General features: G+C 36.1%; 7 protein-coding genes, 3 non-coding genes and 3 pseudogenes across 12 annotated transcripts; 6 read left to right on the plus strand and 7 right to left on the minus strand.

Moving 5' to 3' along the window:
• Positions 1 to 37,514: 37,514 nt before the first annotated feature.
• LOC132049598 (protein ELC-like) lies at positions 37,515 to 39,011 on the minus strand. The gene has a single exon (XM_059440467.1). The coding sequence runs from the start codon at positions 38,917 to 38,919 to the stop codon at positions 37,723 to 37,725; it is 1,197 nt and encodes a 398-aa protein (XP_059296450.1). The 5' UTR covers positions 38,920 to 39,011; the 3' UTR covers positions 37,515 to 37,722.
• Positions 39,012 to 44,661: 5,650 nt separating this feature from the next.
• LOC132049600 (uncharacterized) lies at positions 44,662 to 57,827 on the minus strand. 2 transcript variants are annotated; one of them, XR_009413126.1, is made up of 19 exons: positions 57,699 to 57,827; positions 56,604 to 56,766; positions 55,888 to 55,986; positions 55,078 to 55,169; positions 54,688 to 54,788; positions 53,920 to 54,010; positions 53,773 to 53,831; positions 53,323 to 53,443; positions 53,181 to 53,249; positions 52,032 to 52,084; positions 51,844 to 51,952; positions 50,564 to 50,734; positions 50,329 to 50,487; positions 50,148 to 50,240; positions 47,330 to 47,509; positions 46,864 to 47,051; positions 46,113 to 46,520; positions 45,400 to 45,480; positions 44,662 to 45,021 (listed from the first exon to the last, which is right to left on the minus strand). XR_009413126.1 is itself a non-coding variant. In XM_059440468.1 (18 exons), the coding sequence occupies exons 2-17, from the start codon at positions 56,734 to 56,736 to the stop codon at positions 46,151 to 46,153; spliced, it is 2,088 nt and encodes a 695-aa protein (XP_059296451.1). In that variant the 5' UTR covers positions 56,737 to 56,766; positions 57,699 to 57,827; the 3' UTR covers positions 45,190 to 45,480; positions 46,113 to 46,150. The 2 variants fall into 2 exon arrangements, 1 of the variants encoding a protein (XP_059296451.1); XM_059440468.1 differs by lacking the exon at positions 44,662 to 45,021 and having other exon boundaries at positions 45,190 to 45,480.
• Positions 57,828 to 71,626: 13,799 nt separating this feature from the next.
• LOC132049601 (histone deacetylase HDT1-like) lies at positions 71,627 to 75,621 on the plus strand. 2 transcript variants are annotated; one of them, XM_059440469.1, is made up of 10 exons: positions 71,627 to 71,776; positions 72,921 to 72,991; positions 73,098 to 73,315; positions 73,455 to 73,483; positions 73,567 to 73,605; positions 73,688 to 73,845; positions 74,508 to 74,564; positions 74,656 to 74,746; positions 75,030 to 75,156; positions 75,231 to 75,621. In XM_059440469.1, the coding sequence occupies exons 1-10, from the start codon at positions 71,764 to 71,766 to the stop codon at positions 75,292 to 75,294; spliced, it is 867 nt and encodes a 288-aa protein (XP_059296452.1). In that variant the 5' UTR covers positions 71,627 to 71,763; the 3' UTR covers positions 75,295 to 75,621. The 2 variants fall into 2 exon arrangements, with proteins under 2 accessions (XP_059296452.1, XP_059296453.1); XM_059440470.1 differs by having other exon boundaries at positions 71,628 to 71,776; positions 73,455 to 73,476; positions 73,566 to 73,605.
• A 1,723-nt stretch (positions 75,622 to 77,344) lies between these two features.
• Positions 77,345 to 78,702, plus strand: LOC132050916 (glucan endo-1,3-beta-glucosidase, acidic-like). The gene has a single exon (XM_059442251.1). It carries the CDS (start codon positions 77,376 to 77,378, stop codon positions 78,516 to 78,518), a length of 1,143 nt encoding a protein of 380 aa, XP_059298234.1. The 5' UTR covers positions 77,345 to 77,375; the 3' UTR covers positions 78,519 to 78,702.
• A 208-nt stretch (positions 78,703 to 78,910) lies between these two features.
• Positions 78,911 to 93,419, plus strand: LOC132048663 (histone deacetylase HDT1-like; annotated as a pseudogene).
• Positions 93,420 to 94,649: 1,230 nt separating this feature from the next.
• Positions 94,650 to 94,732, plus strand: TRNAL-UAA (transfer RNA leucine (anticodon UAA)). Its single transcript has one exon. It is a non-coding gene; the product is annotated as a tRNA-Leu (tRNA).
• A 274-nt stretch (positions 94,733 to 95,006) lies between these two features.
• On the plus strand, positions 95,007 to 95,087 carry TRNAL-AAG (transfer RNA leucine (anticodon AAG)). Its single transcript has one exon. It is a non-coding gene; the product is annotated as a tRNA-Leu (tRNA).
• A 333-nt stretch (positions 95,088 to 95,420) lies between these two features.
• Positions 95,421 to 97,733, minus strand: LOC132050917 (subtilisin-like protease; annotated as a pseudogene).
• A 750-nt stretch (positions 97,734 to 98,483) lies between these two features.
• On the minus strand, positions 98,484 to 101,076 carry LOC132050918 (cytochrome P450 76A1-like). The gene is made up of 2 exons (XM_059442252.1): positions 100,064 to 101,076; positions 98,484 to 99,391 (listed from the first exon to the last, which is right to left on the minus strand). Exons 1-2 carry the CDS (start codon positions 100,979 to 100,981, stop codon positions 98,774 to 98,776), a joined length of 1,536 nt encoding a protein of 511 aa, XP_059298235.1. The 5' UTR covers positions 100,982 to 101,076; the 3' UTR covers positions 98,484 to 98,773.
• A 14,668-nt stretch (positions 101,077 to 115,744) lies between these two features.
• LOC132049602 (F-box protein PP2-A15-like) lies at positions 115,745 to 121,381 on the plus strand. The gene is made up of 3 exons (XM_059440472.1): positions 115,745 to 116,241; positions 118,125 to 118,243; positions 120,488 to 121,381. The coding sequence occupies exons 1-3, from the start codon at positions 115,930 to 115,932 to the stop codon at positions 120,954 to 120,956; spliced, it is 900 nt and encodes a 299-aa protein (XP_059296455.1). The 5' UTR covers positions 115,745 to 115,929; the 3' UTR covers positions 120,957 to 121,381.
• A 5,723-nt stretch (positions 121,382 to 127,104) lies between these two features.
• LOC132051327 (small nucleolar RNA Z279/snoR105/snoR108) lies at positions 127,105 to 127,211 on the minus strand. Its single transcript, XR_009413695.1, has one exon. It is a non-coding gene; the product is annotated as a small nucleolar RNA Z279/snoR105/snoR108 (small nucleolar RNA).
• A 1,955-nt stretch (positions 127,212 to 129,166) lies between these two features.
• On the minus strand, positions 129,167 to 132,866 carry LOC132049603 (large ribosomal subunit protein eL24). The gene is made up of 5 exons (XM_059440473.1): positions 132,730 to 132,866; positions 131,131 to 131,206; positions 130,902 to 131,003; positions 130,500 to 130,648; positions 129,167 to 129,574 (listed from the first exon to the last, which is right to left on the minus strand). The coding sequence occupies exons 1-5, from the start codon at positions 132,738 to 132,740 to the stop codon at positions 129,421 to 129,423; spliced, it is 492 nt and encodes a 163-aa protein (XP_059296456.1). The 5' UTR covers positions 132,741 to 132,866; the 3' UTR covers positions 129,167 to 129,420.
• On the minus strand, positions 132,168 to 132,256 carry LOC132051288 (U6 spliceosomal RNA; annotated as a pseudogene).
• Positions 132,867 to 144,179: the final 11,313 nt, after the last annotated feature.

Here is a 144,179-nt window from a genome sequence, read left to right on the forward strand (position 1 = left end):
TACCTCTTTGTTCTCATCATCATCATCATTCGTGTCAGATTTAGTCGTGAGTGCAAGGTCTAACTTATTTTCAGTTTCTCCATCATCAATTGCCCTCATGGATAATTCCCCTTTGTCATTTTCACTTTCAGACTCACTTAAGGTGTCACTTTTGCAAGTGCTTGTTTCACAATCTCGTCGATGGCCTCTTTCCTTCAGAAACTCAAGGGACACAGTTCCTCTTTGCGATCTGTCATAAGCATCACTGCTGTGTTTGAGGACAACCTTTCGAGAAATGATCAGATTTCCCACATATATGACAACAATAGTTATTTCCCTTGAGCGATAAAGGACATGTATGATGGAGCTAAGACCGAGGTAAGGACGGTAGGAGGAGACTCGGAGCACTTTCCCGTTTCCGATGGGGTTGCATCGAGAATCGACTCTTAGCCCGTTTCTATTCGCCTTGGTAATGGATGAATTGACGCGACAAATACAAGGCGAGGTGCCTTGGTGTATGTTGTTTCGCGGATGACATAGTCACGATTGACGAGACTCGCAACGAAGTTAACGATAAGGCTGGAGGGCGGAGACGGACGTTAGAGTCTAAGGATTTAAATTGAGTAGGACCAAAGACGAATACTTGGAGTGCGGAGTTCGGTGGCGTACTGCGTGAGGACGAGGAAGTGAGGCTTGGTACCGAGCCGTTCAAAAGAAAGGAAGTTTCAAGTATCTTGGATCCGTTATATAGGGAGATGGGGATATCGACGACGATGTTTCACATCGTATTGGTGCGAGGTGGATGAAATGAGGCCCGCCTGCGAGTCTTTGTGTGATAAGAAAGTGCCACCAAAACTTAAAGGCAAGTTCTACAAAGTGGTGGCTAGACCGACTTTATTGTAGGAGCGGAGTGTTGGCCAGTCAAGAAATTTCACGTTTAGAAGATGAAAGTCACGGAAATACGAAGGCTGCGGTGGATGTGTGGGCACACTAAGAGGGATAGAATTAGGAATGAAGATATCCGAGACAAGGTGGGAGTGGCATCGGTGGAGGACAAGATGCGGGAAACGAGGCTGAGATGGTTTAGGCATGTGAAGAGAAGAGACACAGATGCTCCAGTGCGGAGGTGTGAGAGGTTGGCTATGGACGGTTTTAGAAGAGGTAAAGGGAGGCCGAAGAAGTATTGGGGAGAGGTGATTAGACAGTATATGGCACAGTTTCACCTCGAGGACATGACCTTAGATAGGAGGTTGTGGAGGACTCAGATTAGGATAGAAGGCTAGGTGGTGGCTTATCCTTTCACCATAGTAGTTGTAGTTTTGCTCATTTGTTTATTGCCATTTGATTTCTACATTTGATTGCTGCATATATTTGTTGGGCCGTTGTACTTTGATTATCTTATTTATCTATAGTAGTTAATACTCTTTTTTTTTCAGTGTTCTACCATGACTTTCTGCTTTTGTTATTCCTTGTTTTCATATTGTTTTCTATATGCTTGTACTATATCGACCTTTTGTCTTGTTTTCCTCTCTTGAGCCGGGTCTTTCGAAAATCTACCTTCAAGGTGGAGGTTATCACGTACCTCTACCCTCCCGGACCCACATGGTGGGATTATCTTTTGAGGCTTGTTATTGTTGCTGTTGTAGTTATTTCCCTTGAAGTTTATACTGGAGCCTCCTGTTCTGGGAAATCCCGCACTTCTATTGATCATTTTGTGAAATCTTTGCATGAGATAGGCTTTTTCTGACTCGTCATCACTTGAGTTTCCTCTTGCAGTTTTGAGAATTAAGCTCTTCTCCTTTTTTACCTCATGCGCCGCATGTGATCGTCTTCATTTTATGAGTCTTAAGGTTCCCCGATGAGCTCATTTGTCGGTTCTTGAGAGCCTTGACCTCAGAGATAGCATTTACATTGCTATCCTATGAGTCAGGTAATACATCAAGTGACTTTCTTACCAGCTTGGTAGTTGTGATAACTTCTCCGAGAGAGTGGAGCTCATTAATTATTGAGGTGAATCTGGTGTGTATCTCATAAATGGATTCACTCTCTTTCATTTTGACCATCTCGTACTCCGTGGTGAGCATATCAATCTTGGAATTTTTTACCTGAGTTATTCCTTCATGGGCAATTTAAAAAGCTTCCCAAATCTCTTTGGCTGGTGAACAAGCTGAGACTTGATTGTACTCATCTAGTCCTATTCCACACATAAGAATCTTCTTGGCTTTATAGTTTTTTCAATCCTTTTTTTGTCAGCTTCATTGTATTCCTTTCTCATTTTGACAGTAGTCTCTTTTTGCCGTCTTTAATTGCGTGAACTGGAATGTAGGGACCATCACAGATGACATCCCATAGCTCCGAGTCTTTAGCCATGATGAAATCGTGCATCCTAGTCTTCCACCACCCATAGTACTTTCCATTAAATGTAGAAGGTCTGGTAAATGAATATCCTTCTTCCATATTTAGTGGGGCTGCTATTTCACAGATCCTTTCTAGGTGTTAACCTTTCGGAAAGCACCCGCTCTGATACCCTTTGTTAGATGGTTATGCGTCCACCAAATAGCATATGGAGGAACCTGGTTGTGTACCAGTTCCCTTATGTAGTGCGGTAAGTAAAGAAGGCACGATTTTATCGTGGAAAACTCCTTGCTCAAGGGATTAAAAATCACGAGCTACCTCAGTAGGATTTTGTTATATCCGTATTTTTGAACGTCGGATTATTTGTAGGTCGAGGTGGGCCCCACGCACGTTAAGATTTTTTTGGAACATGTGACAAGTTATATGAATCACATATGTAAAGTTAAACACAACTCATGAAGGACCCTTGGGCCAAATCAAAGTGGAAGCCCTCCAACGAATATTTTAAGAAAACGTTTTCGGGTGACACGACTTTGAGGGCGAAAACGGTATTATAAGTTTGGAATTTGGATAAATACCAAGAAATAGAAGTTGTAGATAATTGAATTATATTTCCAACCATAGGTTGTGTGTTCCTAGGTGACATCGGTACAAGGAGATATGAACGTTTTAAGTCCAAAGGTCGGTGGGCTGGAAGGCCCAACTCGGGCCCAACCGGGTTAGGCCCATGACCCATGTTATATAAGTGATATTTTAGCACTTCCCTCCTCATTTCAGACCTGGAACAACCAGAAAATTCTGGAGATAGAGAGAGAAAAGCCTTGGAGAAGAAAAATCAATTTTGACCAAAATCAGGAGCCCGAACCCACGAAGCCCGTGAAGGGAAAAGTGTTGTCTGTTGCGTTGTCTTCAATTTGAGTTAAAAATCAACCAAGGAGGAGGGTGATAACGTGGTGGCTGAATTCTTAAGGTATGGATAAGGCCTTTTCATTGCTAACAAGTTTATTTAAAGTTTTAGCGGATTAGAACGGGAAAAATAGCGATATAAATTCGTCCGTTGGTATTGTGAATTATGGAATGAGATTTGAAAGAGAATTTTGGATGAAAATAAATGTAGTTAACTTGTAGAATGTGGAGGATGTTTCTATTGATGTTGTTAGTATTAATTTCGACTTCGTTACGGAAATAAAAAATTATGAAATAGTTATATCGCGAATTGGTTGGTTGGAAAATTTGGAAAATAATGTGTGGGCTATTCTATGGAATATTTTGGAGTGGAAATATTATGAATAATTGTTGGTGTTGTTGTTGATATTGTGGCCGAGTTAAATTCTCGGGCGTTGTATTTACGGGGGAGGAGTCTTGTCGAAATTTCGGTAGACAAGTGCTAATTTAAGATTGAACACCAAAATCCTTATAGTTAACATTTGGTAAAAATGACCATTTGTAGATTCTGGGCGAAACGGGAATTGAATCTGGATGAGCGTAAGGCGCAACTAAGGTATGTAAGGCTTACCCCTTTCTTTTTTGGCATGTCTTAGTTGTAATAGGTTTGAATACGAGCCTCGGGGACGATTCTCTTTAGAAATCGAGCCTATGTTTGGCTACTTTTTCATTCAAGTATAATTGAATTAGGCATATTATGTTTAGTTAGGAAAAGTGAGTTTGAACATATGTAACTTCTACCAATGGAATTGGATTACCATGAAACTTTCGTAGATGACATTATAAGGCAATGTTCATAATTTACGTAAGCCTACTTCGACTTAACCCGGGTGGGCCCCACGGTCCCGAGATTTAATTGTATTGTTCTATTTGCCTTATTTCCGTAAGATAATTAAGGAATCTTTTGACTATTGTTCGAATTTGATATAAGTGTGGTAACTCGGATATAGGCATTCGAGGTTCGACTATTCGATATAAATGCTTTGTACGGATGATCGATTTAAATATTTTGATATAAGCATTCCGATGTAAATATTACGATATAAGTATTCGATATAAGTATTCAAAAATAAATATTCTGATATATATGTGTTACGACATAGGTATTCGATCTAAGTATTTTGGTGTAAGCATTCGATATGATAACTCGATATGAGTACTCGGTATGAGGCCCGATATAAGTATTACACTATGTGTATTCGGATATGAGTCGTCGATCAGTATTCTAATATGAGTATGCTCTATAAGCCTTAATGTTCTTCATGTACGATCTCGGATCGCTTAAACGATCCGAAGAGGTTTACGTATTCCAAACGCTCATAACTTTCCGATAACTAACTCGGAAGAACCGAAACTCGTTTTGAGCCTTCGAATGTCGGTATTGTACGTATCCATCGGTCGGATTTGTGTGAATATGGTTTCTCACGACTCTGGTCGTGCTGACTCGGTATCTTTCAGAGTCCGGGCCGGGGCGTATTGTATGTTTCGTGCGTACTCGCGGTATGATTTACCGAGTCCGGGCCGAGGACATGACCTCGTGCGCACTTCTCTGCATTATTCACGAGTCCCTCGTACTTGCGGGCGGGACACGCGTATATTTATGATATGATGGTACGGGGATGGCGGCCGGGATGGCACATGATGATTATTCAGACCGCGATCAGGGCGGGACACGTTATGTATACTTGGTACATGATTCGACATGCATGGTTCCATATTACCGAGTCCCTTAACAAAGGGCCGGGACACGTTATTTGCATATATGACATATGATTACGTTATACATGATCATATTAATGAGTCCCTTATCGAGGGGCGGGACACGTTCTACGCGTATGTGATTTATAATTTTGATATGCATTGATGAGGTCTATCCACCGAGTCCCTCACGGGAGAACCGGGACACGTTAGACGCATATGTGATATATGACATCATCCCCCGGAGAGCATTGTGCATTACGATTCTGTCCGATATATGTCGGTGTCGAACGTACGTACGTTCAGGATTTCGTCCGCTACACTTCGATATCATTTGGGCATTCGGTACGTTACGTATCTCGTCGATATCCGACGACATCCGGGAATATTCTGTACGTTCGGTATTCTCGTTCGATACATGACCTCGTACGAACATTCAGACGCTACGTACTCGGTCGACGTGTGATATCAGGTGCACTCTGTGTTTACAACGCCTCTCTTCGGACATGCGATCGTGATTGCCAAATAAGCATTTTGGTACTTCGGGTTGACTCACTTACTTTCTGTACCCACTTGGCATATGAGATGCATGTATGAATTGTGTACGAAAGGTGAGGGTCTAGTATTCGAGTAATGTATTCACCGGTTAGTCTGTTTGTTTGCTTTATGGTTACATTTTACGCATTGTATGCCTTACATGCTCGGTACATTTTCCGTGCGACCCCCACGTGTTTTGCGTTTCCAACAGTACTCCCAAAACGAAGTTATTATAGAAGGTGTTCCGACGAGAGATGGCAAGCTCCATTCTCTCCCGAGAGGGCCGCTAAGTCGAGTTTGTTTGTTATGATTTACGGATGTATGTTAGAGACTTTGCGAACGGCGTCGTGGGTATTGGTTTGTACAAAACAAATTGATACCGTGTTACGTAATGAAATTTTGTATAATTATAGATTTGTTCGATTTAAAGGCTACGAAAGGAGATTGAAAATGTTGCTATGTATTTTATCTTATTTGATTTAAAAAGCTTGGCGTGACTTTGTATGCGGTAAGAATCTGAGGGTTCGCTCGGCCCTAAGTAAGGGTCGGGTGCCCATCACATCCTAATAAGGTTAGGGTGTGACAGATTTCACCTCCACTAACCGAGCAACTTCAGGTTACAACTCTACCGTAAGCTAGGAATTAACTCCCATAATTCCTCACCCTTACAATAACGCTTTTACAACCTAGGAACTAACCCCTATAGTCCCTTTCTGATATCTCGATTGCAAGCACTCCACTGACTAACTCTAGCAAAGGACTACTAATACGCTTAGACTAACTCTAGCCTAGTGTACCACTCAAAAGCTTGCGGAAACACACTTCCAGCAAGTACAGTTTGAGACTTTTCAAAACACCTACAAACAGTTTCTTAACACAGAAGAGTAGGTTTACAATTTAAGCGCAAACGAACAAAGATTTACAACAACCTAAAGAACATAGACTAAACTCATATCAGCATCTGGTTCTTCAGGTTGAAAGTAACTTTGTTTTGCGATCACTTGAATTCTTGTGGCGCCAACGTTTGCACAAGTTAGATTAGGTTTTTCAAGTGATACTGAATATGTTACCATCATGTTGTATACATGGTGGGAGCATGTGGGATGGATAGAGACCACTCATTTATTTTGACCTAAAGCATGGGCCAAATGTACATACCAGGTCTCTGTGCAAGGTGCACAGAGAACAAATTACATACCAGGTCTCTATCTGGTTCTGAACCAGCTTGACAATCATCAAAATACGAATGCACTTGGAACTATCACTTACAAAAAGGGCTAAACCATTACATTCAATTTCCATTATTTTAGTAACGCAAAAGATCTTCTTCCTGCCGCTTGTGTATTGTTGTACGATATTGCGAGCTGTGGTGATTTGCAAATATTAGCCCTACAAAAGACGGTAAGTATAATCATATTTTGATGAAAGATTATGCTTAAAAGACAAAGTATGAACTAACAAAGAACAATAGGGGAATAAGCACGTGTTTACATGAATATTGGCAAAAAAAAAAAAAAGAGGCCGCTATGTAACATCAAACAAGAGATAATGAAATTTGTAAAGAAAAATCTGAGAAGGCAAATAGTAAGTGCTCTATCGAGTAGGATATAATTTTTTTAAACGTAAAATTCAATTGGACTCATTTGACTTCATAATATATTGAAATTAGCTACACAGGGCGAGCAAAAGAGCTAGAAGATCCAATTAAAGAAAATACTTTGCTTAGGAGCTACTATATTTCCAAGGTTACATGATTAATCTCATTTTACTTACCCTGATAAATTCTTATCACCTATCAGTTGACCAATAACCATAATCATCTATGGATGTGGATATTTATAACATTCATAATAGATTAGGTACCTCGCTATAATCATCTATGGATGTGCTATCATAAATTCTTATATCTTCATGCCCGCTAAATCAGGTACCTCTGATTTTCCCTCACAATCTTCATTTTTAATTTCTATAAAGTTGTAAAGTGTGAACTTCAAGAGAAGAATGACAGTTGCAATTGCTAACAAATGAAAATTTAATGAACTATAATGAAAAGATTACCTGTTGTAATGCGAAAATCTTATTGGCTATGGTATTGGAATTTTAGGTTCTTTGGATGTTTAATGACAAGATTACGCCCAAATAATTCTTTGAGCACGACCCTTGATTAGTTAGCAGTTGATGCTACTATATTAAGGAAGGCACGACATTATTTGAACATTATTTGCTAGTGTACTGGAACAAATATTTTGAATTACATATTACTACTATATGTGAGAGACAATACAAAGAGTTTGTAGTACTTAGTTACATTGTAACTATTTGGTTAGCTTGCCAACCAAAAAGGATTTGCTCTTTCAAACATTTGCCCTTGTATTTGCTATTTATTACTTCATATACCAAAATATGTTTTCAATAAATCAAGATATTTTCAAACCCTTTTTGGTAATACATGGCCCCTTAGACAAACTTTTTGGAGGTGAAGTATGTATCATGACTTTTTTCTTATGTCTTATTTTTGCCCCTACTTTATTTTTTTTTCACTTAGGTTGTCACATCCAATATGGTACATATAATTTGAGCCCTTTGAAAATGCTTGAAAAATTGTACATGGTGATGATGTTATCTAATAAAAATAGCTATGCACAAGAATAATCTAAAATTGTGATAATAATAATTTTGGAGAAATCATTTGGTACTGGCGGAGTGTCGATCATATTTTCTTAGTAATTCTAAAATTGCCATGAAATTTCTCTTGATTTAAATTTTAATAAAAAAATTATTTTGAATATATAAATAGGTTTAATGATCTAACCCAATTATACAATAGAAAATAAATTTCAAAATCGATCCTTCAAGAAAATAAAAATGAGAAGGAACAAAATAATTAGATATTGAGACATGATTTAATTATTTAAATTTAGTCAATCCTAATTTATTTGGGGCTATATCATAGTTATAATATTATTATAATGCAAATTTAGAAAATATTCCACTAAAAAGGAAAAGAAACACATTTCTTGAAAGGGAAAAATTAAGAATAATCATTAGTTTTAACATATATCTTCTATATATTTTGAATTGTCAAGTATTTATATTTATAGTACTTTTTACATAATTTTTAAATATGTAAATTATTCAAAAGACTTAAAGATTCTATGCCCGAGGTCACTGTCGAAATTAAACCATATGACTCTTAAAATTTAAATCATGCCACATAAATTGAGACTTAGGTAGTACTTTATTATCTTGATCTTGAGCCCGGGCTCATCACGGGGTTCCTCGACTAGTGTACTAATTAGAAATATAACCCATATTGTCTGGAGAATCTGTACTTATTCCCCAAATTCGTAATATAAGAATGTGCCAATGCTAATTTGAGTGGAATTTATGCCTCGTAGTATATCTATTTTTATGCTTTAAGGTATTTTTTTTGGTTTCCCATCCGTGTCCGATACCCGCATTGGGGCCCGATTAATCCGGATTCATGCCGGAAAGTCCCTCATTGGGGGGCAAAGCACTCTCTAACAAGGGTGACTCCGTACCCAAGGGGGCTCGAACTCGAGACCTCTTGGTTAAGGATGGAGTAGTACCAGCCATTATACCACAACCCTTGTTGGTATGCTTTAAGGTATTTAAACATTCATAGGTCCTAGAAACCTTCTTCTCTCTCATTTTTATTCAGTTCATAATAACATACACACTAGTTACATGAGGCCCGTGTTAAACCCGGACACAAATTTAAGATATATATATAAGTAGTAATAATTTAATTAAGGAAGTATAATTTGTATCATAATTTTTTACTGCATATTTAATATAATTCAGTGGCATGTTAAATATGTATAATTGATAAGTCTTCATAGTTATTTAATTTACTTAATCCCCTAATTAGATAATTTTTAAGTTACTTAATCCCCTAATTAAATAATTTTTAAACACAAAATTATTTATGAGGAAAGAAATTTGGCGGGAGAATTATCAAATACCACAGAGATACAAGCGTTGAACATTTTGTAACATAACATGATCGAAATTAGAGGAGTATAAATAATTACAACTCAGTCAAAATCATAAAATAGAAAAATAATGACATTTTTATGAATTTGTGAGTATAAAAGTTCTTTACTTATAGATAGAAACAGATTTCGTGGTATTTATTAAGTATTAATTTCACTCATGATATTTCATACTGTAAGAGTTTATGTTAGTTAAACATGGTGTTTTAAGGTTAGTTTTAGACAAAATTAAGGAAAAAACTAAATTCATTAAATGAACCTCACAAATTAATTTGGTTCTTCTCATATAGTTTATGCTTAAAAATATTAATCCACTAATTTATTGTATTTTTTGTATAGTTTTTAAATATCTTAATTTTAATTTAAAATATTATTTTGATCTAATTAATTTAACTTCAAAATTTAATCAAATTAAGTCTCGACAAATTAAAAGTGCTACATATATTGAAATGAAAAGAGAGTAATTAGTAAAATCATATTAATGCTCCAGTTAGAAATGAAAATGTGTTCCATAGTAGCTTAAATTTTACCAAAATGTACAATGACAAAAAATGCAAAGAGTAATCTAATACACCTCCGATTTATATTGTACGGTCTCTTAGCTCGGACACACCCTTTAAAATATTACTTATCCCTAGAGAATAGGAAGCATTTCCACTAAATTACCCTTAATTAAATAGTACTAATTTAATATAATTTTTTAGTTATATAAAAATTCATTTATCTAAATAAGGGTAAATTTGATAGAAGAAAATAAAGTCATTAATATTTACTTAATTGTAAAAATGTAGGGATCTTAGTAGCTCAGTTTGTTGGCTACATAAACTTTCACCTTGTTAGTGAGGGTTCGAATCCCCATATTGTAATCCCCTTCCCTATTTCCCCTCCCCTACCCCTATGTAATAATAATTAAAAAAAGTTTTTAAAAAATTGTAAAAACAGTTTAGAAAGGAGTAATGGCCTAAAAAAGATTCACAAAAAATTGTAGGGCCCACGTCAACACCGAAGATCAGGAATTGAGCATTAAATGTGGGATTAGCCAAGGAAAAGGAGTAGCACCCACGTGTAAGTGACTTGTACAATCAACCAATCAAATTCTTGTTTTACGTGAGGACGACAAAAACTATGCATTCTCCCTTATAGAGCAAAGGGCTAAAATGATCCCTTATCTATGGGAGTAGGTTCATTTTGGTCCGTTAAATATAGCTTGAGCATATTTAATCCCTTAACTTTGCTAAAGTAGTGCACATTTTATCTCTCTAACTGAACCCGTTTAAAAAGTAACGGGCCTAAGGGCACATGACACTCACGTGACTCCTAAACCCATCTGGACAAAACTACTAAACTCGATGCTTGCCTTTCCCTCCAATTTCATACGCACCTAAAAAAGCCCTAGCCATTCTATGAAGTAAGATATCACATTTCACAGTTTCCGAAAAGTGAGATTTAGACCATTCAGTAAGTGACTTGTTCTTGAGCCAATCACAGCTTCTGGATCAAGATCAAAGATATCAACCATGCAATCATCAAACCACTCTCTCGTAGCCGTTGAAACTGTTCTTTCCAAAGGGCATTCTTGAGTGAGTCACCACCCAATCCGACCCTCTTGAAGTTGTTATGGAGGTGTCTCACACAGAATCGATGACTAACATATGGCAATATCTCGTTGAAAGCCCCAATCAAACCTTTTTGCTTATCTAAAATGAAGGTCCAAGTACTAGTATCATCAATGTCTAAGTCAATCTTCAAACAATTCAAACACCATTTCCATGATTCCTTTCTTTCCTTCTCTACAACCGCATATCCATCGGAAAGATATTGGTATTCGGATTAATTCCCAATGCTAGCTAATAATCGAGTCCCATACATTGGGCCCTTAAGCCAGCAACCATCCATCCCAATTATTCTTCAACAACCACTCTTGAACCCCTCTTTACAACCACTAAAACAAATGTAAATTCGTTGGAATCTCTTAGACAGAGGTATTTAGATTTGTCCTACCAATCTCATTGCAATAGTTCCACAATACCTTGTATTGAGCATTAAGATCTTCATCAATCGTCTGCAAGTGATTTGCTCTTAGCCCTTCTACATTGTCATAATGTCACCTGGACTCTTAGCTCCATACTAACGTGATCTCTGAATTCGGAGATTAGGCATTTGAGCCTATGGCCTTAAGGTATCTTCGTGCAATATGAGAAGAATTAATTGATTTTTTACGATTGTCCTAATTCTTACAGCGATGAGTGGGATTGTATGTTCTGATCTAAAATGCGCTATCATATTCTTGAAGCTAAATCTCCCAGTTGCAATCTGGATGACCACAAGTTGCTCTCACTCTTGCCCTATCATTCTTGCACCACTTTATGTATTTCCGTTGGTTAACTTCATGAGTTATTACAACATATTTGAACTGATTCTTGTTTTCAAATGTTAGCTCTAATGCCAACACTGGTTTATCCCCATATGTTTTGGGATTAAACTTTGGAAAGTTGAAACTGTCACCATCAGAGTCACATTCGAAACTCTTTGTATCGTCTGAGTTAACACAATCCTAATCACCTTCTTCAGCTGCCATCTTTTTTTTTTTTTTTTTTTTAACTTCTTCACTAACTTTGTATCTATGATTCACATTTGTATTGCTTCCCAAGATATCATCATCATCTAGAAAATCATTTTCTGAGTCTTCAAATTTATCATCACCCGAAGAATGCTCTCTGTGTACTTCTTTCTCTTGTTCTAATCCACCAACTTCATTAGTATGTATAGTCTTTCCAATATATGAATCAGGATGTTCAAAGTACACGTTGACCACCTTGTTATCTGGAATATTTTTGGCTACAATAGTTGCTTCCACATCAGTAGAAATAAGTCGCATTCGGTTACCATACCTCCCGCACAAATGGCAGAAAGTAACCGAATCTCCCTCCTAGCCACATAGTTCTGGCATGTATTTGAATTGTGACAAATTCAACTCCGTGTCGTTAACATAGTCAATAAAATCTACACATCCGCCAAGATAATATTTGTTAGGCTGATGCTTCATCGTACCACCATGTATTACTTTTATATTGAAAAAAAAGCCTCATATGTAGGGTCTGCAAAATAATTAAACTTATGTTAGACCTTTTTCTAATGGAAAAATAATATATACTATAAAAAGTACTGCAACAGAACTAATAATAGCCTGCAAAGATTGGCATTTTGCATTGTTAGCGCGGAAACGATAAAAAACACAGTAATTAACGTGGTTCGGATTGATGTGATCCTAGTCCACGGAGAACGACAGGCACTTTTATTAATATCAAGGGAGAAAGTAAGTTACAAGATTGAATATTCTTAGGTTCTATGCTCTGTCCTTAATAAATCCTAGCTAGCATGTATTTATTCTACTAGGTCTAATCCTTTCCTAGAAAGGATCTAAATCCCAATCACACTTGAAAACCAACAAAGAAAAAAAGTTTCCTGTTATTTCTTTCCTCTTTTGAGTCGGAATTGGCTTGAATATCTTCCCAACTTCACAATCTCCACCTTGAGATGAATTTCGAGCTTCCATATGAATGTCATTCAGTCCAATGTCTCTAAGCCTATGTGAGCTAACTTCGTGTAGGAAACAAGAGACACTAACCGAAACTTTGTACATACTAGTAGCTCTACTTTGCCCTGCCGTTCTCCATCCCGACGCATCAGTTGATGCGAACTCCTACCAAATTCATATAATGACTGAACTTGACAAGAGGAACCACCTTGGTCAATATATCCGCTGTGTTGTCCTTTGTGTCAACCTTCAAGACCTTAACTGTGCGCTGTTGAACAACATCACGAATCAAATGGAATCTGATATCAATGTGTTTGGTGCGATCATGAAATCTCTAATTTTTTTATCAAGTGAATAGCACTCCGCTATCACATTTAGAGTTGGTTCATGTTGAACCCCACTCAATTTCGACACCAAACCTTTCAACCATATAGCCTCATTTAATGCTTACGCTATATGCCATATTCCTTCCATTGTGAACAAAGCAACTATACCTTTGGAGAGTTGCTTTTCAATTTATGGCACTACCTGCAAGAGTAAAGATATAGCCCGTTATTGATCTCCTTCTATCAAGATCACCTGCAAAATCAGAATCCACATAACCAAGGGCCGAGAATCCTTCATTTCTCATCCTACAAAAAGTTTCACCAACATTCGAAGAACCTTTAATATCTCAATATCCACTTAATTGCTTCTCAATATGTCTTACTCGGACTAGACATGAATCGACTTACCACACTCATTGCTTGAGAAATATCAAGCCGAGTGCAAACCATAGCATACATAATTGTAACGACCCGTTTGGTCGTTTAGCACTTTTATGCCTAATATCTCTAAAACACCCTTTTGTGGTCTAATTTTGGTATCTATAGCTTGCGATAACCGGTGATTCGGTTATTTAATTGACAAGAATTTTAGACCCCGTATTTTATACGTCGAGTGATTCGCGAAAGAATCAACGGGAGATAGAAACCTCGGATTTACTTAGTGTAGAAATATTATTGGAGATTAGGGATTTATTTAATTGTGATTAAAATATTAAATGAGGAAATTGTAGTTGGTATAAAATAACGCTAGTGGAAGGATGAGTGTTGAGTGACTCCACTTTCACGTTCATGTGGACTTACAATGACTAAGCATTATTAAGGGATAAGTGGCATATTTATAAATTAAAGTCCATTAGAAGAATGGACCCCACAATCCATTAGGTGATAATAAAACAAATGAAAACATTTCTTGGCTAAATTTCTTTAGCACAAAACATGGCGAGTTAGTGGGACACTTTCTTCCACGGGAAAGTAAGTAAACAAGGATGGAATAAGTTGAAGTGTGAGTCAACATTCAACAACACTTAATGTGCATGAATGGCACACGGAAAGTGATAAAATATTAACAACTCTTAGTGCACATGTATAGTTTACATTACTGGATGGAATATTAAAAGGGATCATTTTAGTTGCCTTTAAGTGAATTAGAAAAGAATAAAGGAGATTAAATCTCCTTCCTGGAACGTTGATAGTTCTATACAGCAAACTATTTGAGCTCTCACTTGTAGTTATAAAATTTTGTGTTGAAATGGGGAAATTAACGTGACAAATAATGAGCAGCAAGTCGGGTTAACAAGTAGCAACAATACGCATACAAGGTAATAATTCTCCTCTCCTATTTAAATTCATCCAAGTCATAGTTAAAATGTAATATGAGAACTACGGAATTAATTGCGAAAAATCGGATAAACTGGTTATTGTTATCATATGGATTGTTTGGTGGTTGTTACAAATTTTACGGTATCTTTGGAATATCGTGGAATTGGTTGTAATTGTTGTGATTGTACTTATTGTTATACTATGTAAATACGAAAATAAAGAAGTGTGTACAAGTATCGATATAGAAAAGTATATTGGGTTGTTTTGGAGGAGATTTAGGAATGGATTTGATTTTATTTGGATAGGTATTTATTGATATTGTTATTGGTATTGTTGTGATAATCGGAAATTAATTGGAAGTTCGGACTAGGCGAATATATAGGGAAAATCTTGCCCGATTTTGTTAAATTTGTAACTAATGGAAAACCCTAAACGACAAAGTATGAGTTAAAGAATAAGGCTCTATAAGCGGTGGGCTACGGATTTACAAAATAGAAAGTATAGTTGCTAATGAATACGTTACCTTTATATTAAATAGGCTAAAAGAGCGACGAGGCGAACGGATTTACGAATAGTTGCTAACGGGTATGTAAGGCTAACTCTTCTTTCTTTTGGCATGTCTTAGATCTAAGTGATGAATGACACGAATTTTGGGGTAATCCTATTCATAAGTTCCGAGTGCGATTTATGATTTTTATTCACTTCTTGATGATAGAACTCTCCGGTGATTGTGCCTCCCCCTTCGATCTATTGTATGTTGGATGGAATGTTATAAGTTGTGACATACAAACGTTAAAGCTACAAACTATTAGAAGTAACTTGAGGATGTCGTAGCCGTATGTGAATCATTATTACATGTTATGAATGTGGGCTGTTTAGAATATAAATATAGCAGTATGGGTGTCCTTAGAGTCGTATTCTAACGTAGATCGCATATTTTATAGATTTTGATCGTTCAGAGGCTCTACGCAAAGGGAGACATTAGTTTGATTGTTCGTGGCATCCGCTCGGCATTGAGGTAGGTTACGGTCTACTTTAGTTAGACTCTGATTAGAGAATCGTATGTAGTTGTAGAAAGTGACGGGGACAGCATATAGGCCTTCGGGCATGAAGTAGAGGTGAATTCCAGTTAGTTTGGCTTTGTTAGTTGCTATGTGGGCTTGTCGCCATATGTGTTATTTTCTGTGAATATCACCCACGTATCTGTCACATACTAGCTCACTCACCATGTGTAAAGGAATGGTAACATTAATATGACTTGTATTGGTTGACTATATATTGGTGATATTGTTGGGGCGATATCATGCATGACATGTCTTTTATATTATTGTTGTGATGATTGGTGAGGTGAGTGATCGAGAGACTCCGAGGTTTTTGCGGAGATTGAGAGTGACGAGAGAGACTCCGAGGTCTTTCCGGGAGATTGAGAGTGACGAGAGAGACTCGAGGTCTTTGCCGGAGATTGAGAGTGATTAATAGCCTCGAGGTTTCTGGGAGAGCACGAGTGGTACATGGACTTCGCGGGTCCCCCATGGGTCATGACTATGAGGCATTGCCATAGCATGTGTGTACGAGTGGAGTGTGAGAGGTGACTATTGCATTGCATTGCATTCATCCACTCATATATTTGGTGATCATTTGGTGAATTATATCTGTCTTGGTTGATTTCATGATTCCTTTACACCTTACTTGTATATGATACGTAACCATACCTGTTTGTTCTATGTGCTACTTGTTGGTTTTGACTTCTTCATGCGTTATCTAATCATTGTCGGCCTATGATGCTTACCGGTACAAGTGTTGTCGATACTACTCTTCTTTGCACTTTTGTTGAGTGCGAGTACGATCCGGGCTCCGGTTCTACGCCCGTGGGCGATACGTGAGGGTGACATCTTTTAGTTATTCGGGGTGAGCTACTGTCATCGTGGCCCCCGAAGGACCTCCTCTATCTATTTTGTTTTTGTATTCGACGGACAATATGTAGCCTTCGGGTATTCTCGGACTTCTATTAGTCCTATGTTAGTGCTCTTGTACCCTTTGACTAGATTTTTGGGGTTGTCGTGACATTTCTTGTTATGATAAGTATTTAAGACTTGATAACTTATTCTTAATTAATTTTCCGCTTATTTAACTTGTTATTTAATGTGGTTCGCCTACTCGAAGGGATAGTGTAGGTGCCACCACGACTCGCGAATTGGGTCGTGACAAAGTTGGTATCAGAGCTTTTAGGTTAATTGGTCTAATGAGTACAAGAGCAATGTCTAGTAGAGTCTTGCGGATTGGTACGTAGACGTCCGTACCCATCCTCGAGAGGCTATAGGACATTTAGGAAACACTCCACTTCTTTTCCTCGTTTCGTGCTAGTTCAATCCGATTGGTATCTGGTTCATTCTTTTCGTGCGAGATTGTTCGGATTGGTATCTTAACCTCATTTCTGTGTTCGCTCACAGATGGTGAGGACGCGATCGACCTCTCGGAGGCCGGGGAACCTTTCGCACTCGCACCTCGCACCGCACCGCACTTGCCCCGCATCTATACCCGTTGCCCGAGCAGCTGTCCGTGGGCGAGGCAGGGGACGTGGCAGGGGTAGAGGCCGTGTAGCTATTCCGGATAGGAACCAAGCACCAGCACCTGCTCAGGACCCTGACATAGAGTTGACTCCGGAGCTTGACAATATTCCGGATGAGAAAATTAGAAATTTCTTTTCGAGACACGGCGGGGTCGGCCGCTACTCCCGATTTTCGGGAATTTGTGTTTCGAGTGTTGGGATACTTTGACGGTTTGCGCTCGGCGGGAATGATTCCGGTTGCTCCGGATGGCTCGTAGACTAGAGTGGGAGGTCATACTCCGATGCTACGATTGCTCCAAGATTTCGGACATCGGGGATATTACCGGCAGCAGCAGTGGCGCCCCGTATTGATGCTACTCCAGTATTTGATTTTACTCTAAGGCCTATAGATGGGCCAGTATTGACCAGTGAGGAACGAAAATTGTTCGAGGGTTTATTGAAGATGTCTCCTCCTCGGTTCCGTGGTACTCCCGGGGAGGATGCGTATGAGTTTATTGTTGGCGCCATGAGATGCTTCATAAGTTGGGTATAGTGGAGTCACGGGGTCGATTATGTTTCTTTCCAGTTAGTTAGGGATGCCAAGCAGTGGTGGAGATCATACATGGAGTGTCGACCAGTTGGCTTGCCACCTTTGACCTGGACCCAGTTCTATCAGGTGTTTCTGGAGAAGTATATCCCTCGTACTCTGAGAGACAACAGGAAGGATGAGTTTTCGACATTGGAGCAGCGGGGTAGTTCGGTTGCTGAGTATGAGACCAAATTCCTCACTTTGTCTCGTTACGCGACGACATTTCTTCGCACAGAGGCTGAGAGAGTGATGAGATTTCTAAAGGGTTTGGACCTTTCGCAAATTGGCGACCTTACGGTTAGAGGCCTGCGGGGCCTCATTTCGGTCAGTAGTAGAGCATGCCAGGAGGGTTGAGTCAGAGATGGGTCGGACACATAATGGGGGTGGCGACAAGAAAACTCGTGGATTTGATAGTTTCAAAGGTCCTATTAGAGGTGGGGGACGCCATGAAAGGGTTCGTCATCATCCCTACAGCCGCCCCATCCAGTCATCACTTCAGGCTTTAGCAGGTGGTTCTTCAGGTTATAGCGAGCATAATTCTGAGCAGACTTCCCGAGGTTCTTACTCTCGACCTTCGGACGCGGGGGGTATTCGGTTGTTCTATGACAGTTCAGCAGCCTATGGCCAGAAGAGCATGTTTTGAGTGTGGTGAGACAGGGCATTTCGCGAGAGAGTGTCCTAGATCCAGGCAAGGTTCTAGAGTTCAAACATCTAGGCCTCCAGCACCGCCAGCTAGAGGAGGAGGAAATTCTAATAAAGGGGGTTCGCAGTCGAGCAGAGGTGGCCATCAGCCTAGTAGAGGTGGTCATCAGTCGGTAGGGGAAGTGCTCAGTCATTGAGAGGAGGATCTCAGGCAGTCCGCGGTGGTCGTGGAGACACACAGTCCGAAGGTGGACGTTCCCATTTCTATGCTTTTCTGGGTAGGCCAGAGGCCGAGGCCTCTAATGCGGTTATCACAGGTATTATTTCGGTTTGTCACCAATCGGCTCCTTGTCTTATTTGATCGGGTTCTACTTTCTCTTATGTGTCCACTTATTTCTCCACGGATCTGGATATGCTTTGTAATATGCTTGATGTACCTATTCGTGTCTCTACTCCTGTCGGAGATTCTGTGATAGTAGATCGGGTCTATAGGTCTTGTGTAGTCACATTTATGGGGTATGATACTTGGGTAGACTTGGTTATTTTGGATATGGTGGATTTTGATATTATTTTGGGCATGGACTGGTTATCTCCCTATCATGCTATTTTAGACTGTCACGCCAAGACAGTCACGTTAGCCATGCCAGGTATTCCGCGATTAGAGTGGAAGGGTACTCCTAGTCCAGCACCTAAGAAGATCATATCATTTCTTCGGGCAAAGAAATTAGTAGATAAGGGATGTTTAGCATATTTGGCTCATATTCGGGATACTAGTGTGGACACACCTTCCCTAGAGTCAGTGCCAGTGGTTTGTGAGTTCTCGAGAGGTTTTCCCTACTGTATTTACGGAATGCCACCGATCGAGATATTGACTTTTGCATTGACTTGGAGCCGGGCACCCGACCTATTTCTATTCCACCATATCGGATGGCTCCGGAGTTGAGAGAGTTGAAGGAGCAGTTGCAAGACTTGTTGAGCAAAGGATTTATTAGACCCAGTATTTCTCCTTGGGGTGCTCCGGTTCTATTTGTGAAGAAGAAGGATGGTACCATGCGGATGTGTATCGATTATCGGCAATTGAACAAAGTTACAATCAGAAATAAGTATCCAATACCCCGCATTGATGACTTATTTGACCAGCTTCAGGGTGCATCGATCTTTTCTAAGATTGATTTGAGGTCAGGCTATCATCGGTTGAAGATTCGAGCGGAGGATATTAGAAGACCGCTTTTAGGACCGTTATGGTCGTTATGAGTTCTTGGTGATGTCTTTCGGGCTTACTAATGCCCCCGCAAAGCATTCATGAATTTGATGAATGGGATCTTCAAGCCATACTTGGATTCATTCGTGATCGTGTTTATTGATGACATCTTGGTGTACTCTCGGAGTAAGAAAGATCACGAGGAGCACCTGAGGATCGTGCTTGGCTTGTTGAAAGAGAAGAAATTATATGCCAAGTTTTCCAAGTGTGAGTTCTGGCTCAGTTCCGTAGCATTTTTGGGACATGTTGTGTCCAAAGATGGGATTATGGTTGATCCCAAGAAGATTGAGGCGGTTAAAGATTGGGCCGGCCTACGTCGGTGGCCTGAAATTCGGAGCTTCGTGGGCCTTGCGAGTTATTATCGCCGATTTGTGAAGGGGTTTTCATCTATTGCTTCCCATTTGACTAGGTTGACTCAGAAGAATGTGCCTTTCCAATGGTCCGATGAGTGTGAAGAGAGCTTTCAAAAGCTCGAGGCTTTATTGACTTCGGACCCGATTTTGGCTTTTGTAGAGGGAAAGGACTTTACTGTTTATTGTGATGCTTCTCGGATTGGCTTGGGTTGTGTGTTGATGCAAGAGGGTAGGGTGATCGCGTATGCTTCTAGACAGCTAAAGGTTCACGAGAAAAACTACCCCACTCATGACTTAGAGTTGGCTGCAGTAGTCTTCGCATTGAAGATTTGGAGACATTACTTGTATGGAGTCCATTGTGAGGTGTTCACGGACCACCGTAGTCTTCAGCATGTGTTTAATCAGCGGGATCTAAATTCAAGGCAGCGTAGATGGATGGAGTTGCTTAAGGACTATGATATTACCATTCTTTATCATCCGGAAAAGCAAATGTGGTAGGCGATGCGTTGAGCCGAAAGGCAGTGAGTATGGGTAGCTTGGCGCGTTTGATTGTGGAAGAGCGTCCTTTAGCCATGGAGGTGCAATGTTTGGCTAATAGTATGGTGAGACTCGATATTTCAGAACCTGGTAAGGTTCTAGCTTGTGTGGAGGCGAGGTCATCTCTTTTGGAGCAGATTAGGGCCCAGCAGTTTGAGGATGTAAAATTGTGCAAGATTCGGGATAAGGTGCTAAGTGGAGAAGCCAAGGAGGCTATTCTTGATGATGAGGGTATTTTGAGGATTAAAGGGCGCATTTGCGTTCCTAGAGTTGGTGATTTGATTCCGTTAATCTTGAAGGAGGCTCATAGTTCCAGATACTCCATTCATCCGGGAGCAACAAAGATGTATCGTGACTTGAGGCAACACTATTGGTGGGGTAGAATGAAGAGAGACATTGTGGAGTTTGTTGCACGGTGTTCGAATTGCCCGGCGGAGGTTAAGTATGAGCACCGGAGACCAGGTGGTGTGCTTCGAGAGAATGCCCATTCCGAGTGGAAATGGGAAAGGATCGCCATGGATTTCGTGGTTGGTCTTCCGAAGACTGCGGGTAAGTTTGATTCGATTTGGGTTATCGTGGATAGGTTGACTAAGTCCGCACACTTCATTCGGTTCGGACTACTTATAATGCGGAGAAGTTGGCCGGGATCTACATCCGGGAGGTAGTGCGATTGCACGGGGTTCCTATTTCCATCATTTCGACGGAGGCACTCGGTTTACTTCCCGTTTACGGAGGACTTTGCAAAAAGAGCGGGAACTCGGTTAGATCTTAGCACCGCGTTCCACCCTTGACGGATGGTCGGTCGAGAGGACTATTCAGGTGTTTGAGGATATGTTGAGGGCGTGTGTTATTGATTTTGGTGGTCATTGGGATAAATTCTTACCCTTGGCAGAGTTCGCGTACAACAATAGCTACCATTCTAGTATTGATATGGCGCCATTCGAGGCTTTATATGGTAGGAGGTGTCGTTCTCCTATTGGGTGGTTTGATACTTTTGAGGTTCGACCTTGGGGTACAGATTTGCTAAGAGAGTCCTTGGATAAGGTGAAGCTTATTCAGGGAAAGCTTAGCGACTCGAGTAGGCGAAAGAGTATGCTTGAGGAAGGTTCGTGATATGGAGTTCATGGTTGGTGAACGGGTCCTATTGAAGGTTTCACCCATGAAGGGTGTGATGCGATTTGGGAAGAAAGGTAAGTTGAGCCCGAGGTTTATTGGCCCTTTTGAGATTCTTCGTCGTGTTGGCGAGGTGGCTTATGAGTTGGCGTTACCACCAGGTTTGGCAGGTGTTCATCCGGTATTCCATGTTTCCATGCTAAAGAAGTACCATTCAGACGGGTCTTATATCATTCAGTGGGATTCGGTACTATTAGATCAGAATCTATCCTTCGAGGAAGAGCCGGTAGCAATCCTAGATAGACAAGTTAGAAGGTTGAGGACCAAAAATATTGCTTCAGTCAAGGTGCAGTGGAAGCACCGTCCGGTGGAGGAGGCCACTTGGGAAACCGAGGCAGATATGCGGAGTAGATATCCTCAGTTGTTCGACAGTTCAGGTACCTCCTTTTCTCCACCTTTACCCTAGACGCTCGAGGACGAGCGATTGTTTGATTGGTATCTAATGTAACGACCCGTTTGGTCGTTTAGCACTTTTATGCCTAATATCTCTAAAACACCCTTTTTTTTTGTCTAATTTTGGTATCTATAGCTAGCGATAACCGGTGATTCGGTTATTTAATTGACAAGAATTTTAGACCCCGTATTTTATACGTCGAGTGATTCGCGAAAGAATCAACGGGAGATAGAAACCTCGGATTTACTTAGTGTAGAAATATTATTGGAGATTAGGGATTTATTTAATTGTGATTAAAATATTAAATGAGGAAATTGTAGTTGGTATAAAATAACGCTAGTGGAAGGATGAGTGTTGAGTGACTCCACTTTCACGTTCATGTGCGGACTTACAATGACTAAGCATTATTAAGGGATAAGTGGCATATTTATAAATTAAAGTCCATTAGAAGAATGGACCCCACAATCCATTAGGTGATAATAAAACAAATGAAAACATTTACTTGGCTAAATTTCTTTAGCACAAAACATGGCGAGTTAGTGGGACACTTTCTTCCACGGGAAAGTAAGTAAACAAGGATGGAATAAGTTGAAGTGTGAGTCAACATTCAACAACACTTAATGTGCATGAATGGCACACGGAAAGTGATAAAATATTAACAACTCTTAGTGCACATGTATAGTTTACATTGCGGATGGAATATTAAAAGGGATCATTTTAGTTGCCTTTAAGTGAATTAGAAAAGAATAAAGGAGATTAAATCTCCTTCTGGAACGTTGATAGTTCTATACACAGAACTATTTGAGCTCTCACTTGTAGTTATAAAATTTTGTGTTGAAATGGGGAAATTAACGTGACAAATAATGAGCGACAAGTCGGGTTAACAAGTAGCAACAATACGCATACAAGGTAATAATTCTCCTCTCCTATTTAAATTCATCCAAGTCATAGTTAAAATGTAATATGAGAACTACGGAATTAATTGCGAAAAATCGGATAAACTGTTATTGTTATCATATGGATTGTTTGGTGGTTGTTACAAATTTTCTGGTATACTGGAATATCGTGGAATTGGTTGTAATTGTTGTGATTGTACTTATTGTTATACTATGTAAATACGAAAATAAAGAAGTGTGTACAAGTATCGATATAGAAAAGTATATTGGGTTGTTTTTGGAGGAGATTTAGGAATGGATTTGATTTTATTTGGATAGGTATTTATTGATATTGTTATTGGTATTGTTGTGATAATCGGAAATTAATTGGAAGTTCGGACTAGGCGAATATATAGGGAAAATGCTGCCCGATTTTGTTAAATTTGTAACTAATGGAAAACCCTAAACGACAAAGTATGAGTTAAAGAATAAGGCTCTATAAGCGGTGGGCTACGGATTTACAAAATAGAAAGTATAGTTGCTAATGAATACGTTACCTTTATATTAAATAGGCTAAAAGAGCGACGAGGCGAACGGATTTACGAATAGTTGCTAACGGGTATGTAAGGCTAACTCTTCTTTCTTTTGGCATGTCTTAGATCTAAGTGATGAATGACACGAATTTTGGGGTAATCCTATTCATAAGTTCCGAGTGCGATTTATGATTCTTATTCACTTCTTGATGATAGAACTCTCCGGTGATTGTGCCTCCCCTTGGTCTATTGTATGTTGGATGGAATGTTATAAGTTGTGACATACAAACGTTAAAGCTACAAACTATTAGAAGTAACTTGAGGATGTCGTAGCCGTATGTGAATCATTATTACATGTTATGAATGTGGGTTTAGAATATAAATATAGCGATATGGGTGTCCTTAGAGTCGTATTCTAACGTAGATCGCATATTTTATAGATTTTGATCGTTCAGAGGCTCTACGCAAAGGGAAGACATTAGTTTGATTGTTCGTGGCACCCGCTCGGCATTGAGGTAGGTTACGGTCTACTTTAGCTAGACTCTGATTAGAGAATCGTATGTAGTTGTAGAAAGTGACGGGGACAGCATATAGGCCTTCGGGCATGAAGTAGAGGTGAATTCCAGTTAGTTTGGCTTTGTTAGTTGCTATGTGGGCTTGTCGCCATATGTGTTATTTTCTGTGAATATCACCTGTTCGTATCTCTGTCACATACTAGCTCACTCACCATGTGTAAAGGAATGGTAACATTAATATGACTTGTATTGGTTGACTATATATTGGTGATATTGTTGAGACTGATATCATGCATGACATGTCTTTTATATTATTGTTGTGATGATTGGTGAGGTGAGTGATCGAGAGACTCCGAGGTTTTTGCCGGAGATTGAGAGTGACAGAGAGACTCCGAGGTCTTTGCCGGAGATTGAGAGTGACAGAGAGACTCCGAGGTCTTTGCGGAGATTGAGAGTGATTAATAGCCTCCGAGGTTTCGCCGGAGAGCACGAGTGGTACATGGACTTCGCGGGTCCCCCATGGGTCATGACTATGAGGCATTGCCATAGCATGTGTGTACGAGAGTGGAGTGTGAGAGGTGACTATTGCATTTCATTGCATTCATCCACTCATATATTTGACTGATCATTTGGTGAATTATATCTGTCTTGGTTGATTTCATGATTCCTTTACACCTTACTTGTATATGATACGTAACCATACCTGTTTGTTCTATGTGCTACTTGTTGGTTTTGACTTCTTCATGCGTTATCTAATCATTGTCGGCCTATGATGCTTACCGGTACAAGTGTTGTACTGATACTACTCTTCTTTGCACTTTTGTTGAGTGCGAGTACGATCCGGGCTCCGGTTCTACGCCCGTGGGCGATACGTGAGGGTGACATCTTTTAGTTATTCGGGGTGAGCTACCGTCATCCGTGGCCCCTGAAGGACCTCCTCTATCTATTTCTGTTTTTGTATTCGACAGACAATATGTAGCCTTCGGGTATTCTCAGACTTCTATTCCGTCCTATGTTAGTGCTCTTGTACCCTTTGACTAGATTTTTGGGGGTTGTCGTGACATTTCTTGTTATGATAAGTATTTAAGACTTGATAACTTATTCTTAATTAATTTTCCGCTTATTTAATGTGGTTCGCCTACTCGAAGGGATAGGGTAGGTGCCACCACGACTCGCGAATTGGGTCGTGACAGCTGGTTATAATGTCTTTTTTATTAATAACTCTGCTATTATTAAGTACAATAGACTTTTTATCTGTTTGCTGTAGTACATGATCTGTTTATACTTGATATTTCTCCTGATGTGCTACAACCGAAAGAGCTAAATAATGTTGATACGCCACGTAAAAGGAAGCGTATTTACGAATTGAGTCAAACTTATTTATGGCATTTACGTCTAGGTCATATAAATCTAAATAGGATTTCAAGGTTGGTTTACGATGGACCCACGAGTTCATTGAAAGTGGAGGCACTACCAACTGCGAATCTGTTTAGAAGGAAAAATGACCAGAGACCTTTCCTTCAAAAGGAAATAGAGCCAGTGATAAGTTAGAATTAATCCATTCCGATTTCTGTGGACCTATGAATATACAAGCAAAAGGTGGTTTTGAGTATTTTGTGACCTTCACAGATGACTACTCGAAATACGGATATATTTATTTGTTGCGCCGTAAGTCTGAGTGCTTTGAGAAATTCAAAGAATTTAAGACAGAAACGGAGAAACGACATGATAAACATATCAAATCATTGCGATACGATCGCGGTGGTGAATACCTTTCGCGAGAATTCATTAGATACTTATCAGATTGTGGAATAACGTCTCAATTATCTGCTCCGGGAACACCACAGCAAAATGGTGTAGCAGAAAGAAGAAATAGAACCCTTATGGAAATGGTCAGATCAATGTTGAGTTATTCCGACCTGCCCTCATCCTTTTGGGGATACGCCTTAGAAACAGCAAATTACATTTTGAATTTGGTTCCTTCCAAGTCAGTACCTTCAACTCCAGCAGAATTGTGGACTGGGCACAAACCCAGCCTGCGGCATATTCGAGTTTGGGGTTGTCCAGCACATGTGTTGAAAGGGAAAACGGATAAATTGGAATCGAGGACAGAGGTGTGCGTTTTTATTGGATATCCAAAAGGAACAAAGGGAGGTTTATTTTATTGTCCAAAAGAAAAGAAGGTGATTGTTACAACAAATGCCAAATTTACGGAAGAGGATTATTTAATAAACCATGTTCCTAGAAGCAAACTTGTTTTTCAGGAATTGAGCAAAGAAATAACAAAAGATCCATCCCCAAAACACATCCCGGCAGCCAGTATTGATCTACCGCTACGTTCTCGTAGTGGGAGGAATGTCAATAGGCAAGAGGACGCACATGAGATATTGCCCGACATCTCGCTGCCCCAAAGCAGTGGGAGTAATGTTGAGCAACCTGCAATTGTGCAACTTGAACATGAAGAAGAAGCTCATGAAATCCTGGCACCGCAAGGTGCAGAGGATGACGTTCAGCATCCGGTTCTTCATGATGTTGTCGTGGATGAACATGCACCTGTAGTGTCTCGTCGTAGTGGGAGAATTATTAGAAAACCTTCTAGGTATGTACTCTTGGGAGAATCTTACGATAGGATCCCCGAAGAGACTAATACGGAGTAACCTCTAAATTACGACGAAGCACTACGGGATATAGATTCGAAAAGTGGATTCTTTGCTATGAAATGCGAAATGGAGTCCATGTACTCCAATCATATGCGGGATCTTGTGGAACCACCTGCGGGAGTCAAACCCATTGGCTGTAGATGGATCTATAAGAAAAAGAGAGGAGTGGATGGAAAAGTGCAAACTTTTAAAGCAAGGCTCGTTGCGAAGGGGTTTACTCAGAAAGAAGGGATCGATTATGAGGAAACTTTTTCGCCGGTAGCCATGATTAAATCAATAAGAATCCTCTTATCCATTCTTAACGCTCATTATGATTATGAGATCTGGCAAATGGATGTCAAGACGGCCTTCCTTAATGGAAGTCTTGATGAGTGCATTTATATGGCACAACCAGACGGTTTCAAGAAAAGCGGTGATGAACACATGCTGTGTAAGCTGAACAAATCCATTTATGGATTGAAACAGGCATCTAGGGCATGGAACACTTGTTTTGACAAGTCGATTAAGACTTTTGGTTTTGATCAATGTGAAAACGAGTCTTGTGTCTATAAGAAATGGGATGGAGAAAAAGTAGCGTTTTTGGTACTGTATGTAGATGATATCTTGCTTATAGGAAATAATGTGGGCATGTTGAATTCAGTCAAGGAGTGGTTGTCCTCACATTTTGATATGAAGGACTTGGGAGAAGCAGCTCATATCCTTGGGATCAAGCTCACGCGAGATCGCAAGCAAATTAAGGATATTAGGCTTGTCTCAAGCACTTTATATTGATACCATTCTCCCCAGATTTAGCATGCAGGATTCCAAGAAAGGATTTCTTCCTTTTAGGCATGGAATCTCTCCGTCCAAGGATCAATCTCCTAATACAGCTAATGAGATAGAGAAGATGAAGGCGGTCCCTTATGCTTCTTCTGTAGGGGGTCTTATTTATGCAATGCTATGTACCGGACACGATATATGCTTTCTTTGTTGGCATAGTTAGCGTATTTCGGTCTAATCTGGGAAAGAACATTGGGATCTCGTTAAGCATATAATCAAGTACCTGAAAAGGACTAGGGATTATATGTTGGTTTTTCATTCAAGCGATCTTGTACCCATTGGGTATACAGACTCAGATTTCCAGTCAGATAAAGATTCTAGAAAATCTACCTCAGGACATGTGTTTACCTTAGGAGGAGGAGCCATAACTTGGAGGAGTATTAAGCAATCCTGTGTTGCGGATTCCACCATGGAAGCCGAATATGTGGCTGCCTCTGAGGCTGCCAAGGAGGCTGTTTGGCTCGGGAACTTCCTGAAAGAGCTTGGTGTTGTCCCTTCAAAGACAAGCACCAATTACACTTTATTGTGATAACAGTGGTGCGGTTGCGAACTCGAAGGAACCACGAAGCCATAAGAGGAGTAAACATATTGAGCGTAAATATCATTTAATTCGTGACATTGTTCGAGAGGGAGGGTGAAAGTTCGAAGATTGCATCGGTGAACAATTTAGCGGACTCCGTTTACCAAAAGCTTGCCGCGAGAAGACTTTTGATAGGCATGTAGAAGAAATGGGTATTAAAGTTGTAGATGCATGGTTATGAGTCTAAGTGGGAGATTGTTAGGATATACTATTAACCATGCGGTTTGATCATAGTATTATTTTTATTTCTTTTGGAACAATTGTTTATTTATTTATTCAATTCAATAAAGTCTTAATTTAAATAGATCATTTGTTCATGTGTGCCCTTTACTTATATAGTAGACGATTTAGTGTATGGAGTTTTAGCTCATGCGCGGAAGATTAAATTGTCGGTTCTTATAAGTTATAAAGTTAATGTTCACAATCAAAGATGGCTCGGGCAAAGTATCTTGATGATTGTAGCATAAGATTAAAATATAATCTATCTTGATTATGGGAATGGTTATGTTCCAACTTCTTATGCTAGTACATTTTTGTGTGTATTGGACGGACCAAGTAGAGATAAGTGTTTTGTCTTTGAATATATAAAACTACCTCTCTAGCTCATTAAATGTTCTTATACTCTTAATCTTGATATGATTGTTGTGATCAATGTGCTTCGTTCATTATTTTGATTTATTAAAAGGTACGACTCATTTGCGAGTTAATGTATTCTGGTAAATTGGACAATGGCAAAGTGCATTTGTGAAATAACAATTAGTTGATAGAATCCGTGTCTCGACCTTGAGATTGATGATACCCCTTTATGGATGCTTATAAGTTTTCATGTGAAAACCCTGCAGGTGGATTTTGTATCCGTCACATGAAATAAGATAAGCGGAAGTATAAAGGATTAGATTAGTCGATGAATTAAATTGTCAGTAATTTAATTTATTTGATTGGTGTCTGTAATCTTAACATGGGGAGTTAAATAAGTTTTTAATGAATGATTTCGAAATTAAACGAGGAGTGCAATTACGTTTTCTAGGGGAATAAAGCGTAATTTATTGTGGAAGGATTAATTCATCCACATTCCGAATTAATACCACAATAGGAAGCCTCGTTATTAAATGTGGTCCACTATTTGTGCTCGAATATTTTAGAACAAGGAAAATAAAAGGAGAAATAATATCCTTGGTGGGTTAGGAAAAGGGCTACACGTTTTTAGGTAAGGTTTTACCCTAAAACGTGTGTATATAAGAAAGCCATAAAACCCTAAGTGAGATTATTATTACGGAGCCGAATACTTGCCACTCAAGTATTACGTTCAATAGAACTTCGGGATACACGGTAGAAGATCGTAGACACGGAGAACAAGGACGCAATTGAAGACACATGTACACTTCAAAGGTTAGTGTTACAATCTCGTATTTGATTGTGTTTGTCTAGTTTACATGTAAGAATATGATCTTGGGTGATTGCTTCCGCTGAGTATATATGCCTATTTTCCATCAGAATTGACGTCGGTGCCATGATTTTATTATTATGTGAAGTACCTACAGATGCTCTCCTTGAAAGGGTTTTGAAGACGAAGTCATTCATAAATTAAATGTTGTTACTAAACTGAAGCTCTTTTGAATGATAGGGCCTTGGAATTGACAGAAATTTTATTATCCATGCCGCTTCAAGGGTAAGCATAGATAATTTTTGTTTATCTCTTCAAGACGTGAACCCTGATGTTTCTCGATAATACTTTTTAATGCAATTAGATGCCACTGCTTCGGAAGGTAGCAGTTGATGTTTGCGATGCAAAGGATGGTGACTTTGATCTTCCGGATGTAAGACCTCTGATGCTCTCTTCTATTGCTTTAATGTGCAGATTCAGACCCCACTTGTTCAACTTTCTCTTTTTTAATGTTATCTTTGCAGCTGCAATAGTTGTATTACTGTTTAGCTTCTTACATAAAACTATGAGTAAAGTTTCAAGTGAATCTTCTTTTCTGTGTCGAGAGTAGTGCTTGGGTGTCGCTCTATGTATTCTATCACCTCATATTCTGGTATTTGCCTCCATATAAGTATTGCCAAGAAGTCATTAATAATCTGGACAACCTCTATATTGTCGTCCTGATATTTGTATATCTGGTTCAGTTTCCTGACAGGAACTTCTTACGCATAGTGAAGATAGCAAGATGCAATTTAAAAAGGCGAACTTTAGATTCCTCGAAATTTGGGCCTTGCACAACTCCAGTGCACGCGGAGACTTTGATACTGACATGGGACAGTAAGAAACTCTCAAGGACTGTTGTCAAGGAAAGATTATAGCATTTGACAGTGAAAAATGTTAATGGTGACTTGAATATACCCACATTTACTGGTACAATGATGCAATGTTTTCCAAATTGAAGGGGTCAAGTCGTATTGCTGGGCTTGAGTAGATCAGTGCATGAAGATATAAGATTTTGAGCTCAAAGGTCTCTGATGCAATACTTAGGTATTCTTGGTCTGTTGTAACCTTTTTATTATGTTCAACTTAAACCGGCAAGGGCAGGGATAGGTAATGGTAAGGGAGGTTCAATTGAATCACCTTTGTTGTTAGAATATTGTGGAGACAGAACAAAAGTAAACTTTTTCGATTATCCATAAACTCTTAAATTGTCACGCCCCGAACCATGGCCTGGGCGAAACACGGCACTCGGTGCCTTACTGCATGTGACCGAGCGAACCACATGGCTTGCTGAATCATCATGAGGCATAACATGAGCGGAATATAACGTGAATGCATGATGAGCCTTTATAAAACATGAGATGTCATAATAATTTAATGAAACACTTGTTTAAATCATGAATGCGGGAATAACATGAATAAGCCAAAATGGCTATGCAACTCCGAATGTCTGACATAACATAACTGACTTGTCTAGTCTATGAAACCTCTATCATGAGTCTGACTGGAAAACATACTTACTGGGACAAGGCCCCCCAGTATACCTTAGATGCATAACTAATCATAAAATAAAGAGTTGACTAAACCCCGAATGAGATGGGGCTCACCAATAAGCTGATACTTTCGCCGTCCCTGCGAGGCGATGTGTCGTCCCGTATATCGCACGTATCGTGAAATGCGGGCCCCGGGCAATAAAAGGGGACGTAAGACATTGAATGTCGGTATGTAAAGCAACCGAATGAAATAACATGGGACATGAAATAACATGATAAGAATCGAAACCGAAAACACAGGACATGAACATGAGCATGAGTATAAGCATGGATACATATATAGATATAACATACGTAAAACATGATAAGTAGGGAGAGCATTTCATAAACCGACCATGTGATATCACCACGTGGGTACGTGGAGTACGGGTACCTCGCCGGACCCGGAGAGCCCCCATACCTTGCCGGGGTATGAGGTGGTATCGTGCACGATGGATCCATTCGGTGTAAAATTAAGGTATCGTCCCTAGCCCGGGCGGAGCGATCCTTTTCCTACGGTGGCTACGTAGTTTCGGGCTATCCGAGCCTTCTCGTAATTCGTGCAACTCCCAAAACATGAACATGATATAATTGGCTAAGAAGCCCATGATTTTCGTGAATTAACTTGTACTTGTCTTGTAATCATGATTTCACGAAATAACTTGTAAACATGGTTTCATGAAATAACTTGTAAATATGGTTTCATAAAGTAACTTGTATTTAGCATGTACGTATCTTGAGTCATGGTATGAACATAGTTATAACATACCATTGCATGAAAACTTGTAGACATATAGGATATTCATGAAATAAGCATTTTTATTCAAAAACATGCATGCAAGAACCCATGGAATACAAGATATGGGTTTTCATAGATTACGGACGGATTCTCAATAATCATAAAGAAATATTAAGAACACAATGATGGAATTATAACAATTCATACATAATATAATCATGGACATGGACCTAGGGTTATCATGAGCATGGTATTGAAACCCTAGTTTTGTATTGAAACCCTAGTTTAGTAGAGAAATCATAATTTTATGGATTTTGAGGCGTGGGGAAGAACAATGATGTTCCCACACGTAGATAGTAACTCTACATACCTTAGTCGCTCCAAAACTTGAATTAAAGACTTGAGCTTTGAAGAGGATTTCCAAAATCTTGAATTCTTGAACCTTGAGATGGGTTTTCTTGAAAACCCTAGTTTTAGGAATGATGATTTCCTTGTTTAGATTACAAGGATATGTATTAGAATTGACTTGGAATAATTAGAGTAGGCTTACCTTGGTGTTCTTGATGATGGGAGAGGGTAGGAGGTCATTCTAGGGCTTGAAGGAATGAAAAATAATGATTAGAACTGATATGGACGAATATATACTGTTCTGGAAAAATAAATTTTTCGGCCCAGTTAAATACTGGCCGTATTTCAAAATACGGGCCGTATTTTGAAATACTGGCCGTATTTTGAAATATGGACAGCACTGCCTCTCGTTCAGTAAAATGGCCATAACTTCTTGCACGGATGTCCGTTTGACCCCCGTAAGATACCGTTGGAAAGGTATTTCAATGCTCTACAACTTTCATCAAGGAAGTTTTCTCAAATTCCAAACACGTTTTGAAATACGGGCCGTAAAGTGAAATACGGTCCGTATTTAACCATATGACCTCAAAATGTCAAATTCGAATGTTAAGAAATTCTTGGTTTCGGTTTAGCCTTGTTCATGGGCGTAAATTGGAATACGACCTTGTTCATGGGCGTAAACCACCATATCACGACTGAACGGAAAAATATCAATTCCCACATTCTTTATCTGATTTTTCGAGTCTAGGATCATGGTTAAAGCTTAGGTCAAAGATACGGGGTGTTACATAAATCCCCTTGACATAAGAGAAGATTTTGTAGGTAAAAAGGTTCAAAAGTTGCATTAAGTCATAAGTTCACGATTATCTATAAACTCTTAAATCCCCTAAGAGAAGATTTTGTAGGTAAAAAGGTTCAAAAGTTGCATTAAGTCATAAGTTCAAACTCAACCTGGTACTTTATTAGAATTTCCTCGTATAAACTTCTTGCTCTGTCATTGTGTTAATGACTTTCAAACTCGCCTCAATCTCTATGGTTCCTTTTTTTTATTTTTTGGTCGGGGCTTACTTTAACCCGTCATTTCCTGACCTTAGTTCATATTCACTTAATCAATACTCTTTAAAGGTTAATTGAGAAAGTCATTTAACTTATATTATTTATGGAATTCCATGAAAGAAAAAAAAAATAGGCGGAATGAGAGGAAAATGCCAGCCTTATTTCTCTCCGTAGCTTGTTTGCCTTACCACCACATTTTTACAACATTTCTTTGTGCAAAGCTGTTCCCCTCGTATCGGTGCTCACGTTTTAGTTTTTTCCAGCGCTTAGTTAACCGGCTTATTTTTTGGAATATATTTTTAGAACTGAAACTTGTAAATATAACTCAAGAACATACTTGCATAACATGCTTTAGGGTACGCAAAACACATAAATATGCATGTACTGAAGTACGGAAGTGTGTGTGGGAATATGTCTACTAAGTAGATTAACAAATTTAAACGATGCTTCCTGGCTGTTGCTATTTTTTGGATTTTTGTACTGTCAGAAATGATACTATCCCGCAGAAGAAACAAAAGTTAAAAGAGTAACAAAAGAAATAAAAAAGCACGAGATTGAGTATCCGTCCTAATCAACTCAGTTCTCTAGGAGCAAACCATCAGCAGCATAGTAGGCTACGATCTGAGCATACTTTGCACAATATTATTATATGATAACATGAGCACCGTCTCCATATCAGTATCAGTCATCCATATCAATCAACTCAAGTCTGTTATCTATGCAAGACTCATGTAAGACATTTCATACAAATGGTATGTTATGTTACCCCATACTGCAATACACTAAAAACAAGAACCTGAGTCACTAATACTTCATCAATCGCCTTCTTTCTCTCTCTCTTTTTGAACAAAGCTCTGGCGTTCCTAAACTTATACAGGGTACATTAAGTGATTTAACATAACTCAACCTATAAGACAGCTATCAAAAATTCAAACTTACTAAACCATTAAAGGTTATGAGATGTGTATAACACTAACTTTTCAACTGGAGTATTACCTTCTTTTTTATTTTATTTTTTTGAAACTGAACTGGAGTATTACTATTATCACTAATATATATACAAGTCAAATAAATATATGAGACGGACGGCTTGACTTTCACAATTTCATACATAATGCAAAGTGCATGAGAAACTCCTAAGCGGAACATGCCCCACTGCTCGGAAAAATATGTGTTACAAAAAAAGAATCTGAACAGAATATTATCACCATATCGGTACCTTCTCAAAAGGTCCACAGCTAGAGTTCTATCTATGCAATTTATACTGATTCCAAATATAAACATCCATCCTAAGAAGCATGTAAGTGCCGACACTGAGGCAGAAAAAGAAAGAGTTGGAACCCCTTACAACTCGTTTTCTAGAGTAATGAAAAGAAGCTAATCATTGGTCCGATGTCACAAACATATTTGCAGCTACTAAAATCATATATGTAGCATATGAAAAAATCAAATACGTAACACTGGTATAAACAGGTGGTATCTTTCACCTTATACCAGGTGGTATCTTTCACCTGGATAATGATTTTTTGAGTATGATAGCATGAGAGGAGGCATCATTCAATCAAAAAGCAAAACATGTGCAATATACCTCACATAATTTTTCTACTCAGTATACGACTAGTGTCACAGGTGCACTATTCTTCTACTCAGTTTGCAACTAGTGTCAACAGTAAATGAAGAACTCGAGACTCCACTTCAAGATAATGTCTGGAGAGCATCCCAGGCTTCTATCATTTTTGGGGGAGGCGCAAAGCTTGACCGAGTGATGGCGGAGAGCATGACTAATCTCAAGTCTTCTAGATCGAAGTGCCTGGGAATATGCCAATGAAAGTTAAAGTCCCCGACCTTCTTTAGATTACGTTTTCCACGTGAAATGGTCAGAAATTGAATACTAGGCTCTTAATCTTTTCAAATGAACCCTCCACCACTACATAGACCCTCAACTTGAAGCCAAATTCATCACCAATACAAGGGATAGTTAACCACCATAAGTCATTCTAATCATACGCAATTGCAGGTCCTATTTGGCACCATGAAATCATTGAATGACAAAATCAGAAACATCATCCCATTTAAAAAGAAAAAAAAAAAAAAAAAATCCCTGCAGCAGTGCCCCCCCCCCCCCCCCCAACCCCACAAAAAGTAACTATTAGTTATGGAAGTTGAACAATCATCTAGCAAAACAATAACTGTCTATAAGGAAAATTTACGAAACAAACAGCAGAAGTCAAGTTCTTTTTTTTTTTTTTTTTTTAATAAGGTAAGGTTTAGTTCTTATTTTTGATACATAACAACGATGGATGAGATAGTAAGCACGACTTTCTACGCAACGATTTCTTCTTCTCTTATGATTTATCAAGTTACAGGGGGGAGACCAAAAAAAGGAGAGTAGATTGGCTGGTTTTTCCAGTCAAGTATAGTTGAGTTTCCCATTTTCGAATATGAATTTGAATAGATTCTCTTTATTATTCTAAATATAGCTTTTTTATCTTCCACCTTATCTCCACAGCTTTGGGCGACCCCTTCCCCTTCCTCTTTTTTTTCCTTTCAAGCATGGACCTTAACTTACCGAACTGGCTTAGTAAAGTAGAAATCATTAGCTGTCAACTGTTCATAGTCAGCAGTGGAAGAGGGCGTAGCTTTGATTGCTCAAGTTGCCCTCTCATGGTTGAATGTGAAAAAGAATTGCTTTTGTTTAGCAACAGTCTTATAAGGATGATGCTTCCCCTGTGCCTTAGCAATAATTAATAAGGAAGACCGGGCTAAAGGTTTAGTTCCTATTTAGAACCACTCAAATCCAGTTATCCTTTTAAATGTTAAACTTCTGTAATTGCGGCAATGCCAAGATGTGGGTGAAAAGTATTTGATGGAGGTGGACTGTGAAAAGTATTTGATGGAGGTGGACTAAGTAAAAATGGAAGGCTTTAGGTGATGAAGCTCCCAGACAAAGAAAAAAAAAATTAGAAAAAGAGCGAGATCTAGTGGTCCGTGAAAAACCTAAAATGGTTTCCTCTCTTGAAAAACTATAAATAAACAACTTCAAATACGTTTTATTGTTCAACGCGTAACAAAGTCAATATTAAATCTAGTGATTTTCTCTACACTAAGCACCTTTTTTGTATAAGTCTAAACTGCTTTTTTTTTTTTTAAGCAGTAACGTATTTCATAGAACTAAATTAACTACTTTATAATACTATATGTATTTCATAACGTGGTCCAAATACCAAACAAGTATCAGGAGTTGCACATTAGTTTCCTCAACCAAAGTTCCTGGCTTTGGAACATGAGTGTGATTCCACCGCACTCCAATTCAATGAAGACACTTCATATGAATGGCAGGGAACCAGCACAAGTAACCCGAAGTTATCCCAGGTTTGTTGTTAGACACTTGCATTTTGCAGGGTTAACTTTCATGAAATGAACCCGTTAAACAAGAAACCAGAATTTCTGGCACGCAGTGATCTGCATGCGCTGACATATATATAATTCACTTCTCCACCACATCATCACTCAGCAGGGTGCTTGTTTCACTTTGGAATAGTCCAAGGTTATTAGGACCCTATAAAGCACAGGTGTGTAACTGAAAATTCGGGACAAGTTTGATGGGGTACTTATGCCATTTCCTGAATCATCCTTATTTCACCCCATGCTCCAATACACTGAAAGGAAAGAATTGCAGTCGCAACTGCTCTCTCCATTCCAATTCATATGGCATTTTTCACATATTTTGGAACATTCCAAAATTTTGATCTCAATATATTTCTCTAGAACATTCAATAAACCGAATTCAGTAAACTATTTCAAATTTCAAAATTTATACTAGACTAACTTTTCAATCGTTGCTGTAGCATTTTGTTCTACTATCACTAACTTATATAAGTCACACGTCTTTAAACTCCATGATTAGACAAATAGCACCAGATGTTAATGATTTCTTATACAATGCAAGGCTTGAGAAACTCCTATAATGAACATGCCCAATTGCTAAAAATAAGTCCACGAAAATATGCATATGTATTGAACAGAATGTTTATCACTATATACCTTCTTAAACCACTCACTGTTAAGGGTCTATCACTGCAATTTAAATTGATTCCTCAGTATAGACATCCATCCTAAGAACCATCTAACAGCAGAGACTCACTTCCGAGAGGGTGACAAAAAACTAATTATTGGTCTTGAGATATTTGATAGAGAAATGAAAATTGTGGATATCAGTTGTAGGGAAAATCCCTTAAATATGATTATACTTCAGTAACAAAATGATACAATCAATAAATACCAATTAAACAGCCAAGCCAAAATGTAGTGTCAAAATCTATTGGTAGGACATATATAGCACATTGGCAGATTATTCACAAGTAACCAACCTTGAAAATATAATGACCTTCAGTCTATAGCAAACACGACTGCAAGTAATTCAAACCTCTATCACAATGCATATGGTGATGTTCTAGCAGCCATATTAGCAACTTGAGCTTGCATCTGAGCAGCCCTAACCTTCGACGCTGTAGCGCGATGAAAGAACTGATCGCGCGACAACAACCTTACGTTCCTCAAGTACTGATCAAACGGTATTGCCCCGCCTTGTATAGCTTTATCCAAAGAATAAATCACATCCTCTAATGCCAGATCTGATGCCGTAGAATCCAACATCTGCTTAGAAAGAACATCACTCGGCTCAAACGCCGTATCCACATCCACATTCCCTAAATTCTTCAATTTCCCTTCGTTTTCCCTCAACCATCCTTCCAACACATCACTATTCATCAAAACCATCTGTAATTGCTGCTCCAACCCTTCTTTCTCATCCAACATTCCCTTTAACCCGTGTTTCAGTTCCTCTTCGCGTTGCTTCAACACCCCTTGCGCATTAAACAACCCCTCCATATCCGTCTCTCGCGCTTCCCTCAACCCGATTATATCCCTATGTAAACTCCCAACTAGCTTATCTATCGCGTTCCTCTTATAAACCTCCGACGGATCATCCATTACCCGCCCCGTCCCACCACCACCACCACTCCCATACGGCGATTGCGGAAATGCCCGTGGAGGTATCGCGGGCCGGATCGACCCGCCGAGCGAAAAACTCGTACTTGGGGGTGGATGTGTGCTAGGGCTAGGGTTAGGGTTAGGGTTTGACGGTCGTTTCGCGTATAAAGGCGGGTCCCTACCAAAAAAATGACTCAAATTCCTAGCTAATTCAACAAGATTCGAACTTGGGTAAACCCAATTTTGCAAATAAGGAATACCGACAACACCAGATGGGTTAACAAAGGGGTGGGAATGTTTAATAACCATATCTCGGGTCGGGTTAACAAAAACCAAAGGTGGATGACGTGGATAAGATTCCATTAACCAAATAATAACAGGGATATTATAAGTAACTTGTTGATATACCATAGGGATAGTACCTTCAGCTTGTAATAGATTTACTGTTCTACCATCGTTATGTGTGAAAGTAGCGGTTTTAGGTTGAAGTGAAGGGTAACTTTCGAGTAATTGAAGAAGGTGTTGACGGATTAACCATTTAACATCTTCGAGGTAAGGGAGGGATGATGGGCCACGTTGGGAGAGAACAGTGGAGAGGAATTGTTGAGGGTATTGGGTTGAATTTGGAGGCATCATTTGGAGAGGATTTTCAAGAGGAGGAAAAAAAGGGATCTGATTTATGGGAGGAGAAGAAGGGTTGCTTCGAGATGTAGTGTACCGCGTACGGCGTGAAGGAGGATTTTTTTGTTTTGAAGAAATAACTAGGAAATTAACCAAGGGGGGGAGACTTGGCACAAGAGCCAGTGTTTTTAAGCCAAATTAACTTTCAATCCCCTTATTCCCCTATAAGTAAGTTTGAAGTTTGAGGGAACTGGGGGAATAACAAAATCTTATGTGTTATTATTTAGTTGGATCGGATTTAAATAATGGAGAGGGTTTAAAAAATGATTTTGGATTGTTTTGGGGATAATTTCCGTCAAGACAGGAGTATATTTGAAAACTTTAAGGATGGGAGGGGTATTTTTTTACCCTAAATAAGTTCAGAGGATATTTTTAGCCCTTTTTCCAAAGTGAAGGGGTATTTTTGACCCTTTTCCCTTTATAATATTTGGGTAAAATAGTACAGGTTAAAAAGAGTTTTCACTTATAAAATCAAGAAAGAACTAATCTTCATTTTCCCTATTTACCTCTATTAAGTGTTATGTGATCAAATCTAATATCATTTATTTAGGGGGCAGTTTAGTTAAATTACATTTTTTTTCTTATGAGTTAGTATTTTCTTAAGGGGTGTACAAATGACTAAGTAAACACTCTTTTTTATCCAGAGAAATTACTTATGTTTAAGCTAAAATGACAAAAATAAGTCATAACTTAGAATTCCTAACTTAAGCTCATCCAAATGGGCCCATAGAATGTTTTACTGTAGTTAATTTCTTGTTAAAAAATGGTTAATACAATATGTCCTTTTTTTATAGGCATAACTCATAACCATAATATAGTAAATAGACACTTTTTTTGTGCAACTAAGCAATCCAACTTTAAAAATGCATATCTAGACATCTCAACTCGTTCTGTGACACATAAATTATGAAGGTGTCTAGATCATTTTGCAGGTTGGTGCTTTCGACTGATACAGTGGAGCCGAGTTTGAGGTGTTTAGCTGATCGTTTTATAAGTTTGAGGTGTTTAGAGACCAAATTAAGTGTTTGTCCATGTATTATAACTTTTTTTATATAATTGTGTGTCCAGGTCAATTATGTGCACCTCGAATAATACAATATGACATTATTAAATGGTTAAATGACACTAAATTTATGTAAAGTACAAATCTTTTTTTTATAATTGTGGGTGTTTGGGCTATGCATGTACTGAGTAACTCTGCCATGAGAAAAATAAGTATTTGGAGGCATCATTGGAGAAGAGATCGGTGATTTTGTTGAGGTGGGGATTTATGGGAGGAGAAGAAAAGGGTTGCTTAGGGAGATAGTGTACCGCATGCGGCATGTGGAAGGAGTTTTGCTTGAAGAAACAAATAACCAGGAAGTTAACGAAGTGGGGATTATATGTTTGAGTTGTTCGTTGTCAAAAAATGGTTAATACAATGCGTCATTTATGTATTAAAAAATATTACACCTCCACTATCAACGATTCCCTTTTCCAACTTGAAAACACTAAAACCATCAGGTAAGAAAGGGAACAATAGTTAATTAAAGTGTGTTTTAATACATACACGGTAATAGTTCAGGTTGAAAAAGAAAACAGTTAACAGTTGGGATGTAAAACTCACGAAAAAGGTGATAGTTTAGGTAGAAAAAGAAAACAGTTGATAGTTGGGCATGAAACTCAAGGAAAAGTGATGGTTCGGGTAAAAAAAAAATGATAGTTAGAGCATGAAATTCGCGGAAAAGTGATAGTTCGGATAGAAAAAGAAAATAGATGATAGTTGAGACGTGAAACTCACAAAAAAGTTACAATTCTGTGTTTTTGACCATCAACTTTTTTCTAACATTATGTGTTAAGTTCAATTCATGCTCACCCCAATTAGTACAATACAACATTATTAGAAAGTTAAATAAAATAAAATTTATGTAAAGTATATTTTTTTTTAATTTATTAGTATATTACTATTATATATAAGAGGGAATGTGAGGACTTTTGTAGTCCTCACAATAATTTCCCAAATTTTTAAAAACTTTTTCATTAATTACTTTTATGTCCTAATTTTATTTATTTAAGTCAATTTTTTTGTTTTTTGTTTTTAAATGTTTCTCTTTTCAAAAGTTATCGGCTAACTTTTGTAGTCCTTACAATAATTTTCAAATTTTTTTAAAACTTTTAATTAATTACTTTTAGGTCCTAATCTTATTTATTTATGTCAATTTTTTTGTTTTTGTTTTTAAAGTCTACTTTTACTATTATATATAAGAGGGAATGTGAGGACTTTTGTAGTCCTCACAATAATTTCCCAAATTTTTAAAAACTTTTTCATTAATTACTTTTATGTCCTAATTTTATTTATTTAAGTCAATTTTTTTGTTTTTTGTTTTTAAAGTCTACTTTTCAAAAGCTATCGAGCCTGCGAACTTTTGTAGTCCTTACAATAATTTTCAAATTTTTTTAAAACTTTTTAATTAATTACTTTTAGGTCCTAATCTTATTTATTTATGTCAATTTTTTTATTTTTGTTTTTAAAGTCTACTTTTACTATTATATATAAGAGGGAATGTGAGGACTTTTGTAGTCCTCACAATAATTTTCCAAATTTTAAAAAAAAAATTCATTAATTACTTTTATGTCCTAATTTTATTTATTTAAGTCAATTTTTTTGTTTTTTGTTTTTAAAGTCTACTTTTCAAAAAGCTATCGATTTGCAGGGACTTTTGTAGTCCTTACAATAATTTTCAAATTTTTTTAAAACTTTTTAATTAATTACTTTAGGTCCTAATCTTATTTATTTATGTCAATTTTTTTGTTTTTGTTTTTAAAGTCTACTTTTACTATTATATATAAGAGGGAATGTGAGGACTTTTGTAGTCCTCACAATAATTTTTCAAATTTTTAAAAACTTTTTCATTAATTACTTTTATGTCCTAATTTTTTTGTTTTTTGTTTTTAAAGTCTACTTTTCAAAAGTTTATCGAGTTTTTTTTGGATTTTTGTAGTCCTTACAATAATTTTCAAATTTTTTTTAAAACTTTTTAATTAATTACTTTTAGGTCCTAATCTTATTTATTTATGTCAATTTTTTTGTTTTTGTTTTTAAAGTCTACTTTTCAAAAGCTATCAAACCTCCTACCTCATTTTTCACGTTCTTTGATTTTTTGATTGGTGCTCGATATCCGCATTTGAGCCCAATTAATCCGTATAATTCGCATCGCATCGCGCCTATTCGGGGGAGCGCTTCCTCCAAAGATTTTTTTCCATATCCATGTTCGAACCCCTAATCCTAATTAAGAGAGGAGCAATTTGAAATCCATCTCTACGCACAAGTTAAATTATGTATTTGTCTTAAAAGTTCATTAACTATGTATAGATTATTTATTTAGAACTAAATAACTTTAAAATTAGGATACATAAGTTATAATTTCATCAAAATGGAAGTTAAAATATTAAAGGAGTGGAATGAAAATTTTGCTTTTATATAACTACCCACTTGTGGACTACAATGGTATATGGTTGTTGTTGTACACTTGTACTAACACAAATTATATTCTTTAGTTAAAATATCCGCTTTTATATTCAGTTTGGGCAAGAACTACACGGCCTCACATAACTAGTATTATATATAAGTGTGGATGACAAAGATTTGTCGTCCTCACAAGGTTTAAAAACGAATTTCAATGCTTACACGTGGCTCCTGAATTTAATTTTCCTTGCCATTGCCAATCTCTTATTTGCAGTGGGCCCACGTCCAATTCAACCTTTGCTTTATTACCTTGCTTCCCATTTTATTACCTCAATCGTGTTATATATTTCTTTCTTAAATAAGACCGTCTTTGCAAAGGATTAAAAGCAATTCTAATCCTTCACAAATTTGCTGCAGTCTTATTCATCTACTCAAGTAGTTCCTCCTTAATTTATGTCATACTGTTTGACTTGACATAAAATTAAAAAAGAAGTAGAAATTTTTGAAACATATGATCTAAAACAAATATTAGACATTTATGTGGCTATAAATCATTTCATTCAAGTAAAAATAATAATTTTAAAGGTAAATTGTTTCTAATTATAAAAATATGACATTAATTATAGAAATGTGACATTATTTTTTGGAATAAATTAAAAAGGAGAGGTGATATCACAAAATTGGGACGAGAGAGAGTATAAGTTTAGTTGGGATTATGTAGTGTTTTTAATTTTTATATTTAATCTAAAATGAGCATTTTTTTATATAACTAAAATGGTGATAATCTTTTTTTAAATTTTATCGATTTTTACATAACCAAGAACTCATATAAATCGGTATTATTTAATTTAGGATATTTTAGTGAAGAAATTTCTTACTTTTCTAGGGTGAGTTATTTCTTAAGAGGTGTGTCAAATCTAAAAACCACCTATTATATGGACCGGATGATACCTTTTACATTTTTATCCTTATATATTATTAGGTAACTTTGAAGCAATTTTTTTTAAAAAAAACTGAAGCATTTATTATGTCTTACTTTACATTTAGACATGTCCTATGTTCTCTCAATATTCTTGTCTCTTTTTGTTTAAACCTCAAAAATTTTGCTTCTTCAATAAGCTCATGATATTTACTTGCAAATATAGAAGGTAAAAATTATTGAGTAGTGTCGTGTAGTGTTGAGCTTTGAGAATGAAGGTAACATTATCAATCAAGATCTGTCTTTGAAATCTCTTGTTAGGTTAACGAAGAATTAATCTCGTCTTTATTAAAGAATAATTAATAAATATCAAATAAAATCTATTTCTGTATACTTTATCATGTTAGTTTATAGAATATTGAATCACTTACGTCCCTTTAGTATTTGTTAATTTTTCTACTAAACTTACTTTCTCATAATAACTTTTTCTTTAAAGATTATCCAATTATACGATGAAGAAACTTCAATAAGTATGAAAACTTATCAACAAGATATGATTAACCTGCAGTTACATTAAATTAATTATGTAGTAGAAAAATGTAACACAAATTATAGTACATATTTAGTAGGAGTTACGTAATATTCTATATTTTGAGTTTGGGCCTTCTGTAACTAGTATATATATATAGTTGTGGACTTGTGTTTGGTTTAGGCATCGAACCGAGTAATTTTGTCATGAGGATGAATAACTTTATTGTGAGAAATAAATCACCTAGTGGATAACTGTGTCATGAGAAGAAAAAATCATTTAATATTTTTGGGTAGGTTAGAATTTGAACCTAAAACTTCATAATTCTATACTCAATTCATTCACTGTTTCGTTCATTCTATTATCACTTAATATATATTTTTACTTTAATTCAAAATTTGTGAAGTTAAATTATTTAATTTGCAATAAAAGGCAAATGCATTAAGTATTTATCCTATTTATTTGTTCTAAAACTTCATAATTCTATACTCAATTCATTCACTGTTTAGTTCATTCTTTTATCACTTAATATATATTTTTACTTTAATTCAAAATTTGTAAAGTTAAATTATTTAATTTGCAATAAAAGGCAAATGCATTAAGTATTTATCCTATTTATTTGTTGCTTTAGCTAAACAAAATTTGGTCCATGATACTTCTTGTTTTAGGAATGCAAAAGAATATTACGCAATCATTTTTCTTATAAATTCAGCTGTGGCTCCAAGAAGGCTTATAACTATTAGTTGTGCAATGAATAAATAAGAGTGATTTAATCAATCAAGAGCATTTAGATACCACAAGAGGATGAGGATACAGAAAACCATATATTGACTAATCAAATAGATATTCAGCCACCAAAAGAATGCTAGAAGAGAAGAACAGAGGCCCTGAACATAGTTGAACAGAACTACAAAAAATTTCCTCACACGTCACTTGAGCAGTGCATAGATAAGCAGAAGTATCAGTAAAATTTCCTACAGGATACTCTTATCTTACATCTATAAACAAAATTTTGATGCAAACATCACACAAACAAAGCATATAGATCCAAGACAATGTCTAGCACCAGCCAATCAAATCCTCAAATAGACCTTGTCCGATGAATGCACTACACCCCATAATTCTCCAGTGTAAACTTTTGTCGACGGCCTCCAGATTAAGCACCTAAATCAGGAGAATTTGAAGAGGATGACTGTCTCACAAAAATGTAGAGCTAAATTTTAAATGGTTGATATTGAATTGGGTTTTAAAAGCCTGTCCATATTATAAAAGAAAATGTCAGAAGAACATTCATAGAGTGCTTATGCATTTCTGAAACTCGTGTCCTTCTCATAGTCAAAGGCCACGATTTAAGATTGTCATTTTTCAGTTGCATTACAGATGCAGATATAGCAAACTGTTAATCAGTTCAGAATTTTACTTTAGTTAGATATAGTTTAACTTCAGCGAAAAGAATTTCACTTCATTGTTCATCAACATAATTAAAGGCCATGACCAAAAAACAAAAAACATAATTAAAGGTAGAACATGCAGCTTCCTTACTTTTTGCTATTTCTTCTGGAGAAAGAGCACTTTGGATGTATCACGATTTGCAAAAATAAATAATGATGCTCCTGATAGTCTCTGACAAGTAGACAGGAAAGAGTTAAGGACACTGAACATATGCAGAATGTAAAATCATTTCCAACGGTAAATCTGAACTTTGCACCTTTCTTATTTGAACACAAATTTGTTGTACGGATACACAATCTCGTAAGAAATGATATTTCATTTATATGACAACAATTGTAATCAGTATTTTCAGCACTAATCAAGTGACAGGTTCACTTAAGGAGGCGTTTGAAACGTTGAATAACTTCTCAAGAGAAAGGAAAAGGGAAACAAAGCAATAGACCAACTAAAAATATCAGCTTTAAAGCACATGATCTGCAAATTCAATAAAGGACCAACATCAAGCAAGAAATATTTCAAGTTTTCAACAATAATTGTTAACGTGAAGATCATAGTGGATTTAGGCATAATCTTTTGAAGGTATTGATTGCTTAATGCTAAGGGCAGCCTGCAAAAGACTATCTGAAAATTCATCCCTTTCTTGACTCATATTTGCACTAATGTATGAAATGGCGTAGATTTGCAGCATGGAAAATAAATATGTATTGTGTTGTGTGTACCATCTTGCCCAGCCCATTCTGTATCATTACTTATAAAAGTACGCCATCAAACAAGTTTTAAGGAGTAAAAGTTAGCATCCTTACTTTGACACAAAAGTTGTTGTTAATACTGTATGTAAAATTTATCGTCTGCCTCTTCCTCTGCCCATTCCACGACCTCTTCCTCTTCCCCTTCCTCTCCCCCGGCCTTGGGAACCCGATCCCTGAAAACCTGATCTCTCAGGCTTCAGTTTCAAGGACTGGATCCCTCTTCTCTTTTCAGTTCGTGTTTCCCTCTCGCCTTCATCTTCCACATACTTCGCTGCGCTTCTGGAAACAAAGGAAACTTCTCTTGAACCTCCGGGCCCCACCTTGATATTGTTCATATCACGAGAAGCTCGGTCATTCGACAAAGCTGCAACCCTTTCACCCAGTGGAAGAGCATCTTCCTTTGTAAGTGAAACATGGTTCCTGAATGCATCTGCATGCCTCTCATCCTTGACTTCATACATTCTGAAATTTTAAAGAATAGTGATTCATACAGCTATATTAATTATATAATTTACAGCAGTAAAAAAAAAGGTTTCAGGATACGGTCTAGTCTCACAAGAAAATTTATTTCATATTACTGTTTCAATCCTCGGAAAGAAAGAAAAATAGATATGTGAAATCAACTTGATCTGCACAATTTGTATAAACCCATGCAAAAACTTGTCTATGAAAGAAACACCAGAGGTTAAACATGCCGATTATCATGAGTCAACTGCTATATCTTGAACTTCACTTGTAGCGTGGTGCATAACAACTTGTAGTCTAAACATGACATGAATTAGGAGGGCATTCTTTGACTTCTTACCTCGGAACTTTTGACTTCTTTCTAGAATTTTTTTCATTTACTTGTTCATCTTCAGACGCATCAGAATCACTAGGCTCCTCACCGCCCATCACAGGTTCAAAATGTTCCTCCACTAAAGATGGTTGCTTTAAGGAAGGCATAGGGTGCAATGCCCGATACTCGTGAGAATTTTCATCAATTTCGAAGTCCTGTAGGAAAACCAAAGAACATCAAAAAGTTGAAGGATGTTGGAATCTGGCAGAAACTTTTATTGAAAAGAATGCAATTGTTTTATTAGAAGAGGTACATCTAAAAAGTACTTCAGATAAATTCAGGAAATACAATCTTTGTTGAGAATGCTTGATCATCATTACAAGAAATTATTCTGATGATGATCTTAATTTTTAACCAAATTATTCTGATGATATTCTGGACTGGTTCTTCAACATCAGGAAGTGAATATGATTCTTAGAAAAAATTTGCATACCCCAATTTCAAACATGCTCTTGAAACGTTCATCTTTCATTATGTCACTGGTCAGTCCTTTCTTCTTCTTTGATGTCTTCTTCGCATCAACGCCATCAACATCCTCCTTCAAATTGTCAGCTTCTTCATCCTCAAGACTTTTAGCCAGAGTGCGATTAACTTTAGGAAGCTTCCTCTTAATCTGCAAAGAGATACAGAATGTAAGATAGAATTCTGAAAAAAGGTAGAAATTTTCTTTCAAAGAGACATACATGTGGAGTTCTAGTTAAGTTAGAAACCTGTCTACCCCTTTTCATTCAGTTCAATGAGCACACAACTTTGATTGCAGCAAAGCAGTAAAAGTAAATGTCACAAGCAGAAACTACTACCGATATACTTGTAGACTGTAGTGCCTTATTGACAGACATGTAACAGCTGTCTGATTTTGAATCTTTAATAATATGATGCAGAAAGGATAACCTTTCTAATCATCTGCTGACACAATCTTCAAGAGTAAAACTGAAAATTCTCAGGCATCCGGTATTTACTGCTGATTGGCATATGAGTTATCGTGGCAACTTCAAAGATCCTAACTAGAGCACAAGAAAATCCCACAGCATCGCACAAAAGAATCCATAGCCCAAACCCCGAACTTAACGTGTCTCTCTTACAAAAATGGCTGGTGAATCCATTAGGACTTCTAGCTGTCTTAGTTCCCATTAGAAGAATTTCCACCGATACAAGCAAAAAAATCATTATAAATTTAGTTCGCCAAATTACGCAGCCACCTATTGGATGATCCACTAGTTTTGAATATTAATCTTGTCCAAACTACCAGCATACAAATCCAGATGCCTCACAGAACTTTAAACCTGCTGTTTCCTTCTTTTTTTTTTTTTTTTTTTCCTTTTATTCTTTGGCAAAAGTAGCTCTTAATGTCTCTTATTTAAAGTAAAAAGTCACAAGCCATTAGAACATAGAAGTAGTCTTCTCTTTTCTTCCCGTCTATATAGCACCCTCCCAATCCCCAACCTCACCCAAACCGACAGCTGTTACGGCCCGTGCCGTCTTCGACCACAAGACCTATCTCATCCAAACAATGACTTGTTCTCTCGCCTCTCTTCCCTATTCCAGTCATTGCATTAACCCCTTCCTTTATGATTTTTGTTAGCTCTCAGATTCAGCGATCTTTTCCTTTTTTTTACCAAATTATAAAGGGAAGGGATGGAAAACACAGTGGGAATTTGAGCCTACCACCACTCACTAAGTGAGCTATAACACCAATCCCAAAGCCAGCCATCTTCAACGAAACAAGACTCAAGTTGGGCATAATCTTTAAAAACTTTGAGCAACTTGAGTCGTATTATCTTACCTTTTCTTTCTGAAGGGTTTCATGGTCAACTAGTGAAAGTCTATATTTTTCTTGGCAGGGTTTTCACGATCTACCTCAACTTTTAGTTGAATTTAGGTGATGCAAATTTGTTTCTGATGCTAGCCTATCCAGGCTTTTGAGTCGATGCGTGTGGTAAACCAATACACCCATAACTTTCGTGACATTGGATGCGAATCATATTAATTTTTAGAAATTTTTCAGCTATATGCTTAAGGAAGTGGGTCCTTGCACCGGCTGCGAAAAACGACATCCCCTCATGAGTAAACCATATCATTTTAGCTCAAAACCGAGCTGAACTAAGAGTAATATGGAGAGCCTGGTTTCTTAAAGCTAGCATCAAAACAAATTTGCATCACCTAAATTCAATTAAAAGTTGAAGTAGATCCTGAAAACCCTGCCAAGAAAAATAGACTTTCACTAGTTGACCATGAAACCCTTGAGAAAGACCGGATAAGACAACGTGACTCAAGTTGCTCAAAGTTCTATTATAGAGAAACTGAAATTCCCTTTTACCGAACTAATTACCCAATCGACAAACACACTTGCTGCTTCCTATGTTAGTGTTTTCTCTCTTTCTTGAGTTAGTTTCATGCAAGTTAAATAACAAAAATCTCCAGCTACGGAGACAATTAGACCATACTTGCAAAAGGAGACTGCTCAGTCTACAATAACAGCTAAAGATCGAGAAAAAAGTGCAAGCGCCAGAACTCCTACACAAGTTTTCTTTGTTTTTTCCTCTTTTTCCAACTGGGGATTGGGGTGCTGGGATAAGCGAAGGTGGAAAAAGAGGATCAGTGAAAAATCACACTAAGCCAAGGCCTCCAAAGTTGTTTCCTTTTCATTTTGTTGACAGAAAATTAGCTGTTTCCGCTTCCACTTGGAGATACCAGCACTCCCCTTTACCACTTTCCACTTAAATGCCGGATTTGGTTCAACAGTCAAGTTCCAAACCTGTGAGTTGTGACATGGGCTTAACCATTTTTTTTCCTTTTTTTCCTTTTAAAGGCCCATGCTGCAACAGAAAGTTCTTTTACCATGCACCATGAATCTCTATTCATGATGAACTCAGTGATTTATCACCCCCTCCAACAAGATGTATGGCCCGCAACATAAAAGTTATTGACTTGCAAAGATTATCAAACAGGTTAAAGATGCAATGTGGCTAGACCACCATTATATGCATGTGCAGGCACAATATTTTAGCTTTTAATGTCTGACCGCTGCAACAAATAACATGAAACTGTATTCTTACCCATTCGTTTTAATATGTTGTTAATACTGGAAAATCTCAGGAAAGGAAAATACCCAGAGGCCAAATAATAAATTAAAATGACGGACCAAGAAACATGTTTCGTTTGATGCTAGTGCAAAAAGCAGTGAATGCAAAAAGACATGGGGCATGTATAAACTTGCAAAAAAAGTCAATTCCAGACATTATGGAACTAACCGTGATACGACCGTCACGCTCTTTTTCAAATTTTTCCTTCTTCCGCTGCTCTATGTACTCATCATAAGCAAATGGATTTGACAACGCTTGTGCCTGGAAGAGCAAAGCATCAACATGCATATAAGTTCAATCACAAAGCCAATCATTTAAAGCTAGTAGACGAAATTGTTCTGATTATCACCTTTTTATACAGCCGATAATCGATGAAGTAACCATGCATATAAGCTCTTAGAAGGTTGGTTCCAATCAAATTGGTCAAATTCAACTTTTCCAGATCTTCCTTTGTCAAAAATTTATAATCATCATAAATAGTTGTTTGAGGTTGCTCCTCAAGCTCTTCCTGCAAATACATATCAAATTAGAATCACCATCTTTTCTGCCATGAGAAGGTAACAAAACAAGGAGCACAATCACACCGTCAGGTTTTCAAGGTAAGAGCACCACTTGGGCGCAGGTCCCAGAGAAGGTATGAAATATGAAGGTATTTGACTGGAGTCAAGAGCCAACAACATCAATCCACTGCCAGTGAATGCACACAAATCATTGATTCTCCCACCCGTCGGTTCAATGCTTGTCATGCCTTCTCCCTGTAAGAGTTTCCAGGACCAAAAGTCAAACTTAGATTAAACTAAGTTCAGAGACATAAGCATTCTGGTGATATATATTTAGTGTTCACCGCCTCATACGTAAACATTATTGTCGGACTATGGCAGATAATTACGAATATTTGTTGTATGATATTCTGACGCAGGTCAAAAGAGGCACAAAAGCAGATAACCTGGATTTCAGGGTGCAAAAGGCTGTTATTAGACATACTTTGTGCATTGTCTGATGCAAACCTGTTGTTTCTCGAAAACAATAACCACAATAATATATATTAAACATAGCTTTCTTTTGATTGTGATGATACACCTATGAGATCTAATTTATATCTTCACTACTCTTCCCAGCACAAATCTTAGAAAATCTAAGAATGAATCATTTATGTTCTATTATTTTTTTTGATGACATGGAAACCCGCAGCCGCTACCCTTCGGGTGCGCACAGGGTAAACCCGGCTTCTGTGCAATAGCTCGCAAACCACACAGAAGAGGTAACCCGCACTCGGCAAGCCCAGTGCGACGAGCTCGACCCAGAAAGCAATATGAGCTCTAAAAACTGCTTCAAACTTCTAGTGCATCAAAGGAGGGCCATTTGGCCCCAAGAAGAACAAAGTCACGTTAAGATAACAATGTCCTCTCAGTATAAGTAGGACCGCTCTTAAGGGAAACTTGAAGTTTGACAGATTCTGCAGATTAAAACAACTGATAATAATCAATATGCCAAATTATATAACAAACATTTTCCATAAAAGAAATTTCAGCCTTTGTCATATCCTTCCCATTTTCTTTCTTTCCCTATACACTTTCCTCCTTTTCCTTTTTTCCTATATCTGCCAGACATCCTTGCACCTGAATATTAACCTTATACACAGACCAGCCAAAGTACTCTTGATTCCTTTGCTGAATCACTTCAATAGTAACTTCACACACAGCAAAAAACAGCAGAAAAAACAAAGGTCAAAGAATCAACCATCAAGTACGGCACTCTAGTGTTCAAACATATAAATACAATAAATTGAACTGATCTTCTCTCAAATAACAAATTACTAATTGAAATGAAAAATATCATTAAAGAGGATCAAAGCCTTGCATACCGTCTCAGGGTCCCAAATCCTAACAATGTGGCTGTCAGCAGTTATTAACTTTGTCCGTTCAGTGTTTAGCGTTTTATGCCACTTGATGTTCAGTATCGGGCTCCCATACCTATAAAATATTGTCACAATGCATAAGCAATAGAGAACAGGAATCACTTTAAATGGTATGATTGGCCAAATTAACTTACATATGATCCTTTATCCGCATAGGTTGAGAAGATCGCAAATCATAAATCAGAACCTGCACAGTACAAAGATATTTTTAAACATCTTGATCACAGAAGACACAACTACAATTACGCCTCAGTTCCAAACAAGTTGGGCTTGTTTAAACAAATCCTCATTTACCATGGTTCTCCATTTAAAATCATTTCGAGACCAACATTATACACAATAAAAATAAAACCTTTGCAGAGAACTCTGCAATGCAAATATATGCTTGCTAACAAGGTAACTGTTTTTTACTCAAAAGACAATATATCTATTCTTCAATAAGACAATAACTACTGTTTGATGCCCTCAAATGACAATATTTTGTCACCAACCAACAAATCCAGTTTCCTTTTAGCCATCTTGATTGATGATGACCAAGCAAGACTCCTGTTGGAGGGGGCTTAAATGAAACCATAACTTCTTTTTTTGTTTTCTATTCTCTGTTTTATGTGAATCAAAAAACAGAACAGAAATTTTAGAAACCTCTCTCTACACTCCCTTCATGTGGTGTAACAACTCTTCAAGTTGATAATGTCTTATACTTCAATAAAACACCAGTACGCCAACTTTGTGGGGCATCCCATAGCTATTATTGTGACACCTCTTTTTGGTAAGTCGTTGAGGACAATCCCTTAAATTTACTATCATGAGAAAGACCATCTGCAAAAAAATCACATTGAAGATGCGATCCTTTTAAGTATGATACGTCTTTTATTCACATGTGGTGATTTTAAAGTAGTCATATATCAAGATTGTCTAAAGTACTCATTCCTACTTAGTTTCATGTCAATTTTCGTGCTACTTGGATTAAAATATACTCTTCAGACTACAAAAGTTGCCTGTTGTCCAGGTCATCTTAGTTTCCAACTTGGTGATGCAAAAACATTAGGGGACATAAAGAATTCTCATAATCAAAATGTAGGTAAATTTCCCACCTCCTAATATTTGTTAATAATAAGAAAGTTTAGTGTACTCTATATAGCGTCAAGTAATATAACAAAAAAGACCAAACTCCCGAAATGACAATCAAAAATGATTTTTCCAACCAAAACATGAGACACAACATTCACCATAATCATCATAAAGTATATCAAACTTCTAAACTGCATTTCCTTCTATTATACCTTTCCACCACTACTTCCAACAGCCATGAGGTAACCTCCGTCTCCCTCGAACTCTATCGCAGTAACCTCCTGCAATTTATGCATGTCATTAGCAATCACTGAAAAAAAATCTGGTTTTTCAACTACTAAAGCAGAGAACTACCTGGTCCCCATCCCCAGCAGGCGCAACAGCATTTATCCTGCCAACTGAAGATCTTGCTCTCATGTCAAAGCATTCGAGAGCACCATCCTCCCCACCACAAGCGACTAATCCATGGACCTTGCTAAAGTGCAGAAGAAAAGACACCAAAAATTACAGAAGAAACAACTAGACTGAAGGCATAGCAAAGCTAAAAAGCCCAAAAGAAAATCTTTTCATAAAAAAAAAAAAAAAAAAAAGGGAAAAAACAACAACTACATACCTAGTGTAATCCCACAAATGGAGTCTGGGGAGGGTAGAGTGTACGCAGACCTTACCCCCACCTTGGGAAAGGTAGGGAGGCTGTTTCCGAAAGAATTTAAAAAAAAAAAAAAAGGGGGGGGGGGGGGGGGTTGGGGGGGGAATGGATTTAAAAACACCAGTAAGGTAAGTAAAGTAAAATCAGCTTCTAACCTCCGTGAAACCACATTAAGTGCTGGAGATCGTGTGCTCAGTGAGGAAAGGAAGCGTCCCTGTTAATCGGTTACGATAAACTCAGTAAGCCATACAAGCAAAACATCAACGCTAGACATCGAAGAAAGCAAGAGGCAAGAGAAAAACCTGCTCCAAATTTATTCTGTAGAGATCTGGTGATGAGGCCGCGCAAAGCAAATCACAAGACCAGCAATCATAATCAATATCCCTTCCCATCCTAAATAAACATGAGAATCTTAAGCTGACATTTACAGATGATACAGGTCATACAGAAAACAAGTAACAGTAAATTTCAGAACAGAGAGGAAAGGGACATGATATGCCTACTGCAATGCACTAGAGCAGTTGGGGCTCTGACATATCACCAAAGGGAGTAAACTTTTTTTGTTTTTTTTAATCAGTAAAAAGATTTCTAGTCAAAATAACACTGGGAATAAACTTTCTTCCAAAACCTAGCAGTATAAATGAGGAGTTTCAGGATTAATTGAATTTCTACGAAGGGATGCAATTTTTTATAGCTTTAAATCACAGAAGACCTTTCTTTCTTCGGTAGAATTATCACAGATACATTCATAGATGATATTTATTCTCCGATTCAGTCCAGTGGTATCTAAGATTTCAAATGGGACAAGTTTAGCCGTTGAATAGCATATCTAGAACATTAGAGGTTTCAGCAAGCTCATAATAGTTACGCATTGACTCCTAACTCAACCTGTTGTCATTGTGCAAGTGCAAATATGCTAGAGGAAACAAATAGTCATTCTGGCAGCTCAATGTTTTGTTGATATTCTTGATAGATAACATACATTGTTTTCTAAATCTTGCATTTCGTCGGTATGGTAAAATATAGACAGCATATGGAGCACATAAGGAGAAAGCAAGTGTAAGTGTGACCTTGGAATCCGCAATTTGTAGTGACTTCCATATTTTGCATGGAGGCAAACAGAACGATCAGCACAAAGAAATGCTATTTTTGAGTAGTCATCACCCAAGACCTACAAAAGGTATCAAGCATGAATTATACATCAATATAGATTTCCCACACTAATTAGAGAAGAAATATGCAACATAACGTGTTCCTGGCCTCTAAAAAGAAAAAGAAAAAGAAAAAAATAAAAAAGAGCAAGCAACATTTACTGTCGGAGCATAAACAACAGAAAAAGCCAAAGAGCACAAGCACTGCTCATAAAAAGACGTAATACTAATAAAAATCAATTTCGTTATTTTGAGTGGTGTAGGAAGTGTGCAGCCTTCAATGAAATAGAGCGGGAAAGCAGTCAGTACTTGAAAGTTAACAATCTCTGACACCAAATGCCTTTCAAACTTCAATGACAGCTCCCGCAGCTCATACACTTTAACTTGTGGTGGGTAGATACCTGAAAAATTAATGTTATCCTCAACTGTTACAAAATAAAGGAAATACCGGGCAGCTAAACGAATCTACTCATTTAATACATGTTCACAAGGAGTCTTTAGTTTGTTAGAGAATTGCATGCCAGTAGCAATGTAGAGAAAATCTGGTGTCAAAGAAACTATTTTATTGAATGAGACGGGCCTAAATGGAGCAACATTAACAGTGATGATTCATATAGTTGACCCTATCTAGGGATTGAGGCATTGCTGTTGCTGTTGACTTGTCTAATACATGTCTCAGAAGAATAGAGGAGCAGAACGATGGAACAACAGTAATTGTTTACTTCCTGTGTAGAACTTTTCATATAAGAAAGTTATTTGTTCAGGTTAAACATGAATAAATCTCGACCAACACAGGAAAAAGATGAATCTCAATGCTTCATTCAAAAACTAATAAAATGAACCAATATGTTTATACCCCAACCTGCTCTAAATCTAAAAATAATAGTCACATATTGAGTTTACATACAAATAACTTATACAACACAGCAGGATAAATATGCATGAATAGCAACACTGTATAGCGGCGCCTTTATTCTGCAACTCGGAAGTAGTTACTTCTCAATAACCTAGGAAAAGATCATTTAACAAAAGAAAGATATTTTAAGGAGACAAAAGTTTTCCAGTATATCAAGTGATGATACAAAAGAAAGGAAGGATGTCTCGAACTGCAAAAAATACCTGAGGCGATGAGATACTCCCCGTCAGGGGTCACTTTAATTCTTGTTGTTGCAGTTTCAAATCTCAAATCTTGAATCAGATCCACTCTTGTCATATAACCTGCCAAAAGAGAGAAATATATCTTTTATAGCATAACCGCAATATCCTACAATACCAAATATGTAGGAATGAGCAACATTGATCTAGGATTCATATAGCCGGCCTGAATTACACAACCTATGAAATTGGATTTTACCCGTCCCATTCATTCATATAGAGGAACTCCTTGAAGATGTCCATCAACAAAATAATGTTGGTCCAATTTCAGAAATTCTTTTCTATAACAAAAACTGAACCTTTACATTTTTGAAAATATTTATACAACATGACTTTACCAAATATTAACATCAAATTAAATCTACATTTGCATGACTTTACCAAATATTAACATCAAATTAAATCTACATTTGCATATCGTTAGGAAGAAAAACATGTAAAAGGTAAATAATCAATCATCACAGACAACCATATGATATAACACCAGGAATCCAATACCCCAAGCATATAGATTACTACCCAATTGAAAAAACAATCTTATTACACTATCAGAGCTTCTTCTTTTTGCTTCAAAGATTGAAATTTTCCTTTTCCTTTTCCAGACATAATGATGCTGCAATTTTTATCCAAGTGCTATTCCGAAAAAGAAAAGATAAGTGAATCAGGAGGGTAATGCATACCTGGATCTTTACGAAGGGCTCTTTGCTTCTTAGGAGGAATCCATGTAGCCACAGAACGATGTTGGCCAGCGACAGTATACATCTTCACTCCATTTATGGCAGTGGACTTCAAGTTCCCCCCTTGGTACGCCATAGTGATTTAATTGGCAGACAAAGTAATGCCCTTTTTCTACAAGTGATAAATCTATGTCAGAGACAGTAAGGGGTTACCCAAAGTGGCGGAGCCAGGAATTCTAATAAGGGGATTCAAAAATAAAATTCTGATGCTAAGGGGATTCAACAACTTATATATATATATGCAATAAATATCATTTTTACCCTTATTTACATAGTCTAATTTTCCAACGAAGTGGGTTCAAGAGGAAGGTTTTAGTCATTAAGATTTTCAAAAAAAGATGATTTTTATTTATTTAAAACTAGGATTGTTATCAAAACTTTCTGCAATTACAATAGGAATCAAATAAGAACATACATTAGCTTGTTAAAACAGGCAGGAAGAATATATCAGAGACAATTGCTAAACTGGGATTCTAAACAAGTGAGCAAATATATTAAGCAGTCCTAATTCCACATATATTCCTGGAATATTAACCAAAACAAGGACATTTTAATTTCCACCTAATAGAAAATCAATTTAGGTTCAATCAACCTCCTTTATATGTTTTTATATCAAAAAAAAAAAAAAAAAGTTAAACTGATGACACCGTTTTCAAACTTCATCTTAACAGCATTTGGCCATAGATTTTGGATGAGATCTTAAAATTGTATCTTCAAACTATTTTGAAGTTCCAAAGAAACAGTTTTTGGGAGAAGTTTCACTTCCACTCAGAAAACTTGAAAGTTTTTTCAAAGTAAAATGCATGTCCAAACACAAGTACAAGTTCCAAAAACTCAGATTCTTCAAGTTTCAAGTTTCAAAATCTATGGCCAATCAATACTTTTAGTTCAAGTAGCATCCCTTTTATCTTTCCTTACTAATATTGCATTAACAACAACAACATAGCCAGTGTATAGAGAGGCTGTTTTCGATAGACCAATATGAATTGAAAAAAGTTAAAGGAGAATAGTCATGTTGCACTAGAAACATATGCTTACGGTGGTGGCTGCGCAGCAGTGGTGTCTGGTAGGGCAGCAGAGGTCAAAAAAATTGTTTGTTAGAAATTACAAAGGCTTTTAAAGTCGGCTGAGTTCTTATTTTGAGTTTTGACGGGGTAGAGGAAAGGGTTTTGGCCTTTGGGAGAGAATAAGTTATTAGTAGGAAAAATGACAAAAAATGGTCCTTATGTTTGAAATAAGTCGAAAATAATTTAGTGAGTAATTTTGATACTTTTACTTTGGCCAAAAAAAAAAAAAAATCCTATTGATCTCGGTCAAATATTCAACAAAATTCTGTACAGCTTTTGCAATTTCGACTTGTTTTGTTCTATTTCTGGCGTTTATGTAAGTATTAGTTGTAATTTTTGCTTTTTTACCTATTTGCACTTTTTAGAATTTGACAGCACTTTTTTGGTACTTCCGATAAAATATTAAACCGCTAAATCTAATAGCCAGGGATTGCGGAAAAAAATTAAAGATCCTCATTTTTTGGAGAAACTTAGAGGGTAAAAACTTGTCTTTGAGGGTCTTCCGAAAACAGCGTCTTTACCTCCCAAGATAGAGGTAAGATTTGCGTACACTTTACCCTTCTCAAACCTTACTTTGTGGAATTTCACAGAATATGTTGTGGTTAAAGGGTCAAATCTGATTGTGAATATATTAAAGTAACTATTTTAACATATGTCCAAACGCAGGGGATAATTTTTGTCATTTGTTTAAATTAGTATTATACTAAAATGAAAAGGGAAAAAAAGAAAATGATAGAATATTTAAAGGAAGTGGACAAAATAATTTGAGCAAATGGTGGGATGGATAGATTCTTGTACTTTGAAATAAATATCTCGAGCTCGAACATTAATTGGAGGGAGCGCTTCCCCTTTAGATCAATCCAACACAGCAAGAATCGTGAATGGTCGAATAGTCTGTTTTTAATATCATATGGTTAAACAAAAAAAAATACATACTCTCTTGTTTTTCTTTTGGTCATTTCAAAGACAATTTCTATATTTAGTGAACTTTTAATTCCAACATTCTTATTTTACCGCTAATAACATTTTCCTGCTTGAATGACATGACATCTTTAAGATTTTGAGATTGAAAGGGAATTTTGTCATGTTACTCACATTATTTTTAAGACGCCAAAATTCAAGTATCTTATCTATAATATTACATTTTGCGATCAATCTATCTAAAACACATAAAATTAAACGTACGAGAATGATATGTTGTTTCTTTGTACATACAAATATACATAGTTTCATACGAGACTATTTATTAGACATATTGGCCTCGTTTGGTTTTGGAATTTCCCCGCCAAATTTCCTTCAAACAAATAAAATGAAAAATATTACTCCCTCTATCTCAATTTATGTGATACTTTTCGCTTCCCGAGATTCAAACTGCAAGAATTTTGACCAATATTTTAATTGAGATGTATTTTTACCGAATTGATATGAAAAGTTGCAACTTATAGTATTTTTCATGTAGTTTTCAAATCTAATTCAATTTAGCTTTAAAATTTAATCAAATTAACTCTCTAGAAATGAAAAGTATCACATAAATTGAGTTGGAGGAAGTACATGTCAAGACTGTGACATGCAAATCGTGACATAATGATATTCACTTCATGTACCATTCAACATACTTGTCATAGTGAATTACTTACAAACCTATTAGATTGTCATAATTTTAAAGATATAAACAAATATATTTATGGTATGCGAGTCATGAAAACATATACAACTTTTAAACTTAATATATAGCTATCCCCTGAACAAAAGTTAAGATCATTGTACAAAAGTTAATTTCGGCTAAAAAATTAGAGTTATCGTTTTTCTCTTATTAATGAAAATATTCTTCTATAATTATTAAACACAAAATAATAGCTTTTTCTTATGAAACATTTTTTAAAAAGGTTTAACACATAGCTAATTCCTTAAACTTGTCATAATATTCCATTTAGACACTTAAACTAAGTGTCGTTGCAATTGAACACCTCAACTTCTAATAAAGTGTTCAATTAGATACTTCCCGTTTAAATTTTGATTTTCTTTTTTGCGTGTGTTTTCATTCGTTTATTAGATAGTTAAGTTAATCCCATAAAATATATCATCTCCTTTAATTCACCAAACTCAAGTATAAAATATCAGGGGTTTTACAGCTTATTGAGACAAATGCGTATAATTAAAGGAAATGACATATTTTATGTGGCTAACTAACTACATAATATACAAATTAAAACATACATTTTTTTTCTTGTAAAATTTAACCCGAAATGGTCCCAATTGAAACATGTTATTAAAAGTTGAGGTGTTCAATTGGATCATGACTTAATTCGAGGGTCTAAATGGAATATCTTGACAATTCTAAGGGCTGAGTATATATAATCAACGGAAAAGGGCCAAAAATACCCCTAACGTATGAGAAATGACTCACAGATACTTTCCATTCACCTATTAGTCTAAAAATACCCTCAACCTATTTTTTTTGGCTCAAGAATACCCCCTCAAACTAATACCTTAAACTTGATGGGTTATTTCCAATTTGATAACCACATGACTTATTATGATTGTCCACATATATTATTTAATTTAAGAAGTAAACACACCATCTTTTAAACCCAATTGATTTTGTCAGACCTTAACATGATTGATCATGAGATTGTGGCCATTTCCCAAAGCGTAGAGAAACTAACAATTTAGTAATTCCCAGTGGCACAAGTTTATGCTAAGGTGCCTTCATTTCCATTCTAACCCTAATAAATTGCAATTTTATGCTAAGGTGCTTTCATGTCCATTCTGACCCTAATAAATTGCAATTCCTCCAGCATCTTGGTCACTGATGTTAGAATTAACAGGGGAAATAGGCAGAAGGAACTAGCTGGTTAAGTGCCATTCTCAACTAGTTCTTTTCTCTGATTTTCAATGAGTTAGGAACAATGTGTTCACGTTGCACTTTATGCTTCAGAACCATTGAATTTTATATGAGATGCACGTCTCCTGTTATCCGTTGTTCTTAGTGTATTATTGTTCAGATAAATTAATTTGTGTAATGCACATAATGTGGGTTTAGATTAAAAGAAACGGGTTAAGATTAAACGAGTCGTTGAGTTTAGCTTTAAAAATAGTGGGTTAACTTTTTAAACTAAATAATATATGCGGCCTATCATAATAAGCCACGTGTTTTTTTATATAAAAAAAAAATTGGAAAAAGCCATCAAACTTAGGGTATTAGTTTGAAGGGTATTCTTGAGCCAAAAAAATAATTTAGGGATATTTTTAGACCAATAAGTGGATAGAAGGTATTTGTGAGTCATCTTCGTAGTTGAAGGTATTTTTGGCCCTTTTCCATATAACCAAGGGAAAAGGGTCAAATTTATCCTCCAAGTATGGTTTCTAGTTTAAATTTGTCATAATCAAGGGAAAAAGGGTCAAATTTACCCTTCAAGTATAGTTTATAGTTTAAATTTGCCCTCCGTCAAAGTTTGGGATCAAATTTTCCCTCCCCATTAGGATACTTGATAAATTTGTCCTTACATGGATGGAAGTCTGACTTGGACTCCACAACACAAAAAAATTAGCCACATCGGATCCGCATAGGCTTCACGTAGACTCCCAAACCCAATTCTCTTTTAACCTGTTTCCCAATCCCAATTCTCTTAACCCGTCTAGACTATTTGTCACACCCCGACTTTACTAGGGTGTGATGGGCACCCGACCCCACACTCGGAACCGAGCGAACCCGCGGACTCCTAATACACACTTATTCCCTTTGGACTCTTAAAATAAAATATAGTAAAACACGTAGTAAAATTTTTTCAAAATCCTTTCGCCGTTCCTCAAAATAAACACAGTCTGTAAACATAAAGGCTTTATGACACAACGTAGACGAAAATGCGATGGTGGAACCCTTTTTAAAGCCGACACTGCGGACCCACGACCCCGTCCGCAAAGTCTCTAACCGTAGTCGGAATCATAGCACGTGTCGCCGACTCCCAAGAACTCTCAGCGATTGGAGCCGCCAACGTCGTCGGGACATCTCTGCTTTGGCTTCTACTCGTCGAGTGTACACGCGGCATGAGCGCGGCGCCGCCCGCAAAGAAGGGGCGTCGGTCACGAGCAATGTGCGAGTATGTAAGGCATGAGTAATATCATGAAATCTTAATAGAAAACATAAATCACAACATAGGAGAGTGCCATGACCTGTATCTCTGTCTGAACCTGTATCTCTGTCTGTCTACCATGATAGCTATTTTACACGTTGACTTTACCTTTTGGAGTTCTACATAGACTCTGCGAGTAACTGCCCGACCGAGTAGGTGCGGTGTATGTCGCCCGCCCATATATAGGTGCGGTGTATAGTCGCCGACCATATAGGTGCGGTGTAACACTTCGAGTCAAGCTATGGGATCACGAAGTAATCGACTTCTGTGTGCCCCTCGGGGCGGATGCACCGTGCATGCTAGCCTTTTTTTTTTTAAAACAAAACAAGTAAATATACGAAATAAGTCGCCCGACCTCGTAGATCGGTGTGTATCGCTCGTCCATATAGGAACGGTAACGAGCCCGCGTCCGGTGCCTCCCGCGTCCGGGGTGTGATCCGCCCACCGGCAGTTGGCGGTGGTGTGGCTGCCCGCCATGTAGGCACGGTGCTATATATAAAACAAACATACTTTATAAAGCGTGCATGAGAGCCCAGTGAAAACTACGGCTTTATCGGAGTGACGTAAGGTCGGTAACCTCCGATTACATTATGGAATAATCGGGATCGCTCGTCTCACCTTAAAGGAACCAATCTTATAAGGCGAGACTATCGGAAGAATGACATTAAGAGAATCATAGAATAAGATTACAACCCTTACAAGACATTTATCTATACACTTTAGGATATAAGATCATAACCAAGGTATGGAATTGAAGATCAAGACCTAATTTGGGTACTTTCGTACTCGTATTGTCTTCTTAACTTGAAACTCTTAGTCGTAGAATCATTCTTGTCATACTCATCATAGACATATTCTCTTTCTTAACATCACCGTTACCTTTGTTATCATCGAATTACTCTCATTAGAATGGTTACAACACTTATCGTTTTAAAACGGAACAATAAAGAAAGTCAGGAACGATGGGCCCCCTTTCGGTACGATGAGGGCGGCGTACACAATTTACGTATATTACAATTCATAGCGTCTTTGGGAGGGTCTTAGGGTAATCGAGTCCTATTTGTGTAAGTTACGGAGGTCTAGAAGTTTTTCCAACATTTTGTGCAAGTTCTAATTCAATTCTACCGAATGAATAGTGACTAATTTCAATCTCGGATGTCTAGGTTCGAATAACCCCCGAGACACGTATTCAACTCGTTACATCTAAGACATGCCATAGAAAGAAAGTGAAGGCCTTACATACCTTTTCTCGCTTCATTTGCGACCCAAACTCAAGTCCCAAATCCGCCGAATCTACAATTTGGTCACATTTACCAAACCTTAGTTAGGGGCATTTATAAGTTGATTATTTAAAGCAACACTTTGTGCCGAAATTTCGACGGCATTTCTCCCGTAAATACATCGTCCGAGAATATGGCTCGGCCCAATTCAACAACAACAACCCGAGAATGGAACTCGCCACAATATCAACAATATAACCAACAATAGCATTTCCAACCATATTCGATTTAATTCAATAACATTTCATTTGCCTTCAAATGAACTACGTACATTCAAACTCACATTATTGATCGTTCGTTCAAATATTATTCCGAAGCCATTCAAATACGATTTAGAAGCATTCCAAGCAATCCATACATCATTCAAAGTAACCCATCCATTACCCCCCATGGAACCGAAACCCTCAATTTCCATAGAGGCAACAATAATACATTTCTTTCTTCAAAATTCATCGACGATACCAATAATCCACTCCTTAACAACATTGTTTCCATAAATTCAAGAAAGCATATTAAAATCACATTAAGTTCTAAATCAGCCCGCAAGCAACTACAACTTCAACTTGAGTTATTAAACCTTTATTCTCATCACATAATCCATAACGACGACAAGCGAAATACTAAATAAAATTTATTTATCTCTTCCACATAAAACAGCCCACTTTCGGCCATAACTCCAACACACTCAACTTTATGAATTTCATTTGTTTTCTACACATTACAACAACACATAAACATGTTGAATACAATCGATTCATCACTCCAATACAATCCTTCATGCACACGGTTAAACACACACATACACGGCTATACTCCAACGTCATCCTACTTTCAAGAACTTCATTCATTTACACACTCTACAACATCCACAATTCTTGCATAACATATGAAAACAAGGATTAAACCTTACCTTTTCCTTCCATGTCTCTCTCGGCTAGCTTCCCTTTTTGCAAGAAAGAGTATTTTTCATGCTTCTACAATTACTCCATGTTGTAGAGAACCCCTCAATTAGTAGGAAAAACTTGAAGAGACAAAATTTTCTTGAAGAACTCCCATGGGTCGGTTCGATTAAACCCACGCTTGGTCGATTTCTCCTTCTTTCTTTTTCTTTCCTTTCTCTTGATTTTTCTAGAAATTGAAATGATAAATTTAGTCTTCCTTTGCAAGCCTTGCTTATATATATATATATAAGTATGTGCACATGACCATGCACACCATGCACATGGCCGGTTGGCCTCTCTTTTTTTTTCCAAAATTTTCTAGAGTTTTCTTTTCTTTTTCCCTCCAAGTTTCAAGAATTTTCCAAGTCATCAAAGATGACTAATTAATTGGGCTTGGTCCATAATTAAATTGGGCCTAGTCATCCCTTGCCCACACACACATACTCAACTTCACAAATATATAATATACACTTGTGCCATTTTCATGAAATTGTCTTCCAACTTTTGGCCTCCAATTCTTCCTTATTCGAATTTATCCTTAACGCTCCATTCCAATACAATTCATAAACGACTTACGTCTTAAAACAACGTCGAAAAAATAATCTTGTCCTTAACTTCCCGCGATTGTCTTAAAATATTCCGACGTACAAAATGCGGGATATAACACTATTGCTGACACTAAGACACAATGTAGTAATGTGAAAAGACGGAGTTTTAATCGCATCGAGGTACACACGTAATGCATGTGATAAAATAGGAGGCATGTAAGAAAAATTACGTAGATAAAGAATAACAAATGTTTAATACGACCGAAGATTCGTTGTTCTCTCCAGAAACATAGAATTTATCTGACCAGCAAAGCTTTCTTGAACATGACATCTATCTTAGGTGAACTTCGACGGAGCTAACTTAACTCATTGTTGTCGTGTCATGCCCCGAACCATGGCTTGGGCGTAACACGGCACTCGGTGCTTGACTGCATGTGACCGAGCGAACCACATGACTCGTTGAATCATCATGAGGCATACATGAGCGGAAATACAACATGAGACACGATGGGCTTTAAGAAAACACGTGAAGTCATAGTAATTTACAAGGTACTTGTTTAAAAACATGAACACGGATAATATCATAACTGAATCAACATGGCTAACCGACTCTGAAAGTCTGACATAACATACTGACTTGTCTAGTCTATGAAACCTCTATCATGAGTCTGACTGGAAATCATACTTGCTGGGACAAGGCCCCCAGCATACCTTTAATGCATAAATGACATAAAATAACAACTGACTAAACTCCGAAGAGAATGGGGCTCACCCAAAAGCTGATACGAGAGTTGTCCTACTGAGCAGATGCATCGTCCTGTAAATCAGCACCTGCATCGTGAAATGCAGGCCCCCAAGGCAATAAACGGGGACGTCAGTACTTTGAATATACTGGCATGTAAACACATGAGAGAATAAGCAAGCACACAATACTTAGGCATAAAATGGAAACTGAAACTGAACATGAGTACTGTAAGCATGAAATAATCTGTAACTGAGATGAAAACATGATAGTAACTGTAATACCGATATGAACCACTACGGGCAGACACATGGAGTCTGATGTCGGCCCGATTAGCTAAGCCATCTCATACCTTGCCAGGGTACGGACATACATAACATGAATGGATCCAAAATCCCTCAATGGGGAAAACGTGAAGGAATCGTTATAACTAGGCGGAGCGATCCTTATCCTACGTTGGCATACGTAGTTTCAGGCTATCTGAGCCTTCTCGGTATTAATACAACTCCCGAACATGAAAGATAACTGAAGTCATGATTTCTGATTCTTAACATGAACATGGATACATGAAGACATGACAATAAATACTTATATACAAGATTTTCATAAAAATAAGCATAAAATCTCATATCTTGTGTTATAAAACCCATACGATGCAAGTTATGGGTTTTTTTCATAGATTACGGACTGAGTCTCAATCACCAAAACATTAAATTAAGATTAATCAAACGGAATTATAACTGACTATATAGTATATCATGGTTCAAATGTCTAGGGTTTATCATGAATATACCTAGAACCCTAAACCTGGTGTGTGTAATCCTGGAATACGAAAACATGGGGAAGAACAAGGATGTTCCCACACGTGGATAGCGTCTACATACCTTAATTGCTCCAAGACTTGAATTAAAGACTTGAACTTTGACGAATATTTCCAAAATCTTGAATCTTGGACCTTGAGATGATTTTTCTTGGAAACCTTAGGTTAGGAACAATGATTTATTGTTTAAATTACAAGGATGTATGTTAGAATTGACTTGGAATGATTAGAGTAGGCTTACCTTGGTGTTCTTGATGATGAGAGAGGGTAGGAGGTCGTTCTAGGGCTTGAAGGAATGAAACTTGTGAAATAAAACTGAAATTTCCGTCTTTTAATTGACTCAGTCGCAGCACTGTTATGGACACTATAACACGGTCCGTAACACTGGACCGTAACATGGGCCAAAATTCCAGTGAGCTTCTAAGTTTTGAGGTTGGGTTAGGGTCACCTGTTATGGGCCATAACACGTGTTACGGTCCGTAACGATGAACCGTCCTTTGGTCCAAAAGTTACGAGACAGTGATTTTCAAGCATACCCCTTGCGGAATGACATTCCGTCCCTTGTGGCGTAACACTAGGTTTTCTGAACTGAAATATATTTTCGATTCCAACACTCTCCTTCTTGGATTTCTAACCTCCTAAGTCATGAATATGGTTTAGTACGGAATTTACAAGGTGTTACATGTCGCCTCCTTGTCAGAACCTCTCAAAAACTATTCAAGAGAACTGAAAATGAATTTTTGTTGAAGAGAACAGGATTTTCAAAGCTGAACTGCACAAATTTATTTTATTATCTTGTTATCACTTTTGCAGCATCATAGCTTTTCTGATCTTATTTTCGGTATACGTTTAGGAATGTATTATGATAAAAAATGTTTTCCTTTGTTAAGAAATGCTCTGAAGAGTTCATGAAGAAACCTTCATTATGACAAAACAAATGCTGCAGGGGCATTTTTTTTTCAAAAGAGAATTGGGATTGGGAGTCTACGTGGAGCTTATATGGATCCGACGTGGCTAATTTTTTTGTGTTGTGAAATCCAAGTCAGACTTCCATCCATATAAGGGAAAATTTAATCCCAAATTTTGACGGACAAGATAAATTTAATCCCAAACTTTAACAAAGGATAAATTTTAACTATAAGGGCCTGTTTGGAAAGCCACCTGGTAATTGGAATTGGTGTAATTACTAGGGTAGTAATTACACAACCTAGTAATTACACAACAGTATAATTACAACGACCTGTTTGTTTGTCATAATGTAATTACAGTGTAATTACAAGCGTGTTGTTTGGTTGCACAAGTGTAATTACACAGTTAATTTAATTTAAAAAATAAAATTTAATTAAAAATATTTAAAATTAATATTTAAAAATATTTGCCTTTATAAATGATATGAAATTAGTTATTTAATAAGACATTGCTTTTTGAAAATATATTAATTAATAATCATATATTTGTAACTAATATTGTAAAAAATAATTGATATATATATATATATATATATATATATATATATATATATATATTTCAAATTAATAATATTTAATTTTAATTAATTATAAAACTTAAAAGAAGACTTTTTTTGTGAGAACGTCATGGATTGGACGTTTGATAAAAAAATAATATTTATAAATATAATGCCATAACATTATTCAAACGTTTGACACAAAAAATCCATCAAATGTAAGTGAAAAATAAACAACATGCAATGTGAAAGCTGTTATATCTCGTATTTTTTGTACATTGGGATATTTTAAGCTAATCGCGATAAGTTTAAGGACAAGACTATTTTGGAAAATGAGGTAGAGACTTTTAACCTCCGATTTTTATTAATGCACAAATTGCTTATAAATTTTAATTGGTATGGAAATATTAGTGGATATTAGGGATTAATTAACCATGATTAGATTATTAAGTGGGGATTTAGATTTAATTATTCATAATTAGCATTAGTGGGCCGTGTGGACCCCACCCATGGCATGACCAAATTTGATTGGCTCAAGCCATGAGTGGGACACGTGTCCAGCTTGTAGGAATCATATTTAAACCAATTTGATGACTAAGAGCTCATTTCATCATCTTCCACAATATAGAAAATATCGAGATAGAGAGAAGATGGCTCTCGGCCATGGCTGAACTTTAGCAAGCTCACAAACCTTGATTAAAATTAATTTTTTCCAAGGTGTTCTAAGTTAATTGAAGGTCATAAGAGTGGGAATTAGCCATTGGAGCAGCAAGAAGATGCAATGTTTTAATTCACTAAATTTCAGCCAAGTTGAGGAGCCAATTCGTTAAGGTAAGAATTGATCATTTTCTATATGTTTTTAAGGGTGGTTTGAACGTGTTGTAATTTGTAGATATGGATTGAATCCATGAAATCATGTATGTTGGTGTTGGAAAGTTGTTCAAGCCGTAGAGGGGCTGTTTTATTTGAAATTGGTGAACTGATTTTACTTAGTATTTTGATTGTTGTTGTTATGGATTTTATGATGAGAATGAAGGTATTTAATGGTTCAAGTTGAAGTTAAATTTGTTTGTGGGCTGTTGTAGAATTTAGTGTGATGTTAATATGGTTTTCTTGCATTTAAATGGATGATGTTGTTATCGTGTGGTTGCTGGTGTAGCTCATGAATTTGGATGAACAGAATGTGTGATAAACGTAGATGGGTTGTTTGGCATGTCCGTGGACGTTCGTGAAGTTATCGGGCATCCTTACGTTGCTAGTTAGGGGCTGTTTAATGTGTTGTTGTTGTTGTTCTTGTTGAGCTTGGAAGATTAATGGTAATTAGGATTATATGTTGTGTTGTGTGTTGGTTGGGCTGTTTTAGATGAAAATGTTATGACTATGGATCATTAAGAGTAACTTGAATATGTAGTAGTCGTATGTGGATTGTTATCGAATGTTGTGAATGTGGGCTGTTTGGAATGTTGTGCGGGCTGTCCGGAGTGTTCTCGAGTCTTGTCTCGAATAGCCTCGGATTAGTACTTGAACGTGTGGTTATTGATGTTGGCTTGGTTGTTATGTAATTGGTTTGAATATAAGGGAAACATCGTCTAATTATCTAGAAAGGAGTTACTAACGTTAGAATACGTTTTGAATCTCCCCGTAGCATTAACCATAGTTCTTGACGTCTTAATATAGGTTGAGATACTATTGGGCAGCGTATACGTGTTGTGTGGCGAATAAGCGCTAAAGGTATGTAAAGCTATCCCTTCCTTCTTTTGGCATGTCTTAGACGTAAGTGATGTGCGATATGAGCTTTGGGGTAATTCTATTCACAAGTCCCGAGCATGATTTATGATTCTTATTCACTCCTTGATGTTAGAACTCTTAGAGTAGTCGAGTTACTGCCCTCGAGTTTTCTATATGATCGGATAGTAAATGATACATAAAAGTTCCTATTCTTGAAAGACTCTATAATGACTAATGTCCTTAACTTTCATAAGGTTGTCTCGTATTAATTTGATACATGTCTATGATCCCTGAGACTTTATTTGATATAGTTCATAATAACATTCAAAGAGTACTGAACATGACTATCGCCCTGATACTCGAGTGTTAACTAGCCTACTTATCTACTGAGTCTCAAATGATGATTTAAATGCATATGGTTACTCACTACTCTGCTCGTGCATACTGTTGTTACATCTTTCACCGAGTCCCGGGCCGGGTATGTATTCGCGCACAGTTTCGCTGCATTGTTCACCGAGTCCCTCGTTCGTAGGCCGGTATGGTATATATATATGATGATACGATATGATGATGGCACCGAGTCCCATATGGGGGGGTATGATATACATGTATATGATACCACCGAGTCCATAATGGGCCGGATATGATATATGATATGAAAGATGCGTACGATTTTACTCATAAGACACACGGTACGGTGATTCCTTGATTATCATACTTGTCTCCGGAATCTTTACTTGATTTATGATCTTTCTTATTGTATTTCGTACTTTATATACTCAAGACATATCTTGTCGACCCCCCCTTTCTTCGAGGCCGCGTTTCATGCCCGTGCGTACGGATACTCGCTTCGGTGATCCGCGCCCTTAAGGATTTCTATTCGCCTATCTTGAGTGCTCCATTGTCCCGAGCTCAGACTTTTGGTACGCATCCTTTTGACGTATATATATGTTTATCCACGGCGGGGCCCTGTCTCGTCATATGTTACTGTTGATACTATCAGAGGTCTGTAGACATATGTGTGGGTTATGTAAAGATGTCGTTCAGCTATGTTAGCATGACTTATGTTTTGAGGCGTTCCCTTTCGTAGTGGCAGCCTTTGCGCGCGCGTGTATATATATATATATATATATATATATATATATATATATATATATGTTTTGGGATGTCAGTATGAGGTAACTTTGCTCATTGCTCGCGTGCGTGTATATAGTCGGGGCGTTCCATACACTACGTCCTTGTCGCACATGTATGATGTTATCTATTGATAGTTGTGACTCCACAAGAGACAAAGTTTTTGATATATATATGCGACAGTTTTGAGACGATGTCTTGTCTTTTTTTATAAGTCCCTTATCATACTAGTTGTGGATTGATTACAGTTAACAGATATGTATGCGAGTGTCCAGCTCGGGCACTAGTCGCGGCCTACGGGGTTGGGTCGTGACAAAAGCAAATAACTTAAAATTGAAAATATAACCTAAATTCAAAATACAAAAGAAAAAGTTTAACATAATACTCTTATGTCAAATTCACAGTAATTTAAGTAAATAATTCAAAAGAAAGGGAAAATATAAGTCTATAACCTCATTCACAACGAAATTCTACTTTAATAACGTCACTCGTTATATGTCAAGTTTGTTAATGACTCATTCTTTCCAATATTAGAGATGTAGTTTCAAAAATTAGAATAATAACACGGTTATGCTAAATGAATAAAAAAAAATGAGCAATTACATGGAACCACAAGAAGTAAAGGGTGGGAATGAGAAGAAAGGAAATGAAAAATAAATAATATAAAAAGAAAAATACATTTTAAAAAATAAAAATAATTAAAAAGAAAAAAACAAGAAAGAAATTAAAATAATAGAAATAAAAAATTAATTAAAAATCAAAAGAAATTAAAATAATAGAAAAAAAAATTAAAAAAGAAAGAAAGAAACAAACTAAAAAGTAACCATGTAATTACAGGGTGTAATTACACCCAATTCTCAGCCCCCCCTTGAGAATTGGAGAGTGTAATTACACCCTCTCAATTACACTCAATTCCCACCTAACTGGGTAATTACTTGGTCAAACAAATAGGCTAAACTGTGTAATTACACTTAATTATACCCAATTCCAATTACCTGGGTGGCTTTCCAAACAGGCCCTAAATCATACTTGGAGGGTAAATTTAACCCTCCTTATAATCTAACATACAAAAATGCATATTAGGGGAGCATCAAACATAGTATAATAGCTCATATCTCTATTATCCCGCTTATAATAAACCTACATATATTTGTTTATAGACTTGCCGACCCTAAATTACTCTCTCTTCCAAAACCCTCATCCTAAAACCCTAGAGTTTTCTCTCTACCTTTTTCCAAACTAACAATGGAATTTTGGGGTAAGTACTATCTCTCAATTTATTTGCGTTTTTCTCTGTTTATCGTTTCATTATTTTGATAATCTGTATTGCTCAATCACTGTTTCGTTTATATTTTGTTTTTTTGGTCCTTAATGTTAGATGTTATTGATTGATAATTTTTTTCGTCGTTTTATTCTGCTTTTGATGTTTATGAGACATGTATTCGGTATTTGATGACTGAATGTCCATATTTGAATTTGGTACAAATATATGCACATTTCAATCCTTATCTGTCTGAGAGCAAATTCAAGTTATGTTACCTTTTTTTTTTTTTTTTTTTGGGTTATTCAAATTATTTTGTGATAGATTCCGGGACTAACAATTTTTTTCATCATTGACAATCAAATAGCTAGAAAATGTTTGTGCTGTAGTGCAATGCTCTGCTTATATATGATATGTTACACTATGCTTTGGCATTGAAGCGGGTAGGTACATTATCCTGATTTTTTTTTTTTGGGTAACCTATGGTTCTTTAGTTGTAACCTAAGTTGTGCAGACTCATCACTTTCGGTGCTGCACCGTGTTGGATTCTCCAAAACTACACTACTTCTAGAGTCCGAGCAACATAGGTTTTAACAATAAAAAAGATGGTTCTTTGGTGTTGGCCACTATTACTCGGACTCTTCAAAAATGTCGACGGGTGTGTGTCGGATACTTCAAAAGTAGTATATTTTTGGAGAATCCGACACGGGTGCTTCACCGAAAGTGAAGAGTCCGAGCAACTTAGGTTGGCCATAGATTCTGTCATCACTCTGTACTTTTGGGTTCATTTTTCATGCCTCTATATAAGAGGGTATGGGAGGTATTTGATTTAGTTCTTTCGGAATCAGGGATTCTCTTGGAAACTCTGAAATGATGTCTCAAGTCTTCGCATGCTATACTTTGATGACCACGTGTCTTCTTGATATTATTATAGCTCAAGAACCAGGACATCAGAAGTTCTTTTGGATTTCATATGCAATTTGAATGTACCTTTGTGCCTCTACTTTTCTGTAATAACTGTAACGTAAAAATATCCTTCTTTTACGTGTGTTCTGCTTTGATACTTCATCCATAGTGTGTTTGTTTCCCTCTTTATATTGGAATTATACGGGGCAACTGTTCTAAATTTGCTTACATTTAGGTGCGGAGGTGAAAAGTGGTCAACCTTTATCTGTACAGCCCGGAGATGACATGGTTTTGCATCTTTCACAGGTATTTTAAGTTGTCACTCGAATTTGGTTGGCAAATTCATTTGCAATAGCTTGTACCTTGGTAGGCATCTCTTTTTAGTATTCTATCAATGTATTCTTTTTTCTAGGCATCTCTTGGTGAGGCGAAAAATGTTAAGGGATCAGAACCTGTATGCTTGTCTGTGACTATTGACGGAAAGAAGCTTGTTCTTGGAACACTCATCTCAGACAAGCTGCCTCAACAACAGTTTGACCTGGTGTTTGATAAAGAGTTTGAGCTATCACACAACTGGAAAAATGGTAGTGTCTACTTTTTTGGATACAAGGCTGCCAACCCATTCGAGGAATATCCTTTTCATTGTATGTTAACTTCTATCTCTTGTTGAAATGGACTTCACTATCTTCCTACAAGTCCCTTCCCTTGCATTAAAAGGAGGTATATTTTTCAAATTCTTTTTTTCCTTGACTACATTTCTGTGTGACACTGAGGAGAATGAAGAAGAAGATGAAGATGGTAAGTAAAAATCTTCGTTGTTTGAGCATATTGAAGCTTCGATGGATTAGGCAATGGTGTAATTGATATTTTAATGTGTGCAGAGTCTGATGAGGAAATACCCCTTACTATTGCAAACGAAGGTAAAGAAATATCTATTATTTAGTCGTCCTCTTTAATCTACCATTCTTTTTAGTTCTAAAGTATTGCCTTCATGTCTAACAGGAAAGCCTGAAGCTAAGGCTGCTGCAAAGGATTCTGCTTCAGCTAAGCAGAAGGTGAAGATTGCGGAACCTAGTAAAGGTGCTAAGGCGGATGGTGGAGATGAGAGCAGTGATGGCGATGATTTGTCTGATGATGAAGATGATTCTGAGATGGGGGAGGTATGATTGTTTAATATATGCTCAATGCTTTATACTATTGTCATTAATATCTTATCATTAAAGGTTCTTGGATGTCTAGGGCAAGCACAAAAATCAGCTCGTAACTGTTTGAGTTTTTTCAACAATTTCCAGTCGTTTGAATTTGTTCTTCAACTGTGGTACTTTAGTGATCTTCAAAATGTCATTCTTTAAGATTTTGAGCTTCTTCAGCTTCATTAAAGTTGCTTTTGGACTTGGGTTTCGGAATAATATGATTTGCATTTGGTATTCAGAACAATGTGTGTGTTTTGATTTGGTTTAAAAGAACTGTGTTGAAAGCAAATTTTCAATAAGGGTGTGGGAAAACAATTGTTTGACAAAGATAGTGTGGGAAAACAATTGTTTGACAAAGATATCACTCGGACGTTAAATTAACAGATAATTGTTTTTGCCAAGATAACAGCAATCAAACTAATTATCAGATTGTTTATGTCTTGAATGCTATGTTGCTGTTTAAAATGCAGGACCCTGCATCTGAGTTGAGCTAATTCATCTTATGGTCCATGCAACTAATCTAACTTGTTCCTTTAGGGGTCTGAAGCATTAACCACAATGCACAGGAAGTTTCTTCTGTGTAATATATTTTCCATTGTTCTGTATTGCTGAGTATTCTCTCTATTCAGGATGAAGATGATAGTGATGAAGATCAATCTGATGAGAGTGAGGAGACACCAAAGAAGGTAGCTCGTAGTTATTGGCCTCTTCTCTTTTCTCCTGAATTTCTTGAGCAGGCAAGTGGGTTAACACTACTTGGTTCAATTTTGTTTTTAGGCTGAACCGAGCAAGAAAAGGCCTGCAGATTCAGCTACAAAATCACCTGCTCCTGATAAAAAGGCAAAATTTGTAACTCCTCAAAAGACTGGTAATTTTTTGTCCTTGGGTTATGCTTTCACTTAATGTTGGATATGGATTGTCTAATTTTGGACTGTCTGGTGTTTTCCTTTTGATTTGCGTGACAAAAATTAGACCAAGTACTTAATTTAAGTGTTGATTCCTTGGGAATAAAAAACTTGTTCTAATCTTCATTATTTGAAAATGATATGAAATGCTTGCAAAAGCAAGGGGCTCATTTTTTGCATCTCTACTCAAGTTAAATACGGCATTAAGTTATCTTGTTCCTGAGTATTTTCTTTTGGGCGGTTTAGATGGTAAGAAAGGTGCTGTCCATGTGGCAACCCCTCACCCCTCGAAACAGGCTGGTAAGACACCTGGAAACAAGCCAAACCAGGCTTCAAAATCTGGCGGATCTCTTGCCTGCAAGACATGCAACCGGTAACTTATAATGCAGCTTTAATTATGTTAGAAGCATTAGGTTGTTCCCTCGATTCATGTATTACTCCTTGCAGGACTTTTGGTTCTGAAAATGCTCTGGAATCTCACTCGAAAGCTAAGCACAGTGCTGGAAAGTAAATAGGAGTAGAAACGTGTATCTCGAGATTTGGTTTCGTTTTGTCAAACGTTGGAGGGAATGATAATCAGAAGAGAGTGTTAGCTTTAGAATATCTTTTGCTGGTTGACCCTAATGTAAAGCAAGCGTTAGGTCCAATTTTGCTACTTTTATGGTATTCTGTATGGAGAGGAACTATCTCTGGGTACAATGTTGGTTTGTATTCGGTTTAAATTAATGGTTGGTTACCTATTGGTATTTTGCTAAGTGCTTAGTAGCTTTTTTGCTGCTTGACGAGTCATTGCCTGTAATTTTATTTGTTGATATTTATATATGCTTTATTGTCTATGCGGATGCGCTTTCTGGCTGACCATGTATTTTGGCCAAATTATTAGGAAAACAAATGTAAATGATCTGAGTTGTTGTAGAATTATCCTTTTTGCTCAGGGGAGAAAGCAAAATTTTGAGCTGCTCCCGGAAACAAAATATCACTCCAATTTTTTCGGACAAACACTTTTACGAAAAATGTGTCGTGATTGATGATATTAAATATGAAGCAATTGTGTGTAATGCTTTAATATTGTTGCCTTTTTTACGAAAAAATACTTTGATTTAACAATGTTTATATTTATTAAAATAATACCAGTGCAGCTAAGTGAAAACTGTTAAGTTAAAATAGTTCTCAGAAAGATTTCACTATTTTCTGAACAGTTATAAAGGAAATTAGTGTTATAAAGTAAAATAGGATTAGCTAACACATTAGGTTACTCATCTGTTTTTCTTTATTTATTTGTTAGTTTCCAAATATTTTCTTAGTAGAAAAGGCATACTTTCCACTATTGACATATTCTATTCATACTTTCTCTCCATTTTTTCATTCGCACCCATTTAGTTAGCTTCATTCACATTAATATTGAATTCGTATGATCCTAAATCAAAACAATTTATAATTTCGGAGACCAAAAAAATATGGAATAGTGACTTTATCTGGTATATAATCATTTTCTAAATGAATTCATGCAAAAAAACTTAATCAGATGCCCATACTAATTAACATCCGAATGAAATTAGAGGCATCTCCACGTCTATCGAATCTTAGATGACATATGTAGCTCAAGTCAAATTATGAAGGATGTTTGGGTTCAATAACCTTATATGCACGAACCAATTACTCGATCCACACTAATTTCCCGTTCTTGTTGAACATCTATATCACCAACTCACACCTCCAACTACTTTAGCTCTTATACTATGACTTCTAATATGTATCATATTCCAATAACAATTATATCTCACTCATGTATCCCTCAAGCCAAAACCAATTTGAACTTCTCATCCACGGTTACAACCCTATTCTATTACAATTAGTTATTTCCAGTAATTTCCTTTTCTTATAACTTCTTGTGAAAATTAATAAAAATAATTAAAGGCATAAAAGTCAATCAAAAATTATTCGTGCTTTTAATGTGGGGAAAATTTCAATAATGTATAATCTAGCACACAAAATTACATCTCGTAGCCATATTTTTAAATTACACCTGCATAACCACCTTTTCACAATATACAACATTAGACAGCAATATACAACTTTATACATATGAAGTAGACAATATATCAACCTTGTATAAAAGTGTATATAATAATGTATCGAGTGTATAATAATGTATAAGAGGTGTTTATATCCAAGAAAATTCAATTGTATACAACAATTTACAGCATTTTTTCAATTGTATTATCACTTCTGTTATATCCAAGGTACCCCAGCTTGATGGAATCACATTTATAAGCTTTTGAATTGAGGGTACGAATTAGGCCATTTTAGATAATATTACAAATATGAGCTATTTCAGGTAATTATTTCTCCTAAATAGTCATAGAGGTTATTTTCCCTTTAATATGTGTAGATAAATAGATGTAGACGTCTAAATAACCAAACATTGAGAAATATGCATATATTGTAGGGTAGCATGCGAAACATAGTATAATAGCGCCCCCTCTCTAAATTACTTCCATTGTAAAACCGTTATCAACGATCTCAACAAACACACACACACCCCCAGCTGGATAAAGTAAGCAACAAACAACACACACACACACACATTCCATGAAGATGGTTCTCTCTTTCTTCATACTCTCTCTCTTAATGGTCCCTTCATCCTCCACCAGCACCACCACTATAGGCATTACCTACTCCCCCGGAACGAACTCCCCACCACCAGAGCATGTCGTAACAGCCCTTCAGTCACTCAAAATCCCATCAGTCCGACTCCTTAATCCAACTCCAAGTTTAATCAGAGCATTTTCCTACTCCAACATCTCCCTCCTCTTAACCGTACCAAATCATCTCGTCACTTCATTTGCTTCCAATCGTTCCTCAGCTACTCTCTGGCTTTACAACATTGTTCTTCCCTTTCATCCACGTGCTAAGATTTCACTCATTTCAGTTGGTTCCGACGTTATTTCCAGCGTTGTTTCTCCTGATCCTTCAACTGTCTTAGTCCCCGCCATGCAAAACTTGCACCACGCGTTGGTTGACCTGGGAATACGTACTGTTTCGGTTTCCACTACTTTCTCATTCATTAACGTGATTACCACCGCGTTTCCTCCTTCCTCAGCTGAATTCCAGGACCCTGTGAACAAGCTTGTTATAAGTCCTGTACTTGAGTTTCTTGAGGAAACTAACTCATCTATGCTTATGAATGTGTACCCTTACAATGTGTATCAATTACATGGAGAGATACCAGTTGGTTTCGCTTTGTTTGAGGAAACCCCGTTTAACTTCCGTGATGATGTTGTTACAGGTGTTCGGTATCATAACTTGTTTGATATGATGGTTGATTCGGTTATTGCTGCTATGGCGGTTTCAGGTTACGAGAATGTTCCCCTGATTTTGACAGAAACAGGGTGGCCAAGTAATGATGATGATGAGACCATGAAGATGTATGCTGAGAAGTATTTACAGGGCCTGATTTCACATTTGAAATCTGGACTTGGAACTCCACTCAGGAAACAAGGCGTTACTGAGGCTTACATTTACCAGTTGTTTGATGACACCAACAATTTGACTTCTAATACTCAAGGTGGTGAAACAGTGCAGTACTGGGGAGTCATGTACAGTACTAACATGACCATGAAGTACAACATCAATTTTAACAATGCTCAACACAATTCCAGAATGCTTCCAGATCTACTTGTTGTTCCCTCAATCTATTTTCTTTACCACTTGTTGTTCTGGATAGTTGATTGACTAGTAGTGGAAAAGTCTTAGATGTTAATAATTCATTGCCTAGCTAGAGGGGAAAAACAACGTCTATGGTTCTTGCTTAAACTCCAAATTGGTCTGATGATTGTAAATCGGCTTAATGTTTTTCTTCTGATGATATGATATAACCACTGGTTACATAGATATCGAATTTACTGGTTCTTGCTTCTATTGTCCGTACAAATCTGTTTGCAAGCTTAAGTTGTTGTATGAGTTTTTACTCTCACAAGTACCTGAGCACTGTAGTGGGAGATTACATGAAAATTGCAACCTCACTTGTTGTCTTATTATTATTTTTTTTTTATAAAAAAAAAAAAAAGAAAAGAAAAGAAAAGAAAAAACCTAGAGTTCTCTCTCTACCTTTTATCATATCAACAATGGAATTTTGGGGTACAAACTCTTTCTCTTTTCTCTGTTTATCCTTTAATTATTTTGATAATCTGTGTTGCTCGATGACTGTTTCGTTTATATTTTGTTAGATTTTATTGATTGATAATTTGTTTCGCCATTTTATTCGCCTTTTGATCTTTATGTGATTCTGGTTAGACTTGTCTGAATGTCGAGACCCGTGTCCTTATTCAAATGTTGTACAAATGTATGCACATTGGGAAATTTTCAAACATAAACAGCCCAACATAAAATATTGCGCCACGTAGCGAATATGCAATGTTATACAACATTATACCTGGGGAAAGCATTATACTTAATGTATAATCAACCTCGTACAAAAGTTTATGATAGTGTATAAAAGGTGTATACACAAATATGTGCTAAACCGGGTAACAAAGTCAAGATATGGGCTACATGGCGTAATTATTTTCTTCCACTAGACATAGAGCGTAATTTTCTCTGCATTCTTTTGTTATTTACTGTTTTGTGATAGCTTCCGGGACTATGTATTTTTCTGCCAGTTCAGTATTTTTCATCATCGATATGGTAGAGAGTGATAATCTAAATAGGTAGAAAATGTTTGTGCTGTAGTGCAATGTTGCCTATAAATGATATGTTACACCATGCTACGGCATCAAAGTGAGTAGGACGGTAGGTACATGCATGATGATCCTGTTCTTTAGTGTTAACAATAAAAAAGATGGTTCTTTAGTGTTCCAAAGTGGGTAGGTACATTTCACTGCTTGTCTGTTGGAGAGCAAATTTAAATTAATGGTACAATGTTTTTGTTGTTTGCTTTTTTGTGAAAGCTTCCCCGACTACGCATTTTTGTTAGGGTTCTAAATTTTTCATCCCCGGCATTGTTGTAGTGAAATGCTGCCTATATATGATATGTTAGACTCTGCTGTGGATCGAAGTTATAGCCTGTAGGTACATGGTGATCCTGAAATATGTTTTTTTTTTTTTTTTTTAATGTGTCAGATTGGGCATAAATTCTTTCATCAACCTGTCCTTTTGGGTTCAGTTTCCATGCCTCTATATAAGGAGGTATGGGGGTATTTGATTTAGCTCTTTCGGAATCAAAGATTTTCTTGGAATCCCAGAAATGATTTCTCAAGTTCTTGATGCAAAGAACCCTCAATTTTAATTTTTATATTTGGAGTTACCTTCATATGCTATACTTTGATGACCGCGTGTCATCTTGATATTATTATAGCTCAAGAACCAGGACATCAGAAGTTCTTTTGGATATCATATGCAATTTGAATGTACCTTTGTGCATCTACTTTTGTATAATAACTGTATCATAAACGATATCGTTCATTTATGTGTGTTCTGCTTTTGATACTTCATCCATAGTGTGTTTGGTTCCCTCTTTATATTGGAAATATACGGGAAGCTGTTCTAAATTTACTTAAATTGAGGTGCGGAGGTGAAAAGTGGACAACCTTTATCTGTACAGCCTGGAGATGACATGGTTTTGCATCTTTCACAGGTATTTTAAGGTGTCACTCGAATTTGATTTGGCAAATTCATTTGCAATAGCTAGTACCTTGTAGGCATCTCCTTTTAGTATCCTATCAATGTACTCTTTTTGTAGGCATCTCTTGGTAAGGCGAAAAATGTTAAGGGATCAGAACCTGTATGCTTGTCTGTGACTATTGATGGAAAGAAGCTTGTTCTTGGAACACTCATCTCAGACAAGCTGCCTCAACAACTTTTTGACCTGGTGTTTGATAAAGACTTTGAACTGTCACACAACTGGAAAAATGGTAGTGTCTACTTTTTTGGATACAAGGCCGCCAACCCATTCGAGTAATATCCTTTTCATTGTCTGTTAACTTCTATCTCTTGTTGAAATGGACTTTACTACCTTTCTACAATACCCTTCCTTTCCATTAAAAGGAGGTATATTTTTCAAATCTTTTTTTTTTTTTTTTTTTTTTTGTTTCCTTGACTACAGTTCTGTGTGACACTGAGGAGGATGAAGAAGAAGATGAAGATGGTAAGTAAAAATCTTCTTTGTTTGAGAATATTTAAGTTTCGATGGATTAAGCGATGGCGTTATTGATATTTTATTGTGTGCAGAGTCTGATGAGGAAATACCCCTTACTATTGCAAACGCTGGTACAGAATTATCGATTACGATTATATAGTCGTTCTTTTGAATCTACCATACATTTTAGCTCTAAAGTATTGCCTACCTGTCTAACAGGAAAGCCTGAAGCTAAGGCTACTGCAAAGGATTCTGCTTCAGCTAAGCAGAAGGTGAAGGTTGCGGAACCTAGTAAAGGTGAGCAGTGATGACGATGATTTGTCTGATGATGAAGATGATTCTGAGATGGGGTAGTTATGGTTGTCTAATATATGTTTAGTGCTTTATAGTATTGGAATAACATATGTTATCATTAAAGGCTCTTAGATGTCTACGGCAAGCACAAAAAACATCTCGTACTTGTTTGAGCTTGTTCAACAATTTCCAGTCGTTGTTTGAATATGTTCTTCAACCTGTGGTAAATGAGTGATCTTCAAGATGTAATTCTTTAAGATTTTGAGCTTTGTCAGCTTCACTAAAGTTGTGTTTGGACTTGGGTTTTGGAAGAATATGATTTGCATTTGGTATTTAGAACACTGTTGGTTTAAAACAAGTGGTGTTGGAAAACAAATTTTCAACAATATTTTCTTTGATAAGGGTGTGGGAAAACAATTTTTTGACAAAGATATCACTGTATTGGAGCATCATTATCTAGATGTCGTTTATCATTGTTAGCAGTCTTTTATATTTATCCTTATGTCGTTTATGCTTATCTCTTAGCTTTATCCTTTAGTATAGATTAGTTTCTAGAGTTCTCTTTTAGTTAGAATAGTATTCTTAGGAACAACGTGTATTTAAGCTCATTCAAACATTCAATAATACACACAGTTTTTCCATAGCTTCTTCAAGCTCTTATATGGTATCACAGCCAACACAACTCTAACGAGTACGATCCAATTTTTTTTCCCTCTCCAACATACTCAGATGGGTACCAACGGCAACAACAACAATTTCAGAGTTGTCAATGCTGACAACACAACCGGCACCAACATCATTATTCAGTTTAATCCTGCTTCCCAATTACCCATCAAACTCAGCGGTGGTCATAACTTTGCCACCTGGAAAGCTCAATTTTCCATGCTTATGTATGGCTACAATCTTTTGGGTCATCTTGATGGGACCACTCCGGCCCCGAGTTGCACTATCCTTGGCACAAACATATCTCCCAATCCTGCTTTTTTACCTTGGTTCCGTTAGGACCAACTCATTCAGAACGCCCTTATGGCCTCTGTTGAACCCACCATTGCCTCCACTGTTGCTGCAGCCGACTCGGCTAAAACGGCTTGTGACACCTTGCATACCACCTATGCAAATAGGTCTCAAACCAGGGTCTTCAGCCTGCATGATCAACTTGCCCGCATCACTAAAGACACTCGCTCCATCACCGAATACCTTCAAACTATTCGGTCCCTCTCAGATGAGTTAGCCACTGCGGGTGCCCCTGTGTCCAACGCCGAACTCATCGTCAAAGTACCTCGCAGTCCAGGCCCCGAGTTTCGTGAGATCTCGCCGCCATTCGTGCACGTGACACAAATGTCACCTATGAGGAATTGTTTGAAAAGTTTTGGATCATGAACTCTTCCTTCGTCACGAGGATGCTAAGAAACTATCCAAGCCCCATCACACCGGCAATTGCCACAAATACAAATTATCGCAACAATCGCAGTAACAATGATTTCCAGAACGGGCGCTAGAATTCACGCTCTAACACTCAACCACGGATGCCCAAACACGAGCCCAAATGTGTTCGTCGCCAACTATGTAACAGGATTGACCACACCGCAATGTTTGCCGCTCTAAATCCCACGATCACCTTCAAAGCCTTCGCCAACTATCCGCCGGATTCAATGCTTCCACCAACCCTTGGGTAGTCGACTCAGGAGCCACTTACCACATCACAACGGAGCCGCACAACCTAAAATCGTATAGCGGTAACGAGGACGTCTCCATGGGTGATGGTAACAAAATTCCCATTTCACACACTGGTTCTACTCAATTAAATGCATCAAATAATGTTTTTAAACTAATCGACACTTTGTGTGCCCCATCCATTAAACGCAAGCTTCTCTCTGTTTCCAAATTTTGTCAAGATAACCTAAAGTCTATTGAATTTTTCCCCTTTGATTTTTTTGTGAAGGATCTGAAAACGCGCAAACCGTTGGTGCACGGCCGGAACAACAATGGACTGTATGAGTGGCCTGTCTCACATCCCCAAGCTCACATGTCCGTCTCATCCACTCCCCTCACCACTTGGCATCAACGACTGGGTTACCCCCACTCTAGAGTTCTTAGGTTTATTTTAAATAAATTCTCGCTACCATTTCATGAGCGAGACAATTTTTCTCATTATAATTCCTGCTTATCTAATAAAGCCCATCGGTATCCATTTAGCCAATTAACTTTGTATAGCTCTAAACCGCTTCAAATTATTTTCAGTGATTTATGGGGGCCATCACCAGTTTTATCTCTCGACAAAAAATTGTATTACTATATTTTTGTTGATCAATATACCAAATACACTTGGCTTTACACTCTAAAGAATAGAAGTGAAGTTAAAGAACTTTTTCAAAAATTCCATCCTCTGATGGAAAAACACTTTGACACCAAAATTTGATCACTTTACACTGATGGCGGAGGAGAGTATAAAAGTCTTGATTCTTATCTCTCTCTTCACGGCATTGAACACCTTTCTACCCCACCCTATACGCCCCAATGAGTTGCCTTTGCGGAGCGGCGACATCGTCATATCATCGAAACTACAAGAACAATCTTACATGAGGCGTCTCTTCCACCCTAGTTTTGGTCTTTTGCGTGTCATCATGCTGTCTACCTCATTAACCGTTTGCCAACTTCTCAGTTAGATAATCAATCCCCGTTCCACCGATTACTTGGAAAACCACCTGATTACAGTTCCCTGCGAATTTTTGGTTGCTTATGCTATCCATGGCTTAAATCCTACTCCAAAAATAAACTCGAACCCAGATCCACACCATGTGTCTATCTCGGATTCTCATTATCCCACCATTGTCACTAGTGTTTTGATCCAAATACTTCTAAGGTTTATTTATCCCGCGATGTAGGATTTGTTGAGAATAATTTTCCTTTTAAAACTTTGTTCTCCAATATTACATTTAAGCATTCTAACTTGGAATGGACTGATACTACAATTACTAATTCTTGCAAAATCCCCCCTCCCCTTCCCATTATTCCAGTTCTGCCCCAACCCCTCAATATTGACGTACCCAAGCAAAATATTGTGTCCAAATCCACCGCGTCTTCTCCAGCAGTCCCCTCCTCCAACTCTACCTCGCAGCCTAAGTTTTTCGAGTCTCTCCATTTATGATGAAACAATTTCAGAGCCTTTGCAGACTTCTTCTTCGGGTAAGACTCTTTCTCCCTTTCCTACTACAATTCCTAATTCCCATAACCTAAGTTTCAGTCCATCCCCAATTTTACCCTCATCTATACAACCCCAATCCCCACCTATAAATACGCCCACACCCATAGCCAAACCTATAACCAGTTCCACAACCCCACTCTTAGTATATCAACGTAGAAATCCTCCCCCATTACCATCTATGGCTTCACGCCAACCTGCCCCAGAACTGCTGCCAGAACTGGCCCCATTCCCGCCTCACTGTCCGTCTCCCACAAACCGTGTTGTCACTAGGTCCCAGAACAACATCAGCAAACCTAAACAAATCTTTGATTACCTAGCCAACTTGACCCCCATTATCACACCCAATACTGTGAAACAAGCACAAAAATACCCCGAGTGGTGCGAACCGATGAAACACGAACTTGATGCTTTGATGAAAAACCGGGCTTGGGAACTTGTTCCACATGATCCCTCTAAAAATATTGTGGCTTGCAAGTGGCTTTTCAGGATCAAAAGGAAAGCAGATGGTTCCGTTGATCGCTACAAGGCGAGGCTGGTTGTGAAGGGCTTTACTCAGAGACCCCGAATTGACTTTCATGCTACTTTCAGCCCTGTTGTCAAACCTACCACAGTGCGCATCATCTTGTCCATTGCTCTTCGCTTTCACTGGCCGCTTCGTCAACTTGACGTCAATAATGCCTTCCTTCAAGGCGACCTTGATGAGGAAGTGTACATGATGCAGCCTCCCGGATTTGCAGACAAGGTAACTCCTTCTCACATGTGTAAGCTGCGCAAGGCCATTTATGGCCTGAAACAAGCACCTCGAGCTTGGTACACCGCGCTTAAGGGTCATCTGCTCTCAATGGGCTTCATCAAGACAGAATCTGATAGCTCTTTATTTGTTCGACATGGTCTCGGCGATATCACGTTCCTTCTGGTTTATGTTGACCACATCATCGTCACTGGCAGCAACACTACTAGTGTGAATCATGTTATTTCCTCTCTTGCTGCTCGGTTCTCGATAAAAGACCTTGGGAATCTCATATTTTTCCTGGGTGTTGAGGTCATTCGGACCCCCCGGCTTTGTGCTCTCACAAGCTAACTATGTCAACGAAATCCTGAATGACGAACTCATGTCTGATTGCAAAAGTGCCAAAACTCCTATGAGTGCAACCGAGGTGCTCAAACGCGATGATGGAGCTAAGTTGACAGACAGTACTCGTTATCGTCGAGTTATTGGCAAGCTCCAATACCTCTCTTTCACCAGGCCGGACATAACTTATGCTGTTAATAAGCTCTCTCAATTTATGCAAGCACCATCTGAACTTCACTGGAAAGCTGTCAAAAGAGTGCTCAGATATCTTTATGGTACAAGCGAATTTGGCCTCCGTGTATCTCCGGATGTCGATCTCAATCTCCATATATACTCTGCTACCGATTGGGCTGGTGATCTCGATGACAGGTGCTCCACCTCTGGGTATATACTGTTTCTTGGCCAAAACCCAATTAGTTGGTGCTCACGAAAGCAACGGACTGTAGCTCGCTCTTCCACAGAGGCTGAATATAGAGCTGTGGCCCATGCCCTTGCTGAAACACTCTGGGTGCACAACTTGCTGATTGAGTTGCGTCTAAAGCCACTGGAAGTTCCGACAATTTATTGTGACAACCACTACTAAAAAAAATTGGATTTTCCGACAAAAAAAAATGGCAATTTCCGACCTCATGAGGTCGGTTTTGGGCAAAAAACGACCTCAAAATTGGGTCGGAAAATAGTGGGTCGGAATTATTACCGACCTCATGAGGTCGCAAAAAACCGACCTCATGAGGTCGGTAATGTTTTTTTAGTCGGGTATTAATTAAATAAAATACCGACCTCATTAGGTCGGTAAATTAAATTAATAATATAATGATATGAGTTTACCGACCTCCTGAGGTCGGTAATTTGTAATTTTTGGAAATTTTTTTCAGAAAACCGACCTCATGAGGTCGGTAATTTGCTATTTCTATAGATAATTTTGCAGAAAACCGACCTCATGAGGTCGGTAATTTGCAATTTCTAGATAATTTTGCAGAAAACCGACCTCATGAGGTCGGTAATTTGCAGTTTTTGGGAATATTTTGCATAAAACCGACCTCATGAGATCGGTAATTTGCAATTTCTGGGAATATTATGCATAAAACCGACCTCATGAGGTCGGTAATTTGCAATTTCTTGGAAAATTTTACAGAAAACCGACCTCATGAGGTCGGTATTCTGCAAAAAAATTGGTAGGATCCAGCTGCTATTCCAACTGCCCTCCTGTCAAGATGAAAACAATTTTATATTTAACTAAAACCAGCTCAAATAGCTGCCAACAATTCACCAAACTACAAAAAACATAAAACATTAAGCTACTTCAATAAACACATATATTACAACCAACAATACGTCAAATTCAATTCGAAACTACTTCAAAGTTGAATCAAAACGTCATTCAAACATTCCGAAGAGACATTAAGCTACTTCAACATTCACAAACATCTACACAACATTAAACTACTTCAACCTTTACAAACATTCACAAAACATTAAACTAGTAGATCTACACTAAGTTAGTCTACAACATTAGACTAAGTTAGTCTACAACATTAGACTACTTCACCTCTCGCAAACATCCACAAATCCACCACAATATTAACATTCAAACATTCCTTTGTGCGTTTAGGGAACCGGCGTCTCCTTAGCCTTCTTTGTTTTCTTACCCCTTTTTTCACCTGCCATCCATAAACTAATATATGTAAGTATCGCAAATATAAATTAATAGAAAAGGGACAGCTTCAAAATTTGTTTAAATAATTCACCTATTTAACTAAAATCAACGAACTACATAGTACAGATTATTTGAAAACAGACCAGTTACAAGTTAAATATGTTGAGCCGAAAAAAGAGTCTCCTGGTATCTCCGAACAAAAAACAGTATTGGAAGGAAGAACTTACTAAAAGCTGGATAAGACATGATGGAGTTGATTCAGGAACTTCTCACTACGCAAGTTGCTAATTCTAACACTGTTCAACATACAAATGATAGGTCATACTATGCAGCAAATGAAAAAATGCACTGGTATTGGTACTGGTTTTCTGCATCACTACAAAGCTGGTTTAAGCTTCAGTTTCTGCAGTTTTTTACCTGCGGTTTCTGTTGTTTTTAGCTGCTTCTTTCACATTTTAAACTGCAGTTTCTGCAATTTTTTTACCTGCAAAATTTTAGTCGCGCTTAAGCTTCAGTTTCTGCAGTTTCTCACCTGAGGTTTCTGTTGTTTTTAGCTGCTGCTTTCACATTTTAAACTGCAGTTTCTGCAATTTTTGACCTGCAAAATTTTTGTCGCGTTTAAGCTTCAGTTTCTGCAGTTTTTTACCTGCAGCTTTCGTTGTTTTTAGCCGCTGCTTTCACATTTTAAACTGCAGTTTCTGCAATTTTTTACCTGCAAAATGTGTTTTTTTGGGCATTTTAAGCTGCAATTGTTAAGCTGCATATTCCTCAATTTTTAGTTGTTATAGAATAGCTCCTTCTTTGCAGTTCCATTCATCATTTTGCTTCCACCCTTTAAGTTTATGTTGACAGAACTGTTAATTTTTTACGCTAACACTGATTTCTTTTTTCAGTTTTTCATACTCTGCTTGGCAATACAGGAAAACCACTGTAGTATATTTGATTACTTTAGGTAACACTGATCCTACTACTATGGGAAATGAAGTGATACAAAGGTGGTTGAATGTTGCAAGCTGGTTGTTGATATTGTTTGACATGAGATTATTGATATTTCCTCAAGCAGCTACATTTGATGGGAAGCAGGAATTATGCTGTTCAGATAGGACTATTAAGGGTATTGCTACTGGTTTTCTATTGATTTTTTGGGAGATGAATTAAGGCAGATAAGGTGGACATGGAGAAGCTTTAACACTTACAACAGGCAATATTTGAGAAGTTATGCTACATGGAGAATGAAACAAATCCTGCTGGTGTTCTTGAAAATGGATGTTAGAGATGGGATGGAAGGAAGACTATATCACCATGCTCAAATCCTTTGGGAGGAGAGTATGGTGATAATTTTTTACCCTAACTCTGGTTTCTTTTTTGCAGGTTTGTTTTTAGCATGGAAACACAAAGATATCAGGAAAACAGCAATTTTGAAGCCTGTGTGTATCACTGATCTTACTCACCTGGGAAAGGATTTGGTACAAGCTGGTTTCAAATTTGAGGTCATGCTGTTCCTTTTGGAAGATGATAATTTTGCAACATATATATCACTGAAGGAGGCAAGGAATACAAGCAACACTAAGAAGGATCATAACTCAGTAAAAATACCAAGATTGTTGGCCAAATTGTGCATCAAGAGTGCACACTTGGGACACTGTTTGGCCATAGCAATTACAGGAATTTTCAAGCTGGTGAAGACAACAGTTGATCATCACACTGGTTTTCACAGATTGCAGGACTTACAAATGCTACAGATAGCAGCAGCTCACTTGTACTGTTGCTGGCCTTCTCAGATATGCATCAGACCAATTTTGCTGGTTTTCACTAAGTACTGTGCAAAGTCACAAGGAAAGATGCAGAGCAAAAGTCCTGGTTTTGCTGGTTTTCACTAAGTACTTTGCATGTTTTTTTATTACATGCACATCTAAGAGACACTATCAGATCAACGATTAATAAAAAAACGAAGAAAAACACACACAAGTACGACTGCTCAAGCACAAGAAGTGGAAAATAACATCAAGCAATAGAGTGCTTTTAAATGATGAGCATTGAACTCAATAACTGCTTTACTGATCCAAATATAAAAGAATAGACAAATTTACCTCTTTATTTATTGCTTCTATTTTTGCTTTGACATTTCTTGCAATCTTCCCAACTTCATCTATATCTTTCTCCATCCACTTCCTCATAGCTGGGAAACAAGTAAAAAAACACTTTCTTGAGAGCTTGTGGTTAGCAGGCTACAGATTATCAAGAAACAAACAGTTGGCAGATATATATGAACTTATCCATGTTAATATTTCACAAGTGCATTATAGTCCACTAGGCATACTGGTGTTTTTTTTTTTTAAAAGCAAAATCCAGAAGTTCTTTACAAATGTAGCCAAAAGGTTAATAATAAGAGCAAAATTAAACTAATGACAAAATTAAGACTTATCTTGTCTTAACTTGATACTACAAATTGCCAAAGAATTAACTAGTAAAAATTGAAAATTAAAATAAATAAAGTAATACTGAGCATTATTGAAGGTACAAGATGTGCATGTGAGAAAATAAACAAACATGGAATGTGAACAGATCAAGTTCTTACTCATCATTATCAAATGTTGGAACATTATATAGATAAAGGAGTATCCATGACTTCTTATAATTAGGCTCTTTTGGATAATTGCAAAAGGATGAGAATTAATCCTTGTGTTTGGACAGTATATTCATTCTCTAAACCTGGTTCATACAATGGTATGCAAATGCTTTAGGATGTTGAAGGACTTTATCACTTTCCATCTTGCTGAGGGTAATTCCATTTATCATCTCAGATAGGAAACTATATTTTTCATTTTAAATGATACTTTACCACGCTTCGTAGATCTTAAATTTGCAAAACTTTCTGTAGTGTACTGTGGAGTCGTAGGAAATTGAAAGGGGATATGGAATTACTTCTGTTAGTTTGAAAACCAACACTTTATCAGTGTTTAGGTTTTCATTTCTTTCCTGACTTAAGTTGCATTAATAACTGCTGAAGCTGAGTCAGAATTCATAATTATATATGGTGTAAAGCCTTCAAAGTTGATCTTCAACCATATTTGTATATGCAAAAGTAAAGTACAAATATTCTATGATTTGATTACAAATTGTACCTAATCATAATTCAAACAAGATGAAAGCTATTCCGAGTTCTTATTTAACTTTAAGTGACTCAAGGTGCTTCATGCTCAAACATTAGTCCAGGGAATATAGCTTCTACTTGTAATGAGTTTTCACATTCTACCGGTGCATCTTGTGTGGGTATGTGTATATAGTACTTTGGGCACTATATATATATATATATATATATATATATCTGATCTGCTCCAACCTTTGTAGTTGGACTGGTGACAAGGCCTTGAAAGAGCTACAAGAAGCCAATGTGACAAAGCAGTGCTTTCCCATTTTACAAAAGGCAGAGAATAGACGACGAGTATCGTGAAGTTGTAGAGCGAAGGGTGATAACAGGTTTGGATCCCACATTTTACAACAGAAATATAACTTGTCAATGTCTGAATTTCCATATGTTGATCTAATATGTGGTTTTATGATGTATTAATCTCACAATTGAACAGTCACTGGAACTAGACCAGATGAGGAGGTGAGTGCAATGTCTTGTCAATGATAATCCTGGTCAACGAGATTTTTTTTTTCTTTCTAATGTTTATTTTAATCATCATGTTAGACAATCAACAACCTGATAGAAACCGGAAGCAGTGAACAAATCTTCCAGAATGCTATCCAAGGAATGGGACGTGGACAACTACCTCTTACTACTTCATTCTACTGTAATTTTCTCTTTTGACTTTCACAATTTGGGACTTAATTTATGTGTGCATCCACTTCTGAAGTCTTTCTCTTTGTTTATTGTCAACATATTACTTCATGAGCCATGAGGTACATATAAAATGTAGAGGAAGCATGGTTTCTGTGTCAATAAATTAAATTCTTATTTTCTTGTTAAACTAGCAGAAATAGTACCAACTGAGCTCATTTGAAAAGAAAGAAAGCATACCTCAAATGGTTGGCTGTGGACGGCAACGGCGGTACTGGGTAGAGACGGCGGCGACGGTGACTGGCAAGCGGTGACGGTGACTGGAAGGCGGCGATGGTGACTGGCGGGCGGGTTATTAGGGTTAGAGATTTAGGGGAGAGAAAAGGTGAGAGGAAAGAGAGAGAAAGTGGAAAGATGAAGGGTACGCATACGTTTAAGTGGGTCTGTATTTTTTATTTATTTGACTAATTATACCGACCTCATGAGGTTGGTATGTATAATTATTTTATAATTTTATTTCTAATTTAAAAGAATACGGGGCCCCACGGAGGTCGGTTTATTAAAAATTATTTAAAAATTATTTTTAATAAACCGACCCCACGTGAATACGTATTCTTTTTTAAATTAAAAATAAAATTATTATATTTAGCATCAAATAAATTTCCGACCTACTGAGGTCGGTACATTACGTTTGTCAAATTTTGGTACAATATTACCGACCTCATGAGGTCGGTTTATTTTCAAAAAAATTAAAAAATAAATATTACGACTTTACCGACCTCATGAGGTCGGTTATTTTCCGACCTCAACTGAGGTCGGTTTTTTGAGGTCGGGAAATACTGTTTTTTTAGTAGTGAACATTGGTGTCACCTTCTTGAGTAAGAACCCTGTCCTTCATGGTCGTATGAAACATGTTGAGGTGGATTTCCACTTTGTGCGCAAGAATGTTGAACACAACAGAGTTCGCATAGTCCATGTCCATGGTGCTGACCAGCTAGCTGATACCCTCACCAAAGCACTTGCCAAACCAGCGTTCGACGCAACTTGTTCAAGCTAGGCTTAGCAACACCTCGCCTAACTTGAGGGGGGGGGCATATTGGAGCATCATTATCTAGATGTCGTTTATCATTGTTAGGAGTCTTTTATATTCATCCTTATGTCGTTTATGCTTATCTCTTAGCTTTATCCTTTAGTATAGATTAGTCTCTAGAGTTCTCTTTTAGTTAGAATAGTATTCTTAGGAACAACGTGTATTTAAGCTCATTCAAACATTCAATAATACACACAGTTTTTCCATAGCTTCTTCAAGCTCTTATACACTGAAGTCTCAAATCTCAAGTATTTTAGACACTTTCATCCATGTAAAAATTAATGGATATCTTTGATTTGCCACTAACCATATTTTCGTAGCCAAAAACAAATACTATTTGGTTCTTATAAACAAAGGCGGACGTGAAATTTTCAGATTTGAGCCATTGTTTTTGCCAAGATAATAGCAGTCAAACTATTTATCAGATTGTTTATGTCTTGAATGCTATGTTGCATGCTGAAATGGCAGAACCCTGCATCTGAGTTGAGCCAGGTCATCTTCTAGTCCATGCAACTAATCTAACTTGTTCCTTTAGGGGCTCTGAAGCATTAACCACAATGCAAAGGAAGTTTTCTTTGGTGTAATATATTTTCCATTGTTCTGTATTATTGAGTATTCTCTCTATTCAGGATGAAGATGATAGTGATCAAGATCAGTCTGATGAGAGTGAGGAGGAGACACCAAAGGAGGTAGCTCGAAGTTATTGGTCTCTTCTCTTTTCTACTGTATTTCTTGAGCAGGAAGGTGGGTTAACACTACCTAGTCCAAACTTTTTTTAGGCTGAACCGAGCAAGAAAAGACCTGCAGATTCAGCTACAACATCACCTACTCCCGATAAAAAGGCAAAATTTGTAACTCCTCAAAAGACTGGTTAATTTTTGTCCTTGGTTAATGCTTTCACTTAATGTTGGATATGGATTGTCTAATTTTGGACTGTCTGGTGTTTTCCTTTTGATTTGCATGAGAAGATTAGACCAAAAACTTAATTTAAGTGTTGATTCCTTGGGAATAAGAAACTTGTTCTAATCTTCATTATTTAAAAAAGGATATTAAACGCTTACAAAAGCAAGTGGCTCATTTTTTGCATCTTTACTCAAGTTAAAGATGGGATTAGGTTATCTTTTTCCTGAGAATTTTGTTTTGGGAGGTTTAGATGCCTCATCCCCCAAAGCAGGCTGGTAAGAGTCCTGGAAACAAGCCAAACCAGACTCCAAAACCTGGCGGATCTCTTGCCTGCAAGGCATGCAACAAGTAACTTACAATGCCAGCTTTAACTATGTTTGGAGCATTAGGTTCTCCCGAATCTCCATTCATGTACTACTCCTTGCAGGACATTTGGTTCTGAAAATGCTTTTGGAATCTCACTCAAAAGCTAAGCACAGTGCGGGAAAGTAAATAGGAACAGAAATGCCTGGCTGGAGATGTGGTTTGGTTTTGTCGACGTTGGAGGGAATGATAATCAGAAGAGAGTGTTAGCTAGTAGAATACCTTTTGTTGGTTGACCCTAATGTAAAGCAAGAGTTAGGTCCAATGTTGCTACTTATACGGTATTCTGTATGAAGAGGAACTATCTCTGGGTGCTAGTTAAGGTTTATTTTGATTTTTTACTCTTATGTTGGTTTGTATTCGATATAAATTAATGGTTGGTTACCTATTGGTATTTTGGAATGAGCTTGGCTTGTTTGCTGCTCGACAGACTTCCTGCATCTGCAGAGCATGTTATTGCGTGTAACTTTATTTCTTGATATTTTATATGAAGTAATTCTGCAAGATGCTTTAATATTATTACTTTTTTTTACAAAAAAAAAAAAACTTTGATTTAACAATGTTTATATTTATTAAGAATACCAGTGCAGCTAAATGAAAAGTTTTAAGTTAAAGAGTTTTCAAATATAAAAAGATTCCACTATTTTTTGAGCAATTATAAAGGAAATTAGTGTTACAAAGTAAAATAGGAGTAGCTACCACATGAAATTGGTCGACTAATCTGTTTTTCTTTCTTTATTTATTTGTTGGTTTCCAAATTTTTCTAAATAGAAAAGGCATACTTTCCACTATTGACACTTTCTATTCATACCGAAATAAATCATATAGAAGAAGTCTCCACTTTGAATCGCGTTTAAGTAGTAATTTCTTATTTTCTTTTAGTATTTTCAGGTGGTCAATAAGATAAAGTCCAAGCTTCAGATCATATCCTAATTCAAATAATCCATAGATAATACATGAAACAAATTAAGCTCAGAAATGTCTATTATTTGGCACCAAACAAAAGTCATATTTCATGAAACAAGGTATTAAAAGGCCAATAAACCAACCCAAATAATAATAAAATATAAAATGCAAAACGCATTACTGAAATATATAATCTTTCAAAGTTTAATCTCATTTATTTTTGTCAGTTGAAAAAGCTCATTACTAAAATTGTTGAAGAGATGAAATACAACCATAGTATATCTTTTGATCAAAGGTTTTGAAGAGATGAAATATAACTAAAGTATATCTGGGAAAATCAAAATCCTATCGAAGATAAGCAAATGAAGAGTTTCCAAAAAATTCTCGTAAAATTGAGAATGGTTTCAGGCAAGACATATTTAATAAATAATGTTTCACACAATTCAACCATCAGCTGGTTTGCCCGAGAGGTTAAGGGGGAAGACTTAAGATCTTCTGCACATAAGTGCGCATGGGTTCGAACCCCATAGCCAGCACCACATTTTCTTCTTTTTGTCTAAAACTTTACTTTATACTTTCATTTGTACTCTTTTGCTAATGAATTGCTTCCCAAATCTATATAGGCACCATATTAGGAGGTTCCAAGCTGCTTATTTTGTTCTTTTTATTTTGTATTTATCTCTTGTCAAGTATTTTGATTACTTTTCAATCTTCTTTACTTCTCGTAACTTCTCCTTGGCTCAGACTATTTTAGATCTAAAAAAAGTTTAGTAGATCAATATAATGTACATATAAATCACCGAATAGGTTGTTGAGATGGCCGAGTTGGTCTAAGGCGCCAGATTAAGGTTCTGGTCCGAAAGGGCGTGGGTTCAAATCCCACTCTCAACATTAAATTTTTGTAATGGGTTCAAAAATTAATTAGAGACAAAAACACTTTTTAATTCCTTTAAAATTAATTAACCAAAACACTTTTTAATTAAGGAATTAATTCTAGGGTCCATTTTCAGGTGTTTACTCTATACTTCAGATAAAAGACAGTATATATAGTTTAAACTTAATTTGAATTCCTTTACTTGAATACTAATTAACGAGTAGCTAAAGAGAAAAAATGATGGTTCTTTAATTAATTGTTACTTCTCCATTATTTCTTTTCCATTTTTAAGGACAATTTTTTTTCACATAACAAACCCCTCCCCCTTTCCAAAAGAATCACATAAAAACACATTGGAATTTGTCTAAATTATAATGAAAAAGTCATCTCCTATAACAAATCCGATCAATTAAATCACCATAATATGCTTGCTTCTATGGGACTTCTAACAGAATGCCTAGCAGAAGACCAAATTATGTATCCTTGGGAATGTCCTGTAAGATCTAACGACTTAACTGTTACATTATATGACGCCTTCTGATTCAACGCTGTAAACTTCAAGATTTTAGGATTAACAGTCACCTCGACACCTTCGAGTCCAAACACTTTAACTGTATAAGTTGAAATTGCTTCACCAACATTAGTCACAGTCCTCGTATACGTTTGAGCACTCGATTCCTTAGGAATAGAAAATGAAGGGTAGTTCAATTCCGATTGAGGTGTGGTTGACGTACAATGTACGTTCTTTTCCACAATGGCGTTGACTTGATCATCCGTATAGTTCAAGCCACATAAGTACGGGATGTAATCTTCGGGCTGGATATCGTAAATGAGTCCTGGATCATTTGCTCTTGATGGATTCACGTGTCCTGATCTAATTGTATGTAGATCAGCAGGTTCGAGTCTTTCGTCCTGAATTGGATGTTTTCCATGGTTGACGAGGTCAGCTGTGGTCATGATTGCGGATTTAATTGCAGCTGGAGACCAATCTGGATGTGCGCTTTTTAGCAATGCTGCAACTCCTGCAAGGTGAGGGCAAGACATTGACGTGCCAGAAATAATGTTAAACGTCGATGAAGATGAATATGTAGATGTTGTCGTGAGCCCTACAGAGGTTGGCCACGCTGCAAGGATATTAACTCCGGGCCCAATAATGTCGGGCTTTAGTATGCTCGGGGTTATCATAGATGGTCCCCTAGAAGAAAAGTAAGCAACCGTTGGCGCGTGCTTATCTCCAATTCTTGTTCCCTTGAACGATATAGTTGCAACTGGTGTTGATGTTGATTTCATATAGTTTATGATCTTTTGTCCATCGTTGTAACTAACATGTGTCGCGGGAAGGACATCGTGATCTGAAAATGTTGTATAGCCACGATCTTTTAGGTTCATGAGGATCATGGCAGCACCACCCGCATTTTTCACTACTCCTCTTTTTTCTGTTTTAGACGAGAAACCGCTTGTATCACACAACACTATTTTACCCTTTACATAACTTGTATTCAACAATTCACAAGAATCACCATTCACGAGTGGTAACAATTTTCGTGAAAAATTCGTTGGTTGGAAGGCTGATTCGCCCTCATACTTTGCTCCGTTACCCAAAACTGCCACCGCGCTTATCTTTCTATCCGCTGTGCTAGCACCAACAGTGAGAATCCACGGGGCTCCATTTATCACACTACCTTTTTCCGGTCCACTATTTCCGCCCGAGCAACTTACAAAAATACCCTTTGCCATTGCGCTATATGCGCCAATTGCTATATTATCATCATATAAAGGCGCAGTCTGTTGATCCGAGTGAAATGGAAATCACATCCACACCATCTTCAATTGCAGCATCAAGACCAGCTAAGATATTGTATTCTAGACAATCTACATAACAGACTTTGTACATGGCCACATGGGCCCGAGGCGCAACGCCAACAGCAGTGCCATTAGCCTGACCAAAAAAACTGGCACCATCCACAAAGTTCCCCGCTGCTGTGCTTGAAGTATGGGTCCCGTGTCCATCCTCGTCTGAAGGGGACATATCCGGTTGCGCAAAATTTCTTGCTCCGATAAGCTTCTTGTTACAATAAGTTGTAACATTGAATTCACATTTGCCTTTCCATTTATCAGGTGGAGAAGGCATTCCATTATCATTAAATGAAGGATGTTGGGGAGCAATTCCAGAATCTAATACACCAATAATCACACCTTTACCTGAATGTGATGAATTCCACAAGCCAACATTCTGGTGCAAGCCAAGGAAACTTGGACTGTGTGTGGTGTGCATTTGAAATACCCGTTGGGGACGTGCAGACACAAAACCGGGCTTCTTTTCCATTTCTTTCACTTCGTCTGATGACAACATAGCAGCAAAACCGTTGAACACATGGCGATAAGAATATAAAATGCGCGATGAATGATTGGAATTTGTTGTAGGCAAGAATGATTGATGCCAGAGATGTAAATCATTCGAATTAGAGAAAACTTGACCATTAGGAAACTCAAGACGTACTATATAAGTTTCTAAATCGCTTTGCTTAGTGAAATGGTCATAACCAAATGTTCTTGATGAATGAAACAGGATTAAGCACATAAAGGTAGAAATGAGTTTCAGATCCATGTTTTTTAGGTGAGTATTATCACATCTAGCAAGATGTGCATATATAATGCAGTTCAATTCAATATGTAATCTGTACTGATTACATTTTATGGACGTTCCAAAACTTGGTTTAATTACATTACCAAATAAACTTATTACAGTATGAACATTCTTAATTTATACTCCTATGTGATGTACACAATCTTGATTGGATCATATTTAGTTTATTACGTATTATGGTCAGTAATTCAATTCTTTATCAAATATCTATATTAGCTTATTCAAACAGGAACTTGATTTGGAAAAAGAATTATTCTGATGGTAATCCATAATTAATAAGTTGACTGAACAGATATTTTTTTTGACTGAACAGATACATAAATAAGAATAATATAGTACTAAGAATTACAAGGACAGAAATCCTATGAATTCTTAGAAAGTCATTGATTTAATAGTTTAGAATTTTGTTTGCTTGAAGTTACAGTTCCTTAATGTTCGTTATGGATGTATCCTAACAAATGTTAATAATCTCAATTCGTTTAATATTTTTTGACCAAATAACCAAATAAACACTATTCCACTGAATTTCATCTAGACACCTCAGCACGATTAAAACAAGAGTTTGGAGTGGATACATGAATTGGCAATGGTAAATGAAATGACAGATTTTAAAAAGACAAAAAGTCTGAAGTAAAGTTGTAAAATTCAAAGCAGGTAAGACTATATAGAGATTAAAAACAAGTTAGAAAGAAACAATAAAGTTGAGTGACTTTTTAGGTGAAATATTAACAATTAAGTGACTTTCTAGGTGAAATATCAACAACAGACAATAATAATAATCATTCTTGCCTACAACAAATTCATTCCTGGAGAACAACAACGAACAATAATAACAATTATGCCTCAATTTCAAGTAAGTTGAGGTCAATTATATGAATTACTACACTCCATGTCGCTTCATTTAAGGGCATTGAAGTCCACTATGTGAATTCTCACTTTCCACATTGCTTCGTCTTAAGGCCGTCTACAATATTAGTTAGGTAGAACACTCCTACCAGAGGGAGAAAATGGCTAGTATTATCTAAGTCTTTCTTTACTCATTACTAAAATCTAAAATCATAGAGTTCTGTTTTTCTTCTTTGGAATTGCTTTCAATGGCTTTAATTTTCTGACAGTCACACCCATTCTATCTTGTGTATCCAAAGCCTCATCAAGGACAGAACAATCAATCTTCCAATCAAATTCATGCAACAATGATCCGAGTACCAGATGCAACATCCGATGAGCTAGTGGAATTCCAGCACAAATTCTTCTCCCAGCACCAAACGGAATAAACTCAAAATTCTGACCCTTGTATTCAGTTTTCGAATCCAAGAACCTTTCTGGCTTAAAATCGAAAGGGTCTTTCCAACACTCGGGATCTCTTCCAATTGCCCAAACGTTCACGAAAACTTGTGTGCCTTTGGGGATATGATACCCCATGAATTCAGTTTCTTGAATTGCCTTTCTTGGGACTAAAAATGGAATTGGAGGGTGCAATCTTAAGGTTTCTTTTACAACAGCTTGCAAATACTTGAGATTATTGATGACAGCTTCTTCGAATTTCTTGGTATCTCCAACAACCTCGGACAGCTCGGTTTTAACCCTGTCCATTGCTTCTGGATTGCACAATAGTTCAGTCATTGCCCATTCTATACTACTGCTGGTTGTCTCTGAACCAGCTAAAAATATTTCCTGCATCACCGATTAATATAAGAGTTTAAGTCACGTATACTGACAGTGTATAGAGGTTCTTTATATAATTAAGTTGACATGCAACAAGAAATAACTTTCACAGCAAGTTTAATATTGTTGTCCTATAAAAAATAGAGTAGTAATCTGTTAAAGCAGACTAGATTGCACGGTAAAAATTCTTTACCCCAAAGTATATATAACTTCGATTTCAGCTATAAACATCGAAGTGCATGTTACTCCTCCCTCACAAAATAAAGTGGAAATCAAGAAGCATTTACTCACTTCAGACATTTGCAACCTAATTCGCTTGAACTGACGGTTGGAAAACCAGTCGGCATTCTTGGCAGAGATGGAGCCACGATTTGAAGTTTATGTGTTCTGAACTGTCATCGAACTCAAAGCTGATCTTAGTTACTCGCTTCAACATTAAATATATATACATATTTAATAAATTTTCCAATACAAATACATGATCTACCTCCCCCTGTCTACGAACTATTGTGATTGAGAAAATAATTAAGTAAAATACTTATCTTCAAACTTTACAATATTATTCTGATAGTTCAGAGACGATCATAGGATCATATAAAGACCTCACTCAATTTGTTTATCTCCTAAATTAAGAAAGAAAGAAATATGACAGTGTTTGTTATATGTAAAATGCAAAATTACCAGAATAATCAAGATGAGTTCTCGGTCTGATAGCTTCTCTGGTTCATCCTTCCCCTTGCCTTCATATTCCAGCAAAACTTCCAAGAAATCCTTCTTCTTTTCTCCAGTCCTTTCCCTTTCTTCGAACCGCTCCTTCAAAAAGCCCGATACAATTTCAATCGTTTTTCCAAGCCCGCGATCCATCTTCCTCCTCAAACCTTGAGGATCCATCCATCTCATCCAAGGAAATACATCCACAATGTTCTGGTGTCCAGAACATTCCATTAACCCCACCATCGCCGCGAAAAATTCAGACCCCTTCTCAGATTTTGGATCCACTAATTCGCGCGATAACAACAATTTCCCTAACATGTTAAACGAGGCAAGAAACACGAATTTCGCCACGTGAATTCCTCCGGAGGAGTTAACTTCTCTGTTTTTTATCCATTCGATTAAATCATCGATACATTTCCTACGAACATCCACTGTCTCATTGATCCGTTTGTTTACTAACATTTGAACGGTCATGATTCGTTTCATGATCCGCCAGTAAGTACCATAAGGTGCTAAAGCCACAGAGCCTTTATAAAAACCGTGTGATTTCATCACTTCGGTTACTGACCTCTCCGCGAAAGCCACGTCATGCTTCTTGAAGAACTCTGCAGCGGCTTCCGCAGAGAGAATAACCATAGTGTTAATCGAGCCGAGCTTTAACCAAACTACTGGACCATATTTTTGTTTTAGACCAAATAGTGTCTTGTGTGGCTCGTTGCCAAGTTCGAACATGTTGCCAAACACGGGCCACCCTCGTGGCCCGGGTGGCAATAACCGACGATTGATGTTTGATCTTCGCCGGTGAGAGTGTAGGAGAAAACATAATGGCAATAGTATAGTAGCAATACACCAAAAGATAATGACATAGTCCCAAGCCCACTCCATGAATTCAATTCAATAATATGCTGAATATTGTTGACTAGATTTGCTTGCTTTTTCCTTTTTTCGACAATTCCACTCTTTAAATGGAGTAAGTAGTAGGTGGTGACAAGTAATAAACATATTTATATCTTCAATTTATTAAAGCGAGAGATATTTTCAACTAAAAGAGCAAGCTGTTGTAGAAAATTATATTTTCAACATACTCCTCGAGTGAGGATCTAATTAAATTATTAACGAAGCTGTGCAAGTTTCATTTTGATCCATATCATGTTGAATAGTGTGATCATCTTATTTAGAAGTTTAAACTATTAGAAACATACACATTGTTTACTTAATTATATCTTTAACTCAACTTAACTATCTCATTGATAAATCAGACCGGCAAACAAATGTCGGAATTGAATAACAAACGGTAAGGTTCTCTTCACCTTTTATTAGCTCTTAACTATCAAAATAAGATTTTGATTTTAATGATATCTACGTAGATTTAGCAAGCAATTTTTTTTGTAACTATGAACTTTTATTAATGACCAAGAAGACTTTACTAAACTATAGTCTAGCTATCCCATTTTTTTAAAACAAGGAACTAAAAAAAGGAATTTAAAATATGGTAGCACGCCAACTCCTCAGATATTCTGTCGGCATTAATAGTTGTCTTGGCAACTAATCAACGAATTTAATAAAATGCAGATACAGCATAGTAGAATTATTGGAAACAGCTAAGCTTTGTATATCTACATAAATACAGGGGACCTTTTCTTAATCATTAAAAGTTATATCTTAACTAGTGATTGGAAAAAAAGTAAGAATATAAAAGTTATATACTGTACCTGCATCAGCATTGGAATAGACGACCCTTGAGACCGGGCATTGTTGATGAAAAGTCAAAAAACAAATTAATTATATATTGCATGATTATCTGTTATAAAAGACAAATATTTGATTAAGGAATACTTTCATAATTGGTAGGAATATACCGTTTTTCTGCAATCGGCAGCTATGTGTTGCGAATATTAATAGAATCTAATTGGTCTAAATTTACTGAACTATAAAATAGTAATGAGATAGATGATACCAATATCAAAATAGATATTACATAGGATAGTAAGGGGAGTACATCAAATATTTGGGAGAGGTGTTTGATTTATAAAGTAAAATTAAAGGGGAAAAAGATTTTCATGAAACTTTGAATTTATGGTATACGATAAAAGGTTTTAAAAAGTTTTGATAAATGCAGTAAGTTATTCTTTACAACTTGTGTACTGTGTAAATTTTCCTTTAATCGTGACTTTTAATTTTTGTGGTGGCAAAATTAGCCTATAAAAATATGACGCTTCCAACTCGTTCAAGTTTGAGCTGGTTATTGACCTGCCCATTTATTAGCTCAACCCATTTTACAACAACTCATTTCAGCACATCTAAAAATTGGATTGATATATAGTCCAGATTGGATTGATATAGCCCAAATTAATCAATAGAATCTTGTCAAAATATTTTTAAAACGATAACTTTTTTTTATTTAGTATGTTATATATAGTCATAATAATAATAAAAAAATTCTATTAAGTGCTTTAAAAATTTAAAAAGAATAAACCAAAAATTAAAACTCAGTAAGAATCAAGCAGGTTGGGTCATGACATTCGCAGAATTGCCCTTCGTTTGGGGTGGTCTTTAAATTTTGCCCCTCATATTTGAAATCTTTAAATTTTGCCCTTCGCATAAACCCATAGGTTCAGTGTTCGAACCCACGCGCTAAATCAAAATTTTAAAAAAATTCGCAAGGCAAGTTTAAATTTCGCTATGCTCCCAACTAAGATACACTTGTGAAGGAATTACAAAGTTATCCGGACCTAAGATACTTATGCCTTATGGGCGGACTTGGCATAAGTATGCGGGTCCAAGATAACTTTGATAATTCATTCAAAAGTTTATCTTGATCCGCATAAAAGTTTGCCCATTAAAAGTATAGCCCCCACTAAGCATAACTTTTGAAGGAATTACCAAAGTTATGCCTTGACCGCATACTTATGCCTTATGGGCGGACTTGGCAGACAGTATCGGTCCGAGATAACTTTGATAATTCCTTCACAAAGTTATCTAGTCCTAAGATAAAAGTTTGCTCCATTAAAAGTATGCCCCACCTAAGATAACTTTGTGAAGGAATTATCAAAGTTATACGACCCGCATACTTATGCCAAGTTCTATAGACGTAGTATCTGTCCCAAGATAAAATGTGTAATTCCATAATGTTGTATCTTGTCATGTGCGATGATAAATTTAAACCGCTTTGCGAATTTTTTTTTAAAATTTCGACCGCGCGTGGTTCGAACCTGGGACCTATGGGTGTTAGCCGAAGGGCAAAATTTAAACATTTCAAATATGAGGGGCAAAATTTAAAGACCACCCCAAAAGAAGGGCACTCCGCGCAAAAAAATGCTTTTTAGCTCGTTTTAGCACAAAACGATATTAGTCCAAGTAACTTTTGGGCGGATATTACAACAACAACATACCAAGTGTAATCCCACTTGGGCTAATATTAAATAAGTTTAATTTAATCCGTCCAAATTCAGCCCAACCGACTTATTTAACACCCCTAATTAGTGGGTCATTTGCACTTTTGCCTCTTTTTAGTGTTGTTCTTTAATTTTTATCCCTCAATGCAAACAACAGTTTTTGTGGGGCATAAGCTTATATTTCACATCATAATATTCTACAAGTTATAGTTGGGCCCTTAAAAAACTTATGCTCGCTAGGCATAAGTTCGATTTTGAATGGAAAAAATTAAAAACCAATCCATTTGAAGGACAAACCGTGCAATTAAATGCTAATTAGCCTTGCTCTTTCCTCTTATTAGGAGGAGTAGTCTTCTTGGGTCTCAAAGAAGAGAAACAAGAGGGGGCCCCAGCATGAACCATTGAGCGGGCAATTTGCAGGATTGGCCTTCGCTGGGGGTGGTCTTTAATTTTTATCCCTCAAAATGGTGATCTTTAAATTATGTCCTTCAGTTCTGCCTCAAGGCCCAAACTCTGCCTTGCATGGACAGAAATTCTGCCTGTGCCTATGTAAATTCTGCCTTAAGGTCCAAATTCTGCCTTGAGATTTTTTTTTTTTTTTTTTACTGAGCTGAGGTTCGAACCCACAACCTTGGGGTGTTAGGCGAAGGACAAAACTTAAAGACCACCAATTTGAAGGACAAAAATTAAAGACCACCCCAAATGAAGGCCAATCCGAGCAAAAAAAAAAAAAAGCCATTTAGCTTCTTGGGCCCATTATTTGGCTCCCGAGCCTGAACAGGCCCATCTGGTTGAGACTTCATTTTATAGTACATGAGTTTCACGTTTCCAAGTAATTGCACGGTTTTCCCTTAAATGGACTGGTCTTTCATTTTTACCTTTCAAATGGGTTGGTCTTTAATTGCCAAGTGAGACATAAGTTCTTTAAGGGCGGCAGCATAATTTATGAACATTATGATGCGTAACTTATATTACTCTAGGCATAAGTTCAATTTTGAAGGACAAAAATCAAACACCAGCCCATTTGAAGGGACAAAAATTAAAGACCGGCACAAAATAGGAACAAAACCGCAAATGACCCAGTGGGTGTCTTGATCCAAGCTAACAGTCGAGCTCGGCCCATTAATGGTGCTTATGCTCAAGCTCTTCCATATTGGAACTTTTAAGAGATGTATTCTCAATCCCATCATGCTAAGGATGACCATGTATTTCATAGTAGGCTTTCGAAATACCACCTTATTTATAAAATTAGTACTCCTCTGTTCCAATTTATGTGACACCTTTCGGGTTTCGATAGTCAACCAAGTTTTTCTTTGACCGAAATTTTTTATGTGTCTTTTAAATATTTTAAATTGTTAATTATTCTATTTAACTTAACTGGGTGTTAAGGAAAACCTCTTACAGACCTCATTTTTTTGTTGCCGATCATAAGTTCTCCTTCAATACCCTACAATTCATGATAAATATTGAGTCTAAGGTATACTCATACACTTATGCTATTTTAGTTAAGTATTTTTTATTTGAGGGATGAGGGACCCAAAAAACCTAGCCAGGTGGCCTACCTTGCAAATGGGGGCATTAAAGTGGCCTCATACATTACATCTCAAGGCAATGTGATCTCTTTGTCATGACGATTTTTTTTATCCCCAGGTCTGCTACACGTATCAAATTTCGATTAATGCGGTTTTTGTGCGTAAAACCCATTAAAAAGGAGAAGCGCTCCCTATAAAAAAAAAATTAATTCATACTAAAGGCTCAAAAACCTTTGGTTAAATACATGAATCTTATCCATCGCATCACAACTCTTAATGATAATTGTAGCATTTCAAGTGGAATGTGTTTCATCAACAACTGCAATAATTTTTTTGGGAATCATGAAAATGAAGCAATTCTAACTAAAAAGAATCGGAGGGGAAATAAGGGTGAGGGACATGTGCTTCTTAAGTGGGATATCAATGGGGCCCCATATATATCTTGGAGGATTGTGTTACTAGCTGTAAACTTCTTGATTCACCAAAAACTTACACAACAGACTGGAATTTAGGTCCTTCCAATAACAAACAAAAATCACACATGTTTTTTTTTTTTTTTTTTTTTTTTTTTTGTCTAAATGTAGGTCCAAGGAATAAGAATGAAAAAAAAAAAAAACAAAACCTTACCCGCTTTGATGCACTCAATAAGTAAAGTACCTTTTGTTAGCAACTATTCCTGGAATAGTTCAAATTCGAGATCAATTCGATAGTGAGACTTGAAAAAGCAATGATCTTAATTCTTTGTCATTCTTTCTCTTTTATATTTGTATCTTCCTTTTGTTATATTTTATAGTAGATCGCTGATTCTACTTAAATATGACTAGATTGAAGGCATTATGACCCTTTCTATCTTATTAGTCAAGTAATTAAAAAACAGAACTAACGAACAAGAAAATGAGCTAAGGCACGCGCAACGGTTTCCATCATTTGAAACCATTCTATAAAATTATATAAGAAATTCATATTTTTCGAGTCATTATATTCAAATGAATGAAACATGACGGGGAAACGCAACATTCGTATATGTTGTTCTCCTCCCTTTATCTCTATTTTTCATCTGTTTTTTTGAAAATATTCCTTTAACTTATCACATTATAGCTATCTGTCTGTGCTTGATGAAAATGTAAAGAGCTCTATGTTGGTAGCTAAATTTAACGATATTTAGCGATACACAAATCACTACTGAGAAGAAATAAGGAAACTGAAAATCTGAAAGTAAGGAGTTCAACGCGTATTTCATGGGCTAACCAAAAACAGTAAATATAAGATGCTTAGCAAAAAAGTATATTCAATGGAACGTTTCATGATTAAAGGAAGTTAATAATAATATGTTGCTCTTTAAGCTTCATTTAATTTGGCACTATTCTTTTTTATATTCTGAAACTATTTAATTTTTAAAATTTTCAATTTATTCGCAGTGACATGCTTTTACAACAACAAAAGAATCTCATGACATATTTAAGGCTAGCTGCAATTTAAATAGTATATTCTTTGTTGATCAATTAAATATCACACTCAAATGCTGTCACATATTATATTATAATAGTGGACGTCGAATGTCGAATGGTCAATTTTGGTCTAGTCTAGATGAAACGTGAAAGGGTGGGTCATGAAGCCAATCTCTTTCAGCCGGGTCCTAATATGGATCATTTTTTCTCTCCACGTTTTTCACAATATTTGACACGTCCTATCACTTCGTTATTGATTAATTATTAATTATTGGCTTTGGATGCAAAGAGCAAAAGATATACTTTGGCTTATCTGTAAATAGTCTCATTTAATTTGTACGCGTATTAGTTACGAAGTCCCAATCTTTATTACAACAGTATTTCCTTAGTAGCAAGGGAGACATTGATCTTAGTAATCCAAGAGGACGTTTTGGATTAGAGCTGCAGAAATGGAAAAAGTTTTAGCAGAGAGTGTGTTTTCTTAATAAGTCTTATGCATTGTAAATTTTGAATTAATCAGGCCAGTGACTTTTGAATACCGAATAATTATGAAATTATAATGTAAAGATTAGTAATTTATTTATTATCTTTTGTTAGATGCTTAGTTCATTGCGCTAAAATTGAATATACAAGACATTAAAATATTTTATTTATTTTTAAAACTAAATAGCAATGAATTTATAATTATACCTTTGGTTGCTTGAACTTCATAAATTTCTATAAAAAAAACAAGGATAATTTTGTCCTTTTGGTGCTTTATTCATATTCATAAGTTATACATGGATAATTTGTTTGATGTTGTTAGAAGTATAAATAATACATCAATGTATAATTGGTGTATTATTACAAGTATCCGGAAATAGTTAAACATGAGTCAGAAAACAAATCAAACATTAAATAAAGCAAACAGGTCCTTATGTGATGAGTTGGTACGCCATTTTTTTTGTTTTGAAAAGAAATTAAAAAAAAAAAACGAGAATTATCAATTTCCACAAAGCATACTGTTTCATTGCGGTCGCGTATCTACTTTCTTGGTGGGTGACAAATTATCTGACTAATCCATCGTACGACGTATAGAAAGGTCCAAATGCAATGAAAGATTTTTAGAGGATGGACTTTAAGATTTTCAATAAATAGACAAACACATTTGTTACAAATCACAATCACAATTAGCAAACCTTTCCCTTTTCTCAATACCATAATTGTACTCGCCACAACAAAAAATCACTAAAGTATTGTCACTAAAATTTATCAAAAGGCGATGGTTGTGTTAAACAAATGCTTCTTGGAATACCTTTTGAATAATCAGCAGTGGAGGCAGAATTTAAAGTTTATAAGGGCCCAAGATTCTAGTCATTTTAAATTAGTGAGTTCTCAATTAATAATTTGACATATTTCTATAGTTTTGTTAAGAATAATACAGGAAACCTAAATTTTAGCTCCGCCCCCACTTTTGACGAAGTTGCCAAATATTCCAGAAGTCGATGATAAAAAAAATAGTTAAAATCACACATTCTAACTTTTTTTATTATAAAATCTTCATTATTTTATTGAGTTTCTTCTTTTTGTGTGGTAGGAAAGGTGCTTCTTAAGCACAAGTGCAACTCTTTTCTTAGATTAGTCAGTACCATTGAAACCTAAAAACATAAAGTATGATTTTTTACGTAATCATGCTAAGTACTAAAGTTAGCAAAAAAATATAATTAAAGTTCAGCACTTCTTATAAAATAAGTACTAGGATGGTAAATTTTTCTTTTAGACTCTAGCTATAGACTTCCATTATTGTCATAAAATAATTATTGATTCATACTGTTAAGGAACGAGGACCACAATTAGTCATAATCGGTTAACATAAAAAAGTGAAACACGACTGCTTCGTGATTGGTAAACTTTTATTAAGGAAAAAAAGAAAAAGAAGGCCAAACATACGTGTGAATTCCGTGAAAGGTAGTAACAAATATAGTAGACGAACCAAGTTTACCGCTAGATATTATAATTAAAATTAAAATTAAAGAATTTGAAACAAAAAGAAGCGATTGTTTATTTTATTTACGGAAAAGGGTCAAAAATATCATCGAACTATCGAAATGGATCACATATACCCTCCGCTTCATTTCTAGTATCAAATATACCTCGCCATTCCTGCTTTAACTCACTTATACCCCTCAAGTTAATCGATCGTTAGATGTCGACGTGGCGTTGCACACATGGAAAAAATTATCCACGTGGACGGCCACGTCAGCCCCTCTCCCTCTTCCTCTATAGTTCGGGGTATTTTTGGCCCCTTTTTTATGTTGTTTTTAATTTTATTTTATTTTTTAGATTTTCTACACCACCACATACCCCCCCCCCCCCCACACACCCCCAACCCCCCAATTTTTTTTTTTTTTGTAGTTTTTAATTTTTTTCTACACCGCCACATACCCCCCCGTTCACACCCCCCCCCCCCAAAAAAATCTTTTTTTTTTTTTAAAGTTTTAAAAATTTTTCTGAATTATCTACACCACCACATACCCACCTCCACCACCCACCCCAATCACCTCCCCAACACCCCTCCAAAAATTTTAATTTTTAACCATGCAAACTTTCAATTTTTATAATTTTTTTTTATAAACGTAAATTAAATATGAAGTAGAAAATTCGGGAGGGGGTAGGGGGTGCGTGTAGAGAATAAAAAAAAGAAAACTTTTTATAACTTTTTTTTTTTAGGCGTGGTGGGGTGTCGGTCGTTGGGGACGGGGGGGTGTCGTGGGGGTGCTGGTGTGAAAATAAAAACTTTTTTGATTCTGCTTTATACTATTTAATTTGCCTTTTATAAAAAAATTATAAAAATTGAAAGTTTGCGTGGTTAAAAATTAAAATTTTTGGAGGGGTTGGTGGGGTGTGGGAGGGGGGTCATGGAGGTGGGTCTTGTAAAAATTCAAAAAAGTAACTTTTAAAACTTTTTTTAAGAACTTTTTTGGGGTGCGGGGGGGGGGGGGGGGGTATGTGGTGGTGTAGATAATTCAGAAAAAAATTTAAAACTTAAAAAAAAAAAAAAAAGATTTTTTTGGGGGGTGGGGGTGTGGAAGGGGGGGGGGTTGTATGTGGCGGTGTAGAAAATTCAAAAAAAAAAATTGGGGGGTTGGGGTGTTGGGGGGGGGGGTATGTGGTGGTGTAGAAAATAAAAAAAAATAAAAAAACAAAAAAAAAGGGGTCAAACATACCTCTGAAGTATAGAGGAAGAGGGGCTGACGTGGCCGTCCACGTGGATAATTTTTTTCACGTGGCACTACCACGTCAGCATCTAATAGGGTCAGTTAACTTGAGAGGTATAAGTGGTCCCTTCGAGTAACGACGAGGGTATATTTGATACCAAATGCAAACGGAGGGTATATGTGATCCATTTCTGATAGTTCAGGGGTATTTTTGACCCTTTTCCGTTTTATTTATTATTTTTGTAATCATCATTAGCAAAGGGTGAACCGTATATCCCTTGGTATCTGGTTACTTTTGTGATAGCTAGTTAGGTCCGCCTTATCAAGATATAACAATTTATCCTTTCTATAACAATCATCATCTAATACAAATCTCATTATAACATGAAAGTTTGTTTAAATCGCTTTTTTACGTTATATTTTACTTCCATATACAATTTCTTTTATCTATAACAGCAACAATCATTATTATAACGGTACACTTAAAATTACGAATCATCATGGTCATATATACCCTTTGCAAAATTACCTTTCTATAACAATCTCACACAAATAACTGAGTAAAACAATCTATTAATTGGAGTATATTGTATTGCAGAAATACAATTTTAATAGATTTTGTAAGTTCCAATAAGAAATTTGAAAGGTCAAAAGCTCTTGTGAAATTGAACGGGAGAAATTAAAAGATGAAGTTAGCGACTTAATGAAATGCGAATATTGTTTTATATTTTAAATCAAACAACTTTTCTTTTATAACATAAAATTTTGAAAAACAAATACCACATTTTTTTGCGTATTATAACAGATAAATAAGATTTATATGTCAAATTTTGCTATAAACGTGTAATTACCGATCACTTTAACAGTAAAAAAGAATTTCCGACCAAAAAAATCATTATAGAGAGGCGTGATTTGTAGTTTCTTTTATCTTTTAAATGAACTCATACTGCTCCTCGAGTGAAAATAATTTGTTTTTAATTAAAAAGTTTGGGCCTATAAACATATTTTATCACTGAAATATAGAGAGATAATGAAATGAGCACGTGCCAAATTTGTATAAGTTAGCAAACTTTTTGTGTATGGATTCCTGAACTTTGTGGTGATTATTAATTTTCCATCATTTCATTGTCATTCTTGTTTCTACGTAAGTATCCAATGACTTGCTCCTCATTTGATCAAAATTAGTGGTCATTTTCTCAATTTACGTGTGACCTCGTTAAGAGACAAGTTGAAATTTTAACCCCCATAGCCTATGCTAGACAAGTTGAAATTTTAACCCCCATAGCCTATGCTAGACCTTACTTAATTTTTTAAGTTTCACGTGATACACGACTCACAAATTCTTTTCAATTAGGTCAGGAAATGGTCAATAAGAGACATGTATATGTATCCTCCAACATTTTTTTTCTTAAATTTATCAATGTTTGACTCTAATACCAATTGAAAGAACATGATCATCTAACATAAAATCTTAAGGCAACGGGTAAAATGGCCCAGAATCATTAATAGAAATGCTTTTAGCATTTTTTTACACAATCGATAATGGGCACATAATGTAATCTTTAACATTTTTATTGTTTCTAATGAAAGTGAATAGGAAAAAAAGAGAAGAAGAAAGAACAAAGAAATTATTATCGGAAATACTTATGAGTAGGAGTATTATGAATATAAACATAACAACGACTGAGTAGAAATTCCATTCACTTTAACAACAAAAAGGATTATGTCTCCATAAACACAGTTTTCCCTAGAGCTATTGAATTCTTTGTCTTAAAAGTAACATTAACATTTCGGCTTAAAAAATCCTATTATAATTCTTAATTGACGATCTCTTTTCACTAGTTACTACTATAAGTTAAATGAGGATGATGCCAAAAAAAAAAAAAAGTAGGTGTTTTTAAGGTCAGTGTGGAATAGCTAGAAGGAACATGAGGTAATTCGTCCTATATTGAGTGACTTGTACAATAGAAATCAATAAAAAGTAACGGAGGAGTTTTAAAAAATTATAAAGGTGAATGGGGTATTAGAATACCCAAGAAGACTTCCAAACACATTAATCTCTGAGACGGAATCACTTGCATTATTACACGAATTGTGTATAATTACAAAAGAAGAACAATTTATACCATTTAAAAGTTATTGTGAACTGAACTCACATGTCACACTTACTATACTCAAGCATAGTAATCTTTTATGTTTGCGCATACGTATGATGAACTGATGATCACAGTTCACACGTTACTTATCTTTGACCTACATGCTGAAAATCAACCACTCTTACCAAGAGGCCAACAAAATCGCTCAAGCACTTAACATACGTGTAAGTTTAAGTTGTTGTAGTAATAGTGCGTTGAGGGAGGAAAATAATGCTAATATTTCCCTTTTTTTTTTTTTTACTAAGTTGTTGGATATATCAATTTCTTCCTCACTTGGATTAGTTAGGTAACAATAATTAGATCCTCCTTATTTGTACTTTTTCTTTTATAAATTATTATTATTAATAAAATTACATATTTTTGTAGCAATCCAGTAACTCAGTTGGTTGGCTACATGAACTTTCATCATGTGGGTGAGGGTTCGAATCCTCATATTGCAATCCCCTCCCCATTTTCCCTTCCATACCCCTATGTAATAAAAAAAAATTCTTTAAAAAAAATAAAAATTTATTATTATAAAAATTTATTCATATCCGGTGTTAATACTATCAAGTCAATAGATACATAATATGTGTTTGCATAGACTTTTAATACTTAACCATAGTTAATTAACATGCATTTTTTACTTCATTGCATGATTTTTATCACTTAATCATAGCCGGCTGAAGCCTAAAGCCACTACCCAGACATATTAGGGCCCCAAAATTATTTGTGCTATATTTGATTTAAATAATTATATATTTATTATTAGTGATAAATAATTTTTCTGATCATTTTTTGTCAATTATTTATTAATTATTAATTATTACATACATATTTTCAAGGTTTATGCTCGTTTTTAAAAATATGATTGATGTAATTATAAATGGAAGTTGTAGTCAATTAAATTTATAATTACTTCCTACTTTTTTATGTGATTTAGTTCACTTCAACTTAAATCAATACAACAACAACAACAACCTAGTGAAATCCCACAACGTGAGGTCTGGGGAGGGTAGAGTGTATTAGATTTCGACTCCTACTACGTAGACACTGCTTTCCGAAAGACCCTCTACCAATAGAAAGCATAAAAGATAAAAAGAGGTCAGATAAGGCCAATCTAGTTTATAATTTTGGCTTTGTATGATCTTTCTATAATTCTTTGATTTGTCTTTTTAGATATTTTTTAAACTCAAGCTCAATGGTTTATAAATGTCTTTAAGGCATAATAATCAGTCTAGGGGTGTACAAAGCAAACCGACAAGTCAATAAACCGAGAAAAAAAACTGACTAGTGGTTTGGTGTTGAAAAAAAACCCGATCATAATTGGTTTGGTTTGGTTTTAGCTAAAAAAAGTCAAACCGAACCAAATCGACCCGACATTACGTGTATTCGATTTTTAAAATATTTTATACATATTTGTAATGTAATTTGTAAATATTTCTTAAATTTTTTCATAGTTTTTTGTCTTTTATCATATTATTTTAAGCTTGAACTTGGAATTTTGAATGCCAATAAGTTTTATATCCCATGGATGTTAGTAACTCAAATAAAGTCCAAATCAAAACCAAATCGACACTAATGCTAGCAAAAGAAATTCAATTCTAACACTAGGAATGACAGTAATGCTGGATATATATTCTTTAGTTTTGCATAATTGGTTTAGAGCGTAAAAATACATAGCTTAATTTTTTTCTTTATCATGTAATTAATACTTATTAGCCATACTTATTTTAGCATAACTTAGTATTTAGATTAATGTCATTTTCTTTATGGCTTATTAATTAGCAATTTTATTATCTTTTTTGTTGAATATTTTAATACGATGTTCACCCATCTCACATTTTGTATTATTTTCTTAAGAAACACCTTAGTTATATAATTGTATCTTACTAGGACTAAAGAAACATTTGAAGCAAAAGTCATATGTTTTATATGAAGACTTTTTCGAAAAAAAACCCAAAAAAACCGAATAACCCGAGAAAATCCGAAATTGAAAAACCCGAATTTTATTGGTGTGGTTTGGTTTATAAATTTAAAAACCCCGACGCAATTGATTTGGTTTGGTATTTGAAAAATCCGAACCAACTCGGTCCATGTACACCCCTAATAATCACTATAATATGAAGGATTTTAATCTATTTTTAAAGTTAAAATGATAGGAGAAATTATATTACTAGGAGGTGATACTCTTACTAGCATATTCAACAAAGTCATGAAGTCCTACTTTTATTTTTAAATGTTTCTATTGCTTAAATAGGTCATCTAACAATTGATTGAATTAAAAAAAAATAAAAAAAATAGATCAATGAAATAATCATAACACAACATGCAAGACTCGTGATACACGGAATATCTCACGAAAAATTATACGAATCGATTATATCGTCAATTGAAAAAAAAATGGTATCAAAATATAATTAAATATCTTTCATTTTAAGAAGTTATAAGAATAAGTATCAAATAAAATATATTAAAATTTTACTAAATAAATATAAGGCCTCCTTTTAAATTTCGGCTTTAGGCCACCGACTCTCCTGAACCGCTCCTGCACTTAACTCTAATAAATTTGCGTAATTTGGTATAAACACCATGTACTGATAGCTAGGTATTTACCCATCTGTTACTCCTAGGTCGCTGGGTTGTTAAATTAAAATAACAAAAGAAGTTGTTGGATCCGGATACTGCCGGTACTAGCTATAACTAGAGTGCCCTTTTTTTAGTTGTAATATAATATCAGATAATTATTACTAGTACTTAATATATATTCTTCTAAAAATAAAAAAATATAGGAAAGATATTTATTGTTTGACCAAGCTTTTGGGAGGTCAAAAATATCTTTTTCTTCTTCGAAAAATGTTTATGATTAAAAAATAAAATAAAAAGTGAGGTATTTTCCTAAGCTATTTTGGGAGGAAATACATATATTTGGGAGTCGCAAAAGCTATCTTCAGAAGCTAAAAAAATATTTTTTCCCTAAAAGTTTGAAAAACATTTTTGAAAAATACACTTAAACATTTTTAAAAGCTTTGGTCAGATACTAATTGTTGTTTAAAAGTGTTTTTTAAATTTATTAGTCAAAACACAAACTATTTTTCATCAAAAGTATTTTTTTCAAAATAAGTTGATTTTAGAAGTTTTACTAAAAAGGCAATTAGGTAGAATTCTCTATTACTTCTTCCGTCTCAAATTATTTGTCGCTTTTTTGTTTTATGCGCTCCTCAAGAAATATTAATTAGGAAAGGCCTTTAACTATTTTATTCTTATTTATGTCTATAATCTCTCTCCATTAAATATTTACTCTATTTATGACTAAATTCTACTAAGGGTTACCAAAAAAAAAAAAAATCTTCTAAGGGTAAAATGAGGAAAAAATTAATTGCACCTTTAGACTTCTAAAATGATAAATAATTTGAGACACTATTTTTAGTAATCACAACAGATAATTTGAGACAGAGGAATAGCCTGTTTGGCCAAGCTTCTAAAATCAACTTATTTTGCAAAGTGCTTTTTAAAAAGTACTTTTGACGAAAAACAGTTTGTGTTTGGTCAATTAATTTAAAAAACACTTTTGAACAGCAATTAGTGTTTGATCAAGCTTTGAAAAAGTGTTTCTAAGTGTATTTTTCTCAAAAGTAATTTTGGGCAAGGCTAATTTTTTTAACTTCTCAAAAACAGTTTCTACTACTCTCCAGAAGTACTTATTTTCTCGCAAAAGCTTAGCTAAACATCTTATTTTTTTAAATAAACACTTATTGAAAAAAAATAAGCATTTTTCAAAAAAAAAAAGAAAAAAAAAACCTTGACCAAACCGGCTAGAAATATCGAATAACCTAATAAAAAAGAAACTTATACATATCCTTCTAAAAATAAAAAATAAAGGAAAGATAATTAGGTAGAATTCTCTATTTATAATATTCTCCAAAAGATCAATATAAAAGGGAGAAAGGAAATGTTATGTTACACTACAGAGAGAAGAATAGAAGCTGAAATACACAAACGGAAACAGATCGTTAAGAAAATTCTATCTCACCGGCGACCACCTCTACAAACCATGATTTGACACAAATACCCCTCTCCCGTCAAATTACAAAAATAGCCAAAATTTTGTGAAATCTCTCATCGCATGGGCGCATCATTATCAAACCTAACGGAAAACGGGTCAGCCAACGGCGGACCACCAGGTTTAGGTGACATACCTGAAAATTGCGTAGCATGTGTTTTTATGTACCTAACTCCACCTGAAATTTGTAATTTAGCTCGTCTTAATCGCGCTTTTCGTGGTGCTGCTTCTAGTGATGCTGTTTGGCAATCTAAACTTCCTCCTAATTATCATCAACTGCTCGACCTTTTGCCTCAGAGAAATTACGAGGGTTTATCTAAGAAAGATATCTTTGCTTTCCTTGCTCGTTCCGTGCCGTTTGATGATGGCAATAAGGTGTGTGAATTTTTGTCTAAGTTCCTTATTTCTGTAATTTTTTGGTTTGTGCTGACATTTTTCTTAATTTGAACTAATGGTTAAAAAAACACCTGAACTAATCCCTCCGGTGCAAAATAAGTGTTCACTTAGCCTTTTTCAGCTCCTTCGAAAATATTGCACTAAATTTGGAAAAATAAAGTTGATTCTTTTTTTTTTTTTTCCCACCCGATGTCCGGTACCCGCATTGGAGCCCCACTATATCAGGATTTGCACCGCGTCGGGCCCTATTCCCTTCCTACCAAGGATTTTTCCATACCCAGAGCTCGAATCCGAGACCTCTGGTTAAGGGAGTATCCTTATCTATTGCACTACATCCTTTGGTAGTAAAGTTAATTCTTTCTTGATTTGATAAGTGAACACTCTTTTTGACGCAAGAAAAAAAGCTAAAGTGGTTACTCTTTTTGATCCGGAGGGAGTGCTAATTCCTATAAAAGAAAAATAGACTTCTAGGAAAAATAGGTATTTTGACTAAACTAACTCTAATTAATAAGCCTCTTGCTTATTTATTGCCTTGAGTAAATAGGGTTAAACTACTAAACTAAGTTTTCTTTGTTTACGCTTGACTTTTTTTTTTTTTTTTTTCCTTTTCATTTTGGAAGTTTAAAGGATTTTCAGTTTTGGTGGTACTTAAATACTCGCTTCGTCCATTTTTACTTGTCCTGTATACCAAAAATAGTTATCCATTTTTACTTGTCAAGTTTAGAAAATCAAAAGATAATTACTCCCTCCAGTCCAAAATAATGGAGGTTTTGGCCTCTAAAAGTTGGTCCAAAATAATTGAGGTTTCATAAAATTAAGAAAGTATTTAGTTCTCTTTTCCAAATTTACCCTTGTCACATTCTCATATCTCCATAATAATTATGCCAACCTAAAAAGAAAATAAAGTCATAATTAAGGGTATTTTAGTCAAACCCCTCTTAATTTTTAGCTGTCAGTGACTTCCTTAATCACGTGTCCAAACTTGAAACCTCAATTATTTTGGACTTGAGGGAGTACCATTTCATACCTATTTTATCCTTATTATTAAATATTGGGTTGGCAAGTTCAAGAAATTCTTAGTGTTTGCACAAATTTTAAAGTATGTTTTGTTGATTTCAATCATTAGGTTACTTAGCAATAATTAGGGGTGATATAGTAAAATTGTCGTTATATTTTTGGCTCCTTAATAGGCGTGCCAAGTCAATACATGACAAGTAAAAATGGACGGAGGGAGTACTTGGTAAATGGGGGGTTTTGGGTCAAAATTTATGTTGGGGTTTTTCTGTAGTTGTCATAGGTGGAGGCTGTTTTGTATGCTTTAACTGATATGTATTATGTATGTAGTATTTAAGTTTACTTTTTCAAGTTGAACTGGAGTGGAAATCTTTGTTTGGTGGTTAACGATTCACGTTTTATGCTGATCCCGCTACCCTGCCGCCTTTCGATTTGATGATATCTTAATATTTTGTTAGTTTTTTCCCGTGTCTTCCCTGATCAAATATGGGTGACTGGTGTTGGCTAGCTATAATTATATTTTGTCCTAAGTTGAATACGATGGTGTCTAGGCCAGCTTGCTATGATTATAGGTTTTTGGGGACGGTATTTTTCAATTATTTTGATTTGCTTGTGTATTGGGAGGGATTGTGAAATTCGAGGTTTCTACTGCTTAATTCTATGCGTAGTGCTATTATTCACATCATGCTTGCTTTTGAGGTCTTGGAACGGAAGTTTGAGGAATAACTTGGATCTTCTATATGAAGTTGAATTTGCTATGTTTTGTGAGTTGAACTTGTAGCAACAATATCTTGGAGTGATGTTTGATCTCACTAAGCTATATGTTTTTGATGGGGGAGAAAATGCAGGAGGTATGGTTGGACAGAATAAGTGGAAGGATTTGCATGTCAATCTCCTCGAAAGCGATGTTGATAACTAATATGGAAGACAGGAGACACTGGAATTGGTTTCCTACAGAAGAATCAAGGTTAGATTAATTGGTTGAAATAATGTGTGGCAACGTCATTATTAAGTTTATTGATGCAGTGATAAAATGATTTTAGAGGTTTAAACTGGCTGGATATCCTCTTACGAGATGTTATTAATAGCTAGTTTCTTTCCCAGTGAGTTGGACTACATATCATTGGATTTTCCCACGCATCAGAGTATATACTTATTATGAGCAATACATGTGAAAATGATTTTTTTTAATTGTTATTTATTTGATTCTTAAAAATATCGGTGGGTTCAGGCTAGCTTATGCACATCTTGATTAATCCACTAGGCAAACTGTTCAGCCCACAAGCACATGTTGCAAAGGTAACAATCTCCGCTAAGGTTGGAGCAGATTGGCTCAAACTAAGTATTGTAGAAGGAATTCAAACCTAAAACTTCCAAATTGTTTCTCCCTTGCCTCAGTCTCCAGAACAATCCTGTGGGCGCATGTGAAAACGAGGTTTATATTCACCATGAGGTGAAAATGAGTAAAAGCAGACTCATTAGAGTAGTTTTTGTTTAGCTTCCAGCTCAGCCTTCTTACTAAACCCGACAAATAGAAATGCAGGAGCGGATTCGTAAGTGGAAAATATTCTGATTCTCTTTACAAGTATATTGTATTGGCGCTGCTTGACTTAGCCTAACCTCCTCCTTGTATGCCTGATTTGAGTTATTAGTGGGTTGCTTTCTATCTTTTTCTGCCAGATGAGATTGTACTTGGTAATTAGTTCCAAGGAAGGGCGAAGTTTGACTGATTTAGCATCCCTTTTTGGACATGTAATTCTTGAGTTGTTGCAAATGCGATAAAATATTTTCCATTTCAAGTAATATTCCTCTTTCCCATTCTGGCTAGAACGAGGTATCTGATGTATTAGTTGCCTTTATAGGAACATGGTTGTTATGTTATCATTTTTAGATTAGTTTTTGAATGAGTTATTGTGCAGAATACAGTTGAAAATCCATAACTGAGAATCGGATAAATTAAGAACATTAAGATTTTATTGGAAGTTCCTCAATTAATACTCAAAGTTTGGAAAGGTGCCAAGAGGTTTGGCAACTCACTTCTGTGGCAATTAAACCCTTTAACTTGACAGGCCAGCTCTGTGGTAGTATTAAGCACCAAATCAACCCCTTGATTAATATTTTTGTAGCAAATATACACTCAGCCTTAACTCGTTATCTTATTTATTTACTGGGTGTAGCTAGAAGCAGTGTGTAAGCCTATGCTCTATATGGTATTAAGTAGACGCAAACGTGGTGATGTATGAGAATGTTTAATGCATGGCACTTACCTCTTGCGTCTTCTATGCATCCAATTGCCATGGTATATTCCAAAATGAGCTGAAACATGAAATGAACTTATAAGAATGCCAATTTGCATCCACTTGAGAAATTGTTGAAGCAATGATCTCAAAAGGATCTGAAAGTGCTTTTTTCTCCTGAAGGAAAATCCATACACTGAACCGGTCTTGTAATTCTCCTTTTTCCCTCTTTAAAGAAATCATGCACCCTTGACTCTGATTGCGTTTACATGGATTTTCTTCATCAGTTGATATGTTGGTGTAGTTAGAACTGAGACAGAACGTACATAATAGGGAAAAGAAAGAAAAAATGAGATAGAATGTTGGACCTAGGTCGATATTGCTTGTGCTGGACAGTACAAGTTTTATTTCTTGGCTATAAAAGAGATGATATATAGTAGAGTTCATCAGCTATACTGAGGTTTCGTTTTTCGTAGCTGCATTGACTTTTTGACGTAGCTCTGGTCTATGTCAATTATTATTTTCCTAGTTAGAACTGAATTTAACTTACTTTTTACTTGCTAAGTTTGATTCATGCTAGCCTGATTAAATAGTGAAACAGTTGTGGCTTCTATTACTCTTTTGTTAATGAGCTTACTTTCTTGATTGTTACCTTTCTCAAAAAAATGGAAAAAAAGAAAAGAGCTTACTTACTTGAGAGTATGAAGCTGAACCACTAGTACCAGATTATGGTGCTACTTGCTGTTGCGTGTTATTTTCTTGGGTGAAATATATGATAATCCATGGATAGTTGAAACGTTTGTCCTTTTTATTCTCTTCACTGCAATATGTGATAGTTCATGAGCTCCGAGATTTTTTCTCTCAATCTACTCACTGTCTGTGTGTTTTCTCTCTCTCTCTCTTCTTTTTTTTTTTTAACTGACTGTTGCTGATGATGAGGGATATCACAAACTTTTATTTTTTTACTCTTGCAGGTTTCATGTTGTGGCGTATTGCCAGCAGGTATGGTGGTTTGAATTAAGCGGCACAGTGAAGTTTCCTTTTCCTCCGGATGTATACACACTAACATTCAGAGTTCACCTTGGGAAAATTTCCAAAAGACTCGGCCGACGTGCTTGCAACTTTGAGCATACTCATGGATGGGATTTGGGGCCAGTGCGGTTTGAACTGTCTACTTCTGATGGGCAACATGCAGTTAGTGAGTGCTCTATTGATGACATTGGGCAAGATGACACAAATGGGAATATCAGGCGTGGGAGCTGGATTGAGTACAAGGTGGGTGAATTTATTGTCAGTACGTCAGATCCTGTGACTGAAGTTAGATTTTCAATGAAACAGATTGACTGCACACATTCCAAAGGCGGGCTCTGTGTCGATTCTGTATCAATTACTCCCAGTGATCTGAAAGCCCCATACGAGAAAAGGGGTTTAAAGTTTCTGTGAGCGACATGTTTTCTTGCCAATGCTCGCACAGAATTTTAGTTGGGTTTCATTATACCGCCAAAAAGCATTACATTTGTGGAGGATGTCATTGTAAATTTTTTTCCCTTAGGTATGTCGTCTCTCCATGTAAATGTCACTGTTTTTGTACTTGATCCAGTTTTATTGCATGCAGAAGATCAAGAAACGATAGTTTGCTCGTTTTCCATTACAGAAAAGTATTCTAGTTATTTCTTGTACAAAAAACATGGTGCACTTCTTCCACTTCTATAGCATGTTTTACAATTCAGCTATGTTGCTTGGAGCCTTGGACCCTCGAAAAATGCTGCCTCACCCATGTCAGATCCTCCAAATGTATAGCTTTTGGAGGTCTCACACACACCCAATAGTATTTTTGAGGAGTCCAAACAACATAGTATTCCAGTGGTTGAAGATCTCAACTTTGGTATAATCTTATAGCCATTCTCTCTGCTATGCTTATGTTGTTTACTATCTTTCTGTTTGTGCGGTTTTTGGTTATTATGGCATCTTGATCATTAACAACCGTTTCTATTTGCTGGGGGACGCTGTTGACTCATTTATGTAAGTCAAATGTGTTCTGAGCTGCAGGAAAGCTATCTCTGATTGTTACATCAGATGTTGATAATTTTCTTCTCTTCTTATCAATCTATGGTTGGGACATTACAGGCTGCTTGAGCAGTGCTTGTTCCAATTTAGCATGTGAAGTGATCTTTGGTAATATCTGGTACTTATAGGGTTCATTTGGGCAATTCTGCAGTTGTTTTTCTTAATGATAGCTCTGAAGTAACTCTTGTTCTGAATAGTATTTAATTTTGTATTTCAACAAAAGGAAAAAAGGATAAAAGAAGTGTTATTTTTTAATGTAAACATTGGCACATTTTACTATCAAGTCAAAAAGTTGTTAATTAGCTTATCCAACCCCCAACCCTCCTCCTGACCATGTCTCTTCCTGTGTGAAGTATTGATTGCATTATGTATTTATATGGAACTTAAGGGATTTGGGGTCATATTAGGGAGAACTTATAAAGAGAAGTTTTCACCAGGAAAAACCCATTGCGGGGATATATGTGTGTGTGTGTGTGTTTTTTTTCTCATAAAAAGCACTTTTTGGTCCTGTTGTCGAAAAAATAATTATTGTTATGGAGTTTCAAATTTAAGAGGTAGAACTCCACAATATAAGTTCCCATTTTAGAATTTGAAACTCTACAATATGACGATTTTTCAAGTAATGAGTTGAAAAGTTGATTATGAATTTTATCATGTTCTTCTAGTATCTGATATTTTTAACTAGTAGTATAAGTTCTTGGAATATCATTATCATCTGAGTTCTGATTACCTTATCTTTATATGAAGAAAAAAAGAGTTTCACTTGTACCTTTTTAGTACAAAACAACAACATACCCAATGTAGTCCCATAAGTGAGGTAGGGTAAAATGTACGTATACCTTATCCCCACTTTTATGGGCGAGAGAGGTTGTTTTTGAACGATCCCGCCTCCAAAAAGGAGACATCAATATGGCAAGATATAAAATAGATGAACAAAAAATAGAAATACACATCAAATCATAAAAAACTATGCGATAATTAAATACTACTACTAACAGAACTTCTCGCCTATTTCTCGATCTCTATACCTTCTTAGTAAAGTTAGGTACTTAAAGACGCTGTTTTGTTTGTGGTGTGGTCAAGCCGTCAAGTTAGGTGAGGCTCCCACATCATTGAGTAAAGCTGGTATCGTAGAATCAAATTGTGACGGGATTCGTTGTGTCATTACATTGTTGTGGAGATTTTTCCCAAGCTTATCTATTGACGAAATAATCTTATCCAAAAAAAAAAAAAAAAAAAAAAAAAAAAAACAAATTAACTCTAATCTTGATCAATTCCATAAATCCTACACCGTTTTAAAAAATAAAAATTTGTGTTACGTAGTCCGAAATAAGTGTGCTGGCTGAGATTGAGAAGCAAGGGAAGCAACGGCAGTTGATTGGTACTGTGGAGTAATATTTGATAATAGCTATTTTTAGTCTTTGTATTTAAAAAATAGTTATGGTTATAGAGTGTCAGATAATATTGTTAGGTCCAAAGCTTCATCTATTAATTTTGATGATAACAAATCAACATAATTATTAATAAAAGAACATTTACTTGTGGTAAATTTATTTTTGGTACAGATTTATTTGATTAAGAAGGATTTGGTGAAGATCTAATCAAATATGGAAAAGAAGATATGATGAGATGGAATTACGGAAGAAAGTGTGGAAGAAAAGACTTACTCAAAAATCGAAAATTATGGGAAGAATATTACTACGATCCTATGGAAGGGAAATATTCTACAAAGTTTAAAAGATCAAGATCAATTTGATACTTATTTCAGAAGGAGCATTATTTATGGAGCAAAATTCGAAGGAAATAAAATTCCTTACGCAAAGGAAAGTCCACAAGACAAGGAGACCATAAATGAATTTAAATCTAGTACGTGAATCTGTAGTGGGTTGCTAGAAGAAGTCCAAAGTTTGTTTCAAGATGCCAAGTATCTCTGCAATAAAAAAATCTCACTCTTTGGCAAACCATATAGATCATTGGATGGAAAAACAATATTTACTCAAGATTTGATTGAAGATTCAATTTGATTGGCAAACCGTTCAAAAATACCAAGGTGAAGGATGCTGAAATTTATAGGGACCCACGTGATAAAAAATAAGAATGTTATTTGATGCTAAGTTAATACAGCAGGTGGTACAAGGTTACATAAGGCAAGAAATTAATGTTGGTAAAAGGCTATACAAGGAATGAGATCAAAAGTTCAAGTCACAAAAGATTCCAAATTCTGAACGAGGCGCGAAGACTAACGTTGAAGTGAATCCCACGACAATCAAAGAAGGATCGAGCACCAGGTTTGAAAAAGGAAAATTGTGTCAAACATGAAATCAAGGAAATCAGTCCGAATCACTATATGTGAACATCAAAGATCTCAACAACTGGCAGAAATAAATATGGAAGAATCTCCAACGGCTTCATAGAAGATTGAGGAAAAATCTTCAAAAATCCCTTGGGTTATGCAATAGCCAGAACAAGTTGAAAGGCTATAAATACGAGCTCTTAAAAGAAGAAAAGTACGCGTACACTTATACTTTCGTCTCAACCTTCTCAAGTTAAACTCTACCTTTTTCATAAAGATTGTATTTCTTAGTAATTTTGTGTACTCAAGTGAGGAGAGAGAAAAAATATTGTTGGTGAGGCTTGTATTGAGAGGTTATGTCATTGTTCGCTTTTCTTTGGTGAGCGAGTGAAAACCAAAGAGTCGTTGTTGGTGAGCGAGTGAAAAACCAACCTTGTACAAGAGTTTAAGTGTTGACGTAGGGTCGCACCTTACAACCATTGTACGAAGACATTTTACAAAGAGCTTAAAGAGATAACCTCGCAACCCAAGGGACCGGTTTAGGATACCACATTGGTTCCGAACGAAAGATAAAAAATCGGTGTCATTTAGTATATTGCTCTCATATTATATTCGCACTCTTACTATTTATTGTTATTTATACTTGTGTAAATCGAAGGACTAACAAATTTGTGCGAAATTTAGTCCGCCATCGGGTCGACCTAAGACCGCACCGAACAAAACGATGATTTAGGATTTTTTAACGTGTTTACACAATTCACCCCCCTCTTGTACTTTCAAATATGAGTAACACACATGATTGGTGAACGTTATTTCTACGCTGTTATGTGATGGAGAGGTCACTTGAGGCGGTTTACAACAACATATTCAGTATAATCTTATAAGTGGAGTCTTGGAAAGATAATAAGTACACGGATCTTACTCCTACCTTTGTGGGGTAGGGAGCGGTTTAGTGAAAGCTTTTACTGAAAGCTCAAAATGAAATAACTGGAAATGCCTCAAAGGAAAAAAGAGGATAAACAAAATTTAAGACGCATTTGAGATTTGTGTTTGTTGATTTATTTGTTTGGACAATTATTAAATGAATAAAATAGTCACTGGGACCACCAGTGACCTTGTTTAAAAAAAAAAAAAAAAAAAACGCATTTGAGCAACGCCTAAGATTTATATTACAAAAAAGGATTTTATAAAATTAGTTAACTCCAAATTTATGCAACATTAATGAAAATGAAATGAAGATCAGAGGAATCAACTCACTCAACTTCCAAGTGAAATATAAATGAAAGTGCTTTGTCTGTCGAGAAGTTGAGGAAAAAAATTAAGGGGATAAAAAAAAATTACTGAGGTGCCTATAGCCTAATCAGTTGCAAATAAATTTTAAGAAATTGGTTAAAGATTTGAGTTAGTCTCACTTTATCCCCCTAACATTTAAGGGTTGGGAAATAAATCCCCTCCAAATATCGAAAGAGAACGGCAACCCCTTATGTAATATTTTCTGGTAAAATTTCTCTCTTTTTTTTTTTTTTGAAGAAAAATCTTTTTTTTTTCTTTCTTAGAACTAAAATACGAAAATATACTGTCTCGTTCACTTATACTGTTGAAATTAATATACTTCTTTTATGATATAATAGCTTCTTGAAATAATTTGACAATAGATTTCAAGCTATGTGACATTCGTTTCACCTGCATGCGCATTAAACTTTTGAGTTCTAATTGCACATCAACAGTCTACCTAAGTTCACTCTCCAATTACCTTTGGTCATCTATGAATATTTTGTATAGTAGTAAGTTCTTCCATCCGCAAGATATATTTCACAACAATTTCTACATAAATCGATTATTCGAGCATTTTTTTTCCTTTTCAAAACCACTTAGATGAGCCAAACAAATCATTCTTTTTTCTAAAAAATCAATCTGATTTTTATCCTATGTGAAATATTTTTCTAATTATATTTATATAAGCAATTCTTTGAGGGTTATGGACGAAATGCCTTGGTTACATGAAATCAATCGGCATCTTATTTGAGTGCATGTTTATGCAAATATATGAACAGCTTAAATCTAATGAATAAGTTATATATTTTTATACTTTTCTAGAAAAAATATCTTTATCAGAAAATGAAAAGTCTCATCGGAAGTATCAGAGCTTGGGTTACCATTCTCATTCAACAATGTGGAGGAGATATTATTTTTTCCAAACACTTAAATATTAAGGGGGTAAAGTAAAATTGAGTCTTAGCTTAAATTCATCAAAAAGGGTAAAAACACAAGCGTAAGCTAATCAAGATAAAAGTATCTGAAAAGTTCTTTTTTGCCTTGATTTCTTTTTCTTTTTGTTGTTCAATAGAACAATGGAAGAGTTGAATGAGAGAATTCATCGATTACCCAAACATAATGTTAGAGGGGGAAATTAGGTGGACTGTTGATGTGCAATTAGAACTCAAAAATTTAATGCGCATGCAGGTAAAATGAATATTACATACATTGAAATTTATTAACAGATTATTTCAAGTAGTTGTTGTATCCTAAAAGAAGTACATTATTTTCAATAGAATAGATGAATGTGGTAATAATAAGAGTATATATTTTCATTATATATTTTCATGTTTTAATTCTACAAAGAAAAAGGAAAATATCTTTATTCAAAAAAAGAATTTTTTTACCGGAAAATATTGCATAAAGGGGTTATCGTTCTCATTCTATATTTGGAGGGGGTATTAATTCACAAGCCTTAAATGCTAGGGAGGTAAAGTGGGATTGACTCTAAAAGATTTTTTACATATCCGGGTGTAATTTTAGGTTTTGATATCTTTAAAATTTAAATAAATTATCTCTAACATACTAATCATTCATCGACCATGATTTTTTGTGGTAGAGAAAAGACATCATATATCTATTTAATCAAGAATTTCAAAATGTAAGAAACCTTACTCGGTAAAAACTTACCCACACATGTTTACACCAACTGAATAAAATATGACATTTTTACATATGCTTTTAACAACTAACTATGATCAATTAATTGGTTTTGTATAAATAGTTATTTACCCTCGTTTTGAATCAATTTAGCTCGACCTCAACTCCGATTAGCGAGTCTTGAGTTCCATTATTACTGTTGTTTTTTCAAAAAATTCATCCATTATGATTTGCATATCAAGTTAATGTGTGATTATTTTATAAAGTTAATTTAATAATTACAAAATATTTGGCTTATGAGTTATAATTCAAGTAGGGATCAGATTGGTAACAGTGAGGGGGCCCAAATTGTCGTAACCAGGCTAGGCTGGTACGCCCTTCTCGCATATTTTATTGCGAGCACTGACCACTCATCACATCCCATTAAAACTTGCCTGAAGGATCATACTTTTCTCATTCCCACAGCTTCCATTCTTTATTCTGCCCATTAACCCCACAATTCCCTTCATTTTCCGATGTGGGAATGATACTTCCAATTTTTTATTGCCAACTCTCACTCACTTGATGTAAACCTCATACTCATTTTGGATAGGCTTGCTTAATTCATCGACAGTAAATTTTATTTGGATACTTAAATTATCGTTTGTTTCAATTGAGTATCTGAATACATGATAATTTGTTCCTCTTACATACTTCTTGTCCAATTTTTTTTTTTTTAAAAAATTGTGTGCGCTCTCAAGCATCTATAGGTAGTTAACCACATAAAATAAGTTAGTTCCTTTGACTATACATATCAGCCTCAAGTAGAACATGCCTCAGTTGAAATGAGTTGGAGTACTCCTAAATAAAGTTTACTGACAAATTTAAGCAATGTTGATATATTAAGCCTTATGGATACTATTCGTAACTCAAAGGCTAACATGGAGATTGTTACTCCTATGTCCTATCTATGAAATGTACTGAGACAGTTAAAACTTTATGGACCATCAGCCTTTCCACATTTTATAAATTTGCTGGGATTGGAACTTCACCCCTTGAAGAGAAGCTGCTTGTAGTGTTGATTGTAAGTATCTTTAAGAAGCTACTCCACTTGCTAGCTAGTACTTATCTAATTATTTTGAAAGTTACTTGTAAATTACCTGTTAGATTGTAATCCTTTTTTTATAAGCTACTTGCAAGCTATCGTGGATTCCATGTATTTATAACAAAAGTATTTATGCAGCCGGCACTTAGTTAATTGCAAGCTTATGTTGAACGTTACTTGTCTATTACCTGCTTGATTGCAATCCTTTTTCTATAAACTACTTGCAAGCTATGGTTGATTCTTTTTGTTTTAGATGCTGAATCAAATCAGATATAATTGATTATTTTAAAAAAAAATTGAATTAAACCAGGTAGAAACTAGAAATAACACGTTGAATTTTTATGCGCATTGGTGTTGATGTTCGATTTGGGAGCCGTTTGGATATGGTTTGAAACCATGATTTGAAATCATGTTTGGATATGTTATTTGGATATCGCAGGTAGTATTTTATAACATAGATATAAAAACACTACAAGTTGTGAAAGTGCCTATCAAAACATTCCTAATTCTTATACAATCTTACCAAATAATTAAAGTTTATAATTCATAACAAAATTAATACGCTACTAGAAGACCTTTCTAAAAAATGCAACATCAATTGATCAAACTTTAATTCAATAAAAACGAAAATTTAACATGAATAGTAATGTAATTACTCTTTAATATAATCCTCCCACAAGGTAAAGATAAATAAAAATTGGTGAAAGTTAATGAGGTTGGTAAATGATTTGTGGGAGTAATTGTTAAAAATATTTATCAACTTATGCGTCTTTTTTAATAAAATATAAACTTATGTATCAGGTTTTATATTAATTTTTTTTTAAATCATAGTTTAAAGCCATGAAATGAAATGCATGTCCAAACGCTAATTTCATCTCATGATTTCAAACCATCGGGTTTCAAACCGCATGTCCAAACTCCTACTTGGTTTAGTTCAGTTTTATGTTTTACACTGAATCAACCACATCCAAATTTAAGTTCTAATTTAACTCGTACTTAAATAATCAAATTGCATATGTATTCAATCAGATTAAACTACTGATTCTCATGTATCTTACTTAATCAATTAAATCATTATGAAAGTAATTCTCCTTATATGCACAAAGACTAACGTTAGAGTCGACTCAACCTCATCTTAACTCAAGCTTAGTAGTTATACTATATATCAAAGGTTGTTTCGACTCAAACTTAGGCTTAAACTAGCTCAGTGCCCAAGTCTTGCTACGGCTATCCATTTGACAAGGAAAACAAGTGGTACAATATATAGAAACTGCAAGAAAGTTCGCACACATATTTGAAGCAAAAACAGATTTTTCTAAAATATATTGTTTAAGAGTGAAAAAACTACACCCGCTATAGGGAATGCGCCAAAAATCAGTCACAAGTCTGGGGGGAATCAACAGCTGCATTCTCAACTAAATGCAAAACCGTTGACAAGAAATTTGTCTGCAGATTTAACTATGAGATACTTGTAAATGACGGTCTCGCTTACAGTCTCTTCAAACAAACCACTCTATTGCCAACAAGGAAACACCATAGAGAGCAGCTTAACGTTTTCCTCCACCGCCACCAAGCTTAGGACCTTTTGCACCTCCTTTGGACACATTGCCCTTTCCTCCAGCTTTCTGAGACTTCGCCATCACCTCTGCCTTCTTAGCCTTCTTCTCATCCTTTGTCTTCTTGATCCTTTCCTTAATTTCACTACACAAAATCCACAAGACACAATGATAAGCTAATCCACGTTACACCAAGAAAACATGCATCGACTGAAAACTTCAATGACTGACACCACAATGTACTGTTCCCCTCTGCACCAGGATGATACACCAAGCATTGTGTATAAGGCTCTAGGTGTTTTTAAAACAGAGTAATATTTTTTTTTTTTTTATGACATGGGAACCCGCAGCCGCTACCCTTCGGGTGCGCACAGGGTAAACCCAGCTTCTGTGCAATAGCTCGCAAAACAGAGTAATATTTTTATCAGTGAAGAAAGGGATTAGTTCATGGTGGGCCCATATGAAACAGAAAGTGCTTGAAAAGTATCAGCAGATCTGTAACGATAGACACTATTAATATCCCAGACTTGTAACTGTATTAACCACGTGATGAAAATGTTAATACCTGACTAAGTCTGGTATAAGATATCAGATAAGACACAAAGATTAGTTTGTCCCCGTAACACCAAAAGAACATGTGTCAACTCAAACTTCAACGATTAACACCATAATATATTGTCCTCTTAAACCAGGATGATATACCAAGCATTGTGTATACCGTGATTTTATGTCTCTAGGTGTTTTTAAAACAGTTTTGTTTTTTTATCAAGGGAAGAAATGGGTCAGTTTATGTTGGGCCCATATGGAGCAGAAAGTGCTTGAATGGTATCAGCACATCTGTAATGATAGACACAATTAATTTCCCAGACTTGTAACTGTATTAACCACGCGGTGAAAATGTTGGTTAAGAAAATGTTAATACCTGACTAAGTCTGGTACATGATATCAGATTATCAGAGTCTGGTACATGATATCAGATTATCAGATAAGACTGCCAAAAATGCACCAACTATATGCAAGTTGCTGTCGTGCACACTGATAAACAAAATCAGGAATTAGTAGAAACGAACCGAAGAGCAGCCTCCCTGGCAGCATCTCGAACTTCTGGCCTTTCAGTTCTCTTCTTCTGGATAACCTCCAAGGTTGCACCCACAATGGACCTAGAGTAAGGTTTCTTGGTGGTACGTCGCCTCTTCCTAGCAGCTTCTTGTGCAATATCCTAATGTAAACAAATACAGGTCACAAAATTAAATTAAAGCCATTATAACCAAGGATGGGGAAGCCCTAGAAAAATTAAGCAGGAAATGCAAGTTTTTCAAGCAAAACTAGATAAGCTGACGAAAGGGCATATTCCCTAGTACATAATAGAACAAAGTTACGTTGCTCAAAGTTAATGAAAACTAAAAAGCAAAACAGAATGAAATTTTGAATAAGTTATACAGTCTTGTCTTGATGGTTTACTGAAAACTCACCTTCTTGTGTTGCTTCCTATACATAGCTGTCCAAGTAAGTTTGGATGGCTTCAGCTTGTTGTGGAAGTAGTGTTTGCATTTTGAGTTGACAAACAGGAACACCTAAAAGGATCAAGATATCATAAAGTGATAGCAGAAACTAGCATGATTTTTCCTCCTCTTCCGAAGAATACAAACAAGCTAATTCTAAATAAAGACAAGTATAGCATGCCATCTATCGAAATAATACCTGAGAATCTGAACGAATAAATCGGATACCTCTCCCAGGATAAATCTTGGCACCACTGAAACGACAAAGTTCTGTCCTGAAATTGATGTAAGAAGACAATAATGATTCATCACTCTGAATGTATGGTTGTAGAATTGCCAGGCGAAAAGCCAAACTAAAGGAAATGAGCAAGCTCCAGAAAATTCATATGAAATAAAAATGGCGGTTACTAATCTCTCAGGAGCAGTGCCCATTCAGAAACTACGCAAGATTTCATGTAAAATTTAGTTGAACATGGCATTGACACTACAATTTTTATTTAAGCCTAGTTGAAACACCAAGAAAATAATTTAAGTGCTGTCCGCTGGCAAGGCAGTTCACACCTAGCGGTGGCTACAGTTTACAGTACCTCGGGACTCAGGAGTAACTAAAAAGAACTATGGTAGCTTGACATCAACCAGTGCAACAAGGCATATAATTATTCTCCAGTGAAAAGAAAGATATTACATTACCAATTCCGTTTAATATGATTTAATCTAGTTACAAGGTCAGACCCTCTGATGGAACACTTCCCAAACTACCCTTCCTCTCTCCCCCACAATTCCCCTCACTCTAACTAAAGTTCATAACAGACAAGATTATTAAAAGAAGAAAACACCATGGAAGTTCGCTCTAGAAAGAAACTATGCTAGAAGTGCGGTCAGACTTGAACCCAGAACTAGAAGACCACATAACCCATCAATGTATGAATATTCTTTCAGATAAGAAAATAAATTGCAAGTACAAATAAAGCTGCAAGAGCAAGTTTCCACCTAGTCAAGTCTAGCTATGAATTGGGGTGTTTAGGATGAAAATTAGTGTGTTTATGACAAGGGAACCTACAGCCCCTATCTTTTGGGTGTGCACAGGGTAAACCCCGCAAACCACACAAAAAGCAAATCCCCTTCTATTGTAGGCAGGGGGTTTCGAACATGAGACCTCCTTTATGGAAGCCCCATGCTCAACCAACTGAGCCACCCTTGCGGGTAGTGAGTTCCTTTTTTTCTTTATTTTATCTTAAAAATTGGACTAGCGTGTTATCCTTGCGCACGGGCCATGCTAATCATAAATGTATCATTCCAATATTATTGGGTGTCCCCGTAGGGATACTTTTAGTGTGTTCTTGAATGGTGGAAAATGTTCTCCCACGCAAAATATTCTCCTAACGTCAAAAATTACAAATATCTCAAATCTTACTCATATTACTTGCTCCAATAATAATTCAGACATTGTTACAAAACCTATAATACTGGAAAGCACCATCCTATAACTATCCTTATACCTTACACCACACTCCTTGTATGTTATCCAGAAAACTGATTTACTGAGTTAAAATATATTCTACCCAAAAACATTTTCCTTCATACTAGACATACTTAGTGAAGCAACATTTAATCTTTTGAAATTATTAATCTACATTTTCTTAATATAAATATGGATTTTGAACCGTTCCATAAGCTAAAAATCATGATTTGTAAGTATCATTTGTGGATAATTACCAAGTTTTCACAACAAGTACTACAGAAAGAAATCATGGCGTGTATACACAGATGAATGAGAAAGAAAGGTGAGAAATATTACTTGAGAACCATGGTTGATATTGTTGCAAGCCTTCCCTTTACAGTAGCTCAATGGATTATTATTATTGAAACCCTAACGACCTACTGTTTTATATTACTATATAAGAAATAGAGCTCAAAAGGGCCCAACTAGTGGAGGGTTTCGTGGGCTTGTCTGCTGGTCTCGTTAGTGCTTAAAAGGTATTGGGCCTCTACATAGACTTTGAAGCCCAATACTAATATGAGGAGAGAAGAAATTGAATGGTTTGTTCTTCGTCTTTAATTTCTGCCTTTCAAAGTAGAACTTATGCCTAGAGGGGGTAAAAATTCTTTAAGGACGCGGGGCGTAATTTGTGGGATATTATAATTCGAAAATATAAACTTATGTCCCGCAAAACAATTGCGTGCCTTGAGCTGCAAAAATTAAAGACTAGCACAAAATAGGAGCAAAGGGACAAAAGTGCAAATGACTCATGAGGAGATTCTTGGGAGATCTGCACAAATATGATGTTTCAGTGCGATCATTTAAGTTTTGATCCCCGTTAGGAAGACTTTTATAAGAGTAGGAAGGTATTAGAAGTATGTTTGCTATTGTTAATACTCTTGCTATCAAGAGATGGTGGAGATTTAGGTCCATAAATTCTTTATGGGCTGATTTCCTCAGAGCTAAATATTGCGTCGCATCAGAAAGCACCCAGTGGACAAGAAATAGGTGTCTGGTAATTCTCAGTCCTGGACACAGCTCATGTGGGCCAAAGAAGTCTGAAAACCATTTTTTTTGCGCGGAGTGCCCTTCTTTTGGGGTGATCTTTAAATTTTGCCCCTCATATTTGAAATCTTTAAAATTTGCCCTTCGGCTAACACCCATAGTTCCTGAGTTCGAACCCACTGCAAACAAAATTTTAAAAAAAATTCGCAAGGTAGAGTTTAAATTTAGCTATCTGCCGGACCAAGATACTTTTGTTAAGGAATTACCAAAGTTATAAGATACTTACATCTCGGGCGTACTTCGTATAAAAAGATACGGTCCCGATAACTTTGATAATTCCTTCACAAAGTTACGGGGTCCGACATAAAAGTTTACCCATTAAAAGTATGCCCCCGCATAACTTTGTGAAGGAATTATCAAAGTTATGCGGACCCGCATACTTATGCTAAGTCCGCCCATAAGGCATAAGTATTCAAGAAAAAGTGATTCTTCATAATTTTTAACTACATACCCATCCTAATTAAAATAAATTTAATCCAAACTTAACAATATTAACACATCCGCCACGATTGACAACCTCATCATGAATTGCATCGAGACCAAAGATTCGTACCATTTCCACCCAAAGACAAGAAAGCATGTTTATTCCCGTCAAGAAGTAAATCTTAGATAAAGCCAAGACAATACTGTGTAAGTAAGTTTAGCTATAGATGGTCAAACACCGAATGCTATCCACAATGTCGAAACTTTAGGTCTCCACGTGATACACCTAAGCTTCCACAAGAATGATGAATATTTTGAACCACTTTCGAGGATAAGCGGTAACAAGACATGCTATGACTTATCACTCAAATATTTATTTCGTTAGACCCGCATAACTTTGATAATTCCTTCACAAAGTTATGCGGGGGGCACACTTTTAATGGGCAAACTTTTATCGGATCGGCATAACTGTGAATGTGAATTATCAAAGTTATCTTGGGACCGACGCATAACTTGGTGATTCCTTCACAAGTGTATGCCGTTGGCGGCATAGCGAAATTTAAGCGCTTGCGAATTTTTTTTTAAAATTTTGACCGCGTGGGTTCGAACTCGAACCCATGGGTGTTAGAAGGGCAAAATTTAAACATTTCAAATATGAGGGCAAAATTTAAAGACCACCCAAAAGAAGAAGGCACCGCGAATCGCCCTCCGAAAACCCGTTGGATAGAAGATTAATAGTGGTAACTGCAATTTTTGGTGGGATGATTGGACAGGAAGAGGGCCACTTACTAATACATATGCTGAGTACCTAGTAGGAAATGGAAAAAAGATCATGATTATGGATTTCTGGATCAATAACACTTGGAATATGCAAAAACTATACAACACCTTGCCAGAAAATGTTGCTCTGTTCATAAGTTCTATTGACACTGGCAATGGTGTTGACAATGACTATGCTTATTGGAAGCCTACTAAGAAAGTGTTGGGCTAAAACGGCCCAATGATACTCTGAACATGGTGTGATATTGTCCGCTTTGGGCCAAACCCACACGGTTTCCCCAAAAGGCCTCACATCATTAAGAGTAGCCAACTCTTTATAAGTAGCTCCTTTTTCTTTTCAGCTACCAATGTGGTACTTTGTTCGCACACCCAACAATCTCCCCCTCGAACTAAATTCCACGTGGCTCATTATCATACCACGGGTCAGAGATTTAACATGTCTGTGTGCCACCCACATCGCCAAAGTATTTACGGTCACAGAAGCCTAAAGGCTGTGAATGCGTCTTCTAAGCTACAGGTAAAGGTCGTAAACCGCCCCATAGAGGGGCAACGACACTAAGCCGGGCCCCACGCCACACTCCACCATCTTCATACTCGTCCCGCCAAACCATTGGCTCTGATACCAGTTGTTGGGCTAAAACGGCCCAAAGATACTCTTAACATGATGTGATATTGTCCGCTTTGGGCCAAACCCGCACGGTTTTCCCCAAAAGGCCTCACATCATTAAGAGTATCTAACTCCTTATAAGTACCTCATTTTTCTTTTCAGCTACCAATATGGTACTTTGTTCGCACACCCAATAATCTCCCCCTCGAACTAAGTTCCACATGGCTCATTATCATACCACGGGTTAAAGATTCAACATGTCTGTGTGCCACCCACACTGTCAGAGTATTTACGGTCACCGAAGCCCAAAGGCTGTGAATGCGTCTTCAAAGCTATGGGTAAAGGTCGTAAACTGGCCCATAGATGGGCAAAGGCACTAAGTCGGGCCCCACGCCACACTCCGCTATCTTCATACTCGCCCCGTCAAACCATTGACTCTGATACCAGTTGTTGGGCTAAAACAACCAAAAGATACTCTGAACATGATGTGATATTGTCTGCTTTGGGCCAAGCCCGCACGGTTTTCCCCAAAAGGCCTCACATCATTAAAAGTAGCCAACTCTTTATAAGTAGCTCCTTTTTCTGTTCAGCTACCAATGTGGTACTTTGTTCGCACACCCAACAAAAAGGACACTACACTAATACCTCAGCTTGGGGTATTGTTAGAGAACAAAGACATAAAGTTCCTTTCTTCAATAATGCGGGGGTGGCTCAAGAGAGCCGGTGGCCTAAAGCTGGAATTTAAAAGGTGGCCTTATATTTATTTAGTAAAATTTTAATGTATTTTATTTGTTATTTATTCTTATAGCTTTTTTAAAGTGTATTTTTTTTTTCAATTAACGTTATAGTCAATTCGTGTAATTTTTCATTAGACATTAACAGAATCACGAGTCTTATATTCTATGTTACGATCATTTCATCGATTTAGTTCTTTTTTTCTTTTATTCAAGTGATTGTTACTAAAAACTTTTCAAAATTATTTTATAAGCAATGGAAACATTTAAAAATAGAAGTAGGACTTGTGCCAATAAGAGTATCATCTTCTACATATAAATATTTTCATATCACTTTAACTATAAAAATAGATTAAAACCGTCAGTGACTATTAGGCTTTAAAAAAATATTTAAGGGCTTAATAATGTCTTTTCTATTCTAATTGTTTAATAATCTACTTAGCTTGAGCTTGAAAAATATTTAAAAAGGCACTCAAAGAGTTATAGAAGGTCTTACAAAGTCAAAATTATAAACTAGATTGATTTAAGTTGAAGTGAATTAAACCATATTACAAAGTAGAAAGTAATTATAAATTTAATTGACTGCAACTTCTAACTGTAATTACATCAATCATATTTATAAAAAATAGCATAAACTTTGAAAATATATATATGTGTGTAATAATTGATAAATGATTGGCAGTAAAATTATCCAAAAAATTATCTATCACTAATAGTAAATATATAATTTTTTAAAATCATATATATAATACCAATTATTTTGGGGCCCTAATATATTTGGAACAAAGCCTTGTTTTGGTGGCTTTTGCTGTCAAATTTCTACCCTGCAGTAATGTTTGGCATAGTGCCATCCCATTCAAGACATCCTTTCTCACTTGGAGACTATATAACAACAAACTTCCTCTTAAAGTGATGCATTTGAATGGGATTACTAAGGGCCTGTTTGGAAAGCCACCTAGGTAATTGGAATTGGGTGTAATTATACAGTTTGACCTGTTTGTTTGATCGAGTAATCACACAGTTAGGTGAGAATTGAGTGTAATTAATCGGGTGTAATTACACCCTGTAATTGCACGGTTACTTTTTAGTTTCTTTCTTTTTTGTTTATTTTAATATCTTTTTAGTTTTAATTTATTTTTTATTTCTATGATTTTAATTTCTTTGGATTTTTTTTAATTTCTATTATTTTTTATTTTTATTTTATAAAATGTATTTTTTGTTTTTATATTATTTATTTTTCATTTCCTTTCTTCTCATTCCCAACCTTTACTTCTTGTGGTTCCATGTAATTGTTCGTATTTTTTTATTTTTTTTATTTTATTCATTTAGCATAACCGTGTTATTATTTTAATTGTTGAAACTACACCTCTTAATATTGGAAAGAATGAGTCATTAACAAACTTGGCATAGAACGAGTGATGTTATTAAAGTAGAATTTCGTTGTGAATGAGGTTATAGACCTATTTTTCCCTACCTTTTGAATTATTTACTTAAGTTACATTGGAACTTACTTATGTAATGTTTGAATTTGACATAAGAGTATTATGTTAAACTTTTTCTTTTGGATTTTAGTTTAGGTTATATTTTCAATTTTAAGTTATTTGCTTTCACATTGCATGTTGTTTATTTTTCACTTACATTTGATGGATTTTTTGTGTCAAACATATGAATATGTGGCATTATATTTACAAATATTATTTTATTGTCAAACATCCAATCCATGACGTTCTCACAAAAAAAGTCTTCTTTTAAGTTTTATAATTAATTAAAATTAAATATTATTAATTTGAAAATATATATCGGTTATTTTTTACAATATTAGTTACAAATATATGATTATTAATTAATATAGTTTCAAGAAACACTGTGTTATTAAATAAATAATTTAATATCATTTATAAAGGCAAATATTTTTTAAATATTAATTTTGAAATTTTTAATAATTAAACTTGATTTTTAAATTAAAATAACTGTGTAATTACACTTGTGCCACCAAACAACACGCTTGTAATTACACTGTAATTATGTTATGACAAACAAACGAGTGTTGTAATTACACTCTTTGTGTAATTACTAGGCTGTGTAATTACTACCCTAATTACACCAATTCCAATTACCAGGTGGCTTTCCAAACAGGCCTTAAATGTCAAGGCGAAAGCTCGACACCACTCTTCGGCCACATGTATGACCTATGCCACGTTCGAGGACGAACGTTATTTTAAGTGAGGGAGAATGTAATGACCCGGTATTTTTCCAAGCGAATTTTAAAGTTATTATCTTAATTATAACTTACTAATTTTAGCGGGTAATTATGTATAATGTGTATATATATATACACACATTATATATTTATTTTTGAGAATAATTTTATATGATATAATGTATGAATTTGTTAAGTGATTAGAGGTGCAAATTTATACTTCATTGATGAAAGGGTAATTAAATATCTTTGGAAGACATTCAAAAGGTAATGAAAACCATATATGGTCATCTCACGTGACCCAAGGAAAATTGGCCTCCATGTTTATTTTTTTGCGCGGATTGCCCTCCTTTTGGGGTGGTCTTTAAATTTTGCTTCTCATAATTGTGGTCTTTAAGTTTTGCCCTTCACTTGGAAAGGTGGGTGAATACCTGAGGTTCTGGGTTCGAACTCCCGCTCAGGCATAAAATAAAAAAATAATTTCGCAAGGCAGGGCTGGAGGCATGTATGCCGGATCCGGCATACAATCCTTAAGGAAAAACTAAAGTTATCTTGGGATCCGGCATCGCTAAAAGTTTGCCCCATAAGACAGAACTTTTCCTTAAGCATAGTTTAGTTATGCCTTATGAGACAGATTTTTAGTTAAGGCATAACTAAAAGTATGCCCCATAAGGCAAGAACTTTTCCTTAAGGCATAGACTTTGCCTTATAAGGCAAACTTTTAGTTATGCCTTAAGGAAAAGTTCCGCCTTATGGGGCGTACTTTTAGTTATGTCTTATGGAAGACACTTTTAGTTAAAGCATAACTAAAATTTTACCTTGAAAGGTAAAATATATATATATATATATATATATATATATATATATATATATATATATATATATATATATATATATATATATATATGCGCTCGAGGCAAAGTTTGCTTTTCCGGCCGAGACTTTTAGTTAAACATAACTAAAAGTCTGATAAGTGCGCTTCAAGTATTACCAGGAGACTTGATAAGTAGATTGACACGGCTAGAGAGGGCTGAGGGCACATTTAGCATCAAGAAGTTGTATAACAAGTTAAGGCCTCAGTATCAGAGAGTCCCTTGGAAGCAAATGCTACTGCAACCACATTTGCATCCTAGATACAAGTTTAATCTTTGGCTTGCGGCACAAAGAAGACTTGCTACAGTAGATAGATTATTGAAGTTGGGCATAAGTGTTCCTCAAACTTGTGTTTTCTGTGGACTAGAAGATGAAGTGTTTGAGCATCTATTCTTTGATTGTCACATTGTGAAAAGTGTTTGGTCCAGATTATTGGTTTGGCTTGGGCAGTCCAGACCCAGAGTCAACTGGTCTTCTGAGGTATTGTGGATCAATAGAGGGGCAAAGAAGAAGTCTGGGCATGGGGCTATTGTCAATTGTGCATTTGGGATGATGGTATACCTAATATGGAGAGATAGGAACATGCTCAGATTCCAGAATGGTCATTTTTCTGCTGATAGAGTGTGCAAAGAGATTGTACTGCACACACATAGTAGAGGTCACAACATTCCAAGCTGGCAAGAGCATCTAACAAAATTGAATACATTTCCTTAGCGTATATGTTAGGAATTCTTTGTAAGCTTACTGTTATGTGAAGGGACTAGTAGTATGTATGGGTTATAGACTGGAGGTGTAGATGGTCAGCATCTGCTTGATTTGTAATTCTCATTTTTTTGGTTGAATACGAAGAGAATGTTTATCCAAAAAAAACACTAAAAGTCTGTCGGAGGGAGCATAGCGAAATTTAAATCCTGTCTTGCAATTTTTTTTTAAATTTTTGACTAAGCGGGGGTTCGAACCCGGAACCCATGAGTTTTAGCCGAAGGGAAAAATTTAAAGACCACAAATATGAGGGGCAAAATTTAAAGACTACCCCAAAAGAACGACACTTCTGCGAATTGCCCCTCTATGTTTGTCATATGGGCAATTAGCAAGAATGGCCTTATTAGGGGGTGGTCTTTAAGTTTTGCCCTTCAAAATTGTGGTCTTTAAAGTTTTCCTTTCGCTAGGGACCGCTTGGTCACGGGTTCAAATTCACACTCAGGCGAAAATTAAAAAAAATTTCGCAAGGCATAAGTTCGAGAAAAAGCGAGTTATAACTGCGCGTAGGCCAGTAAATTGCAAATTTGAGCTGCATTTTCTGCAGAAGGCTAGCCCATGGGGCGGAATTTTCAGAAATGGGTAGAATTTGCAAATTCCATCCTATGTAAGTTCTGCCTTAAGACAGAAATTCTGTCTTTTTTTATAATTTCTGCCTTGAGAAAAAAATTAAATTTTCTTGAATGGGAATTGGCCGTGACCAATTCATAGCGAAGGGAAACCTTAAAAAATACAATTTGAAGGGTAAAACTTAAAGAACACCCCAAATGAAGGGCAATCCACGCAAAAAAAATGTATTCAGTTAGAATTAATAAAGTGGGCCAAGCCACTCTTTGATGTTGCTAGGTGTCAAGTTACTGTGAAAAGAAAATTAAGTGAAAGAGTTTTTGGTTCATTACAAACTGAGAACAAAAAGATCAAAACGGGGCCTTTGAGGAAGGATCACTGGTGGCGACAGTGTTCAAGGGAAAAAACATAAGAGCTATATTAGTTCCTCTCTTTGATATAAGTATATTTTAGTGGATTATTTGGGAACATGGATTCAAAAACGTTGAATTATTGCTCATGAAGATAAAGAAGAAAAAGCTGGAAGGAAGCTTCAGCTTATCTGTTGTCGGCTACAATCAGAGATTAAGACTGAGGCTATTGGAGGCCATTTGAGATGATTTTGGCATTTTAAGAGAGGTTCGCGTATCGGTTATAAGGCAAGTGAGGCTTAAACTCTTGAGTTTAAGAAGATTTTTTTTTTTCATTCCAAGAACTTGAGTAGCTCTTGAATCACCAACATAAATAAATCATTCTTCTCCTTCTTCATCTTGGGTGTATTATTTTGTTAGCACAAAAATACTTCGTAGCACCAAAATCGTCTAACACCCAATGTCTCACATTAACCACAAGATTCGCTTGAGAAATGACCACAACAATTATATCATCCTAACTTTTGCCAAACTTACTTTTATTTAGCGGAATTATCATTTCTCTGAATCTTCTTCTACATTGAGGGGTATGATGGCTTAGTTTGACGCACACAAAATAATGATTATTTTCGTAAAAAGTTTGATTGTTAGTTTACAAAATCTAAATGAAGGCAACAATCAATAATAATTCATTATCTCAAAACAATTACTATGATCTTCCCTTTTTCATCAAATTAGAGAATTTGGTTTCCGATCCACAAATAACGGGAGCGTTTACTATCCTACTATTTTATAACAAAAACAGGAGCTGACAACCTACTGTTTGCTTCTAGATGAAATCAAGGAGTAGAACTTCAAAATGTTCATTCGCAGGACAAGTAGTTAATTGGTAGAGTACCTCACCAAAATGTAATCTAGTCTCTATCAATCACATATACGGACACAAAACCATACACTCAAATTTGTTTAAAATTAAAAAACAGCTTAGATTCATTATCTCCGGCTTCTCAAGATTTTCAAAAGATATAATTGAATCGTACCTTTACTTTCTGTGATGAAAAGAAAATGAGTGAAATACCTCTATGTCCGTTGAGTGGAGTTAGAACAGACACTTTATGCAGTAGCTATTTGAGCACCAACACAGATATTATAATTGCTATTCTCCTTAAGAATAGAGTACGAAATATACTTAAGATTGTTAGAGGAAAATACTTGATCACGAATCTTGTCTCGGAAAATACTTGATTACAAACCTTGCCGGAAATTCTTGAAAGCTTGAGGCATGCCAATTAAGATCTTGTCATGGGATATTTCATACGATGTACATGGGTGCAAAGTGATTCAACAAACTCTTCTAAGTACAAAACTAGAGCGAGAATCTAACAAAGATTTCAAAGTAGAAAACCCAACACACGACAATCTATATGAAAAAATATGTTCTTGTATATGTCTCTAGTTTCTATAGCAAAAGAAAAGGACTTCAAATGTATATATAGGTAAGTTAAGACCAAAATGACCAGAGTGAATCTTGTTTCCAGACCAAATTTGCAACGGTCAAAAAGAGGATTAATGATAGTATAGAATAGAGCCAATAAATGGGTGAAGAGAAACTGTCAAAGAAATAATATTATCTCATTAATGATCCATTAAAGACTGATTAATTGTATGGAGAAATAATGATCAATCAATGATTATTCATGGAGTGGAAATAAAGTTCAGCCTTTAAGGCTATATAATTAATTGTCTTCATGTAATTGTAGATAGAATAATTCTTTTTTGAGATATGAAATAATATTTTTTCAACAGTATACATTCCTCCAAGTTGTTTATGGGTGTGAAAATCCATTACCAACAACTAGTCGCGTGGAATCACTGTGATTGACGGACCCTGATAGGCCTACTATGATTGCTAGTTGAAACCGGCACCATAGGACTATTCCTGTTGCTTTATGCCATTAACTCCTATTCTCTACCTAAATTTTGAGACCTAAGTTTGATCGTGGGGACGTGGTGCTGAGCTTGAACATATATGATCTTGTGTTTGTCTTAAGTGATTGATGTTCCATGCTGGTAATAATCTTTGCAAAATACTTCACATGCCAAAGCAAAATCGTCCTACTGAAGTAAAGTTTCGCGTCGTGTAAATTCATTAAGGGGGTAAGTACCCTATTAATAGGTTTTTCGTTCCCTGGATTTCTCCTAACCTCGATCGCTAAACTTCCTTTCCTTCAATAATTCTGCAGTGGTACCCACTCCTCCCAAACCCCAGCACTATAGTACTAACAATATGTTGAGGATTGCTTCACGCACTCCACACAATTCAACATTTTCCTGCAATTGAATCACCATCTGAATCTTTATTTGGTAATTTCTCCTAGATGCAAATAAAGATCAATTTTAACTAAAATAAAAGCTAATTCTATGCAGCAACAAGCACAATCTGAGCTCAGCACTCTTGAATCTTCTTATCTTCTTAGTTTTCAGGTCTTTCAATTTCCTGAGCGCTTATATACCTAGTTGATTACTATGAGTATAAAAATCTTAGCCAACATCCGGATACTTGCAGGGCTTTTGTTCAATGGTAAGAGCCAGCAGCGCATAATGTGTGAGTTACACATATATTACAAGTTAGAACATAGGACAAACACCTGGTATTTAAATGGCGAAGTATAGAGAGGCAAGACTATAATCTGCCTAACTTTCAACCCGTGCGCCAAATCGCCCTCGTGGATTTCTCAGTTACAAATAACATCCGGATACTAGCAGACACAAAACAGTATAACCAAACAATTCAGTAATTTAATAAATCAAACACAGAGCAACACATACCTCATTATAATTGCAAACACTAGAGCCATCACGACCACCGGACTCCTGAAAATTCTTAATATCCCTCGAAACATTAGGCAAGACGACATCATCATATAACAAACATCCCTTGTGAGTGTGTGTTCTTCATCAATCTCTACAACTCTAGACCAGTGGCGTAGCCACTCATGGCCAAGGGTGGTCACCTGCACACCCTTGGCTGGAAAATGGTACTAGTATATGGATTAGATATTACAGTTAACTGGATATAAATTAAATTTTGAACACCCTTAAAATAATTGAGATAGATAGGCTTGGGGTAAAAAGGATGTTCGAGTTTTACCTAAAAGTCACGGTTTAAAGCTTGCGTCAACGCTTGGTCATCTTCTTTCTTTAAAGAAAACATACAAACAATGTCTGAAGCTACTTGGTTGATTTGTATTTGCACTTATTTTCTTCCATTTCCGATTGAACTTATTTGTATTTGAGTTATGATTTGCATTTGGTTTATTCGTTTGTTGGTTTGGATTTACGTTAATTTCGTTTGTTGAAGGCTCATACTGGGCAATCTTTCTTCTTTCCTTCCTATTTCCTAGAAAAGA

Source organism: Lycium ferocissimum, chromosome 3 (assembly GCF_029784015.1).
Source record: "Lycium ferocissimum isolate CSIRO_LF1 chromosome 3, AGI_CSIRO_Lferr_CH_V1, whole genome shotgun sequence".
Classification (NCBI taxonomy): Eukaryota; Viridiplantae; Streptophyta; class Magnoliopsida; order Solanales; family Solanaceae; genus Lycium; species Lycium ferocissimum.

Excerpts from the sequence above, each read along its gene's own strand:
- LOC132049598 (XM_059440467.1), bottom strand. The coding sequence starts at position 38,919 with ATGATGCCTCCAAATTCAACCCAATACCCTCAACAATTCCTCTCCACT.
- LOC132049600 (XM_059440468.1), bottom strand. The coding sequence starts at position 56,736 with ATGGCGTACCAAGGGGGGAACTTGAAGTCCACTGCCATAAATGGAGTG. Across the intron at positions 55,170-55,887 it reads GGAGTATCTCATCGCCTCAG|GTATCTACCCACCACAAGTT; the intron begins GTATTTTTTGCA and ends TTAATTTTTCAG. Across the intron at positions 47,052-47,329 it reads AGAGCATGTTTGAAATTGGG|GACTTCGAAATTGATGAAAA; the intron begins GTATGCAAATTT and ends GTTTTCCTACAG.
- LOC132049601 (XM_059440469.1), top strand. Across the intron at positions 73,316-73,454 it reads GCTGCCAACCCATTCGAGGA|TGAGGAGAATGAAGAAGAAG; the intron begins ATATCCTTTTCA and ends TCTGTGTGACAC. Across the intron at positions 75,157-75,230 it reads GCCTGCAAGACATGCAACCG|GACTTTTGGTTCTGAAAATG; the intron begins GTAACTTATAAT and ends TACTCCTTGCAG.
- LOC132050916 (XM_059442251.1), top strand. The coding sequence starts at position 77,376 with ATGAAGATGGTTCTCTCTTTCTTCATACTCTCTCTCTTAATGGTCCCT.
- LOC132050918 (XM_059442252.1), bottom strand. The coding sequence starts at position 100,981 with ATGGAGTGGGCTTGGGACTATGTCATTATCTTTTGGTGTATTGCTACT. Across the intron at positions 99,392-100,063 it reads AACTCATCTTGATTATTCTG|GAAATATTTTTAGCTGGTTC; the intron begins GTAATTTTGCAT and ends TCGGTGATGCAG.
- LOC132049602 (XM_059440472.1), top strand. The coding sequence starts at position 115,930 with ATGGGCGCATCATTATCAAACCTAACGGAAAACGGGTCAGCCAACGGC. Across the intron at positions 116,242-118,124 it reads CGTTTGATGATGGCAATAAG|GAGGTATGGTTGGACAGAAT; the intron begins GTGTGTGAATTT and ends GAGAAAATGCAG. Across the intron at positions 118,244-120,487 it reads TTTCCTACAGAAGAATCAAG|GTTTCATGTTGTGGCGTATT; the intron begins GTTAGATTAATT and ends TTACTCTTGCAG.
- LOC132049603 (XM_059440473.1), bottom strand. Across the intron at positions 131,004-131,130 it reads TTATTCGTTCAGATTCTCAG|GTGTTCCTGTTTGTCAACTC; the intron begins GTATTATTTCGA and ends TGATCCTTTTAG. Across the intron at positions 130,649-130,901 it reads ATAGGAAGCAACACAAGAAG|GATATTGCACAAGAAGCTGC; the intron begins GTGAGTTTTCAG and ends TGTTTACATTAG.